The sequence below is a fragment of the Hibiscus syriacus genome, unplaced genomic scaffold (assembly GCF_006381635.1).
Source record: "Hibiscus syriacus cultivar Baekdansim isolate YM2019G1 unplaced genomic scaffold, ASM638163v2 tig00112131_pilon, whole genome shotgun sequence".
Taxonomy (NCBI): domain Eukaryota; kingdom Viridiplantae; phylum Streptophyta; class Magnoliopsida; order Malvales; family Malvaceae; genus Hibiscus; species Hibiscus syriacus.
This window is the reverse complement of record NW_024063261.1, coordinates 1,148-121,117: the sequence shown is the minus strand read 5'-3', so window position 1 is coordinate 121,117 and position 119,970 is coordinate 1,148. Positions and strand designations below refer to the sequence as shown.

Sequence of the window (119,970 nt, the reverse complement as noted above, 5' to 3'; positions counted from 1 at the left end):
AGCAACCCAAGTGTAACCCTTCCTTTTAGCACTCCAATAGTTTCCGAACTGGCTGTGCAATCTACAAGGGCTAAACCTGTGGCAAAAATTACAAAAACATACAAATTTTGGTGGCGATGGACTAAGATATCCACATCGAAAAAAGCTAATATATGGTCACATTCTGCAGCAAAAATGTCATCTACAAAGGCTAAAACTGTGGGAAAATTACAAAAACACACAAAAAAATTGGCGGCCATGAACAAAGATTTTCACATCAAATTGAGCTAGTAACATGATTACATCGGGGGGGGGGGGGTTGTCAAACAAAAAAGAATACCAACCAAACCTGTTGATTCTCCAAGAATTTATGCAATGTCTAGCAATTTGGCACTTGATTCTGGACTGGAGAATACTTGAAACTCACCTACATGTAATATTCAAGAACGAAGCATAAGTAATATCATTAAAATACAACAAAGAGGCAACATTTGTCTGAAAAACAAAAAAAGGGGGATATAAAAGAATTTACCAAAGCTGGTAAGTGTTGACAAAGAAGAACCACCAGATTTGACCCTACAAACTTCAGTTAAATTGTCATCATCCAACTCTTTTTGTTTGATATCTGATGCAATAACTAATTATTTACTATCAGACACTCCCACAACTCGTAAATGAACTCCCTGCCATTCAACATAAGAGACGACAATCAAATTTATATCCAAATCAATAATTATCACTCATTAGTCATCATCAATAAAATTATTAACAATTCATCCAATGAAAAAAATGACAACTTGATGCTAAGTTTTATGCAAAAATAAGAGACCCAGAAGGAATTTTTTTGTTGTTGTTGAAATGATGAAAAAGGAGAAGGGAAAGAAAGAAGTACGAGGTTGGAGTGAAGGGATCTGCAGGAAATAATGTGTTGGAGGAGTTGGCGTCCCACACCTCCACAACCCATCAGAATTAGAGGGATAATCTTCATTGTTTTGATTGTGGTTGATCTTTTGGGTTTTTTCTTTTGTGAAACAAAAAATGGCTGTCCTTTTTCCCATATATATGGGATAAGGGGAGGTAAGATAGTAGGTTACCCCTAACACCAGGTTAAGAGCAGCTTCCGTAAGAGACCTCCGAATTATGAAATGCCTTCCGTGAGACTCGATCCCACGACCTCAAAATTAAGAACCTTGTGCTCTACCAACTGAGTTGGATGATCATTTCTTCTTTTGTGAAACAAAAAGTACGAAATGTATACTGAATCGGTGAAAACAGACTGGTGGGTGAAAATATAGTATTTTTGCAAGTTACTTTCTTTTTCCTTTGACTGGTTTTTGTTTAATTGGGTTTAATCTCAAATTAGGTCCATAATCGAATATCAAATACCAAGGCATTGAAACATTCGGTAAACTACACGTTTAGCCCCCAATTATTGCAAATTTAGTGCAGTAATGTTGGCCGGCCGTTTAATTATCCAATAGGACAATTTGCTTTTTATTTTGAACACTACAACATTTGTTACATTGGATTTAAAAGTCGTCATGTCGGCATGACGACTTATAGAAGATATTATTTTTTAATAATTTTTAAGATGTAGGTTTCGCGGATTAAATATATTTAATATATTTTTGGGAACTCGTTACCGTGCATGATTAGTCTCGATAAAAAATTATTTTTTGGTAATAAATAAAAAAATATTGTTAAAAAATAATATTTTTAATGGGCAAAGGAAGTTGTCACTCCGGCGTGACGACTTCAAAGGGGGGAATTTTGAAATTTTTTGTCTGTTAGGTGGACCGTTGGCCAACAGTCGAATTTTTAAAAAAAATCTAGGGGAACTCGTAACGAGTTCCAACGACTATTTTTTAATTTGAAAAAACTAGCAGTTTATAACCGTTGGATAGTGTAGTATAAATATAGGTTTGAGTTGGTTTGCTTTTTTACTTGAAAACAAAAATTCTATTGAGATTAAAAACTTTGTTGTTGCTCAATAGAAAAAATGTTACATCTTGATGATTTTCATATTTCCTCGACGGAGTTGACTACGGTAAATTTTATTTATTTTTTTATTTTACTTTTTGAAAAAAATATAATTTTATTAATTAATTTATTTTCAAATTGTAGCAAGAAGAACGAGGCATTCATCATCGAGGAATGACGAATGAAGAGCTACATGAGTGGATTGTGTTTTATCTTCAACAATCTGGATTATATCCAACGATATTTCTTCGTGGTTTAAGGTGATGTTGGCACTAATATCGGCGTTGATTGAGTGTTGGAGGCCCGAAACGTATACGTTTCATTTTCCTTGTGATGAAGTGACTATAACATTGGAAGATGTAGGTTATCAACTTGGTGTTCCGGTTAATGGTATGTCATTGGTTCTTCGCAATAATTATGCTCGAGATGCAATTATTATGATTTATTGGGGAAGGAAGCTCTAACCGATGTCATTGATAGGATGTGGATACAGATAAATTGGTTAGAAAGAGAATTTAGAGTAGATGGATAATCAACGGAGCAATAGGTGAAATATGCAGCCCGAGCATATTTTATGACATTGATTGGAGGGATTTTGGTATCGGATAAATCGGACAATTTGGTGTACACCCAATATCTTTCGATATTGGAGGATTTTCTTGTATGTCACCAATATAGTTGGGGTTTCACGATTTTGGCTTTTTTGTATTGTGAACTTTGCAAGGCAACCATATTAGTTAGAGGACAAAAAGTGAATGTAGTGGGTTGTTTAGTTTTAATCCAATCATGAGCATGGTATCACCTCCCTTTCTTGACATCACATTCGCTCCTATTGAGTTTCCTTTCTAAGCAAGGTAAATTCCTATATCTAAAGTATTGATATTTTATAGTATTTATTAAAATATTTTGAAAATGACAATAAATAATGTAGTTGTTAATTTTTTTTACTTAGATTGCGACACCAAATAACCGATAAAATTGTCGAGTGCAACCAAAGTAGATATCCAGATGAGGATCGATATCGTCGGTAGACATGTGGTAATATTATTAATTTTTTAATTAACATTGAAATTTGTAATATTGATTCTTTAATTACACAAATATAATATTTTTTACAGTTTATTTGGTTGTCGTATTATGAGTCGGAGATATAACGGTGTCTACCACCATTTTTCTGAAGGAGCGGAGACATGGTGTGTCGTAACATCATTGCTTCATTTTGCAATTGTTGAGATTCATGTCACCGATCGAGTTTTATGACAATTTGGGTTTTACCAACCGATGGAAATGTCCATATATAACATGGATGATTTCCATAAAGTAGATTCGTGCATGAAGCATAAGGAAGATTGGCTGAGGAAACATGCTATATACATACAACAATGTCATGAGAGGCATTTATATTTGCCTAATCGTTCCGATATTCAACCCGAAGATTTTGATTTCATAGTTTCTCTCTACCTCAAAAATTACGAAGCAAATGGGAAACCATATTTAACAACGCTAGGGGATCAGGCCGAATGGGAGGAAATGAAGGCAAAATATGCCAAAAAATCATCATCTTCATCTTATGATTCCACTAATTATTATCCATCTCAAGCAAGTTATGGTGGATATGCTCCATATCAAGCATCGATAGAGAGTCCAGCGGAGTGGGTAAGAGGTTCGTGGGATCAAGTGCCATTTCACAACAATTTCCGACACAAGAAACGGGAGCAAGTGGTCCATGGGATCATCTTATATACGATTAATCTTGTGGCGATTTCGGTGTGCAATTTGAGTCGATGACATCAATGATGGCGTCAAATACATTGAATACTCCATCATTTTCACTCGAATGTGGAAATCAAAGTGGTAGAGTAATGTTTAGTACACTTAAGCAAGAAGAACAAAATGTAGAATAAGATGATTATGGTGGATGACCACGACGAAATCGACGAACACTACATCATTATTATTCTACCAGTCCTCGACATCGACAAGAATTACGCAAATATAAGTAATATTTTAAAAAAATCATTAGTAAATGCTTGGTTTAGGTAGATATTTGAAGAATAGTTTGAGACAATTAAATTTTTTGTGTTAAATTTGGTATTTGATGTTAACATTTTAGAAAATATTTGAATATATGATGATGTTTTGTTTATTCAAGTAAAGTTACTTTCGTCATGTCAGTGTGACGAGTTCTGTGATGGGGAAATTCAAAGAAATAGTCGTTAGTTCGTAGCCGTTGAGGTTTGAAATTCAAATCGGACTAACTCGTCACACCGAAGTGACAAGTTAGAATGAGTATTATTTTTAAAAATTAAATGAAAAATTTCAAATTTTAAAAATTAAAAAAAAAATTATTAAAATAAAAAGAAGAAGTTAAGTTAATTAAAATGTACTTGACATTACATTACAATAGAAGCATTAACTTAAAATTACATTAAAATGTACTCGACAATAAAAAGAAAAAGTTCAAGATTTAAGTTCATTAAAATGTAATCGACATTACCTTAAAAACATTACATTAAATGTACTCATATCTGATTTGAATGGAAATTATTTCAATTTCTCTGATTTGATGTGATATGTCAATAAAATGCAAATGATGTGAATAATATAGATTATCTAATTCTCTAAATTATTTCAATTTATCTGAATTGATGTGATATGTCAATGAAAAGCAAATGACATGAATAGTATAGATTCTCCGATTCTCTAAATTATTTCAGTTTATCTAAGTTGATGTGATATGTCAATGAAAAGCAAATGACGTGAATAGTTTAGATTCTATGATTCTCTAAATAATTATTTCAATTTATCTGAGTTGATGTGATATGTCAATGAAAAACAAAGGATGTGTATCCTTTTGATTCTCTACACTGTTTAAATGTTAGGAATGATACTTCTCTATTCCGTTTATTTCCTTGAGTTTAGATCATCTTCAATCTTTTACACTCTTCTCATATAACAAAATACATCACAAATAATGAGCAACAAATTATTCACATTTATCCAATACAATGGAGAAATTCTACACACTGATGTTGGTGTTGTATTTAAGTCACATATGTCCGTCAATATGATGTTCCCTCTAGATGTATATCATCTCTGAATGATGTAAAAAATCGAGAAAAAACTTAGAGCTTCTGTTTCATGTTTAAGTTATCGACACTTGATCTCCTCAAATCTAATCATTTATGGAACAATCTTGCTTGATGTTGATGACGATGTGGCTATTATGGTTGTATTTCATCAATCATCAAATAATAATATGGTTAAGATTTTTGCCGAAACCATAATTGCAGCAGATCTTCCGACCTCATCAGTACTATGTTAAAAATAAATCGGAAGAAACTTGAAATTTCTTTCTCCCCAACTTGTATTCCTATATTGTCACTCAAGATAGGGTTTACATGATCTCAGATTGGTCGCATGGGTTGTTAAAAACAATTTCTAGACAGAAAAGTAGATGGACATCTCCCTATGCATATCTAACATATTGTATAAGTCATATTGTGTCTAATGCTATGAAGAGGTTTAAGCAGAAAAAAATCAAAAAAGAGTTTATCAACATGGGTAACTATTATGTCATTTATCATTAATTATTTTTGCTTTATTTATGTCATTTTTTAATTTTTAATAATATTTTCTTATTATTTTTTAGGGTATGCTTTACTACAACCAAACTTCCGTGCACGGCTAGAAAATTTGAGAAGATATGGAGATGATGTGTATGAATTCACTATTAAAATCCCTAAAGAGAGATGGTCACAAGCGTATGATGTTAAGGATCGACGTTACAACCATATGACTATCAACCTTGTCGAATGTATCAACTCAGTGCTGAAAGGGACTTGACATCTCCCGATAACAAGAATTGTTAGGGATACTTACTTTAGGTTGGGTAAAGTTTGGGCAGATAAAAATGCACAAATATATGCCATGATCAGCGACGGGAGAAATTTAGCTCCAGATTTAGAGAAGGCAATGCAAAAGAATCAAACACACATGACATTAATGTTTGTTCATAATTTTGCCATACTTGATTATGATTTCGTTGTCCAAGCATTTGTTCGACCACATGAGAGGGGTAATTCCACAACATACACTGGTAATCTCAATAGAAGATGGTGTGATTGTGGTCGATTTCAAGCTTTTATATTCACATATGTTTATGATGTTGCTGCATGTATGTACATTAATATTGACCCATACTTATATGTTGATGACTGCTATAGCTTGCACACTATGCGTAACATTTACAGTTGTGACTTCAAGTACCTCCCAAATAAAGAATATTGGTCTACATCAACAATTTATGAAGAATGGTTGTCAAATTCTGAATTGTGTAGGAAGTTAAGGAGTCGACTTGAATCTAGTTGAATTCATATCGATATGGATGATCCTCAAAGAGAGCCAAGCTTTGTGGCCACTGCAATGGTGAACATCGCAACATAAAGCATTGTCCTCATATTCCTAAATAACGGGTTGGACGTTAATATCTTCATAAGTAATATTATGTTATTTTTTTAGTTTTACTCTTTTAACTATGTTTTCTTGTGTTTTTAGTTTGTACTTTTTTCACCGTGTTTTTTTTTACTTGTACTCTTTGCACTATGTTTATGAGTTTTTTTAGTTGAGCTTTATTAACAACGTTTATATGTGTTCACTTGTGTTTTTTAACTAAGTTTATGTATGTCTCTAGTTCTACTTTGTTTTTTGTTTATGTATTTCCAACATCAATACTTTCAACTTTCACTTCAATTCTTATATTATTGCTAATTATTACTAAATAAGTTTACTTAATTAGTAAAGACAATTTCATACATAAATTAAAATTATACAAATCAACATTTTTATATATGTTATTTTCAATTTTTTTAGATTTCTCTACAATTCGTTCACTACGTCGGATTAAAACACCTTTATATTTCTCTTTCGTCGTCTTCTTCTTCTCATTTTCCTTCATTTTCATCTTTTCCTTTTCCTTTATTTTCATCTTATTCTTCTTATGCTCCTCAACTATGTACTTTATTGCCTCATTTTCCCACTCTTCATTTGAAGAAGAGCTTAAATCCGAATTGTCGGTCTCCGAGTTAGTGTTATCAAACCCATAAACATTGTTCACCAAATCATACCCAAAATTTTCCCACAACCACATGTTTTGATAATCTCAGTTTTTTTCTTACTTCTCATACATCAAAACATTCACCCTAAACTCTCTATTTATACTAAAATCATCTCAAATGTAGCCATTGAAACTAGTCACACTGACATGACGAGTTTCCCTAGTTTCTTTAAAAAAAATTCGACCGTTGGCTAACGGTCCACCCAACGGGGCAAAAATTTTCAAAATTCCCCATTAGAAGTCGTCACGCCTTTGCCCATTAAAAATATTATTTTATAACAATCTGTTTTCTTTATTACCATAAAAATATAATTTTTTATTGGGACTCGTCATGCCTGCGTGACGAGTTCCAAAGATATATTAAATATATTTGGCCCGCGAGACCCACGGCCCAATTACCATTAAAAAATAATATTCCCTGTAACTCGTCATGTCGGCGTGACGACTTCTAGGTCCACTGTAGAAAATGACGTAGTTTCCAAAATAAAAAGCAAGTTGTTGTATCACATTTTGTTCAATTTTAATCATCCAACTATTTTTTAAAATTATATCTAACATTAGGTCTCGCCTTGACTAATCCAAACCGATCCGCGTCATACAGATGGCTTTGGTGAGTGAGTCTCCCAATTTTTTGCAACACAAAGACTCGAACTTAAGACATTGCTTAAACAATATCAAGTTGTTTACCATTTGAACCAACTCCTATTGGTGTCAAATAACTTTTTTGATTTATACAAAATATAAGAATTAATTTCAAATATCAAATTAAAATGATATAATTATTATTTGAGTTAAAATTAAAGTTTCAAAATTTAAAATTATAAAAATTTCAAATATCAAATTAAAATGCTAAAATTAAATCGATCTCATCTATTATATACAAATTAATAGAAGAATTTGACTAAAATAATAAATATATAAATATGATAAAAGAATTATTACTATTCCTTAAGACGTAGAGTTCGATCACCATAAAAATTAGAAGTATGAGTGTTCAATTTCAAATAATTAAGAATTATTTTTAAACAAATATAATTTATATTTACCCTAAATTAATAAAAAAATTACAAAAAAAAAACAGTATTTAGCCGAAGAAGAAAGAAATTATTGTCGATATTTTTGAAATGAAAATATTAAAAAATTTAAAATATAATTTAAGGACTAATTGCTGAATTAAGCCTTCTGTAATCCATTTGATGGTCAGGATGTTTAGCAGTATGTTTATTGCCTAACAAGACAATTTAGGGGGCGTCTTTGCAAATTTGTTAACAAAAAATACTAGAGTTTAGGGTTTCTCAGTTTCTCATGAAAATTTAAAAAAAATGATAGTAAAGATTGTCACTCCCAATCAAATGATCAATCTCTCATAATACTTCTAGGTCTGAAGATTCCTTTTCCCCACCTTAATTCTTCATCTTTATTTTCTTTGTCAACTTCCTTTTCCGGGAGAGACACATTTCCAGGTACTGCCTAACTCTATTCACTTCCTTTCATGAAATTTGCATGAATTTGATCAAAAGCTAGTATCTTTCTTCTCTTTTTTCCATCTGGGTTTCTGTTTTTAGATTATTCTGAGTAATGGGTTTTCTTTCGTGTTGGTTATCATGTTCAATCCATGGAGTTTTATTGAGCACTTTGATGGCTTCTTTGCTGTTATGGATATGAGGAAAAGAAGATTATTATTATTTTGCTCAACTTCTTATTTTCTTACATTTTATGTGAGCACGGATGTTCATTTGTATGCACAATTACGTACAGAACAAATTTTGAGAGATATTTTAGGGCCTTTAGTCAATTCGAAAGCTGAGTTTATACCATTCATTTTGAGTTTACGTTTATTGTTTTGCATCATTGTTCCATGTAATTGGCTAGAATACGCGGTGATTGCATAACTTGATTAACAGTAATTTCTGTAAAAAGTTTGATAATTGTGTGTTTGTTTGTCAGAGTGCTCATTCGTTGATTATGCTTACTGAGTTGCTTCATATTGGCTGACTGAAAATTAGTTCATGTTGCTTGAAAACAAATAGGATATGCTGCATTACCTGCTCATAAAGTAATGCACTGTATGAAATATTACTGAGGTGTAGCATGGATGTCCACGTGATTGATTCGGAAGAGGGTATGAGCCATCCTGGAATGTCAGATAATGGGGATGCTGAACCTAGTGAAGGTGAATTAAATCATGTAAATAATTCTCTAGCTCATGACGAGAATGAGATTTCTGAGCCATATATCGGTATGGAATTCGATTCTGAAGGAGCTGCTAAAACTTACTATGATGAGTATTGTAGACATATGGGATTTAGCGCCAAAGTTGGCCAGCTTAGTCGTTCCAATACTGATGGGACAATAGTTGCTAGGGAGTTTGTCTGTGCTAGAGACAGCGTGAAAAGAAGGTCTGCTGACAGTTGTGACGCAATGCTTAGAATAGAGTTAAAGGGAGATGAGTGGGTTGTTACAAAATTTGTCAAGGAGCATAGACATTCCACAATGAGTCCAAACAAAGTGCATTACCTTTATCCCCGTAGGTACTTTGCTGGTGCTGCAAAGACCATGGTCGATGGTTACCAAGGGGTGGGAATCGTACCAAGTGGTGTGATGTATGTTTCTATTGATGGAAATCATGTCTCCGCAGACACAAATAATCGTGGTGTCAGGAGCACTCCTACAGCCGAAGCAAATCGCTCAGTTAAGAATATTGGGACACTGAATTATGCTGTTAGGCCTGTTACGAGAAAGAGAACCATGGGGAGGGATGCTCAAAATCTACTTGATTATTTCAAGAAGATGCAGGCTGAGAACCCTGGTTTCTTTTATGCAGTCCAGCTGGATGATGATAATCAAATGGGTAATATATTTTGGGCCGATGCAAGGTCAAGGACAGCCTACATGCATTTTGGTGATGCTGTGAAACTGGACATGAGTTACAGAGTAAATCAGTATAGGGTGCCATTTGCTCCATTTTCAGGGATCAACCATCACGGTCAGACAATTTTGTTTGGTTGTGCACTACTACTAGATGATTCTGAGGCTTCTTTTGTTTGGCTTTTTAAAACATTTCTTACAGCAATGAATGATCGTCAACCTGTTTCTTTAATCACTGATCAAGACGGAGCTGTGCAGACAGCAGTGTCACAGGTGTTTCCAGGTGTTCGACATTGTATTAATAAGTGGCATGTTTTAAGAGAAGGTCCGGAGAAGCTAGCTCATGTTTGTCATGTGCATCCAAATTTTCAGGTAGAACTGTATAATTGCATAAATTTGACTGAAACTATTGAGGAGTTTGAATTATCTTGGAGTTCCCTTCTTGAGAAGTATAATCTTAGTGCACATGATTGGCTTCAGTCAGTATATAGTGCTCGAGCTCAATGGGTCCCTGTCTATTTTCGAGATTCCTTTTTTGCTGCAATATCCCCTAGCCAAGGACTTGATGGCTCCTTTTTTGATGGTTATGTGAATCAACAGACCACAATACCTATGTTCTTTAGACAGTATGAACGAGCAATGGAGAATTGGTTTGAAAGGGAGATTGAGGCTGATTTTGACACGATTTGCACCACTCCTGTGTTGCGGACACCATCACCTATGGAGCAACAGGCAGCAGATCTATATACACGGAAAATATTCAAAAAATTTCAGGAAGAACTAGTTGAAACTTTTGTTTACACTGCTAATAGAATTGAAGGGAATGACATAATCAGCACATTTAGAGTTGCTAAGTTTGAGGACGTTAACAAAGCATTCATAGTTACATTAAACTACCCGGAAATGAGAGCTAATTGTAGTTGTCAAATGTTTGAGTATTCAGGCATCCTTTGTAGACATGTTTTGACAGTCTTCACTGTGACAAATGTACTTACATTACCGTCTCATTACATCTTGAAACGATGGACACGAAATGCTAAGTCTGGGGTTGGGATAGACGAACATGGTGGAGAATTGCACGGCCAAGTGTCCCTGACAGCACGGTATAATAGTTTGTGCAGGGAAGCAGTCAAATATGCTGAAGATGGGGCAATCGCTACTGAAACTTATAATGTTGCAATGGGTGCTCTTAAGGAAGGTGGGAAGAAGGTTTCTGTCGTAAAGAAAAGCGTTGCAAAAGTTGCACCTCCAGGTTCACATGCTATTGGTGCTGCTTATGGTGACAATAGGAGCTCAACTTCAGCTGCAGATACAGCCCCTTTGCTATGGCCACAGCAAGATGAAAGTACACGGCGATTCAATCTTAATGACACTGGTGCTCCAGCTCAATATGTCTCAGATTTGAATCTGCCACATATGGCTCCTGTTTCCCTCCATCGGGATGATAATCATTCTGATAACATGGTATGATAAGTAATTCTTTGTTTTGTCTTTGTTTCTTTTTATTGTCATTTCATTTATTCATTGGTCTTGTATTGAAGAAAATGATATTTACTTGATAAATTTATGGGTTGCTTTGATGTAGCCGGCTCTTCCTTGTTTGAAATCAATGACTTGGGTGATGGAGAATAAGAATTCAACACCTGGAAATAGAGTGGCAGTCATTATTTTAAAGGTATGTATGGTAAAATTCTAGTAGCCAGTGTAACAAATTAGTTGCATTAACCTATAAAAATTATAACCTTTAAATTAGTTGTTCAAGTACAGTAACCCTTTAAAACTGTTTCACTTACGTCTGCAATTGTGGAGTTGATAGATATTTTTAGTCATTACACTTTGTGTCGCATATTTTTAACTTATTCTAAACCCTTTTCTTATGCATATCTGATGTATAATCGATACAGTTGCAAGATTATGGCAAGAATCCATCTGCTGAAATGGAGGTCAAGTTTCAGCTCTCAAGGGTTACTTTAGAACCTATGATGAGGTCTATGGCTTATATTAGTGAACAGCTCTCCACCCCAGCGAACAGGGTTGCCGTCATCAATTTGAAGGTATGTTAAGCCATAATCAAGCCACACTCTTCCTAATGGTTACGATACTCGAGAAAATAAACCTATGCTACGATATTTTATATGGGGCTGACCTTTTGTTATCATATAATAAATTTTGATATGTTGTTTTATTGTGGAGTAATATGTTTGTAAGGAATTTCGATATTTTATATGGAATCGTGTTGAATCTAAATTTGCGATGCAGAAATGAATATATGATTCGAGTCATTTGACTCTTGCTTTAACACCATATCCCGTTCAGGGTTTCAAATAGCGGTAGCGCTGCCTTCCGATATACCCGCTACACCCGCAATAGTGCCCAATAGCGCCCGCTATGGCCACAATCGCGGTAAACACGAAATGAATGAAAACACGACCGCGACTTGGAACCCTGATCCTGTTAGACTTGAGCAAGGGTTTTTCTTTTAACCTCTAAGCACTTCGCTTCGCTTCCATCTTTTGCTTATTTTTCTTCTCTTTGATAATCTCTGTTCCAGCTTCAAGACTCTGAGACCTCTACCGGAGAGTCGGAGGTTAAATTCCAGGTGTCCAGGGATACATTAGGTGCAATGTTGAGATCAATGGCCTACATTCAAGAGCAGCTTTCAAATGCTGTAAGCACCATCTTCCATTGCTAATTGCAGTTTTCTGTAATTTAATATGCATACAAAAATGTTCATCATTATGGTACGAATAAATATAATTTTCTCGTAAGATCTCACCTTTGAAATTCACATACGCCTCTTGACGCATCATTTTACTGTTTTGTAGACCAAACCACAAGCAGAGCCATTATCGAAGAAGCAGAGGAGATAAAGGCGTCGACGTAGGGATAAAGTAGCATATCTCTGTGGATGGCATGCCAGCTATGGTATGGGATTGCTGTGGCCTGTATATTAATGGATCTCCCCCCCCCTCAACTGTGTAATTTTCCTCTCCTCTGTCCAAGTGCGTTGTGTAACATATATTTATATATTTATGTACATGTAAAAAGAATGTGAATTCAAACATAATGTTTAGTGTGGCTTACACATTTTGCTTAGTGAATTTAGCCATACCTGTAATGTTTAGGATCTCTTTTCTTTTTTCAAATAAAAAAACCCTATTTTTATGGTTTTGATCAATTTCGATGAAATCTCAATCATGAATTTGCCTTGGAAAGGACCACCCTGCTCTCTGCATTGCAAGCTATTTAACACCCATACAGTTTTTCTTTCAAAGTGATTGTCGAGAGGGATAGCTTAAACGCTATTTGCGTAATTCGTGATCATCAACCGAGAAGTAGGTCGTTAACTATCGTGGACCATATTTATGGTTTAATTAGTCGTCTTTGGGAGGTCCAATTCCAGCATGTTTTGCGACAAGGGAATAGTGTTGCTGACAGGTTAGCGAGAAGTGCAGGTCCTGATATCGTTGAAACTCAAATGCTTTGTTCTCCCCCTGCTGATATCATTAACGTGTTGCATGAGGATGTTGGTTGAAGCTTGGTGTTGAAATTGGTTTATTAGTGGGAAGCTGAATGTGCTTGGCTTTGTTTATTTGTTTTGTTTTGAATAGTTCTTGTTGAATTTGTGTTATTATCATGTGTACTATTTTCCTCCGACTATGCTTAGAAAGATTTTTAACGATGCATATGATAATAATCCCACTTTTCATTAGAAAATAAATAAAAAATCTTCGAATCGATTTTATATCGTTGTATTTCAAATGAGAATATTAATATATGTATTTCACGGCTGAAAGTACGTCATTTCAAATAAATTATCAAATATTTTTAACTTATTCATAATTTGATACGTATGATCTACTTAAATACAACATGAAATATACTAGTTGAAGGGTTGAGATATTAACTATTCAGATAATTACGAAAATGTGTAAAATTACTCTAGTTTTATATTTTGTATATGTGAATATTCCTATTATATATGAGTTAGTAAATATTATTTTCCATAATTTATCTATTTTATTAAGTGATTTTAATGGTTAAAAGAAGGATTGTTATCTTTAGAGGTTTTGAGTGTTCGAGCACGACATTTGTAAGGGTATTTGAGCGTTTATTTTCAAATAAGTGAGAATTTTTTAAACACATGTTACTTTGTAATAACTACAAACTAATAAAAAATTAAACTCAAAACATGTATATCAAATAGTTTCCCCTTTTATATGTACATAGAGAGAAATGGTCCACGTATACTGATATAAAATTAAGTGGATTTTACACACTTTCATAATTTTTTTCACAATTAATATTATAATAATCCAACTATTAGATTTATACATATAATTGTAGTTGCTATACATGTAAACTTTTAAATTAATCAATCCTCAAGTGGATCTTCAATCTTCATTTTTCTTTTCAAGTATAAAAATATTAATTTTAAAAATATAAATAAAGTAATAAAACCACTCTAAAAATTTTCATAAAATATAAAAAACCAATTAAAATTTCAAGAATTTAATATATTGTGTTTATATAATTTATACATTGTTCATCTTAAATTGGTCCAATGAAGTATTCTTCATGCGTCGGCCTGATCTACTCTTAATAACGGGCCTTAAAACTCAACCCAATAAGGAAGCTACTAAGAGCCCTAAACTCAGAATCAATGTACTCGTTAGTTTTAGGGTTTCATTGTTTTTGATGAACCATTTGTAGCTGCTTTTATATCTCCGCCGATTCCGACGACAATGGTTGCCGCCAAGAAGACCGTAAATCTCCATCTCCCATTTTTAATTTTGTTTAGTGTTCACACTTATTCTTAATTTTATGCAAAATGAGTTAATTAATGGGAATATTTTTGGTTTGGTATTTCACGAAATGCAGAAGAAGACCCATGAGAGCATTAACAACAGATTGGCTCTCGTTATGAAGAGTGGGAAATACACTTTAGGTTACAAAACTGTTCTTAAATCTCTCAGAAATTCCAAAGGTATTAATTATTATTTTTAAGTCTGCGTATTTGCCTTAGCATTGTTCAAGTTTTTTACAACTTTATAACATTGCTGAACTACCTGGTCGTTATTTGAGTATTCCTGGCACTTTTAGTACTTTGTTCTAATTGGGATTTTTATTTTATTGATTTTTTATTGCTTTGGATGGTGGATTGATGTTGGATGAACTTCCTTCTGGTTAAAATAGTGTTTAACTTGAACAAGGACATTACGGTTTTTTTTTTTTTGGTTTATTCGTGTGATATTGGATTTTACAATTAATGATATTTTTTTGTAGGTAAGTTGATTATCATTGCCAACAACTGCCCTCCTCTTAGGAAGTCAGAGATTGAATATTATGCCATGTTGTGCAAGGTTGGAGTTCACCACTACAATGGAAGTATGTACCTTGACCTGTATCATTGTTTTGCATATTGGATTTTTTTTTGCGTCACATCGAATTGAATCCATATCATGTTCAGTACACCGATTATCGATAAAATTAAATCATGCCTTTCCCTACCCCCTGTGTTTCTTTAGTTCAGCAGTAGGTCTTGCAGCAGAAGATATTGTGAAAAGCCCTATGTATTCGCATTTTCTTTTGTGGAACTAATATGTTAGTCAAAGTCCTTTAATGAATCGATAGTTATGGTCACGTCATTCTAGTTATGTGTAATTTGTGATATATTGGTTCATTTGAGTAATGGATTGCTTTAAGGATCACTCTCTTAAAAATGTGGTGGTTCTGTTTTTACAGACAATGTAGACTTGGGCACTGCCTGTGGCAAATATTTCAGAGTGTGCTGCCTCAGCATCATCGACCCCGGTATGTATAAAGGAGTCGATAACATATTGAATTTCCATACACTCTAGATATGTACTTCTGATTGTGGTAATATTTTGTGTTTCTTTTCACCTTTTCAGGTGATTCTGATATTATTAAGAGCATGCCCGGAGATCATTAAGCTACTGAGGATGATTGTCCTGATTTAGTTTATATCTTTCTGAACCTTTTTTTTATGGTCTATTCGGATCTTTGATGTGGAATGGTGTGATGGTATCGACTAGTGTTTTGTGAGTGAGTTTTTTATGTTAAGATCATCGTGGAATTTCGTTTCGATTTTGTCGGATCTATCTGGACATAAATCTGATGAGTTCTTATGTTGGTGAAGGCAATTTATTTCTTAGAACAGTACCATTAACCTCCATTTACAAGTTGTCGACAGCCATTTTCGTCCCATCCTTTTTATATTATTATTTATATTATTATTAATTAATAAATAATAAATTTTATTATAATAACTAATTACAAACAGAACTCGGAGGCCCAGATCAAAAGCCCAACACAGTCTAGACCCGACCCAGATGATCCAGTAGGATCCAAACTCGATTAGGGTTTTTAACATCTTCTCCAGTCGTCAACGCTATCAACCGTTGAATTTGGAGAGATCAAACGATCCAGATCTCTTCCAGCAGAAACTCTAGGATTCACCAACCCTAGGGAGCGTCGCCTCTAACTGCTCCGTCGCCATGTTCCCCAATCAGTCGTTTCCACGATGCCACTGCCCCACCAAAGCCTCCAAAAGACTCAAAGACGGCCGCACACCTCATCGAAGCTAAAGTGAGTCACCATCATAGATCTGGTGACTCACTAAAAATCCACCGAATAAACAGTATTTTGAAGCTTATAAAAGGCCTTTGAATCTGCAAAGGACAGAGAGCAAGCAGGAAGCAACCAAAAGAAAGCTACGAACAACTAGTAGTAGCTATTTAAAAGCAAGGAAACAAAAGGGAGAAGAAACATACTTTTGTTGAAGCTCAAAAGTCGTCGGAAATCATTTTACCGAAGGTAAAATCTTAGATCTAGGCTGATTGAAAGACTTTTAGGAAAAAAATGAGGGTAGTTTCGGGTTTAGGGTGTTTCGATCTATGATTTGGTGTATTTTTATTTTTTCCGATTGTGAATAGTGATCAGAATAGTGACCGGTCAGTGGTCGGAGCTCCCTCCAATGAGGGAATTTAGAGAGAAGAGAGAGATTCTCTCTCTTTAGAGAGAGAAGTAAAATAGAAAAAATGAAGCAAAATAACTTGAAATGACCATTTAAAGTCTATTTATACCCAAATCAAAATTACGTCGTTTTGGGGAGGGAGTGTTTTTGTAATTTCATTATGAGAAAACCCTTTATGTGGTCCCTTAAATTTGTAATAGTTTCAAATTGGTCACTAAAATCATGTTTTTGTGCCTTTTAATTTGGACTTCGCATTTTGTTTTATTTATATTTTAGTCTCTACTAGTATTTATATATATTTAGGGTAAATATTAGATTTAATCTCTTAGATTTTAATAATTTATAATTTAATTTGAATATTATTTAGGCATAAATTACACTGTTAATACCTATATTTTATTATATTTCGAATTAGGGCTATTAATTTATATATTTTTATAAATTAATATTATTTTTTAATTTATTTTATTTTGGTCATTGTTTAATTATAATTTTATTTTATTTTTATAATTGTATTTTTTTAAATACTTTTAATTTAGTACTTTAATTATTTTTCTTTATTTTATCTTTATTTAATTAATCTTAGACACGTTAAGATATATATATATATATATATGAAAAATTAGTAAGTATTATTTGATTAATTTTATAAATTAATTAAATAATAATATTTTTTTAAATATTAAGAAAGTATTGTCTTAAAATAACTAGATGTCTTATTCTAGTATTTTAAAAATAAATAAATATCTTGCTTATATAAAATATATATTTTCTTCATTTTTATTTAAATTATTTTTTAAGAAAAAATATCATATTCTCATTAATATTTATTTATTTATTTTTAAATATTAAAAAAGTGTTGTCTTAAAGTAACTTGATGTCCTATTTTGATATTTTAAAATAAATAAATATCATGTTTATAAAAACCTAAATTTATTTTAGTTTTAGTTATATGAAATATTGAATTATTATAATTTTCTATTAAATAAAATTATGCGGTTGAATATGGAATAATAGGATCATAAATTAAATTTATATTTGAATTCTTAGATTTTCACTACTAGAGACAATTATATAATCAATGGGTACCAATTTTGGGCGTTGTGGGGTGCTAATCCTTTCCCGAACGTAAACGACCACAAATCCCTTTTTATTACTAAAAAGAATGAATTTTTGGTTATACACAGACTGATTTATCTTTTAACAGATGTTTTCTTAAAAACTCTCTTAAAATGTGATTTTGAGGTATTCGACCTACCTAACTCAAAAAGGTCAATGCCGACTCTAAAACATTTTCTTAAAAAACCATTTATTTCATTCACATATTTTTCTGTCAAGGAAATTCGTGTACGGGCGAAAACTGGTTACGACACAAGGGTTTCCGAATATTCAAATAGGTTCTTAAATAATGTAGCTTTAGAGATATGAAGAAGCTGACGAGTAATTAGAGAACCTTGTTGGGGTGAACAATTTACTTGGTAAAATAGGATATTGTTTTAATTATTGACATTAAATTTTGTATAGATGAATCGTTGCAAACCATTAATAAACGCAAGTTGGAATAAAAATGTGACTAAAAAAATAGTTGAATCATGCAAATACTCTTATATATATATATTTATGATATTTTACATAATTATTGTTGAGTAATAGATTGAAAGATAGAGTAGAAATTGTTCGTAACCAAATCTGAGATTTAATGTTAAATCAAAATTAAGATGAAGATTTTTACATATATATCATAGACGTAAGCTATACTATATTTTTAGGTCACTTTTAAGTATATTTAGATATATTACTGAGGTTATAGTAAGAGCTTAATAAGTATTTTTTTTTCTTTTAAAGATGGATCAAATGTGTAATGTTATATGTAACTTTATTGTTATAAATTTTTGTTCAGAAAATTTGGTCATATTTAATTTTATAAATTACTAATGTTATTTTATCATAACATTATTTTACGTTTATGTATTCTATGCATAAATAGCTATATTAATTAATATGAAAAAATTAATGTATTTGTTTTTAAAAATACGTATATCGAATGAAAATTAAAATTTTATGTATATAATTGATTTATGTTTTTAATAGTTAAGGTGATTATAAGATAATATGTTTGAACTTGGATCCTTTAAAATAAATACTATTATTTTTACAATGAGGTCATTCAATACATTTATAAATTATTTTTTATGAAAGTTTATATACAAGTTTAATAAATAAATATTTTATGGAGGCAAGTATTGCAATTTAATAATAAAATTTGCCACTTTATCACTTAAGACCACATGAAATCATTAGTGTGGAGAGGTCCAATCGAGACAAATATAAATACAACAAATTGAAAACCTTCCCGCCATTTAAACCCTAACTCCCGTGGTTTTCCCGGTAAATCTCTGTATTTCCCATTTCATTCCTCCGGAACACCAATCTGATCATGGCGTTGCTAAGCTGGAAGCACCACACACTCATTCAATCGCTGCTAGAACGCGGCCCTCTTACGGAGGAGGAGTTCCACTCAATTTTCACTGCCATCACCGACCAAAACCCAGGTTCTCTTCTTCTTCCTTTTTTTTTCAAAAGGAAAAACTAAAATCTTCCCGATACTTATCTCGAAGGAAAAAAAATTGTGTCCTCTTTTAGGTACCATCCAAGAAAATTCAATGATTATCTTCTCAAGATAAACAGGGAACTTTCGTGTGTTCAATTGGATTTAAGGGCGTGTAGAGATCCATATGATGGTCGAGTTTATTATGGAGTTGTTAATAATGTTTCCGACGATCAATCGAAGTTTGGAACCAAATATTCTGTCCCACAAATTGCTTTCTTTAAGGCTATTGTAAATCAAGTTTCCCCTTTTTTTTTTCAATTGATATTGAACACGGGAAATTTCTTTATGCTTTGAAAAATATTAATTCTTTTATTCAGATTCACGAGTTTGATTAATATTATTATACATTGTCTTGAAAATCTTCCTTTTTGGTTGTCAATCTAGGTTGAAGCCATAGCACAGGATGTTACAGCCGAGGGCTGCATCTGCAACATGGATGTTCTCAATATTAAATTGGAGAGCCAGGTTTTACCATTTTCTATCTAACTTATATGTGTACCGTTTTTTATGGATTTACATTTTTTTCTTAACGCAGATTCATTTAAGCTTGAATATATATCTCAAAAGTACATATACTGCGGATTGAATTCATAACTATTGATGATCGATCAGAGCTTGTTTACTGTTTGATTTTATTCTGTATCTATAGATGTTGGATCAGAGTTTTACTATTTGAATATATTTAGATGGAAAGCCAGGAATATATGTTGGGTCTGCTGGAATAAAAGAGGGCAAATTATAAATTTTCCTGCCTGGCCAAAATAGTTTTGTACCTTTTTCTCGAGTATGAGTACACTAAAACCCCAGTGTGTTTGGATCCTTTGGCTTCTCCCCTGTCTATGTTGGTTGTTAAGATTTTGACATTTCCCAGAGTGTGTATGTTGAATGTTTAACTGATTATTGAGTCAAACAAGTATGATATCTCTCAGTTTGCTACTCTTTTGTTGATTGAAAGTATGCTTGGCCTGTGAACTGTTTGCTAAGATAGAATGATGGTTTATGTTAATAAGTTTCCATATCGAAACATGAAAAACCTTCTTGCTTTTTTTCTAGGTTCTAAACATTTCTGGGTTGCAATCACAGGATAGTTCACTTGGCATCCCTGCTGCGTTCAGGAACTTCACAATGTCCCAGAAGGAAAAAACTCTTGATCAACTTGTGAAAGACAAGTGGCTTTGTTACACTGAAGATGATAATATTGGAATCGGTATTAGGTCCATTCTCGATCTGCGTGGTTGGTTCAATAATGCCGGTGTTCCTTCATGTGAAGTTTGCAATGAAGCTGGATTGAAGGTTCTTTTCAGTGTTCTGGATGCTGTCTTTACTCTTTTTGGCCTGATTAATATCAGTTATTTATCAGTTTCCCAGTTTGGTTACTTCTACAATTGCATTTTTTTTCTTCTAATGTCCTGACAAACATAACTTGTAGAGTGTTGATATATTGATGGTTTGATGGTATAGTGATTGCTTTTATATACATATTAATACTCCATTTATCTTTGGCAGGCCAAGTTGTGCCCAAACGAAGGTTGTACAGTTCGAATCCATGAGTACTGCCTAAAAATATATTTTCTCAGAAAGTACGGTTTTTTTTCCGCATTTTCTTCCTCATCTCCTATCATCAATACTTTTTATGTTAGTTCACAGGTTTAGCTTGATAAATTGCAGGGTGTCGTAGTTTGCCCGAGTTGTGGTACTCAGTGGCAGTACAAGCCACCCAAGGCAGAACCCATAGAACACAAGGAAGAAGAAACTGAGCCCATGCCAAGCCAGCCATCTTCCAGGCCCTCCCAGAGTCAATCATCTCTAAGATCCAAGAGAAAGAGGCAAAGGCTAAGCCAAAAGGATGATGAAAATACTGTGGGATGTAGTTCTCAGGCTGATACGAAAAGGGTAACTAGGAGCTCTGCACATCCAAGGTGAAATGATTTATGTAGATGAGGGGACTTAATTGTGATTACTTTATATTTTTGTAGAAAATGAACTAGTGTTCATAATTAAAAGGCAATGTCCACCAAATATGGTACCTTATCTCATCACCAAGCTCAGTTTCTCAGTAGTGAGTGATGTCTCGACTTGAATGATCAAGTTCTTAGTAGTTTTTACCTTACTAGCGAATGAGGGTCTTACACCCTGTAATTAGATTTCGACCAGTAGCTGTTTTGTTTTTTGTAATTTCAACCGAATCTATTGTCAAGCAAGTTTGGAACTTGATAGCAGGTACTCACGATCCTCATGCTTCTTCTAAGACGTAATATTGTGATATCATAAAGAGAAACAAAATGTCAAATATTGAACCAAACCAATTTGTGAGAATTATCAAGCTTCCATGGATGTTTATAATATGTAATGTACATGTTCATGCATAAGCCTTTCGGTTTTCACTTGCACCTTTACTATTTGCTCACCTCTGTTCCTATTCTGGTTTTCACTTGTATTCATCAACTTTTCTTGGCATATAAAACTGGTCCCTTTTCTCTCTGCATGTTTCCTGTTTTACCAACCACCATAGTTATAGTGTATATTCATAGTTATAAGTTTAAAATTACAATTTAAATGTGAATATATAAATCGTACGTTGAATTTCAATTCATTTACCGCCCTAAATTCATTCAATAAAGTAAGTTATAGAAAATTAACAATTAAATTAAGTGTCAATTTGTAGAATATCCATCATGTATACCATAACTATGATATATATAGATAAAAGAATTCTAAAAAAAAATTCCCTGCAACCAAACACCCCAACTGGACTCCAAACACTACCAAAGATCTACTCCATAATCACAATCATTCGATACAATCTTCGACGCCGCCGTTAACTTGTCGATCGTTAACTTACAAGTCACTTTAACGGTAATTTTCCATGTCCTAACGGATCCAACTTTAATCTTAACCGGCGCCCTCAGCTTCAAAGTAAATGGCACCGTTCCTTTCTTCTGATCATTGGAAAGGGACCTAAGCGTGGCGGGGTAAGTTCGATACGGGAGCCTTTTAATGCAGTTTTGAACAATGTTACGTTATTGGTGGGCTGGTAAAAAGCCATCAAGGCCCCGTTACAGAGGTTAACGTCTTCGTAGTAGATTTTAACGGAGCTGCCTTTCTCGTAGTAAATGCCGATTTTGTCGTTGGGATTGTGTGCTCGGACGGTGACGTCGAATTCAGGCGAGAGAGGAGATGAAGATGTCAGGTTGAATCCCTTGATGGCCACGTTATCCACGGAGTAGTTCGGAGCTTCGGGCTTGAAAACAAAGTAGATCACGGCGGCAGCAATGGCTGCAGCGAGGAGGAGAGAGAGGATCGTGGTCAAGAAGCAGCAACAGCAGCGGCAACAGGTGCTGCGGCTGGACTTACGTTTGGAGAGATGAGCGTCACGACGGGCGTTCTCTGGCTGAGGGACGCGATAGACTTGGTCCTTGGGGATTTGGATAACGTAAGTTCCAGGTTGTGGAATAGGCTTCTCGTCCAAAGTGGGTGCAGGTTTCGGAGTCGGACGTTCACCGGAGGAGGGTGGTGTCGCGCGGGTGGACTCGTTCGGCCATGGTGCTGACGAGTTTTGTTGAAGAATCAAAGACTATACTGTTTGGGTAGAGCGGTGTTGGGTATTTATCGAGGTGAGAGTGCGTGGTGTGTGTTGTTGTTGGCAGCTTGCTTTTATCTGGTTTCCGCGTGGGATTGGTATGTAACTATGTAAGACAGTTGGCACTGATCCCTTGTCCTTTTGTCTTCACTCTTTATAATGTTTTATTATGTAATGTTGGTTTTATTAGGTTTATTTACTTGCTATTTTACTTGCTGTCTAAGAAGCGCGTTGGCAGTCAACTGCTTTGTTTATTGTTTTCTTACGCAAATGTAGAAAAATATCACAATCGAGATTCCATAATTAAATGCGAAACTAATGACGGGATTTTACATTTGGACCTTTTTTAGTTCGGCAGGCTACCCATTTTTGTCAAGAAATTTTCAAAGCCAAGGCCACCACCTTCCCCAAAAGCCAGCTAGCCCCCCGGCCCCAATCGTTACCCGAGACCTGAAACAGCCTGAGGCGGTGTTCTTCCTCATCCGCCACGCTTATCCGCCTTCCCTTGTGGCCTACTTCTAGGATAGGGATGAACATTTGGTCGAGAGTGGAGTTGAGACGAGAAAATTTTGATTTGACTGAGTTGATGATTCATATTTTATTACTCAATTTTTATTCGAATTTTTTAAATCAAATTTATAAAACTTAAGTTGAGTTATTCGAGTTTTTATTTAAATTTTATTATAAATATTTATAATGTTATAATATTAATTAATTTTAATTTAAATGATTTTTTATAACCATATATGATATACATATATATATATATATTTATTTATATATGTGATATACATATATCGTACAGATTTGATAAATTCATCTCGAACTTAAAAATGAATCCACTAATTTATAATAAATTCGAGAAATTTGAGTGATTTGAATATTATTATATAACATAAACTTTATTTAAAAAAAATTCGAGTTGAGCCAAATTTATGAAATTATTATTCAAGTAAAATTGAGTCAATTTTTTTAATATTGAATCAAGTTGAATTTTGTCAACTCTTATTATATGATGACGACTTTTAATTTAAGGTATAAATAAAGTAATATATAATATATTTTAAATGTATAATTGTTATAATATTTCTAAAGTATTATATATATATAAATGCATAAAACAGTTATATTGAGTACAACTTTATCAACGATCTTTTGTTAAATTTAAATTGTGACATTTCAACAATCAAATGTTTAATTTAAAAATTAAAATCATCAATAAATATTAACAATTATGTTCTTTTTTTAGTTTCCATTTTCATTTTTTAAAAATTTATCTCTTTTTTTATGTATTTAATTTTTTATGTTATATTGTTTAATAGATCTTCTTATTTTCCTAATGAAAATGGTGGATCCTTTTTATTTGATGTTGTAACATGTTTTTTCTATCTTATAATCCGTTTTTATTTTTTTCTTTAGGTTTAAATTTGAGCTGTCTCTCCAATTGATGTTTGTTTAGTTATCTTATTGATCTATCCTTCTTTTGGACTATGAGTTGTTGGTTAAGTTTTTTTCAACCCCTTTTATGAATGATCTTATTTTCATTATTAAAAGGTTAACTTATACCCTATTATTGTTTTAGAGAAAACGACTAATTAATATGATTAGTTTAACGATCATTGTTAATTAAAAATTATTTATTAACATTTGACCAAAACTTTGTCACTACGTCATGCATGGTTCTAATTAGTGAAAGCCACTTAATTTATTCTTTATTCTCTATATCACAATCCACTCATAATTAACTTTCAAATAATCGTTTACTTTCGTACTCATATGAAAAAAACGAAGATTTATTTTTGAAAAATGATATAAAAAGAAAGATAAGATAAATAATTTTTACGGATTGAGATCATAAGGAAGAATAATGTTTTGGAGTTGGTGTTTCAATGTCACTATACAAACCACAACACTACTAAATTCCAAATTCTCACCATTCACCACTGTTTTATAGTTTGATAGGTTTAGAAGAGTTTTGATGTCGACTCATCAAATGTGAGGTTCTGATGATTTATCCCATTAAGTTTAGATAGAGTTTTGTTATAAGGATTATGTGTCCCCAGTGAGATAGAGGGATGGGTATTATATATGTACCATATTATACTTGTTGAGGAAGTGAGATCTAAATATACGTAAAATACTAAAAGATTATTGGACTGAATATCAATGTAATATACTAAAATGCTTTGAAAATGTTATGAATCTTACCTATCAGCATTGCCATGAATTTCCTTGTGGAGATAACATGGCAAATGTTTTGCTTTGCTTAAGCTTGTTATATATATATATATAGCCGATAGTTTTCAGCAATTGTTGGAGTGTTTGACAAGTTGATGTTAACAATTCTTCTAATAGAGATCTTTTGGAAGATGTGTACATGATACAACTATATAATTTTCAGCAATATAATGAGCATGGTAATAATATGTTAGTTTGCAAATTTCACAAAGGAATTTATGATCTTAGACAATCATTGAGAAACTGACTCTCCGAATTAAAAATAAATAAAAATTAGTCACTTGAGTTTCAATTTGCAGAGGTGGATTCACTTTTATTCTATTACAAACAAGATAAAGTGGTTATATATCTCATAGTGCATGTTCCAAATTGCTAGAACCTTAGAGTAAGGGTTGCAAATATCATACAAAAACTTGATGCTCAGTGTTTTTCTCAAAGATGTTGAAGAATTGCCGTATTTCTTAGACAACCAATCCAATTCTGCATGTCAAAACCAAATATATATGCACTTTGTTAACAAAAATCTTGACAAACAATTGTAAGTTAATTAGATGCCAACTTAACTATAATTTGTGGACGCATTAACTAACGCTTTATTAGTCAACATCTTCACTGCATTTCACCAAAAGCTAGGGGTCTATTCAAGCTAAGCGTTAACTAGATATAAATAATATCTACAACTATCTATATATTACTGTTTTGGTATCTTGTATAAATAACGATACTTGTAATATGGAAAGATAGGAAAGATGAAATGAAGCTTCTTTATTCTCTCTAAGCTCTGTTGTATCCATTGTTTTCTGCAGTAAAGTTTCTGCATTTATTCACTTTCTGGTAAGAAAGAAAAGAGCTATGAGGAGAAGTTGATAGAAAATGAGGCTTTGGTTGAACAACCTATCGTTGATTTAGAACCAATGAGAATGGCTGAATCTTATGCACACAATTTCATAGGAATGGAAAAAATAGAGATGACGAGTTAGAAATGAAACGGAAAGATCCAGTTAGAAAGTATAAAACCATGTTTGATGATGCAAAAAAAAACGAGATTGATCGTCTTAAAAATAACGTTGAATGCTCATCTGAAGAAGAAAGTTCTTTGTTTGGAAAAGGAAATTAACAGGCTGGTAAATTTGCTCCAAGGAAGAAGCTCCTGCATCTAAGGAGGAAGAAGCTCAAGTCTACAGGAAGTTGAATCTGAGATGATTTATTTGCAAGAAGTAGGTCAACATCAATTGCATATGATGTATTTTTTATTAACTAAAAAAGGAGCTGAAAAAAGTCGAATGTAGCTCACGGAGGTCTTGTAACACACATGATTCTCTAAACAAAAGTCTAACCTAATAAGTAATAATTTATTATTATCTTGTCTGTTAGATCCATTTCGAATTTAGATAATTTTCATTCCCTTTATGAAACTGAATTCATTCATAACAGCTAAAGCAGATTATGTAATAAAAAATAAATTTATGATTTGTACGGAATTTTGCACATAAAACATCATCTGCAAGACAGATAAAAGAAATGAAAGCAATATCACACCATAAGAGAAGATGCAGGTTCCATTTTCCAGCAAAGTGAGAGGTGATGGTCAACTAAGGCATCATCATCATCTTCCAATTAACTACTGTGGGTCTAAAGTTCACAAGGGGGATGATCAACAAGATGTCATTCCATATCCATCATGTACCCAACAAAACACTCATAATCAGATTCCTACCCAACATGATAATGGTAGAAACTGGTTTGAGGATGAAGACAAAAGGTGAAAATCAAGGTAAAACACACATACAAAGACAATAAACCTAACTTATTTATAAGACAGTGATATCCAATGTTTCAGCTACTATACTTGCTAAACTTCTACAGCTACACACAAGGCTGAAAAATACAATACCCAAGTAAGAAGAAAAAAGTTTCAGCTAGTGCATATTTTCGGTAGGCCTTCGGCGTTATCATTTTCGCTTTGGCCGCCTTACTGGAACCATATTGAAGCATCCTGCCTTGGCATGGTGGTGCTCATCCCGATTGCTTGGAGATCTTCCTTGTAATTGAAACAAGAGAGATCAAATGGAGACCCAAAGATTGACAGGAAGTTGTCGTTATTATGGTTGGTTACAAACGGGGAATTCAAGCCCTTGAACTGGTCGAATTGACCTGCCACTGTTGGAGCCATCTGATGATTGCTGTGATGCCGGATTCGTCAAAGATTCCTTCCATCATGACTCCTTGACTGTGAAAGTATTCACCTTGTTGCTGTTGGATTTTCGGCTGAAGAATATTTGACCTTCTGAAACTTGATTGTTACTCGGATTCATGTTCTTGCTGCCTTGAATGTTGTTATCGTATACCGACATGAGTTCATGGATCGTTTTCTGCCCATCTTCTGGAACTAGTCCTGAAAGATCAAATGTCGGAACGGAAGTGACCACAGGTGCGGTTGGGTTGGATTGCGCAAATGCTCGAGGTAAAATCACTGGTTTCACTTCGTTACCATTAAAATTTGAACCACCAAACAGTGCAGAGGAGTTCCGATACGGACAAGTTAATTGATGATTGTCCCTGGCAGTCCTGTCATGAAAAGCCAATCGAATTTCACTGTAGGGACATTGGAGGAACTCGCAAGTGTAGATCTTGTGTTCCATTACCATGTTTAAATCATTGCACGGTTTCCTCTTTCGCATAAAATCCGAATTATTGACTTCTCCCTTGATAGGATAAGGTGGTTGTTGGACAGCCCTCATTCGATCCACCCCAATGTCAGATGAATTAAGATTCCCAGGTGTGGGCTCTTGCACATCGAAGTTTGGCTCGTCTTCATCCTCTCCAACATCGTATTCACTGCAGTCGTTTATAACCAAAGAACCACTTCCTCCACTCGAGGATAAAGGTGGAAAGGACTCGGGGTAAAGCTCTCGAGCCAAGGCCTCCTCCTGGTTAATGATAGCAAGCCAAGTTGCACTTTCCTTTGCAGTCATCTTGTCCTGCAAACACTTTGACTGCCTCACAAGCTTGCGAATCTTGGCTATATCCGGAGACATATGCATGATTACTGCAGTGAGAACTCCGACTTTCCAAGCCTTCTTCAAGTCATGAGGTTTCTTATAAGGAGGAGGACCTTGATCTTTGGGCAATCCGAGATGCGGCCACCATTCCTCGTTTCCAGTAGGCCACCACGGTGGGTGAATACCTTTCTCTAAAGGAAATCGCCTCTGAGGAGGATCGCAATGCTGCATCAGCGCAGACAGAAGAGAACCGAGTGTTGTATCTTGAAGCTCTTGCAAGGTGTGCGGTGTCGGACCAATCGAGTTACACCCATCATTGTTTCCGGGAATCGAATTATCAGCCTGGTACTTGGCAATAGCAGCAGGACCATTACGATCAAACCTGACTTTATCCTTCCACCATTCCCGAAGATTATCAGATGCCCCGGTAACCGGCTTTCCTTTCTCCGGAATTATCCCATAAACGAAACCTTGAGCCTTGCACACTTCCATCATCTTCAACATGTACTTCAGTATACCATCTTGCGCCCTAGACATCTTCTTTTTCCTCGCCTGTTCTTGAGACTGTTGCTGTTTCGTAACATCGACCACCTCCTCCTTGCTCTTGTTCTCTTCTTTAAGCCGTCTGAGACGCATCTTGTCCCTCCACATCCTCCTCTCCAGTTCATCCACATCAATCTCCTCATCACTATAATCATCTTCCACCGTGGCATCCAGTTCAGTATGTGAAGCCGCCATGGCCGCCGCAGCCGCTGCCACGTCTTTTTCCCCAAAGGGAGCACTGAAGAAATCCATATCCCCACAAATTCCCATATCATCAAACATCATCATTATTCCAGGATACTTCTAGTACCGCTTATTACAGATATATCTTCAAAGAAGCCTTTGTTAACCTGTATTAATAATAAATTGGTTAACAAAAACACAGCCGATACATGTCAGATCTCCGCCCAATTATTATTATTTTCTGATTTTTTTAAACATCAGATATAATCAAGATCTCAATTTCATCAATGAATAATCAAAATAAAAATATATGAAAATTGAAATCAAACACTATTAAAGCAATTAAAAACTCAATGTATCAACCAGAAAAAGCAAGCAAACGAAATATCATCTTTATCAACCATAAACAAAACCCAATACGGAAAATTATCAGAAGAACCAGAACTCGAAAGTCTAAGGATCAATGATCAAAACCCATATCAGAACAAAGCAGTAGAAAAAAAGGCAGAGAAAGTACTGAAACAAACTCGGATACATATAGATCCCCTCAACAATATCTAGAAGCAAAACTTACCTGGAAAAACCCAGATTTTGGCTTATTCCACAAAGCTGAAAGAAGTGAACTCTGAAACAACAGAAGATTTTAAGAGGAGAAAAATGAAAAAAAGGGAGGAATATGATCCCTTTAGTTATACATATTGGAACTCTTTTCTACTGTTATTGAATAGAGAGGGTGGTGGCTACTTGTCTTTTCTGTTGGTGATTGTGAAAGGATACATAGGTTAGAAAGAAAAAGAAAGAAAGTGGGAGAAAATATGGAGGATATGTTATATAAAAATCAAAACATCATGAAGTTGAGAGCACAGAGACTTTAGATTAAATAGCAAAGAGGAAGAAAAAGAAATTAAAGTATTGATTTTTATTAGTTTTTTTTTTTTTTTTGTAAAGGAAAGAGGAGTGAAAGTATAGGAAAGTAAACAGACGTCGGGTTTATCCAGTCTGAATGCTTCTTCAGACAAAAAAGTGTACGTTTTTCTATTGAGATTAAATTAATATATATAAAGGTCAAATTTCATTTTTAATCCCTCTACTTCTAAAATGACATAAGTTTATCTAAGTTAGGCGCATGGAGAAGAGGCCACCCAAAGCAAGCCACTGGCCCCTCTCTTTGTATTTTCTTTGATAATTTTTTAGATTTTTAATGCTTAAAATACTAAAAAAATATTTTAACTTTAAAATTCATAATTCAATCTTTTTTATATCAAATTTTCCGATTTAAAATTCTTAATTTTTTAAATGATTAAAACTGAATTATTTCGATTACGATACTGGCATATTTTTCTTTAAAAAAATCATCCAACTAGTCATCGCAACATAAGTTTTTTTTATTATTATTAGGAGAATTTTAAAAAATCACATTAATACTTTTAATTTTTAGCATATTAAATATATTTTTTACTAATGCATATTAAATTTAAAACGTACAAGAATTGAATATATCAAGCGACCTCACTAGTAAAATAAGGTGTAATCCTCTCTAAGAGTATAATATTTGAACAATTATGTCTATATCAAGAGTAAATTATAAAATTATACTAAGTTAAATTATAATGGTAAAATTTTAAGTTTGAGTATGAAATATGGATCTAAATCGAATTTGGCCAAGGTGTATTTTACAGGGCAGCAGCCCCCAATTATTTTAGGCCTTGATAGCATTGGTTTCACTTTATCCCATGTTATATCACCTCATTATTCAAGCAATCTATTCTTCTCTTTTTAAAGGTCGTCTTATTTATGATTTAATTAAATATAAGTTAATAAATTATACTTTCCACTTGATTTAAATATTAAAAAATTAGTTAAAGTAGACATAAATCACCTTCAATTAAAATTTAATGATCACTAAAGAAAATTTGTTATCTAATTGATACGTAATATATTTTTTTAAAATTTCTTTTCATTTTATTTAAAGAAACTAAAATCATTAATTTTCTGAAATCTCCCTTAAAATATCTAAATTACTCAAAATATCTAAATCTTTTAAATTCCTAAACCTCAAAATTTTAAATCAGACGTACCACCGTCGCCTGAAAAACTAACCGGAAAAATCAACTCGAGCCGTCTAATTAGTTAAAAACGATGAGAGGTGCATGCTAGAGAAATTCTGAACTGACATGAAAAGATATGGATTTTAAGGATGCACAGCAGGAGTAAACTTGTCGCTACTATTACATCAAATACTAGTTTGTCTTACAACACCTTAGGAAGAGAGCATCATAGTTCAGTTACAAATGCTAATAAATTCTGATTTACACATACTTATATCAAGGATTGCATTTCACAAACCACAACATTATAGTGTGATAATACACTCAAAATCTTGTGAGTAGACAACTAATTCCAGGCATCAATTTTTTCTTCACGAGCAGTTCGTGTCGTAACTAGCAAGCCCCAACAACTCTGGACCTTCCAGTCGAGGGTTTTTCTCAAAACTATACAATTTGGAACAACATTAAGATCGGCGGCTTTGCATACGAGAAAACAAAAGAAATGAAACTTAAATGGGGAACAAAATTAAGTAGAAGCAAAAAAAAAACCCAAGAATACAACTTTGAGTGGGGGATGACATGAGGAATAGGTGCACAAGTGAGAAGAAATGTCAATAACAAGGTAAAGTTCACCCAAAGGAAATGGAATGGAATCTATTGAGACTCGAAGAAAGCAGAGGTTCCGTAAAGGTATATAATTGCATCAAAACATGCAGTCTTGCAGATACTTCTAAATTCCATGTGAACAATCATGATCTGCAACTTGATCAAAAATTTAAAGCAAATAAAAGAAAAAGACGGGTGAACTCACTTGTTCAGAGGAATGTGCTCAAATGGTCCACTGGTAGGAATTGTTCCACACAAATCATTGTTTGAGACATCACTGGAAGAAAAGAGGTAAATGTTTTGAGAACCGTAAGTTCAATGCTTTGCAAAACAGTACCACAGAATTGCTTTCTATAAAATAAACTATCCAAAAAATTGCAAGACTTACACAACTTTGAGGCTTGAAACCCCAACAAGTTCCCTAGGGATAGGTCCATTTAGTCTGTTGTCATTAAGTCGCCTGTAAAATGAAACAACAATGAGAGAGAGTCAACGATGGGAGTTTTTTTGGTACAAAGGAGGCCAAGGCGTAGGGGAAATTGGGGTAGCAGAATTTAGAAGTGTTAAGGATCAAAATCTAGCCTTGCAGGAATCCAACTCCTAAGGGAGGATGGTGAACCATTTGGGCTGAACCCCAGGTTCAAAGTTCAGTGATTAGATGTTACAATGATACATGAACCAATATGCAGAGAATAAGAAATGAAAAATGACTAGTATTCCAATTTGTGGCACGAGATAACTAGGAATGGAATAATCATGGTGGCACAAAAGAAACCAGGAACACGAATAGATCAAAACATTATCAGATGATCATGGATTAGTTAAGTCCCAAATAATCTATTATATAATCCATGTCGATTTTTCAAGTCAAGCTCACAAGGGAAGGCAGCAGCTAGAAATAAAAAGATTCACAATAGTCTAATCCTGCATGATGAGACAAACAATGGACTTGAACACTCACAAGAATACTAGAGACTTCAGTTTCCCAAGTGAATGAGGAATGGTGCCGGAGATGTTGTTGTTGTATAGGTCCAAACTGATAAGGCTCTTCAAGTTTCCAAGTTCAGTAGGGATGGTTCCTTGGATGTTATTTTTGTAAAGCTCCCTGCATTAAAGAAATGAGTCCGAAATTTAAAAAAACGGTTGAATATCAACAGCAGTATCCAACAAGTTAAACATCTGTACACATGTAGAGATTAAGGGCGAGTTAAAAAAAAGTTCAAGAGAAAAGTAGAACATACAGATATTGCAAGTGCCGTAGCCTCCCAAGCTCTGGTACCAAACGTCCGGAAAGGTTTGAATTACCTAAATCTCTGTAAAAAGGGAACGGAAATAAGCCAAAAGAGAGTAGCATCGAAAAATCATTCATAATACCATTTAACAATTTGGAAACTACAACCAAAATTGTATACTCAAAGCCATCAAGCACACTAGTGTACCATTTTTATGTCAAATTTTAAACATGTTCTTCCAAAAGGAAGATGCAGACCATAAGCACATCTAGAGAAACCTGGAACTTCAACAAAGTAACAGACTCAGATATGATCCAATGCTCCAAATGGAGATAATACATAAATATTTCTTATTCATGGAGTCAATTCTGCAACTTTTTTTGTTTAATTCAAGCACGCTGATAACAGCCTATGCATTATAATTCTTGTATTCCCGAACCTTACAAAGATATAAGCATTAAAACACTACATAAACCCTAAAACATTAAGAAAAACATGATAATCCAGGTTTTTACCGCCATATTTACCCTCCTTCGATAACTGTTTATAAGCAAAACACACGCTTATATATTATCCAACAGTTTTTACAGTGAATTCATCCACTTTTTGTTTCCCACCAAAACATTTACATAAAAGCCCATAACTACGCAAAATAAACCACTAAAAGAAAAGCAATTCAATGAACCCAAACCAGTTATCAAACCAAGCAAGTATCACCCCAAAAAAAGAAGAATTATAATCTCAGGTAATTAAACAGTTTCGCAGTAAAATTGTAACCACCATTTCTTCCCTCCAAAAAAAAGAAAGCAAAAAACCCAAACAATGAAACTAAGCTCTCTCAAAAATAAAAAAAAAAATCTTTATAGAACCCGTATAAATAAATGAACCCAAAATAAAAAAAAAAGACCAGATCTTCCAAAAAACAAAAGATAGAAAGAGAAAAATGGCATACACTCTGGTGACTCGATTATCTTGATTGCAAGTGATGTGGAACCAAGTACAAGGGTTAACAAGGGTGGGATCCCAACTCTGGAGCACGTTATCGGGGTCCGTTAGGCTTCTTCTCATGGTATAAAGAGCATCGCCTTCAGAGTTTCCGAAAACAGAAGGAATCGAAGTGATGGCTAAACAAAAAGCCCATGCCCAGATCGGTGCCGCCATGGATGACTTTTGGGATTAGGTTTTTGTGATATGGAAAAGGAGAAGAAGAAGAAGAAAAGTTAGCTTTTATTTGTTTCTTAAAGAATGAATCTATTACTACTTTTTAGTGTGATCAAATTTGTAAAGTAGAATCGGCTTTGGAAACGGCGGCGAGAAACATGCACCTCTTATCCTTTTGCTGGTTTTTATGAAAAATGAATTTCATGTGAATTTATGCAGTTTGCCCTTTGAGTTGACTGCTTTACTTTTTTTTTTTTTTGATAAATAGACTGCATTACTTTTATTATAAGCTTAAGCACTAGTTTTTATTTTAATAATAATTTCAATTTCTTAAAACAAATAAATTATTTTATATGTTTTATAAATTCAAATATTCAAAATCTGATTTAATTTTCTAATCAAGGGTGACTCGGAAAAAAAATAAAAATTTCCAACTCAATTCGGCATTAAAAACTCGACGAGTAATTTTATAAATTCGAATCGATTCAGAAAAATTTAAATTTTGAGTTATAAAATATATCTAAAATAAGTTGATTAACTCAACCATTTTAGTAATTAGTGAATTAATTTTTAAATTCGAGTCAAAATTCTCATCTATGCATGATATACACGCATAAAAAAATATGATGAAATATAATGTATATCGTACATAATTATAAAAACCATTCAAATTATAACCAATTGACATCATGATATTATAATATTTATAATTAAATTTAAATAAAAATTTAATTTAGTTCGTAATTTTATGAAATCAATTTGATTAAAAAAAATAAAATTTATAAACTTGACTCAATAGAATGTTTAATCTTACTCGCGTACAAAGTTAAGTCGTATGGACAAGACAAGGCATAAAACAGTGGGTCCATTTGCATTTTATTCTTAAGTAGTAGAAATAAATTAATTAGTTCATCCCTTCAGTTTTAAGAAGAGGAGGTAAAAATAATGGTGAAATCATTAACCTACTACCTCACAGAAAACACGTTGACAAAACTCAGGGATTAAAAATGAAATCTCTTATTGTTCAACTTTCTACAGTTTTTTCTTCTTTTGGCTTAAAACTTGAAAGTTGTCCGGTTTCCCTTATGTACAACAGTGTCAAGGGAGAAGTTGATGATCTAAGAAAAACACAGGCATGCCATGGCATCTCTGCAAGCTTGCAGATCACTCGAGAGAAAAAAAAAATGATATACCATCCAAGCCACAAAGCCTACACGAATATCACAAAGAAAACAAAAATCGATAGCCTTGGGAATCGCCTGCCGCGAACGGCAACGCGTGTACAACCCCCTCCAATGTACAATAGACAAAATCCATCTTTCCACGGCATTCAAAAACCAAATGATATTTTATAGAACATGAATGCTTCCTACACTCTTGATCCGGTCGTCGGGGTCGATCGTCAAAATTGGGGTTCGATGACACTAGGGAGCAAGGGCATCACTCATAATTAATGGGGATCCTCTCTCGTGCTGGTATGCTTCTCTTTGGCACGGAAATCCTCCAGCCGTCGGTATTCTTCCCTCAGCAACCTATCCAGTTCAGGATGTTTCTTTATAGGTTCTTTCTGGTCTCTGAAGTGATGGAATGCCCTGCCATATATGGATAGTTCAACAAGCAGCCTTAGATTTGTAAGCAAGAATTCTAGTATTCTTCCATCAAAAGATCTTATCTCCACATAACTAAGTTAATTCTACAAAGAACATAATTACAAAGGGTAACAAAGCGTTCAGGTAAAAAAGAAATTACCAATATTTTTCGAGGCCATACAGATTGTCCTTACGATAGAAATCAAGGGTAAGTTGCTCAAAATCCTTATAAAGATCGTCTCGATATTGCTTCTCCAAACCATAACTGAAAAAAGGAAGAACCTAATCAGCATTTGCGTAGAAAAGAAAGAAGCAAAGTAAAGAAAACAGCAAAAAAATTAATCAAAACTTCAGAAATGCTGGCTTCAAACACCCAAAAAAGTGGGCATAGTTTGCTTCCTTTATTCTAATAGCCTATCAACATTACCTATAAAATCTGAAAAGACACTCTATCCCGTAATTGTAATTAGCAGCCGCATCTTCGAGAGCGAGTTTCCGGAACTCGTAATACATAGAAGGGACAAACATGTCCCTAAGGAAATATGACCAAAACCTGTATAGTGAATTCATTTCCTGCATGCAAAACCATTGGAAAAGTTATATTTCTAATCTGAAGAAATCCATGCAAATGATCTGTTAGCTGGAGTTATAATGGTAAGCATTAGAAAAATTAGAAAGAAACATGTGCAAACAGATGTGAAGCATTACAAATACCAATCAGTTTATTAGACTATACATAGATGTATCGAAGAGGAAAAAATCAACATTAACAGTAACAAGTTCAGGGCTTCAGTCCCCGTCCAGGCACAGTGATTCAATTTTCTTCTATTACAAATAGTCATAATGAGGGAAAAAGTGGAAAGAACCAAACAACCCGGCTCTTTGTAACTGAGATTTCAACAAGATGATATTTCCAAAAAAAAAAAAGAAAAGAGAGAGATTTCAACAAGAGGAATGCAAGACATTTTAATCAATTATTCGATAGAAGACGGAAACAGTTTTTCATTTAAGGTAAAACAGCTATTTAATAGCTAAGAAAGTTCAGATATGAAGTTGACCTCACTGCAGCCAATTCCTAACTTCTTCCTGTCACTCAGGCAGCGCTTGTGAAACTTTAGGTACCTGAAAGTAAAAACAACTGAATTAGCCAACTTCTTCACAAGTGATATTTCTCTCCATCCCACCGTCACCCTATGAGGAAGCACAAGTGCACGCAGAGAAGCTCAAGCACAAACCACAGTATTTTTTTCTAGCAACAAAACTCTCAAAGTATGATAATTTATGTGGAACTGTGCCAAACAGCAAAAGTATAAGCAAAAACATACATATACATATATACGACAGGAAAAAATCCACCAATTCCTTACTTCTGTTGTTTAAAACCATTTTCTTCCAATAGCTGATGACTTGGATGCTGAAAAGGTGGGAATGACTTAGGCAAGGAACCAACTGGTGGACTGCCTGAAAGAGTCCCATGTGGTGAACAGCTCAACTTCGAAGGCTGTCTAGGGCTGTAAAAATTGAAACTTAAAGACATCCATTAGCTCAGAATAACTGTAGAAACTAGCATGTATTCTAGAACTCAAAAGCAATAAAAGTTGCAATGAAACCACGGAAAAGAACATAAGGCAGTTGCGAATTGTGAAATTTAAAATGATGAAATGGTCATTTAGAACTAACCCATTCGTATCTGGAGTAGAACCAAAGAAATATCCAACTGAATTACTTGGTGGACTTTCTGATATTATTGCGATAGAACTACGGCTAGTTCCATGATTCTTTATATTGCTGGAGAAAAATCTCTGCTTATGGAATGATTGTTGCTTGGAGAAGCCTTTATTTTGCTTCCTTTGTGAACTTGATCCTCCAGATGCTTCAAAAGTACTGCTCCCAGCAGCATTTTCACCCTTCTTCAGATTTGATACTCCCAACGCACCCCTTGGAGACTTTGGATCATAAGTAGAATTATTCCTTCTACGACTAGATCGTTTAGTTTTCAGCTCCTGCTTGCAATGAAACACCAAAGAAGTTTATTAATATGTACCATAACAAAATTTGACAAAAAATAGAAATGCCTTAACCTGTTCATAGAAGTAAAGACCATCATTTATCACATCAGCCAGCTCACTGGATATGGAGTTTGAATCCTTTGCACCAGCTTTTGATCCTTCAGCTGCCCCAGTATTCTGCACATCAGAAGAAAGGATAAGTTCCATCAAGATGGAAACAGAACCATTCTACCATTTCATACGAGTAAAATATTACCAAAGAAAATGCATACTTACAGGCATAATCTCAATCAGAGAGGGCATACCAATCCCAATTAAGGATTAAAATACGAGGCAGAAACTGGGAGGAAAGAGATGCAAGAGGAGAAAAGTCAAGTGGAGTGGAGTCGAATCCACTCTAATAGTCTCTAAATTTCTAAATCGTTGCTATGTGAAAAATAGGTTATTCATAAATTTCACCTGAGAAAGAACAATATCCCTCTTGAATCAAGTTTAAAATGCTTCAACTTCACAAAATGGAAGCATTACATTATTCATGTGTATGCTTCAAAAATTCAATGCATGTGAAAAAACTGATTTAGACGGGTTAACTTTCTTATATATATATATATATATATTCTTTTTTTATTTGGATTTCTATTGATAGCAAAGTTAAGTCGGACGACAGATACTCTTATCTTCTCTCATGACATAAACAATCAATATGATACTATTGAGAGGTCATGAAAGTTGGACAAAGTATTAAAAATTTCTACAAGTAAAAACATAAAGTCAGCTGAGCCAATGAACCTATCTTTAAACATTTAATATAACGATAAGGTTGAATAAGAATTCATACGAAGCTGTACCACAATACCTGGGTAACAATCACTAGTCTCTGAACATCCTGATCGTTGACCATCTCATCCTCTTCATCATCCATTCTAAACAAAAATGTCATTGAGATATTCTAGGGATCATTATTAGCTCTAGAAGCATTGAAATATGCCTTCATACAGAAATGAAAATTTCCCTAGCTCGACAATAAGGGAGATGTGCCAATTAAATACAAAAACAATACCTGTTAAATGCTGAAAGAGTCTTTGTTGCTTTTTGCTCAAGCTCTAGTTCTTCATCCAGCATAAATGTATGCGCAAAATCATTTGACAGGACAGAAACATTCTGTGTTGTTACATCTGATGATAATTCCACACTCTCACTTTTGTGGTCATTGAACCTTGTGGAATAAATTCCTTGTGACTGATCATTATCTGAGAATTTAATGTGGGAATCAACGGTTAATTTCCTGTTCAAGTTACCATTTCCACCAGAAAATGCTCATTTCTCACCGTCTAATTGCACTTGCACAGCTGCATGTTTTCTGTTACTTTTATACATTACTGCCGTAGGATTTCTCTCAAGTGGTGCATGATCGAAACTCTCACAATCCAAAGGATATTTATCGTTTTCTTTGCAGGTGTCCATTGAATTATCTTCATTCACATTTCCACAGGAATCGGTATTCTCTTTTGGTTGGTACCGAGTGAACTGAGCTTCTGATGACACTGTTGTTGCTGAACTAGCCCCGATCCACTTGGACCACTCATCGCGTCTTCGTATCTTGTTGCCCTATAATATCAATCACCAAGTAGAGACAAGGCCATTGAGGCAAAGAATAGCATCAAAAAGCAGTACCACTTGCCAATGTACCCACACAACAATAAAAAATTGTCAACACAAGTCTGCCCCCTCAAATTCACTTGAAACACAAGAGATAACACACACTTTAAACCTTAAGGTATAAATACCAGCACTAACAACACCATCAGTTCATAATCATATCCCGCCAATTTAAACCTTAAGGTAAATCAAGGCTAACCATGTGGAGAAGATAAAAGTACATAAATTCAGAGCTCAAAATTAAACATGTTGCCTGATCACAACTAGCATGCATTAGTAAAAATTCAAGATTTCAAAACAGTGAACCCAAAGAGAGAATCAAAGACTAACCTGCACTTCTATGGCACTAGAACTCTGAAGCGCATCAATGATAAATTGTATGTCGGTACTCATTCTCTTAACCTGTGACTCAGAAAGTGAAAACCACACAAAAGCATTAAACTAACAGCTCTTAGGCTAGGAAGAAAAGAAAAACTATTAGAAAATCTAATCTTAACCGGTGACTCAGAAAGTGAAAACCACACAAAAGCATTAAACAAACGGCTCTTAGGCTAGAAAGAAAAGAAAAGAAAAAAAAACTATTAGAAAACCTAATTCAATCAGTTAATAAAGCGACAGCCATGAATAAGACAGAAAACTCCAACCCAAAAACAGCAGTAGCATATAATCTGTAATAAAAGCCAAGTAGTAGAGAGTTAACATACCCTTTTGAAGTTTGCAATAGTGGAGATTGGAACCCAACCTTCATCATCCATCAAGGAAATTAGGTAATGGTCATGTTGTAGATTTTCATCACTGCAAAAAAAGAAGCAAATAATAAAATAAAATAAAGGAGTAAAAAAGTAATACGGACAAATGCAAATTATATATCACTGAAAAAACACTTAAATTTATGGCAGTCATTAATGAAAACGATCAAAGTTCATATTTTTGGCCTCTCTATTTGGGCCAATTACACCAGTGCACGAGACTTGCAGCAAATGTCTAAGAATATGATTGCTATGCCAAAAAATCTAATGACATTTAAAAGATAATTGATATGAAGTCATAGGCTGAAAATTTTCTGAAGTGGATACCACACCATCAGTTTTTTACAAAAACTTTAGTTCTTCAATGGCCTCATAAATAGCATGAGTACACAATCAGACTTAAAAGGTGAAAATACCAACATTGATAATGGCAATGATAGACGCAAAAGTGGACAAATTTAGAAACAAACCTAGAGTATGGAGTACAAAGAAAACAAAACCATGTAGACAAAAAGGTATATCAAATTAGTAAATAAGAGGCAAAGAGGCCTTCCTAACCTGAAATAATACTCAATTTGTTTCACTATATTAGCTCTCAAAGTTACCATCTCTGGAGGGAGCACATTAGTCTCTGGATTTATAGGGTATGGAACAAAGCGTGGAGGATGGGGTCCCATTATAGAGCCTGGAGGAGCAATAGGCACATAGCATACAGCTCCTGGAAGTTGTAATGAAAAAGGCTTTACTCTATTAAAGGCACAATATAAAGCAAAAGCTCAAACAAGAACAAAAGGCAGCAGCACCTGAGGCTGAAATGCAGGCCTTACCTTGCTGGCAGATATAAGTTGTAATGAAACTTAACAAATAAGAAGTAATAAATTATATTGTAGTGTTTTAAATGAAGGCACGGGGATTAAGTTGTTACCTGGGTAACTTGGACCAATCATGAACCCTGGAGCTGGACCGAAGAATGGAGGTCTAGCAAAAGATCTTGGTCCAACACCCGGCTGCATAGGAAAGGGTTCTCTAGGATTAAACGCTCGCTGATGATTCCAGCCAGGATTAAAATGGCCACCAGGTTCTTGCATGTTGGGTCTTCTATTAGAGATGTTGGCAGGATGAGCATTGGGATCACCTCGGGGAGGAAGCTGCATGTTTCTGCTGGGATCAAGACCTTGAACCGGGGGACCAAAGGCTTGCATTGTTGTCTCAGATCCGGATTTTACCAACTGAGGCTCAATACCAGGGAAAGGACCAGGGACAGGGTGGTAAGCATACCCAGGTCCAGGAACTGCAATGTGTGGTGTAGGTACCATAGGATGGAAAACAGCTGGCACCGGTTGTTGATAATAGGGTAAAGGTACGGGAAAACGAGGTCCAGCATTAGGGTTGCGTTTAGAGTCTGACTTCTGATGATGTGCTGATGAATGTTTATACGAAGAATTGGTGTGTCCAGATCCATTTGATTTCGGCTGCCCAGCTTCTTTCTAAAGACCCAAAAAAAAATACTAAAATTAAGATACGCTGAGACAATAATACAATTTTTCTTCTTAATACTAAAAAAGAGTATATTGGCAACAACATAATAAACCATGTCCCACTTAAAACGATAACCTGCAAAAGAATCATACATAATGGTAACAGCAAATGCAAAGAAGAGCACAAGGAGACAACCAGATTGATTGAGGGTCGGAGATGGCTGAATGATGTGCGGATTTCTTCACAGTGAAGTTATATTCCATAAAGGTTCATTAAAAACACCCATCTGAAATTATATTTCAAATTTTCCTAATACGAGAAAACTCCACCATCATCCTTTTAGCGTGTCAAAGAAGATGAGGGTCATGAAAGGGGTGTCAATATAGCTTAGTAAACATTTAATTGGCATAAAATTGTCAAAGAAACTTAAGAAACTGATGTTCAAGCAAACTTACAAGTTAAAGAAGACTAAAAACGTGGTCTTTCAAGTTTCCCATTTGAAATGTTTTTATTGAAACCACATTACAAACTAATAATTCCACATGTCGCATTAGTTTATGCAAACAAACTCAAATTACACCTCAAGATATTCAAATTTACTCAAATTTATACTAAAAAAAGTGATTTATCGCCGGTTAAGGATAAACCCATTCAAAAAAATGCAATGACTGACCTGCCCTACTGATGGATTTGGAGATAAATTGATATTCAAATAAAATTAACTAGTAAAAGAGGCTGAAACCTGGTCTCTCAAATTGTCCATTTGAAATGGTTTTTTTAGCTGAAACATATTTAAAACTAATAATTCCACATGACACACTAAGTTTACCAAAACAAACACAAAGTACACCTAAAGATTATCAAAAGAATCCAAATAAAAAGAGATCAATCATGAATCACCAATTGAAGAAAACCCCATAACCAAAAGAGCAATGACAAACCTGCTCTACTGATGGGTGTGGAGCTGCTGGAGCACACTCATCAGCAGCAGCCTGAGGATTTTCAGGTGTTTGGTGTGTCCCACTAAGGTCAGGCCAAGATTGGGTACCCATAACAGGAGCATCAGCCACTTTCTCCCATCAGTTACGGGAGTCTTCCACGGTGACTTGACCTCGTTATGATCATCCCCTGCCTCATTATCAGCCATTACCATAATAATCTCTATCAGCAACCAGACACCAAAACCTCCAACAAATCAAAACAACCACAAGAAGAAGAAAAAACCCAGTCAGTATAATCAATCCAATTCGTAATAACAAAAAGAGTAATCTTTTAGTCACTAAAGGGAAGTGTTTTATTTAAGATCAAGGCTTTGGGTGGGCTTTCAACAGTGAAGGTTTTTTTGGGAAGATTGAGAAAGATTGACAGTTGCAGATAGAGACCAAGGAAGTTTGCAAAAGTGAGCAGTAAGGGTTAAAAACTTTTGTGAAAAAGCCAAGAAAAGGCATGTATGTCTGCTTTGATTTTGCTTGCTTTATAGTATCAAGAGAGAAATAACTATTATCAGGGTAGGATTTTACTATTCACACACCTGAGCTAGTGAAGTAAGAATTTTGGAAGCGAAATAGAATTGGAGTGGAAGTAGGGAAAAATATGGTTTGTATATGTGCATTCTGTGGGGTGGGTCACGCCGAAACCCTAGAATAAAAAGCTTTTAAAGTCGGGCCAGTTTGTTGTAATAAGGCCTTTTAATTTAGAAATGGCCCATATTTTATTAAATAAAAACATATTTATTTAAAAAAATATTTATTTGAATAATATATATAATACCGTATCTCTTTTTACTCACAGATTGAAGTTTTGATTTTACGTCATCTTATATATTAAATCAATAAAAATGTTTGTCAAATTAAAGTTAATTAATATTTTTTAAAAATATATTACAAAAATATTTTTTTATTTTTTATTTAAAAAAATAAAATTTTATTAACTTCTAAAATCATATCAGACTTTTTTCTTAAAAATAAATCATTGAAATATATTTTCCTTTTTTACATTGATCTTGTTTATTATCTTAATAGAATGTGCATGATCCTATTAAATGGAAATTTAGATTTAACTAATAATATATTAAATAAATTTCAATATTAAGAAAACTACCAATTACAGTATATTGTCATGACACTAAAAATTACAACATATGAACTGCTTTGTTTCTGCACGTCGAAAGTGAATTTTAATATTTTTTAACCATTCTTAATGTGCATCATCGGGACTTGACTGCTCGTTTGTCTTATTTGGTCCATCCTTCTTTTAGCTCTGTTGCGAGTATTTGGAAAGCTGTGAGGAAAGAGGGGTCAAAGGTGCCTTGGGATAGGATTGTTTGCCCCCCAGGGCATGTCCGTAGGAACTCTATGGTTGCTTGGATGGCTACTCTTGACAGGCTGCCAACTAGGTGTCGATTGATATCTTTTGGCTTGAGCGTGGAGGATATGTGCTTGCTATGCAAAGGAGAGGGGGTAATCGAGGGATCATCCCTTCTTCCAGTGTGAGTTCTCAAACCGATTGGGGGCTGCTTCTTTGAGTGCTTGTGGGGTTCGCAAATCTATTTTGAGTTGGGTTAGGAGTTGGACTAGGTTTGTAGCGCTTGGAAGGGTCGTTCTCTTCCGGCATTGATTTTGAAACTTGCCTGGAACAGTTGCATTTACATGCTTTGGAAGGAAAGAAATAGCAGGTTATTTGGTCAAACTGAGTCCTCTGTGGAGGTGATCTTCAAGAGGGTTTGGGAGGTGGTAAGCTGAAACTGAAAGGTAAGGGTGAAGCAACGACAGTTGCTTAAGCATAGTTCTGTTTGTGCAGGTTAGGATTTAATTGTATAGTGGTTTGTGAGTGTTTTGCTCTTTGTGTACAGGCTTCTTTATTTTGAGTTTGGAATACATAGATGCAATTCAACTAAAAATATTTGTTTGAATCAAATTTATCTAAAAATAATTACATTTTTTTATCATTAACACCAATTGTAAATATTCTAAGTTTGTATAGGGGTGTTCACTTTTTTTATTTTAATCAAGTTAACCGTTGAAAACGAACTAGTTCAGTTAAACGGTTGGCAATCAAAATTAGTTTAGTAAAAAAAACGATTAAATTTGTGACTATTCAATTAACAATTAATTTGATTCGGAATCAATCAGCTAATCAAAATAACTGAAAATATATCAACACCTAGTTTGTTTAATAGGATGAGACACTAGATCACTTTAGCAAGATCATAAATTTGAATCGTAACATTTGTGAATGGAGTAAATTAAGTTGAGAGGGTCGCTTTTACCCATATAGTACATATCTAAAATAGTTGATCAATAAAAATCAGATATCGGTTGTTGTAAAAAAAAATCTACGAGGAGATCCTTTTAACTTAAAATAAAACATTGGAGATTAAAATATTTTTTTAAAAAGAGAATAGAAGTTAAAATGATAATTTATGTAAACATTAGAGATTTTTTTTTGGGTATTATGCCATTGCAAAAAGAAAAGAAAAATGAAGTTTTATTTTGCATTTAATAACATGTTTATTTGAATAAACAAGATGGAGCAACTTGCTTGAGTTGATAGTGTTTAGATTGATGGGGTAAAGAATTTGTTGTTAGGTGAGTTGCTGGGACCGAACAGCCAAAAGTCATCTCCTCGTCCAAGGAATGCAGCTGGGGCAAGAGAAGACAAATTTTTGGGGCAAAATTTGATAGGGCAAAGAAAATAAATTATCTCAGGTTGAGGTTTGCAAGAGTACATCCTGATAGAAATGAAGACAAACTGAATCAATGATAGAGTGAAGATTGCTCTCACAACCATTCTCCGTACACATTGAGATCAACATATACATACATCAACACATACATGCATGTTACATGAGTTTGCATCTTTGCATCAAACATTTATCATCATGTGCATTAAAGACAGTTTCCTCCTCACTTGAGGACAAATTCAATAAAAATCGAATAAACTTCATCATGACATCATAACATCAAAGATTAGGCATTCATAAATACATCATTTTGATCTCTCAGGAAATCAACGCTCGGAAATGACTAGATGTCTCTAACTTGAAGAAGCAATGATTTTCCTCAACATGCAGGAACAAGCAGACTATCTATCACCTTTGAGGGTGTTTTATTGAAACAAAATTTGTCTCGCTTGATACATTTTTCCACAAATTTTGAGAATTTTAAAACAAATTTTTGTCTTGCTTGAGACAATTCCTCTCAAAATAAATTTCGTCTCGCTTGAGACATTTTTTCTCTGAGATACAAATTTAAATTTGTTGTACTTGAAACAAAAGTTAATCTCACTTGAGACAGTTTCTTTTGAGAAAAATCTTTGAGTCTGTTTATTTGGAAACAAAATTTATCATCTTTGAGTCTGTTTCCCTTGAAACAAAATAAACATCTTTGAAATCGTTTCTCTTGAAACGAATTTTCTCTCATTTGAGATAGTTTCCCATGAAACACCGATCTTTGAGAATGTTTCCCTTAAAAATAAATTTTGTCTCGTTTGAGACAGTTTTCTTTAAACGTCATCTTTGAGTCGTTTCCCTTGAAACGAGTTTTATCTCTTTTGAGACAGTTGCTTTTGAAAGAAATCTTTGAGTCTGTTTCTTTTGAAACAAATCTTTGGGTCGGTTTCTCTTGAAACCATAATCCCTAAATATGGTTAGCCGTCCTCATCACGTAGGAACAGTTTCGTCTCTTGACCAGACCTCCTCATCACGTAGGAGCCGTGTCAACCTTAGATAACCAACCGTCCTTATCACGTAGGAACCGTGTTATCATTCCTAAAGATGGCCAGAACTCTTCATCATGTATGAGTCGTGTCATCCACCGACCAGACCTCCTTATCACATAGGAGTCGTGTCACCCCTAGATAACCAGCCATCCTCATCGCGTAGGAACCATATTATCACCCTTCCTAAAGATAGCCAAGAACTCTTCATCACATATGAGTCGTGTCATCCCCCGACCAGATCTCCTCATCATGTAAGAGTCGTGTCACCCCTAAATAACCAGTCATCCTCATCGCATAGGAACTGTGTTATCGTTCCTAAAGATGGCCAAGAACTCTTCATCAAGTATGAGCAGTGTCATCCCCCGGCCAGATCTCCTCATCACATAGGAGCCGTGTCACCCTTAGACGAAGACCTCTTCATCGCGTATGAGTAGTGTCATCTCCAACAACCAACATTGTCCAATTTCTAAGCATAAAAGTGAGAGAACCAGACAAAAACGTGTTGTCTTGTCATCTTTGCCCTATTCTTGTTAACACAAGAATGTGTAAATAGGAGCAACTGTAGACACCCGTTTTTGTTCGGGTCTTTCTTTTTTATTTAATTTTTTTAATTATTATATATCATTATTTATTATTATTATTATTATTATTTATTGTTACATATTTTGTGCAGGCCTTGAAGCCCAATCAAATTACAACAATTACCCCAATAACAAGGCCACTAAAAAATCCCAACAATCATTCAGCATCCCATCACCTTGTTCCAGCCCAGGCCCAAGGCCTAGTAAGCAACCCAGATTACAACACCAAGACCCGGATCCAACAAGTTGAAACCCGACCTGAAGGGGACCCGAATCGGCATGGGATTCAATCATAATCCAGCCATCACTGTTAGCTCAAGCGTCCATCAACGAAGCGTGTGTCTTTCCACCAGCACGTATGCCTCACCAAGAGCCTCTTCAGTCGCATGTGCTATCGCTGGTGAGTCCTCGAGCCACCTTCGTCATCAACAGTGGTCGAATAGTGCAAAGCAGAAACCAAAGCAGTCAAAAATCAATCCATATCTCATTAAATCTAAACCCTAAATTAAAATACCCTAAATCCTAATTTTTACGGGATTCAGTCTACCCCAAGAATCAAAAATCAATTTCCCTATTCCTTAGATATCATCATTATCTACCCGAACCCATTACCAGATATAACAGGCAACCAGAATTCGGTGAGGAACCCATTCGGGAAAACGAAAAAACAGAGGAAAAAAATTATATTCGAGACAAGAATAAATAGAAAAAGGGGAGGGGAAGATCTTACCTTTCTAGTGTCTTTATCGGAGTCACGGTTGAGGAGATGTTTTGTAGCCCAGGGAGGTGTCTGTAGTGTTTTTCGAGCCTTATGAGGCTCGGTTGAACCATGGGTAACAGAGGGTAAGAAGAACTGAGGTCTTTGGGGGTTTGTCTGCTCCCTGTGGCCACCGATCTACGGTAGCCAGGGAGCCCTTGGTGCTCTGTTCTTCTTGGTGGTGAGGAGGCAAGAGGGAAAAGGGAGAGTATAGAGAGAGAGAGGAGAGTGGCTGAGAGAGGTAAATAAAATGAAAAAATAGGGTTTTAAAACCCTTATTGGGTCTTATAGCCCATGAGCGAAATGATGTGGTTTGACCAAGGGAGTCTGCACGTCCGAAAAAGGGTATAATTATAGCTTTGATCCCTGTTATTGTGTAATCTCACCTCGCGTGTTCTGGGCGTTTGGTTTTAATACCATATTTGGTCCCTGTATTTTATAAGATTTATGTTTTCACCAGTTAATTAAATTTTTATTTCCTTTTATTTCGAGTTCCTATTCTATTTATGTTTCAATTTAGCCCCTTTTCACCTGTAAATGTGTTTGTGTATATATTTAATCCCGTGCCATTGTATTTTATTTTATTTATACTCAAGCAATATCTGTTTATGCTAGTTCATTTTAGTCCCTTATTTTTCTGTTATTTTATCTTTGGTTAAGTTTCTGTGAGTATCATGGTATTTTATTTTCTTATATTTCAGTCCTTAATTGAAATGTTGGTTATTTTACTTTGAACTTTAAATTTCATCATTCTTATATGTTAGTCATTTTTACACTGTTAATTTTTTGGTTAAATGGCTGATTTCACTTATTAATTTATGATGTGTTTATTTTATTCCTTGCATTTAGTTTTAATTTTTCATACTTTGATCTGCCATGTTTGATGTTTGTTCATTTAGGCCATAATATTAAATTATAATGTGTATGCTTGTTTGGTGTAAATATAGTTATATTAGTGCATGGATCATGTTTGTGTCTATTAAACTTCCTTTTTGTTTATTTATGTTTTCCATATATATATATGTGCAGTGTGATTTATTTACTTTATTTTTTCTATTAAATTCCTAATTTACAAATTATATATGATATATTCGGGATTTATTTTTTTATGTATATAAGTATCATGTTAAGTGTATTTATGTGTATTTCGTGTGGAGCCCACTTTTTCGCAGTATATATACATATATTTGCTTTTCCTCCATGATTTATATTCATATTAATTTATTTTGTGTCCTTTATGTAATTATTGTATTCAGTTAAATATTTTATAACTAATTCGAACATTTTCAAGAACAACAATTTGTAGAATGGGCGTGAAAAATATCGCTTGATCAAAGTGGTGTAATCCGATATGACATTCGAATAATTGTGAACTTGAAATAAAAATTGATTTTATTTCTACTAATTAATTCTTTTATTTTAATGTTGAACAATGTGATGCATATTATTAAATAACAATTTATTTTATGCAAACGTTGATTTTTATTTTATATTTAATTAGTATCTTTTACAATCAATTAAGAGAGAATATTCTTTTACTTACAAGGAATAATCGAGTTAGATTTCCCGATAAAGGATTGTTAATTTCGAGATTTATTTTCGAGTTAAAGAATTTTCTCTATTTATTTAATTATAAGCAAATTAATCATTGTTCGATAAATGGATCATACTTTACGTTCGATTCATGATTTCCACCATGTACGATAACGTGTAAGTGACACAGTACCAATTTTGGGCGTTTTGAGGGTTTTAATCATTCCCCACGTGTAACCGACTCCCGAACCCGTTTAAATCGAATATTTGGTAAACGCATACCATTTTTTTCTTAAAAAAAGATTTTTTCTTAAAATTATTTTTAAAAGACATTTTTAGACATTCGACCTACCTAACCTAAAGTCGATGGCGACTCCATCTAATTTCATCCAAATTAATTTAAAATCACCTAATTTTTTTCAAATTAAAGTCATAATATTTTTAAAATAATATAAAATTGTTTTTTTAATAAAAAATGGTTATCACAGGTGACGTGACAATCATCGTATGTACCAAATAGGTAATGACACTATAAAAGTATTTTTGGAACTAAAAGCACTTTTAAGACAAAAGCATCATATCGAAAACTGATTTTAGATGAAACTATAAGTTTCTGACACTTGTTAAAGAAAACGTTTTTGTGGAATTTATTTATTTGTTTTATTTATATCATCAATTATTTTACATTTTAAAAATAATGTCTAAAATAAATATTTTATCTAAAAATATTTTTACAATAATACTGAACATTTTAAGATTTTAAAATTATTAAATTAAAAGTTAAAAAAATTATTAAATTAAAATTATGTAATTAGCTAATCATTAAAATTTAAGATATTAATATAGTAAAAATTTTAATTATATAATAAGTAAAAATAATTAGTTAAATAAATCATTAAATTATATCATTACTTTTACTTATTATATAATTTAAATTTGTTATTATATTAATATATTAAAAATACATACTAAGATTAAAAAAATATATTACTTAATTAATTTAATGAAATAGCAATTCCGACATACGTAGTATATCATAATATATATGTGTGTATATATATATATATATATATATATATATATATAACATCAAGTAGAAATTTGATTTTTTTCTAAAAGTATTTCTAAAAAATAATATAAAATAATTAAAATTTTAAAACAAAACTATTAAAATAAGTTTTCACAATAAATTTTAAAATCACTAATTAATTATTAAGTTACTAAGCTATACATACATTTAGAGGGCGTTTGGTTCACAAATTTAATATTACCTTTGAGAATAAGATTATTAGAATGTAACATTATTATAAGAATGTTGTATTACATTGTTTGGTTTGTTTAGCAGGAATATAAAATTACATTGTTTGGTTGTGTATGGTTAGAGGAATATAAGATTATTTGGATGCATATACCAAATTATCTTTGTGATATATGTTCTTTTTAATAAGTTAAACTTTAATATTAAATTATAAATATTTGAATGAAAATTTATAAAAATATTTTAATCGTTACACTATCTAATTTTAAAGAAAAATACATTTAACATACAATTAATGTAATTAGTATATGAAACTTATATATTTTTTTAATATTTTTATATAATATAATAGAATATAAAAATAATATTGTGATCTTGAGTGGACAAATATATTATTTTTCAATGTATAAGATCTATTTTTTAATAACTCAAAATTAGATATTATTTTAAATAATTACATTTTTTACAATAATAATATTTTCACCATATATGATTATAAAATAATTAATATACTAAATAGTAAAAATATAAATTAATTTTAACTACTCAAATTTATTAATATTTTACTAAATTAAACTCTTTGTATATTATTATTAAGTTTATAAATTCGAGTAAAGCACAAAGAATAAAAATTGAGAATGATCCAGATGAAAAGAATTAATTATTTCATTGGTATATGTGTTCAAAGTGGTGGAGATTGTTTATTACCTAAGAATTTGGAGGTAATAATATTTCAATATTTTTTAATCAAAAAGTGCTACTATTGGTAATAAGTTATTATATAGTAATGATTTTTTTCGTAAACTAAATGTTACAATACAATTATGGAAAAGATCATTCCCCTATTAATATTATTTTTTGCAAACCAAACGCCCCCTAACCTTTTTACTCAAATATACCTTATTAAAAATTATTTCTCATCATGACACTCAAAACCAATTAATTCTTGAATGGGTATTCTTTTCTAGGGGTGCACAAAAATTTGAATATCCGATTTTGCGCAAAAAATATCCGAAAATGGATTTGGAAAAAACCAGTTTTTTTAAACCGGATCGGATATTTAAAAACCAGATAGTATAATCGGTTTGGGAAAAAAATTAGACGATCGGTTTTTTTACAGGATTAAAAACCGTTTTGAAAAAAACCGGATAAAAAAACGATTTTATCCGAAAAAATCTGGTTTGAGGTTTTAAAAACTAGCCGTTGGGGGGGTTTTGTGACCCTTTTTTGACCATTTTTTTATAAAAAAATCACCATTTTAACACCCTAAACATGTATGAATAAGTTGTGATATATTTGGTTGATTACAACTTTCTCAAATCTTATTACACAACACCTAACCTCCTTTCTGCCGTGCACGTCAAGTCAACACTTAAAAAATCCAGTAACACTTGTAGTTTGAATGTAACAGCCACCTAGCAAACAAAATAAACAAGATTCCCCCCCTTCTATTCTACTCTCTTGATCCAAGGTCGGTGTCGGAGGTAGTACATAAAATTCCATTAATTTTTTTAATTATTAATTACATTGGTGAGTTTTTTAAATTAGCTGTTGATTTGGCTGTTCAAATATTAATTTCGATTAACTTCTTCCTTTTTTCTGTTTTTTTCGTAATTACGTTGGTGAGTCTTTGTGAACAGTGAAGAGGAGAAATTGATTTGGTTATAGTTGCTTGTTTCGATATTATTTTTCCTTTTATGTTGGAATTATTCTATTTCTTAGGGATTTTGATTGTAGAATAGTTTTGGTTAGTATTCAATTTTGCTTCTGAAATTGGAAGGGGGGGGGGGAACTCACTTTTGTTAGTGGAATGTGAAGTACTGTTTAATAGTAAGTTTTGTGGGTGATTGTGTGTTTGGCAGTTTGTAATTGTATTGATAGGGTTTAAGGGTGAGAGTTGCTGTTACTGGGGATTCAAATGATGGGATCCCAAATCAATGGCCAAGACTCTCCGGTGGGGCAGAATTCATGGTCATCTGTCCAACATCGGGCTAGCCTAACCTTGGTTAAAGCTCTTAGTGGGAAGACGGTCGATCAAGTGTGGAAGGAGGTACAAGGGAAGAGGAGAGTTATAGCAATGAGATGGATCATCAAGAAGGAGAAGCAACACTCGGTGAAACGACATTGGAGGACTTTTCGGTGCAAGCGGGACATTTTGTTGCCGAAACAGCTTTAGCGCCGACTATGGAATTGGATAGCACAACGGAAAGTTTTTCGCATCAGATCGGATCCTCACTTGCCCCGTCAATTGGCATGTTATCGGAGCCACAAGATGCACTTGAGAAGAAGGTAAAGAGAAAGGTCAAGAACAGGGAATCAGCTGTGGAATCGGATAGAACCCCGCATCAGATCGGATTGTCACCTACCTCGTCAATTGGCACGTTATTGGATCCACCTTTGACGGGGCGGAAAAGGGATACACAAGATGAACTTGAGAAGAGGTTAAGGAGAAAGATGAAGAACAGGGAATCCGCTGCACGTTCACGAGCCAGACAGCAGGCAAGCCTTTCAACATCCTTTTGGCTAATTTGTACAAGTAAACTATTGTTCCTTTAATTGTATGCACCCCCTGCCTTTTGGTTTCGAACAGGCTTACCGTGATGAGCGGGCGAGCAAGGTTTCACGACTGGAGGAGGATAACCTGAAGCTGAAGAAGGACAAGGTAGAATCTTTATCCGAGATTCTATCTAGCTCCACATCCACACTTAAAACATGTTTTCCCAATACTTCTTGCATTTGCATGTTGTTTACTGGTTTCGTGTTTTATATGTTTGCTTGCAACCTAATGGAAGGGCCATGACCGAAGCAATACATTGAATGCTTTTACTTATATCTGACTGTATTTTCCCCCAACATCCTTACAGGAATTTGAGATTAAGTTTCAATATGAACCGTCAGAACCTAAATATCAACTTAGAAGAACAAGCTCGGCCTCTTTCTGACATATATCCTCCGATTACTGGAATTGTGCATGGCCATCCTTTAATTTGTTGATGGGCTTCCTAGGGTTCGGTTGGTGTACATTTATGATTAGATATGTCGTCGGGAAACTGTCTATTTTGGCTGAAAGATAAGTGGTGCTAGTATTTGATATATGAAATATTGTTCATGGTAGAATTTGATGGTTTTAGGGAGAGTAGTGAGTCGAGGACGATGGTGAGAGAGAAAATTCAACCCCTCAATCTTGTATAAAGGTTTTATAGTGAACCCTAATATTGATATTAGATTTAGAGTTATGAAGATAGTGACTCGTAAGTTGATAATACGCCTTATAGTAGATGTAGTTGTTAGATCATGTAAATATGTCAGAGGTCATGTCAAAAATCTGTGATTGCTCTCTGATAATATGGATATATAGAGGATTTGATTAGCATAAAAGTTCTTCTAGAAACTTTCGATAGGCGAAGAAATTACAGTGGAGATGTGACTTGCATATAAGATCTATATAATAGAAGGAATGTCATAAAATGATTTGATCATAGACTTGCATGTAAAATAGTTTATTGTATTTAATGAGCTACTCTTTGATTATAATGATTTTCAAGATTATATCTTAATTCAAATCTGATTCAATATTTAATAATCCTCTTTTCAATCGAGCCTAACCTGAGTTTTGAGGTTAAAATTTGCTTCGATTTGCTCTAATAGGAAATAAATAAAAAATATATATCCATTTTGTTTTAAAGATAAAGGATAATAAGAAAAGAAATATAAGTAAGGATGTAATTAAGAAAAAATATAAATGATGAGTATTATAATAATTATATCTATATATAAAGAGAAAAATTATATTACTATATTAGATCAAATAAAATATTTTTCATTATAAATCTAAATCCGTTTGATATAATGTTTGTCCATCCGGACTCGAACTCAGTTTTTTTATAGAGAAATTCGATCCACGTGACGCACAATTCCGTTTAAATTCAACCTGTCTCATTTAATTATCCACGTCAGATCATCATCCTAGTCATCTCACACCTTTGAGAGAGAAAAAGGTCTCAGGAAATTAAAATAGGAACGGCTTCACATTCAACACTTCCCCTTTAATTTTATCCCAGAAGGAAGAGCAAAATGAAAGAAGAAGCTCTGAGCAGAAACAACCGTTTGCTAGCACTTGCAGTTGATTTCGTTTTCAGTGTCAGTCTTGGTAAATACATCCAAAATCACTGTCCTTTCAATCACACTGCTTTATTCATTTCAATTACCAAAACGGTTTCTTTTTCAGCTGTTTTTGGCTTTCCTCTGTGGATCCATCAGCACTGAAGATATGGGAAATGCAAACGGAAGAGAACATGAAGCCAACGGGGATCTCTCTGGAAGCTTCAACGGCGACGAGCCGATCATTCTTCGAGCCGCCTCTGCAGCAGCCGCAGTTCGCGTGCCGTCATCTGATTCAATGGCGAATACTCCGCCGCAGAGCCCGCGCCGGTCCCGATCCCCTCTTTTGTTCGCTCCTCAGGTGAGCATTTCAATTATCTTCTCACGGTCCTTGAATTTGTTGTGTTTTTAGTATTCCAAGTTACTCAAACAATGGAAACTTAGATTTTGCCTCATAATGCATAAGATCAGGGAAAAAATCTGAGCTTTCATTGCAAATTTGATAGAAGAAATGTGACTAGTAAGTGAAAAAGAATCGATTAAAAAATCAATGCTTCTGTTGGATCCTTAAATACAATGGTATAACATACTTTGATTGGTTCAGTTCATTGTTTTTAAAATTGTTCGAGAAAGTTACTGTATTTCCACATGTTAAAAGGGGATGCTTTGATCTTTGCTATCATTTTGTGCTGATGATTGATGAGAACTAAACTCTGAAAACATGGTGGTGGGGCGGGGGCGGGGGCTGGGGGAACAGTGTTTGATAAGACTAACAAGGGACAATACCCCAAATTGTTCAAATCTTGAAAAAACATGGATCGGTATCTTCTTTACGTTTTAACTTGGTTTTGGATATCAACAAATCAACAATTTTGCTCAGGTAGTAATTTATCTTTGTTTTAAAAGAAAATTTGTTTCAGCGCCATAGTGATATTGTTTCGACACATATTTGGTTTATTGTCTATTACTGGAATTGCCAAGAAATGAGGAGAGACTGGAGGACCGTGTTTATATGATTTACCTATGAAGTGAATAGTTTGTATATTGGAAGTGGCATTTCAACAGTCAGTCTGGTTGCTTTTGGAGTATTTTCAGGTTCCTATAGCTCCCTTACCAAGGATTGATGGCCATTCCTTTTTCAGCCAAATTTGGCTGCATGATTCTACTGGTGTTGCTGATAGTCCATCTGAGAAAGGAATCCCCGTAATCATTGCATGGAATTATGGTGGTAATAATGTGGCCGTCGAAGGTTCTTGGGATAATTGGAAATCAAGGTAGGTCTTCAGTTCCTTAATATTGCAGGCACACATTTTCATGCATACAAAATCCTGCTGTTCCTCTTTCTGTCTGAAATCCAAGCATGGATGGGCATATAACAGAGTCTATTATTGTCCTCTTCTAGGAAGACACTGCGGAAATCTGGTAAAGGCCACTCAATTCTTTTGGTTCTTCCATCTGGCATATACCATTACAAATTTATTGTTCATGGTGAATGGAGATATGCACCTGATCTGCCCTTTTCAGGTGATGAAATGGGCCACATTTGTAATCTTCTTGATGTTCATGTATGTATCTTCTTAAATGTCCTCCTGCTCCACTTTTGAATCTTTCAACTTTTAATTTTTCTACCTCATGTAATGATGATTTCGTGGGCTGTAGTTACTGTAGTATGAGTGATTGGCATGCAAAACTTTGAATTTACAAATTTAACATATGCTGTTGTGTATTTTTTTAAAAAAAAGAGGGTTTCGGGAATATTATATCAAGCACACAATGATGAACGAGAAAGAAATGTTTCACATTGGTCCTTTCACATTTAAAGCTTCTCACTAATTGGTTTTATGAATTTACCCTTTTTCTCTTTGGCTATAATTAATATCTCAATGATGCTTGTTGTGACTATTTTTACCGTCTTCGTTTGCATAGTTACTTCTCAGTATTTCTTGCAGGACTATGTGCCCGAAAATCTAGATAGCGTAACTGAGTTTGAGGCTCCAGGATCTCCAAATTCCAGTTATGGTCAGGCATTTCCAATGGAGGAAGAATTTGCAAAGGAGCCTGCTGTAGTTCCATCCCAACTACATCTAACAGACCTCTGTCCCGATAACCAAGACATAGCATCATCCTCGAAGCCTCAACATGTTGTACTTAACCACCATTTCATCGAGAAAGGATGGGCATAGCAATCTGTTGTTGCCCTGGGTTTGACCCATAGGTTCAAGTCCAAATACGTAACTGTTGTACTCTATAAGCCACTCAAAAGGTAACGGGTACTTTTCCCAAGCTTCAATCTGTAAAGAAACCAAAGTAACTTTCACGTTTGCTTGTGAAAAAAGGTGCCTCTGTTCTATTGACCTGCTTTGACACTTCAACACGCCCTTTGTTTTGTTGTACTCTTTTGGTGCAAAGTAAGTCTCAACCCGAAAAATAAAAGATTGGGTTACAGACGTTAAGATTCGAATTTCAGTATATAATATTTTAAAATCGGCTGCATGAATTGTCTGGGTTAAGCTTCGGTTTTGGTGGTTGTACTTTCAACATTTTGTTACCATAAAATGTTTCATAGGACTAGCAGCTTGAAAGTTAATCAACTGTTATGCTGCTTATTGTGTATCTTTAACGCATTCAGTTGATATGTAAAACCAATTAAGTGGAGTTTTATTACCTCTCACCTAATATGTAGCACTCTAAACCAGACTCGATCAAGTCTAAAGGAATCCTATGTCACACAAAATCACTTAAATGACTAATTCATTTTTTGGGGTAAAAACTCATTACTTAAAATCTTTTAAAACATAATATTCTTATCATAAATAATAAAATAAAGGTTCTATGAACACATACCCCAAATAAGAACTAAGGTATTGTACTTTAAACACGGCTAGGTGTTAGAATCCCTCTCTCATAAAGCTCCTTGAAAACTATCTAATCTAGTCCCTTACAAACTTAAAGATCATAACGTTGAGCTTGACAAGTTGAATGACACACGACTTTACTACGATAATCCATATAATTTATAACATAAACATGCAGTACAAATATAAGTGTGGATGTAAAGGAAACAACAGACATGAATCATCTAAGTATACATCACATAATAACAACATATCATGCATTGCTATTACTATCAATATCACACAACACATCATAGAAGTAAAGGATCATAGTGTCCGGATCACATAACATTAGATAAACAATTCATACAACGCCTAATCGACATAGCATCACGCATTAGAACGAAATGATATCCGATCCACACAACATCAGACACTAGAACAATATAGTTTCCAGTCCAGATAAACCCAAACAACCCTTATAGAACTCTCCACAAAATGCTAATTCAGTCCACGTAACATCAAGTAGCACAAATCAAGAATATACGATCACTTATCCTATACCACGCATGGTTGGGTATCAAACAACTCCAATGCGGTCATATCAACAATCATCGAGCAATACGTGTTGCGGAAGACGGCTATCGGATAGAGCAAAATCGCAACTGATAATTTGAGAAAATAAAAATGAAAATAAAGAAGACACAAAATTTACGTGGAAAATCCCTAAATAAAATAGGGTAAAAACCACGGGCAACTGTAGTATTGGAAGAAAGCTATAATGCTTTGGGATGGTTTTGAAGCTAAATAAGCTAGGGTATTTATAGTTGAAACCTAAGGACTAATCTTGTAAATACCCTAAAATTAAAGTGACTAAATTGGGTATTTTACCCTTGCTAATTTTCAACAATTTGCAGCCATTTTAGACTAATATTAGCCGCCCATATGCTAAATTCATTTTTGACTTTCAACAATCTCCCACTTGAAGATTTGATTGAAACAATCATATTTTGACACCATTCTTTCTACCTTATACCATCATGTTGCTTACGTTTCTGACAGACCACAAGAGGATCGACACCAATTAAATTTATCATCATTGATTGCATTCGTCATGAAATCTTCTATGTTGTCTTTGGTATGGATCTTCTGCATATCTACCGTTCCTTCTTCCACCTTTTCACGAATGAAATGGTACTGAACTCGTATGTGCTTTGTCCTTGAATGAAATGTTGGATTCCTTGCTAGATGCAAGGCGCTTTGACTGTCACAAAACAAAGAGACATACTCTTGATTGTGCCCAAGCTCCTCCAATAACATCTTCAACCAAATTACTTCTTTACTGGCTTGTATAGCTGCTACATATTCTGCCTCTGTTGTGGATGTAGCCACAATTGACTGCAATTTTGAAACCCAGCTTACAGCTCCACCAGCAACTTTGAACACATATCCTGTAGTAGATTTGCTTTTATCCAAATCCTCTGCATAGTCAGAATCTACATAACCATTTATTAGTAAGTTTGATCCTCCATAACATAATGCAATATTTGAGGTTCCTTTGATGTATCTCAGGATCCTCTTCACTGTATTCCAATGCTCTTTTCCTGGATTCGCCATGTACCGACTAACCACTCCCACTGCTTGTGCAATGTCTGGTCTTGTGCATATCATAGCGAACATTAAACTTCTCACTGTTGATGCATACGGTACTCGAAACATCTCCATCATCTCTTCTTCACTACTAGGACTCATACTGGAGGATAATTTGAAGTTAATAGGAAGAGGGGTAAAAATTGGCTTACAATATTGCATGTTAAATCGTGACAAGATTTTCTTCAAGTAATTCTTTTGTGAAAGCCAAATCTTCCTATTACTTCTGTCTCGGTGAATTTGCATCCCTAGAATCTTGTTTGCTGATCCCAAGTCCTTCATTTCAAATTCCCTAGCCAGTTGTGCCTTCAATTCTTCAATATGATCTTTGTTGGGTCCTGCAACCAACATGTCATCCACATACAACAGCAATATAACAAAATCGTTATCACCAGACCTCTTGAAATAAGCACAAGGGTTTGCATTAAGTCTGTTGTATCCAAGGCACATAATGAAGGAATCAAATCTCTTATACCAACACCTCGGCGCCTGCTTTAGTACAGAGATTTGTTCAACCTGCAAACCAAGTTCTTCTTTTCGTCTTCTTCAAAACCTTCAGGCTGGAGCATATAAATCTCTTCTTCAAGATTTCCATGAAGAAAAGTTGTTTTAACATCTAGCTATTCCAGATGTAAATTCAATGTAGCACACATTGCCAAGACTACTCGAACTGTTGTTAGTCGAACCACAGGAGAAAAAATTTCATTGAAATCAATACCTTCTTTCTGAGCATATCCTTTGACCACCAGTCTTGCACGATACCTCTCCACTTGATCGTCACCATTTCGCTTGATTTTGAAAACCCATTTGTTACCAATTGGCTTCCTTCCTTGTGGTAGTGGCACAATGTCCCATGTATTATTTTTATGAAGGGCTTCGATTTCTTCTTGCATCGCCATCATCCACAGTGAAGCATCTAAGCTGTTTATTGCCTCATGATATGTTGATGGCTCACCGTCCTCTGTTAAAAGACAGTATGCAACATTTCCTTCTATAACATAATCTGAGTGCCAATTGGGACGTCTTCTTACACGATCTGATTGACGAGTTGTTGGTGCTTCAGAACTCTCTGGTTCTTGTTCATCATGTGCTGGTTCTTCTTCAAAAGAATCTCCTTGTTCAAACTCCTTTTCCACATGTATCTGTGTAGTCTTTGACTTTTCAGCGCTGCCATCGTCTTCTTTTCTTTGCAGCTTATCTTCTACAAAGATAACATATCTACTGATGATCACGTTGCGGGCAGTGGGATCCCACAAGCGATACCCCTTTACTCCATCAGCATACCCCAAGAATTTGCATTTCCTGGATTTTGGATCCAACTTTGAAATTTCTTGGGAGTTGTACATCACGTACACTATACTTCCAAATACATGGAGGTTTGAATAATCAGCTGGTTTTCCAGTCCACATCTCCATTGGTGTCTTCAGCTCTATTGCAGTTGATGGAGCTCGATTCACCAAATAACAGGCGGTATTGACTGCTTCTGCCCAAAATGATTTTTCTAGGCATGCATCTCTCAACATTGCTCTTGTTCTTTCTAACAAGGTTCTGTTCATCCGCTCTGCCACTCCATTTTGTTGAGGAGTGTTCGCCACTGTGAACTGTCTTTTGATGCCTTCTTTCCTGCAAAAGTCATCAAATTCTTTGCTTGTGTATTCTCCTCCATTATCTGTTCTAAAACACTTGATCTTATTTCCAGAATCAAGTTTCACCCGTGCCTTGAAGTTTTTGAAAGTTGAAAACACGTCTGACTTCTTCTTAATAGGATACACCCAACATCTCCTGGAGTAGTCATCAATAAATGAGACAAAGTATTTTACTCCACCTAGGGATGTAACTGGTGCTTTCCATACGTCAAAGTGAACCAATTCTAGAACACTTTTGCCTCTAGAATTTGATTTGTTGAATTTCAATCGGTGATGCTTACTTGTTATGCAATGCTCACACAAATGAAGTATTACATTTGTTAAGCTTGGAAGTAGCTTTTGCTCCACAAAGACTTTCATTCCTTGTTCTGACATGTGTCCAAGTTTCTGATGCCATAGCATTGCAGAATTTGGACTACATGAGGCAACAAAGGCTTCTGCTTCTAGCAAAGTCTCTCCCTTCAGCATGTACAAGTTTGCAGCTATCTTTTTGCCTTTCAACACCACAATCGCTCCACGGAACACCTTCATGATTCCTTTCTGTGTTTCAATCTTGCTTGCATTATTATCCAACAATCCGTAGGATAATAAATTTTTCTTCAAGCCCTTCACGTGCCGCACATCTCGAACAACTTTGATTGTTCCATCATACATCTTCAATTTGATGGTTCCCACACCAACGACCTCTAAGGCGTGATCATTGCAACTATACAAAGATCCTCTTGAGACAAGTTCATACTGATGGAACCATTCTCTTCTTGAGGTCATGTGATATGTTGCTCCCGAATCAATGAGCCATATATCTGCAAATCGTTTTCTACCTTCCACGGTGGTTGACGCTTCACAGCATAGAGCATCTCCATTATCTGAAGTGTTTGCGGTATTGCCTTGTGGATTGGAGTTTTTATTTAGACTCCAACAATCCTTCTTCAAGTGACCCTTCTTTCCACAGTGGTAGCACTTTAAATTCTTTTTGCTTCTTGACTTCGATCTACCATGTTTGTGACTGCTGCTTTGGCCACGTTCTGTTGATCTCTCTCTCATCGTTGTCAACGCTTCTGCTTGTTGCAAATTTACTTGTCTGTCTTCCTTGTTTTTGCACCGATTTTCTTCTTGTAGAACAGCAGCTGCAACGTCATCGAAGACTAGACTGGTGACATTACTGTTTGTCAAGTTGATGATGAGTTGATCGTACGAATCCGGTAAACTTTGAAGTAGAAGTTCAACACGTTCTTGTTCTCTTATTTTACAGTTTAAGGATGTAAGCTGAGAAAATAAGGTGTTCAGTGTATTTAAGTGCTCCGTCACTGAAGTAGATTCTGGCATACGGAGAGTGTACAATTTCCTCTTAAGGAAAATTTTATTGTGCAGCGATGTGGCCTAGTACAATTTGGTGAGATGATCTCATATCTCCTTAGCTGTCTTCTTCTCCTCGATGCTTGACAATACTTCATCTACTAATGCTAGATGAAAGCTTGCCATAGCATTCCCATCCATCTCGTTCCATTTGATGTCATCTGCGAAATCCACCGACCTTTCATTGATAGCCGCTAGACACCCGTCTTTCCTTAGGATGGCCTTCATCTTGAATTTCCACAATGAGAAATTTCATCTTGAATCTCCCATTGAATTTTTCAATATCAAATTTCGTTGCCATAACTTCTTTTACGGATAGCTCCCACTATTTCACTATAGTGAATAGTTTGGTGAGATGATCTCATATCTCCTTAGCTGTCTTCTTCTCCTCGATGCTTGACAATACTTCATCTGCTAATGCTAGATGAAAGTTTGCCATAGCATTCCCATCCATCTCGTTCCATTTGATGTCATCTGCGAAATCCACCGACCTTTCATTGATAGCCGCTAGACACCCGTCTTTCCTTAGGATGGCCTTCATCTTCAATTTCCACAATGAGAAATTTCTCCCATTGAATTTTTCAATATCAAATTTCGTTGCCATAACTTCTTTTACGGATAGCTCCCACTATTTCACTATAGTGAATAGTTCTCTGGAACCTTCAAAGAATGGGTAATAACTTCTTATTTTCTTATGTTGGAGGATCCACCTTTTGGTGGCAACCACAAAGACAATAAGCAGATATTACACACTCTAATCTAGCTCGGATACCAATTGTTGCGGAAGACGGCTATCGGATAGAGCAAAATCGCAACTGATAATTTGAGAAAATAAAAATGAAGATAAAGAAGACACAAAATTTACGTGAAAAACCCCTAAATAAAATAGGGTAAAAACCACGGGCAACGGTAGAAGAATTTCACTTTGAGAAAATAGGAATTACAACTTCTCTCGATCTACCAAGGAGAAAACAATGATAATTCTCTCTTGATAAAAAGGAGAAAACAACTCTCAAGAAACTTTCTAAATGCTCTCTAGTATTGGAAGAAAGCTAGAATGCTTTAAGATGGTTTTGAAGCTAAATGAGCTAGGGTATTTATAGTTGAAACCTAAGGACTAATCTTATAAATACCCTAAAATTAAAGTGACTAAATTGAATATTTTACCCTTGTTAATTTTCAACAATTTGTAGCCATTTTAGACCTAATATTAGTCGCCCCATATTAACAGCCCATATGCTAAATTCATTTTTGACTTTCAACAATACGCCTAACTCTCTATCATGTTACTCTACATGAAATCCTCCAACAGTGCCCTTCTTTAATATCATCTGATAATACTCGTTAACGTCCTCCGTCAGGCAGTCTTCTATCCATGTTCTCCATTAAATAGTCTTTTGTCAGGCAATCTTTTATTAGGTAGGTCCTCCGTCAGGCAGTCCAATGACTATTTTTAAGTTTTTATGAATATAAAGTAAGATTTGTTTTGGTGGATTTTATCGCAAAAGGTACGATTCATTAAAGCATGTTTGCACAACACCCAACATGAACAATACTTAACACACGTAGCATTGTACCATGGAAATTATGAAGTATGAAAGGGTAATGTACTACATTGCACAAACTATCTAAAGGCAGCTCATTTATTCATCTGGGAGATTTTTTCCCCTTTCCTTTTGTTTAGGAGGGCCCCTCAACCTCTCTCAATTAAACAAAAAATAAGTTAAAATGGCGAATAAACTCAGAAAAAAGTGAAAGAAAATTGATGCAGAAATAGGACTCAAAATCGCTTAGTCAACCCTCTATCAAAATCCAACAAAAACTTCTTACCTAGCCAACAATGCAAAAGGAAAACTTACCTTCTACGAAATCCGAACATACTAATTAAAGTGAAATGTTCAATGGCTGCACCTCTGAGCTCCCAAAGGACTATTGAAGATGCATCGGTTAAGGTGAATGCAAGTGTTTCTATCGGTTCAAATGACGTTGAAGGTGGTGTGCCAAATGATGATGGTTCTGCACTTGATGATTCAACCTCAAAGGTGAAAATCGCACGCCCTGCAGTCACTCCACTTGCTCATATGCCTTACAGTGATCAGTTGGAGCACAAGAAGAATTCTTTCATGCAAATGCTCAAAAAACTTGTTAGAGACACTTTCTCATATGTTCTGTTTTTCTGTTTTTTTTACAGACTAGAAATGCACGTAAAGCTTGTCCTAATGGTGTTTCACTTCCTGAACGGGTTCTTAAATCTAGGGAAAGAGGTTTGTTTTCACCTTTAACACATTCAAAACTGATCCTCTGGTAAGTGTTTCTCTCTTATAAAAGGGTGATTGGATCCATCTTGTTTGTGCACAAATGGTGTTAAGTGGACCTCAAGAGGAACTTGTGGGAGACGTGAGTGGTACAGCTGCCTTTGTTTTATTTGCTGATACTTTGCTCTGCCCTTTATTTTTTCCCATTTCTTTCCTTCCAAGTTCCAAGGCAAGTCCCTTGCCACCTTCTCATATATCTGTATGCAGTAGTCGTGTCTGTCTATATATACTTTTGTTGCATAATTTTACCCTAAACATCGGGGATGGTCTCCGTGAATAGGTTTTTGTAATACTTAAATTTAAATCAATCAATAAATCGGATTCGGATATCGATTGTTATATATAAAAATACTTTATGATAACATTAGAGTTTTCTAACCTAATCCATCTTGCATCTTCATGGTTCATGTTCTTCTTTTCAACCTTTTAAGTGGATAGTGGATAGTGGGGCTGTTCCCTTTAACTTGGATCTTTTTATTTATTTATTTTATACAACAATTATAGCACTTAGCAGCCATTAAAACACCAAGTCTTGTTGGGGGTCCCTCTCCATTCTCCATTTCTTCCACTGGGTTTTGATAGTATCTTAGTTGCATACGTTACTTATTGTATACAAATTATTTATTCTCCCATCATTTTTGGAGGGGATAAACTAATATTTAGCCATTAAATTTGTTTTTTCAATTTAGTCGGTCAACTTTTTTATCCACATTAGTCTTAAAATCTGATAACTTATTTCTTTCAGAATTGTTTTATATAGTACTAGTATTTAATTCATTTATAGGTTAATTTGAATTGAATATTATTTAATATTGAATGAATTTATTATGATACAGTCCTTTCAATTTATTTTTCTGGCCTATATATGACATTAGAATTTAAACTTTCAATATTATTTAAGAGATGATCAATAATTACTTTTTGGGTAAATTATGTAACTAGTCATCTAATTATTTTCGTGGTTCCGTTTGTTTAAGTTTTTTTTTCCGACGTTAGTGTTCCACTAATAGTAAGTTACAAATTCCAGTAACATTTAATTTAGGGTAAACTATGTATTTAATCAGCCAATGATCACTTTGGTTCTAATTTAGTTATTCAAGTATTTTTTTTAAATCATCATTAATGTTAAATTTTAGTTTCTTTTAGTCATCCGTCGTTAAAAAATTAACAAATTGCTGACATAAAATTTTTATTTTTTCAATGAGGATGTGACATTATCTTATAGTGACATGTCAATATCACCGTTAATATTTAAATAGTGAGTGACCCAAATGAAACCAAAGCTTACCTTTAGGTATAATTTTGAAAAAAAATAATTGGATAACCAAAACAAAATTAAAGTGATAGCTGGGTGACTAAATACATAGTTTACGCTTTCATTTTATTTAATTGCTTCCTGAGAATGCAGAGTGACTGAAATTGGGCAAATTAAGGATCACAATCACAAAAACAAGAAAAGAAAGAAAGTGAGACGCCCAACTTGACTCTATGGACCCTCCTACTTTGAAAAACAAGTCTAAAATCAGATGCTGAGCTTTCTCCCTCAAAACCTACTTTTCTTCTTTCTTTTTCTACAATGGTTTGATGAGGAATCAATGGGAAGTTATACAGAACGGTACCTTTAATATATGATTAAAAAATGATATCAGTTTTATTATTATTTAAATAATAAAATCGGTAAAAAATTATATAAAATATTATTATTTTTACCAGTTTTGTTATTATTGACGTTTTACTGAGTTTGATAATATATTTGGTAAAGCGCTACCTAAAATATTATTTTTTTACCGGATATATTACCAAACTAGGTAAATAGCTCAATAATAACAAAACCGATAGAAATAATAATATTTCTGGTAATTTTTTACCGGTTTTATTATTTAAATAATAACAAAACTGATAACGTCTTTTTTAACCGTATATTAAAACTACCACACGTATTCATTTCTCGGAATCAATGGCTATTTAGGATTAACACTGAAATCCAATTTTTTTTACGTTGATTATTTATTTTATTAATGATATCTACTTTAAAATTTTATTTAAACGTATTTCATTCAAAAATATTTTATTATTAATATATATGTACTCATCTTTAAAAACTATTTTTAAAGAAGAATCAATACACCTTCAAATTTACCTATAATTTAACGAAAGGACTAAGTTTTCAATACCTGGTGTCTAAGTTTAATGACAAAGTTGAACTTTTGACATCATTTTTAGGTTTAATTTTAGTTTAGAATATATTTTAATAGTAAATTTTAATTATCTGACTTGTAATTATTGTAATTATATTTATAAATATTGATTTTGTGTTACTCATTCCTCAGTAGTAAAAGTAACCATGACTACTATTCCATTCAAAAGTTTGCTAGTTTGTCACCCTTATACAATTGTTGGACACACTTCCATGGATAAACATATGCAATTATGAGTAATGATTTCTTGGGTAAACTATATCTAAGGTCACTTAATTATGAGTTTGTTAATAAATATGTAACTTTTCTTCTAAAATTTGTAAGTAGATTACTTATTTAAGAAAATTAAATCTTAGATGAGTATAGTGATGCGATCTGATATAATAATAGTTTTAGTTCTTAAATTTTGTACAATTTATTAGTTGGATGTTGATTTAAAATAATTCAATAAATTTAACCCTTTATATTTTTTTGAAAAGGGTTTCTACGAATTATAATGAGACGTTCATACAAAAACGACATCGGAAGAGCCTTGTTAAAAAACTTCCCTAAGCCTAGGATGGAGAAAAAAGAGTGTGTATTCCAAGTCGAAGCTTACAATCTTTTGAGTAACTTGACCACCATCATACAACACACAAAAGAAACCCCACAAACAAAGCACACACAACACAAACACGAACATAACCCAACCGTCTAAACATGATAGAAATCCGAACACCATAACTAACACTAGCATACCCTCAAAAAGCCTTTGCACCAAATGCACTCAGAGGAGAAATGCACCAGCCCGATCAAAACCAGATGGAAAACGTGGCACACTGCAGTAGAAGGACAAACCAAAGATGGAAACCACTCGAATTAATACAACCGAATGGAATCTTAAAAATAAAGAAAACGACATAACAATCCTTCAGCCAACTGAAACAACCGATCACTAGCCGAAACACACGTAAAAAATATCAGTCAGTAAAATCAGTGTGTTCAGGCCTCTGTGGGTAAATCTCGCAACCTACAGCAAAAATAAGCCACGATTGCAGCAATATTATCCCAAAAATAACCACGCAAAGAAAGCAAAAACAAATCCACAAATGAGCACAGAAACGCTTGTGGCAGCAGCCGAAACAACACACATAAGAAGGCCTCACCCAAATATCTGCACCACTTCAGCATATTGTTACGCTTGGGTCTGACGGGTCGTACGACCTTAGACGCTTCTTGACACTTCTAGGTCTTTTATGCGACTAAGTAAGCCTTACCCAAGCCTAGTAAGCATGAAAACTCACCAAGGTTAGAACCAAGCCCTCAAGGATTCTAGGATGCAGAAGCTTTTACACGAACGTGGCTACTCCAATCCACCAAGGTTGAACTATGGTGTGGAAGTGCAAACACAAGTGTGACTACTCTTGGACACCAAGAGAGGTAATAAGAACCAAAAGAATAAAGAATAAAGAACATAGGAACTAGAGTAAATGCCTCAGAGTTTTTTTACTCTATCCCAAGAGAATGGAGGAATGAATGAATGGATAGATAAATACAAATGAATAGGAGAGACTCTCTATTTATAGTTGACATCTCTCTCAATCAACGACCTAGATCGATTTACATCAACGGCTAAGATATGCTCAATTAATACAAAATCCTATAAATCAAGGAAACTCAACCCAATCCTATCTAATTACATTCATTAGTAGGATTCTTTCCTTGTATAGGTGTTCACACTGGATATAGTAAGATTCCCTCACAATATCTTCCTGATTTGTTGTTTCTTGCCATATTTACAAAGCTCTTGTGATCAACTTCGGATTTGATGCCATTTTCCTTTTTTACACGGCCAATGTGAATGGGCTCCATAACATTTTCCAAGTGATGGGCCATATCTGGTGGCCTTGGCAAGCCCATACTCCGCATATAACCTCTTTAGTAAACACTTGCACCAATATCTCAGACCCAAAGATCATAACCCGTGACATTCTACCCTACCGAACCTAACGACACCCTTGTCGCTCTACTCGACGACCCTGGGCAACATCACATTGGATAACTTCTCAACAACTTGGCTTTTTATAGTTCTCCCATACGAACTGTTTGCCTTGACTTCTATTGCATGCAACTTCACGATCTCTCGCGTCATACTTCACATCAACTTGGTTGCCTTTCGACGTCTCCACTTGCTCATGTCCTCCCTCATAAGAACTCAACCTCCCCATAAAGGTTGTGCTTGCTTCGGCTCTTTTCTCCAAGTGATAAAAATGAGCTAACACGCCCACAAATACATATCTACTGTAGGAAACCTTTCCTATAAGTTTTGATTTATCTCATCTTGGATCATCCATGCCTTGTAGCAAAATCTTGGATCCCCTCCAAACTTTGTTTCCTCCGCTCTAAAAGTTAGGTCTTAATTGACCTACACTCACTAAAGACAGCAAATCAAACTCAAAAGAACACTAAAATCGTGTTGATATATACATTCTCATATGGTTTTATGGCATTTACTCAAAAATATACCAACTCTTCTTACTCTATGAAGTCTGACACTCCTCATAACGAACCATCGTCATTGGATTTATTTGCATTACCATGCATCGGTACTTTCTCATGGTAATGTCTGATGTCCCTTCTCGCCTCTTCCCTCTAACAAAAAAGTTGGAGCTCACTTCCCACCTTGCAAATAGGTAGCTTCTCCATGGTTGCCTTGTCCCTCAACGTCTTGACCCCCTTCGACTTTTGTCTAAAAGTCTCTGAAGGGCTGTTCTTTACTTGAATATCCTCGGTAATCACTTCCTTTGACCCTTCTCTTATGATGGTCTCTAAAGCCATGTTCTCTACACGAACATGCTTGGTAAACTCTTCAGACACGAAAAACTCTTACTGTACTTGGCTTCCACTCGCCTTGGCAGAAACAAACCTTATTGAGCCAAGTCTTAACGCCTCATCGATCTTGGGTTTATCATCTTCTCTGGATAACTCGATCCTGGGCTCATCCATCACTTTGGATGACTCGGCTCCCTTCGGGTAATCTTGTAACACATTTGGCATTTTAATTCGACCATTTGTTTGCTCAACTCTTACTCTCGACTTAGCATATTTGACACTTGTACTTGTGCCAAGTATATATATATCTTCCCCAGACTTACCATCTGGTTCATCATTGAGTGGACTTTCTCTTCCACTCGAGGAATAACATACCTCATCTTTTGACTTGCCTTTATCACGGATTCCCTTGCCACTACCTCGACTTTAAGATTTGCCTTGGAAGTCTTGCTCTTCTTGACTTAAACTCTTTAATGGACTCGGCTGTTTTCAAGGCTTTAGACAACTCATTGATTTTCTTTCGCTCCAACACTTTTTTGCTCGTGGCTTCAATCCGAACAAGAAAGCGAAGAACCCATCTTCTTCAGTCAAACTCGGGACTTTGAGCATGAGCTTTCTAAATCGACTCACATACTTCTTAAGTGTTCCTTTATGCCTGAGACGTCTCAACTTGGACTACACCTCCATGTTAGCATATTGTGAGCAAACTTGCTCACTCTCCACCATCGACTTGACGACTTTATCTTTCATTATCGCGTTGGGTCTCTTCCCGTGCTTGACTACTTTGACACCTGTAGTCTCGTCACATCTCGATCCTGGATTGACTACTTTGGAACTTACAGTCGCACTACTTTTTGGCTTGGCAGTATTGACATCTGCAATCACGTCGGATCTCTTTTCGGGTTTGGTTCCCTTAACATCCACAGTCATACCTCGTCTTTATCTTGGCCTGGTCGTATTGACACTCACAATCGATCCAAGTCCTTTTCTTGGCTTAGTTGCTTTCTTACTTGTAGTTGTATTATTTCCTTTCTTGATGGCGATAACACTCGTAATCGCGCCAAAACTTGCTACTCCTCATTCTGACTCGTTTATTCGCCTGACGATAGCAGTAAGACGACTCTTATTGGGATATCCTCTAATCAAATTAGGGTCATCACAGAAGTAACACTTTAACTTTTCCTTGCTTGCCTTCTTCTTCACACAAGACTTAGCCTTGCCATTTTTTCCTAATGGCTTTTATTGGCTACAAACAGTCGATGGCTCACCTTGGCTATTCGAAGATATTCATCTACCATATCACAGCTGCACTTCTTTTTGATCTCCCCCACTTTTGCCACTATCCTTAGGCATGGGCTTGGACAACACAATGCTAGTTGGCTTATCTCCCGCAAGCTCGGTCAGCTTTCCAGCTACATCTATTGCCTCTGAAAGTCTCTAGGCATCTCCTTGCTCTCCCCCAAGTCTAAGTCCATCCAAGAAGGTCTTGAGCACACCCCATTCACTCACTGTTCCCTTGCATATGAGCAGATCCTTCTTGAGCTCATCCACCTCATTTCTCAAAGTCATCACCTCGGTTTCATGGGCATTACTCCCTCGAACCATTTCTAACTCGTTGAGAACTCAGTGTGTCTTGTCCTTGAACATGTCATCAATGGACTCCAATTTATCATTGTGAAATTCCACAATACATTGTGTCTCATTGGCCTCTTCCTCTTATTTTTCAAGTCTCATGACCTTTTTTCCCCCACAAAGTTGAGATCTCCTCCAACTTAATTAGTCTCTCCGCATGGAAAGTAAAACATTCCATCTAATAAGCCCATCTCTCATCTATTGCCAGTCCCTATTCTTGTTCCCATCAAGACTTTCCTCGTCTTCATGAGAACGTACTATCTCACTCGTACATACTTTAAGCTTCACCTTTGAGTCTGTCTACCTCGAGATCCAACTCCTATTGGTGTACTTTTGTCGCCTCAAAGATTTCTTGTGAACTCATCATTTTATCCCCATACTTGGATACTGACGATACTCTCGAGCCCATATGACTCTCTTATTGTTTCCCCCATGGCTCTCATTGCCTTTGTGTTTGGAAACTCTTTTTTCCTTGTGTCTCATCTCTCACTCTTTGTCACGAACTAGTTCAATCACTCTTGATTAGCTCGAGCACAAATCATTGCCAACTTAATTACCAAAGTAAATTGACAATACGTTAGGTAAATCAAACTTACATGATTTACCACCTTTTATCAAACACGTATGACATGATCATTGTCTCCCCACAATGACTTGCTCTGATACCACATGTGATACCCTCAAAACCTTGAAGCATAAACTTTCGCAATATCAGAGTTAAGGTTTGACGAGTCATACAACATTAAACGCTTCTTGACACTTTTGGGTATTCTCTATGACTAAATAAGTCTTACCCAAGCCTAGTGAGCATGTAAACTCATCAAGATTGAAACCAATCCCTCAAGGCTTCTAGGATGCGGAAGCTTTTACACCAACATGACTTCTCCAAGCCACCAGGGTTGGACTATGGTGTGGAAGTGCAAACACAAATGTGGCTACTCCTGGCCACTAGATAGACAATAAGCACCAAGAGAATAAATAATAAAGAACACATGAACTAGAGTAAATGCCTCAGAGTTTTTTACTCTCTCCCAAGAGAATTGATGAATGAATGAATGAATGAATGAATGAATACAAATGAGGATGAGAGACTCTCTATTTATAGTTGAGTCACCTATCAATCAATGACCTAGATCAATTTACATCAACAACTAAGATCTGTCCAATTAATACAAAATCCTCTAAATCAAGGAAACCCAACCTATTACTGTCTAATTATATCCATTAGTAGGATTCTTTCCTTGGATAGATGTTCACATTAGATATGGTAAGATGCCCCCATAATATATTCATGATTTGTTGTTTTTTGCCATATTTATCAAGCTCATGTGATCATCTTCGGATTTGATGCCACTTTTTTTCTATACGGTCAATGTGAACGGGATCCACAACATTCTTCAAGTGATGGGCTAAGTCTAGTGGCCTTGGCAAGCCCATACTCTAAATAAAATCTTTTTAGCAGACACTTTCACCAATATCTAGACACAAAGATCAGGCTCGTGAAAATATTAACAACCTGCTTACAATCCAGAGAAAACACACCATGCAGTTACAAAACAGAACAGTCGAAGCAAGGAAGAAACTAACAATGAAAACCAAACCGTTGAGCATCAATATATTAAAATGAATATGCGAACCCACAGACACCAAACAATCATAACACCCCACCCCCAAAACAAGGCAGCAAGAAACCCACCAACTAGAATAAAACCAAGAAAACCCTCCTAAAACAGCCAAACCAATAAAATAAAACTCCCAACAACGGCTACCTAAAACCACCAGCATATACCAAACACACACAGATCGCAACAGAGCTCAGTTCATATCTAAGAAACCGACAATATTGCTTAGAGAATTTTAAAGTCTAGGATCGAATGACTTTTTAACGGATATTTACATTTTCACCATAAAGTTGTCCTAAGAACCGAAGAGTCAAAAATTTTCTCCCCACTCCAACTTTTTTTGTTAAACAAAACATCGTTTCGGCACATCCATATGTACCAAAAGGTTTCAAAGAATATCATCATCCATACTGGTTTATGGGCATGGCCAGTGCATTAAGTGTCCCAAGATAAGATGAGCGACCTGACATTTACAAGGCAAACTAGGTTGAGATTCCATAGAGCCCACCACCTAGCCCAAATCCTCCAAACTACACTGCAATGGAAAAACAAGTGGTCAGTCAACTCTAGTTCTTTTTGGCACAACACACAAAGACCTGACTCAATGTCACAAACTCCCCGCCTAGCTAGTTCAACACGAGTAAGAATCCGCTTTCGGGTTTCCCTCCAAACAAACGCATACACCTTTAGGGGGATAAATTCACCCACATAATTTTTTAGAACTTATCTTCTTCAAAACCAACACTTCCTGCAATTTTACGAAAATGGCTAAGAGCATAAGCACTACTAGAGGAGCCCTCCAACTCACATGATCACTCACACCCACACCAATAATAGCCTATTAATCGTAGACAATAACTCCTCCCAAATGGTAAATTCCCACTCAAAGAGAGATATTGTGACTTCAATAGACCACTCCCACATCCCATTAATTTTTACCCCGAACTCTAAGACTTTATTGGATTTCTTTATAGTGATACTGTAAATCCTTAGAAAAGATTGCTTTAATAATCTAACTTTTGTCCAGTGGTCTTCCCAGAAATCTTTCATTTTTTCATACTCAACAACACATTTATGGTTTTTAGAGAAAAAATCATCATCATCAAAAACTGGTCCTGTAATATAATGCCAAACTCATGAGCATTTACTTGGAATAACCACTTTAGGGAGGAAATAATTGTTATTCATCCCATACTTAGCAACGACGACTCTTCTCCACAGACTAGATGTTTTGTTTCCAAACTGCCTATCCACTTATTTAGCAGTGATCTATTCCAAACCCGTAGGTCAAAAAACCCCAGCCTACTAAACTCTTTTGGTCTGCATATTGATTCTTAATTTACCCAATAAATAGCTCTCTCAAAAAAACCACCCCAAATAAAACGTGCAATTGTTTTGTTTAAAACACTAACAACATCATCATGCATTTGAAAAATATACAGATAGTACACCAGGTGATTTGCAAGAACATACCTCTCTAACGTCAGATGACCACCGAAAAACATGAGTTTTCCCTTCCACCCATCGAGTCTAGCATTAAATTTCTCCACAATGGGATTCTACACAGTGATCGAGTTTCTAGATTGCCCAAGCGGAAGGCCAAGATATGTCGATGAGACATTACCCTAACCAGACTTCAAGCAATCATCCCACTCAAAGATTCTACAATCATCAATGTTAATGCCATAAAGAGTCGATTTATTAAAATTTAGTTTTAAGCCAGAAACCAATTCAAACACCCTTAGTATCCTCTTTATATTCTTTATCGAATCTAAATTGGCTTTCCCAAACAGGATTATGCCGTCAACATATTGGATATGAGCTAGGCTTAAGTCGCTTGACCCCACATTTACTTCATCTATCAATCCTAAAACACAAGCTCTCTTAATCAGACTACTCAGAGCCTCCCAACTAGATTAAACAGTAAATGCGATAGGGGACAACCTTGGCGAATACCTTTCTTGATGTTAAACTTGTTCGATGAACAGTCATTCACCAACACAAAGATAGAGACAATCGAGACACACAAAGACATCAATTTCTTCCATTTAGAGCTGAAACCCATTTTTATCATACTAAATATAGAAAACCCCAGTCAACTGAATCGTATGCTTTTCTAAAATCTGCTTTGAAAATGACAACACTCTTCTTTCTTCTGCTTAGGTCCTTAATGACTTTATTAGCGATAAATGAACAATCCGCTATTTGTTTCTCAGGAATGGACGTAAACTAATTTTCACCAACTACTTCATTTAGACATCCAACTGGTCCCCCTAGCTAGGAATCGAGCAAGTATCTTGTATAAGCTTCTTACTAAAGAAATTGGTCTGAAATCGTCCACACTTTGGGGGGTGTTTCTTAGGAATGAGAGTAACGAACGAGTGATTTATGGATTTATGAATAAGTTTCCCATCATAGAAATCAGCAAAAAAATCATTACCTCATTTTTATAGAGCTCCGAAACCCTCTTGTATAAATCCAAATTGAACCCGTCAGGCCCGGGGTGCTAGATCCTTCAGCAGAAGAAATTGCTGACCATACCTCCTCTTCCGAGAACGGAAATTTAATAGCTCTAACAGAGGAAGGATGCAATTTTGACAGTTGGACCTCAAACTTCTTAACTAGAATGGTACATAAGTCATTGTAATGCTTCTTGAAATGCTTTTCTATTTCGCTTCTAACTTTCCCCTAATTAAAAATCATCACATTCCCTGAACGAATTTGCGAAATAGAGTTAAGACTTTCCTCTCATAGCTGCAGACAAATGAAAGAACTTTGTGTTCTTATCCCCTCTTGGAACCACTTCAATCGAGATTTCTGTCGCCATTCTCTTTCCTCTCTACAGTATTTCAGCCATAGTTTCCCCCTTGAGTGAAGAGATCTCTGCATTCAGCCCGCTGTCATATCCGGAAGCCCACATTGCTCTTTCAAGCTCTTCTATCTTGCTTTCAAGATCTGTGATTGACCAAGCATCCTTAGATCTGACCTCGATCACCCAATCTTTCACTGCCTTTTTTACCTCAATAAAGCGCCCATTCCGCTAGATTCACACTCCCTGCATACATAAAATACCACATTCACAAAATCTTTGTCCTCATCCCAATGAGAAAATCATTTTAAGTTTATTATTCATATTTAAAACTTTTATTATTTTATACTTTATTTTTCTTCTAAATTGTTTGTTCTTCTCTAAAAGATTATTATGTTATCTCTTAGTTTTAATACTAATTTAACAATACAATATTGTTGTTTTATGATAGAATTCAATTATCCAACTAATTAATATTTTGATTGATGAGTTTGTTTGAATTGATAGTATCAAAAAAAAAACTTAATTGATAGAAGTTTTAGATACAAAGAGTTAAATTTATTAAATTATTTCGAATTATGATAAATTGATAGAATTTATAAGTTTTACATAATTAAATTGTTATTATATCATGTCTAATTAGACATTTGTTTCAATTTTAATGACAAAATAAAATATTTATAATAATATTTTAATTAAATTATATATTTTTATTTAAATGAGTCGTTTATTACTAAATCCATAACTATTTTTTTTCTGGAAGGACATAAAAATGAAGCAACATGATTAAAATACCATCATCGTTGTCATCAAGTTTCACCCTCGGCTACGTTTGTTTCCTTCTACCTATTACCATTGATGGGCGTATAGTAACTTTGCCATAGAATATTATGAATAATAAACTTAAAGAATAAAAAACTCAAATAAAAGGAAGTGTTAATTTATGAAATCAGTTAATGGTGTGGACTGTAGTTTGTGGAGGAGAAAGTAAGTAGGCCATATCCATATTCCCCCACCAGCTTTTGCCTTGACTGAGAACATTCTCCTTCATTACTTGAAACTTGTTCACCTTCCACACTTTAACAAAAAACAAAAAAAAAAACCCTACAACTATACTCCTTTTATCTTCATCTATTTACTCTTCTTTAGTGCCTGTGGGTTTTCTGTGATTTTGTTGATTAAAAAAAATGGGGTCTCAAGAGACAGCTATGGAGGGGGAACATAATGTTCAGCAGGTATTCTTCTTTTTTGGTTGAGCAGTACTGTGTCTGAATTTAGTGCTTGGAGAGTATTTTCATGGCCACCTTTAGCTATGATTTGATTGCTTCTCATGTTTGAATTCATTTTCTTGTTGCAAAAAACAATGGGTTGGTCTAGTTTCCTGCATCCCTTCAGACAACCTTTGAATTTTGATTTTGGATGTTCTCTGCTTCATCTTTGGTCTTATATAAATATCTTTTGGAACATATGTGCCAATTGCAAAGTAGTTTTCAGTTCCCCATGCATTAAAATCTGCAGTTCTTCTGCAGACATGTATATATATACATATATGGTTAGCTACCGATGATATAGTTCCTAAAAGTATCTGTCAAGTGTTGTCTTCTTTGTATATTTTCTTGCATAATGATTAATAATGTCATTGCTGTCTGTTTTTCAGGTTGAAGATTCATCAGTAATAACCGAGGAAACGAGTCGTGCTCATAGTCGAAAGCGAAGCGATCTCGTTCTAGAGATACCCTTGAGAACTTTGGAAGACCCCTTGCAAGAATCTGTCATCATGAAGATGCCCCCTACACCTTGTTTGACTCCCAGGAAAGTGAATTTTCTCTTGACACCTAGTCCGTCCGATTCGAGAATTACCAGATCCTCTGGTCCTTCGACATCGAGAGGCAAATCGTCCTTGAAGAGTCTCTTACCGAAACTAAGCTTCAAGAGTAGAAATCCTGATTTGGATGTTGAAAAGGCTGCAATCTTTGCTTCGGATTCTTCTCCCACTTCACGAAGGGAGAAACCCTCCATTGCAAGGACATTGTCACTTTCGAAGATGTTTAGAAGTCCGAAGATGAAACGGACATCGTCGTTTCCGGTAACTTGTATTACAAATTTGAACTCGGAGTCGAGAAGCATTGGAAGCCTAAGTGGCTCTGTAAATTCTAGTGTAAGTTTTCGTGATGTTTCTGTCATGATTCCGGCTAAGTTTATTTTGTTGGATCTTAATTCTTTATGTTAAATGCAGAGCATATGAAACTATATATATTAATGTGAAGTAGAACTTACTTGTTCATAAAATATATCCCGGATTTTGAATGTTTGTTTCTTGACGTTGTTAGTTCCTTTGCAGAGAAAAGGCGGTATACGATGGATTTCTCGCTCACTTTCAGTTCCTGGCAACCGCAAAGAAGGAAATTTAAGGAGAATGGATTCGTTTTTTCGAGTAGTTCCCTCGACTCCACGAGTAAAGGAAGGAGAAATAAGTTCGAATTCTTCTGTTGGACCTGATGCTGGTACTTCCTCGCCTGTGTCTATGCATTTATGTTTGTGTATGCATAAGTCTGACGTCTTAACAATATTTATACAGAAGACAGTGATGGTGAGGACATACCCGAAGAAGAGGCTGTTTGTCGAATTTGTATGGTCGAACTATGTGAAGGAGGCGAAACGCTTAAGATGGAGTGCAGCTGCAAAGGCGAACTCGCTTTAGCCCACAAAGACTGTGCCGTGAAATGGTTTACCATCAAAGGGAACAAGACCTGTGATGTGTGTAAGCAAGATGTCCAAAACCTACCTGTCACTCTTTTACGAATCCAAAGCACTCTGTCTCGAAATGCTGCAGCTATCAGAGGTCTTCAGCCTGATGTTCCCAGATACAGGTAAATAATCAATTCGTTACCGACTCACTGGATTTACTCCTCATCGATGGCCTTATGTACATATGACTTCTAGGATACTTGTCTTTCTATCGAATTCATTTCAACTCTCACCCGTTCCATCGTCGCAATGTATTTTGATGTTTTCGTAACCGTGTCTACCTTGTCGTCTCCATAAATAATGGGGAAGTAACAATTTCAGTTAGATGTTTGCAGGGTTTGGCACGAGGTCCCTATTCTTCTTTTCATCAGCATGCTGTCGTTTTTGTTTTCTCGAGCAGTTTCTGGTAGGATAAGCAGTTCCTCATTCATACATTCCCCTGTTTTACTACTTTATATCCTTTGATATATTGTTCGTTTGCCTGCAGATGAGAAAAATGGGCATCAGTGCAATTGCTGTAGCTCTTCCATGCTCTTGTGTGCTAGGCCTTCTTTCATCCATGGTTTCGTCGACAATGGGTAGGCTCGCACACTTCAGCTTTATAGTCACCGTTGTCGATGTCCGATTAACACGCTTTTCGTATTCAGTGTCGCGGAGATTTGTGTGGCTTTACGCATTGATTCAGTTTGTTTTGGTGGTTGCCTTTGCCCATATATTTTATTCGACGGTAAATGTCTATCTTTGCTCATGTTTCAGACATTAGGACTCAAACCGCGGATGCTCGCATTTTTAGCTCTAACAAAATGGAACATTTCAATGTTTTGTGCGTGCAGGTGAAAATACAAGCAATCCTATCGATTCTCCTTGCGATGTTTTCCGGATTTGGTGTCACGATGAGCGGGAGCTCCTTTGTTTCCGAGATCATACGATGCAGAAGAAGACGGCAGCGGGCGCAGCAACAGCATAGTTCAGCTCGGATGGATCCTAATAACGTAAACCAGCAAAGTGCAGACTCTGTTGGTGGTGGGAGCTGAATCGATTTCGTTACGTTGGGATCGGAACATGCAGGTTCTCACACTAGTATGTAATTTATCCGAAACCGAAGCCTTGATGCTTGGGTAATGTAAATCCGGTGGGCTCTCGAACGGTGTAGGCCGAATGAAAAAGGATTGGTTAAAAAACCAGAGATGATGTTGATCTCTAAAGGCAAGAGACTACAATGAATTAGGTTGTAATGTGCTAATAAAATATATACATGCAATTTTGCATTCTTGTTTCCCAAGGCTGTGAAATGTAGTTTTATTTGGTAACTTTAAATTTTATTCTCATTTTCAAACATTTACTTTTATATTTTGGATTTAAAAATTTTATTTTAACTCTAAATTAAACTAAATTCAAATTAGGGCATGAAAAGCTTGTTGAAACCAAGTCACGGTTTGATGTGAAGATCAGTGGATACTTGTATTTCCGGAAGTATAATATACACAAATAGATACGGATCAGATACGACAATCTTTTATCTCATGCAAAAATAGTTGAAAACTCCTTATAAAGAATATAAAACAAATGATAATCAAATGCAAGTAATCAATTTGAATATAAACCTCTTTGTTAAATCATCTTTTTCTTTACAGAATTTCCCTTCTGAGAGCGTATCCATACTGAGCTCTCCTGATATTCTCTTGTCTCTTCTTGTAAACCAATCCGCCCAAGCCAACCAAACACGCTGCAGCCACCACAGCAATCACGGCTCCCGCCTTTTTGCCGCCGCTAATTCCTCCGTCACCACCGGCCTCCTCTTCGCTTCCTTCTGCATTGATGTTTCCGTGCACGATGTCGCTTGCATCATACGGCGGCGGAGCAGGAGAACTCGCGGGTGAGTTTCCTAGCTCAAGATCTGATGGAGATGGCGCCGGTGGCGAAGCAGCCGTCACCAGTGAGATTGATGGTGCGGAGTCGGGTGATCCAGTCATAGGAGTAGGAGCGAGTTGCGGGGATGAGTCTGCACCGAGAGACGGCGCAGGCGCCGGCGAATAGGCAGCGAAGGTGAGTTCAACAACAAAGAACAAAACAGCGGTAAGAAAAAATCCGACTTTCGCCATTTCACCAATCAGAAAATTGAAAGAAGAAAAAAAATAAAGATTGCAGTTGAAAATATAGGGGAAGTCTGAAAAACGAAGTAGACTTTGGGAATGAATTTAAGGGGTAGATAGAGTGGAAGGGGAATTTAGGAGTGAAAATGAAATAATGTAAAACTTTGAGTAGAGAGGCAAACAATGAATTAAAGAGATGGATTTAAATGATGAAGTAAAGGGTTCGTATGGGAATTTAATGAAGACGACGGTGACTGATCATGCTATAAGCCATGATTTAAAATAGCAGGTCAAGGCAACATCTATCCTTTTCTTATTAAATTCAAGTTTTCTACATTTTTTATTAAAAAATCACGTAATTTTTAAGAAGTATGTATACTTTTGAGATGTTGATTTATTCATTTGTTTTATGTTTTTACTTGGTTTACAGGTATAAAAATTGGAGAAAATAACTTCAGTGACCGAAAATAATTTATAATATACGATTTTAATCAATTTTTTTTTGGATTTGCGAAAATAACCAATAAATTCGTAACGCGATCTCAAATTCACAACACGAACTCCAATTTCGCAATATAATTTCCAAATTCACAACGTGAATTTCCAAAATTCATAACTCAGTTTTGAAATTCGCAACTCAAATTTCCTTTTCGCAACGCGAACTCCAATTTCGCAACGCAATTTCCAAATTCGCAAGGCGAATTTCTTTTTAGCAACGTGGTTTTTAAATTCGCAACACAAGTTTCCTTTACGAAACAATATTTTCTAATTCGTAACACGATTTTTTTTTCACAACTCGATTTCTGAATTCGCAACACGAATTTTAATTTCGCAACAGCTTTTATTTTCGCAACACAAATATTTTGGGTATATAAACTACGCAGCAGCATCAACTCATAACATAAATCCCTAAATCACAACTCATTCCATCTTCATCTCTCACTTTCTCCGACGACATCCGTTCCTATATCCAACGACATCCTTCCCCATCTCTAATTTTTTTTACATAATTTTATTTCTATATAATTTTTCAATGATTTCTCTTCCAAATTATCAACTATCAACTTAATAAAGGTGTGTTTTTTCTCTAAGTTAGTGATGATATCTAGTTTATAGCTCGTTTGTTTAGTAAATTAATTTACAATTTGTAGAATGAAATCATCTAATGTTGATCATATTTGGATAGATTTATGTTATGGAGGGTCATGGGAGAATGTTAATGTTGTTTTACAATATATGTCTTTACCCATGAATCTTCAACTAAAACTGTCATTAAAAAAGTTAACTTATGAAACTCTAATGTTACGTGTTTCAAAGAAATTAAATTTAGAGCCTCTAAGTGGATTTAAGCTTTCTTATCAGAGAAAAGGTAAAGTTTATTTGTTAACCGACAATGAAGATGTTAAACGATTCATTACTTTCATTAGTGTTTCGCAAGATGATGTTACATTATATGTTGTTGAACCTAGAAGTAGTGAAGTTGGTTCAGTAACGGGTAGTAATCAACTAAGTTCTTCAGCCCTAGTTTATGGTGCTCACAATGTACAACATTTTTATCAACCTTAAAATTTCATGGTTCCACCACAATTTCATCATCAAGAAAATTTTGTTTCACCACATTTCCAATACCAAACACAATATCAAACATGATCTCAAAAGCCACAATTTTTCCCTAATTCAAATCCCAATCAACTTTCAGCACCAAATTTCGGTTTTCATATTGACCAGCTAGACGATGATGAGCCAACAGAAAAAAATGTGAGTACTAGTCAGTATTCGAAATTTGATCTTGGTCAATACTCGGATTTTGAAGATGTTTCAGAAGAAGAAACAGACACTGCGTGTAATGATTTTGATATTGGTCAATACTCGAATTTTGATGATGAAACAGCCGCTGCCGATGAAGATGTTGTTGATGATAATGAGGAGGAAATTACGGTTGTGAATGAACATGTTGAACATCCATTTTGTAATTCATATAACCCTGAAAAAGAAGAAGAAAAAGTCCCCGAAGAAAAGAAAAAGAAGAAAATGTCACAGGAGTATAACTGGAATATGCCAGAATTACTTCAGATACCGGAAGAAGAGTTGGTAAATATAGCAGTTGATTGTTACACAAAAGTTATTCGTATCAAGAAAGATGATTGTTTTGATACAAATGAATACTTGAAGATAGCTTTGAATACGAATAGTGTGGAAGATGACTATCAACTAAAAGTTAACAAATCAAGCAAAGATCGTTTCGAAACAAAGTGTAGGATTGACAAAAACTCTACGTGGCGTATGATTGCAAAGAGGATAAAAGATTGTGAAATGTTTCAAGTTAGGACTTTTATTGATAAACATACATATTCAAGAACCCAAGTTTTTCCTCACCATAGACATACAAACAAAAAGGTGTTCGGTGGTTTTCTGGCTGAGTTAATGTTTTTGAATGGCAGGGTATATCAGGGACATGAAATTATGACTGACATGAATGCTCGGTTCAAGATTAGTATCTCATATTCTCAAGCTTGAAGAGCCAAATGTTATGCCTTGGAATTATTGAGGGGGTTATGCCTTGGAATTATTGAGGGGGTCGCCAGAAGCATCGTTTGCCCAACTGTCGGCTTATTGTCACAATTTAAAGCTGAAAAATCCTGGGTCGGTAACTCATATCAAAACAGATAGGGATGGACATTTTGAGTTGATGTTTATCGCCATTGGTGTTGCGGTTAGTAAATCAATATAATTTTGTTGACTCATTTTTGTTATTTACATGTATTTCACATTTAAATGATTATATTTCTTGTGTATATTATTTTATAGATTCGTTCGTTTATTACTTGCATGCGGCCAATTATTATAGTTGACGGAGCACATTTGAAATGTCGATACCTTGGAGTAAACTTATTATCAGTAGCCATGGATGCTAACAATGGGATATTGCCAATAGCTTACGGGGTTGATAAATCTGAAACCTCTGATTCATAGACATGATTTATGGGACATCTTAGGGATTGCATAGGCCCTATTAGCAATCTAACAATCATATCCGATAGGGAAAACTCAATTGACAATGCTATTAGAAGGTGTTTTCCAGATGCTTTTCATGGACTTTGTGGTGTTCATTTGTACAGAAATCTAAAATCAATGTCTGCTGGTATAAAAAATCACAAATGGATATACTGGAAGGCTATAAAAGCTTATCGGGAAGTGGATTTTAATAAGCATATAAATTGTTTAAGACGTGTTTTGCCTCAATGTGCTCAAACACTAGAAGATGTCGGGTTTGAAAGATGGGCAAGAGTACATCAACTTGGAGCAAGATATGTTTTCATGACATCAAATAGTGCAAAATCAATCAACGCTCTATGTCGCCATTCCCGAAAATTACCCATTACTATGTTAATGGAGTTTTTTCGAGCCTCTATTCAACAGTGGTACTACAAGAAAAGAAACCATGCATGTATTATTTCTTTAAATTCGTAACTTATCATATTTAATAGATTTTACTAAGTATTATTTATTTAAATTTACAAGAACATTGGAACGTCGTGTTACACAATGGACTGAAAAAGATAATGAAACGTGTTGTGAAGTCAACGTCATGGAGAGTTGAACCATGTTCAAACACTTTGTTTGAAGTCTTGGATAATAACTTAAATGGGATTGTCGATCTAAATGCAAAGACGTGTAGTTGTATGTAATGAAAAAACATCTGATTATCTGTGTGGCCATGTTATAAAAGTTTCTCTTCATCTAAACCAAGATTATTCAAGCTCATACGCTATGGATTGCTACACTACAGAAGTATATCGACAGACTTATGCCGAGATTGTCTACCCTATTCCACATCCTTCTGAGTAGGACATACCAGATGGCTTACAAATAGTTTTTCCACCAGTCATGGACAAAAGGCTACCTGGCCGACCAAAAAATCACGATCGTATACCGTCTAAGGGTGAAGAGAAGAAGATATCGACATATAGTCGGTGCAAGGAAAATGGTCATACAAGGTTGACATGTGGGTCACCAGTGCCATCACAATCATCTTTTCCTCTACCAAAATATGGATCCTCATCAAAATCCAAAGCTCATATAGTGTCAAGCAAAAGGAAATCAAAATCGAAATCAAAATCAAAATCAAAATCCCAATCACAACCGCCTTCACCTTTTGGGGCTATTAACTTAGGTAATTTTTAAATGCAAACGTTGTATTATGTGTATTTTATGTGTGAATGCATACATTTTCAGTTAGGATTAGTAACTTGAGTTTGAATATTGCTATGATATGTTCAGTTGTTATCACTTATCAGATTATTGTATGTTATCTTTTTTAATGTGTTTACCTTGAATTGAAACTAGACAAAAACATGGTTATTGTGAACTTCTCCGATTCGTAACTCAAATTCGCAACGCAAAAATCAAATTCGCAATGCGAAAATCGTATTCGCAACGTGAAAATAAAATTTTCAACACAAAAATCGCAACGCGAATTTTATTTTCGCGTTGCGAATTTTATTTTCTTAAAGGTAGTGTGCCTTCAACAAGTCTTTTTTGCCTTCAATATAGCAGATTGAAATTAAACAACAAATCAATTAAACAAAAAAAATATTTTTTATTTACACTCAATTTACCCCAGACAGTACATCCAAATGCTCCTAAAAATAGGGAGCTTACAGACAACCCTTGCTCAAACTTACCAATAACAAATGGTGGTTGTTTATGCACACTTTCAGCACCCGGATGCAGGTAGGCAACGTCTCTCATATATCTCTCTAGCCATATAATGTCGAAACCACAACCCTACTGCACCTCTATCTCTATCTGTCGTAGGTAGAAACTATTTATCTCATCTCGTCATACGTTCCAAGCACATGCATACAAGAGGACCACAATCCCCTCTGGCTCCCAACTTTTGTTGTGGCGATGTCTCGTCTCTCATCATTGTAACTTTTAACTTATTTGGCTTTTTGTTTCCTGAATTAATCTAATAAGCAATCACATCCAAGTATTTAGCCAAATGATCGCTCCATCCCCTACAAATAGTGTCTTTCAACTCAGACAATGGTATATAATTCAGCATGCTGTCATATACTATCGTCCTCAGGGATGGGAGCTGAAGCTGGACGAGAATCCAATGACGACGTTCCATAACAGGGATAAACACATCCAATATAATATAATAATACTTCAACGTTGCGCACATCAAATAAATTATATGAACATCTTTAATATGCAAAAATAAATACTAACCTTATCGACCTCCCACCACGCAGGATAAAGGATAGCTTTGCCATTACCCAACGCATATGAAGCATCTCTCTGATCCTGCAAGTGAGCTGCGTGGAAAGACGAAGGCAAAATAGTACATCGCGTCTTTTTGATTTTCTTCAATTTCGTTAGAACCAGAATACATGACACTCATGCATCAATATATTGTTTTATAAAAAAATACATATATCGGTGAATTTAATAAATTTAAAAAAAAGAATCAAAATCAATATAGAAAGAATATAATACTTACCCCCCATTCGAAATAGCCATTCTTTTCAACCCCTAATAAAACACCCCACCAAGACCGCTCAATAAACAAATGTGTATCGTCGATTTTGCATATGTCAGTGTAGCACCCCTAGCTCCGCTCATGTAGATAAAAATCAACTGCGGTCTTAGCACAAACGGTATTATCCATAATTGTGTCTGGTAGTGTGCATATCTTGTACTGAGGAATAGTACTGGCTGGTAACTGATAAGAAAGTCAACTCTGATCCATCATACCGGGCACAAGAGGGGGTTTACCAATATGTCGACATAGTATGCCATGTGGATCCTGAACGGTGGGAGGTGGATCCTTAACGATAGAAGGGGCCTCTTGAATGATGGAAGGGGCTTCTTGAACGATGACAAGTGAATCCTGAATAATAGGAGGTGGATCCTGAACAATGGTAGGTGAATCGGGCTTATTCTTATGTAGTCTTGGAACTATTGGGGTGAAAGGAGATGTAATGGCACGTCCACGATGTCTGATACGTGAACCCTATCATGCAAGAAAAACCCAACATAAAACATCTACCTTATCGGGCCGCTAAAAATAAATTAATACATAAAACATCTACCTCATCACGCCATGCACCGTTGTCATCACGTAAAGCACCGACCTCATTACGTAAAGCACCGACCTCATCACGTAACTCCCCTAACTCATCCCGTGGAGGTGGAGAACGGGGAGATAAATATCGTGGCATTTTTGCCGGTCACCTATCATAAGGTGATGGTGGAGAAGAGGTGATCGTGGCATTTTTGCTCGATGATGTGATGAAATAGGTGATGGCTCTCGGTGTCGAGGTGTAGAATCGGCTCTATCAGGTGATAGCTCTCGGTGTCGAAGTAGAGAAGAGGCTCGATGAGGTGATGGCTCTCGGTGTCGGAGTGGAGAAGAGGCTCGATGAGGTGATGGCTCTCTGTGTCGGAGTGGGGGTGCTCATCATCTATCCCATAAAAAAACGCCTACTAGCTTGCCACCAATCAGTGGCAAGCTCACCATCTGTGGGTGTCAGCGTCTGTAATTGATAGTTTGCCTCCTAACAACATAAAAGCCTAAACAAAGTCAAACGTCTACTAGTAATAACTTGTTTATATATGGTAGTATTTGTGTTAACTTACATCATTCATCGTCGTATATGGTAGTAAATCTTCCCAATCCAATAGTCGGATCCTCCTCCAAGTAATAACTCTATGAATATCATTTGAATTCTTGATGGCATAAATGCACATACTGGGAAATGCCTCAAATATCCAAATCTACAAACAATATAATACACAAACATTAATTTTTGTAATTGTTAAATAATAAATTTTGGAAACATTATATAGAAATTCTTACCTTAAAAGCCCAAATAAAGCATGACAAAGTGTATTTGGAACCATGCCCACGCAAACTACGACGGTCCTCAAAGGCATACGACAATTTTTTCCAGGTAGTTTTCCATAGATATGAACCCCACGGAAACACGTTCCATGCATCTAAGTCCTCTACCACTAATATTAAACCCTGAGAAATAGGTTGTCTGCCCTCTTTGGCTAAAAAGTCGGCCTACAAAAGTGACAAAAGGCATACTCGGACAACATCAAGGTCATCCATTCGAGTAAAACCATATTTAAGAAGTAATCTTCTCAAATCGTCGACGTATAAAGTGGCCTTCACCTTTGTCAGCTCAGGTAAAACCCGAAATAACCATGATGGGCAGGGGATATGACTAGTGTATGGACCTAATTCATCGTGTCGTCCGAAACGTAGATCAATGACTAAGCAAAACTCCTCCCGCCCAAAACATGTATACGCCGGTGGAAAATGAAACCATATCTCATCATCACCACGTTGTATCCCCTTGGGTAGATCGTTAGTCATGGTCTGAAGAAACAAATGAGTCAACATAGCATCTCCACCTGGATGTTGTACTTTCAACCATGGCCTGAAACAAGTATTCTCAAACAAATTTCTTTGGACAGGTGTAAGTGTCGACGCAATTGTAGTGACTAGGCTTAATTTATTCCTTAAAGTCAATGCAGCCAAAAAAATTCCTAACAAAAACAATAAACGTACCAAGTTAGATATAATATACCAAAAACTACAAATTATACACAATAAACAGACATGATATTAAACAGGAAAAATATAGCCAAATATGTTTCAAACTAGTCCGATATTCACCCAAGTCGTTATTCTATCATAAGTCATTATTCTATTATAGTTCCCAAAATGCATCAGATAACATTCTAGAAGTAAGTATAAACATTTAAAAGGACAACATATAGGTTTAGTGCAGGTTCAAGGACAACATTCTAGAAGAGTAGTAGTTTATTCTTGAAACTTAAATTCGCAACACTGTGAAGTTAGTATTTGTCTTTGTTTTTTTTTTGAAGTAATGCAATTCATTTAAGTTTCAATTTGCAAAAGAAGAGTAGTTTATTCTTCAAACTTAAATTCGCAACATGAAAATTGCAACTCGAAAATGAAATTCAAAACACGAAATTCGCAACGCGAAAACTAAAATCGCGTTGCGAATTTCATTTTCGCATTGCGATTTTCATGTTGCGAATTTCATTTTCGAGTTGCGAATTTAAGATTCAAGAATAAACTACTCTTTTTCTGCAAATTGAAACTTGAATAAATTGCATTACTTCAACCAAAAGACAAATACTAACTTCACAGGGTTAAAGACTAAACAGTTTATCAGTATTGATAGTAACTGAATGAATTTACTAATCAATCTAAGTGAAATGGTTAATCTATATATTGAAATTACGAGTAAATTTATCATCAATTTAAATATGAAAAATCTAATAATAATACAAAAATTTCAAAAAAAAATACTTAAAAAAACTAACCATCGGTGATTGATTTTCCATTTGTGGTCGTGAATGGTTGTGAGAGGGTGGCTCTGAGAGATGAAGATGGAGGGGGGTCGCCGGATATGGGGACGGATGTCGCCGGAGAAGGGGACGGATGTCGTCGTAGAGAGTGAGAGATGAAGATGAGATTGAGTTGCGATTTAGGATTTTAGGTTATGAGTTGCGATTTACGGGATATGTTGTTTACATTTGTGTTGCGAAATTAATATTCGTGTTTCGAATTCGAAAATAAGCGCGCTTTGCGAATTTGACTTATGTGTTACGAATTCCAAATTCGCAACTGTGTTGCGAAATTGGAGTTTGTGTTGCGAATTTGAGATCGCGTTGCGAATTTGTTGGTTATTTTCGCAAATCCAAAAAAAATTAGTTAAAATCGTATATGATAAGTTATTTTCGGTCACTGAAGTTATTTTCTCTAAAAATTGAGAGGCATAAATAAAATGTTTATGAAAAGTATGTGTTATAGATTTTTTTGAATACAAAGGAAGTTAAAAACAGAGTTAAGAAACAGCAGCAGTAGTAAGGTCCCCCCGCGGCAATGCAGGGACAACACTAGGCAACTGAGCAAAACTAGAAAAACCAAAAGGTAGACACCAAGCTAGTTTGGCCATCGCATCTCCGATTAATTTCCTTCACGTGGTACATGAGCAGGATGGAGCCGCCAATCACGGGTTAACTGCAATCACATGAGGTACCAGGTGGGAAGAACTATCCATCGCTGTACCCTGTCGAAGAAAGTCGTAGACCTCTTTACAATCCGTTTCAACTACGATCTGACATAGTTCTAAATCCCAAGCCATATTTAAGCCTTCTTACACACCCCACAGCTCCGCATCCAAGACCGAACATCCCCCTAACGCTTTTGCAAAACTCGATAGTCATCTCCCTTCCAAGTCTCCCAAGACACCACCGCAAGTTGCAAGCCCCGTCGTAGGATTTTGAGCTCCATCCACATTCAGTTTCTACCAACCACTCGGAGGAGAACACCAAGCAACGATATTATGACTCGGCTGCAAGGAACCCATCCTACTCATGCTATATACTATATAGTGCAGTTACCGCCTCAGAGCACAATCTCCGACTACGTTGCAGCATGCTCTCGACATCCACATAGTCTGATTCGAAAATAAATTTGTTCCTCCTAGTCCAAAGACACTAAGAATCGAGCCAAAGAGCATTTCCCAGCCTTCAGCATTAACTGGAACTTATCCCGAACTTTGTATATTAGTTTCTATCCATTCATGTAAACCCATAGTGAGGAAGTCATTTAGCAACTCAGGCTTAATGATTTCTGTCCAAACGGAGTAGGCGACAATACACCCCCTGAAGATATCCGAAATGGAATCCACCGTGGCACCACAATATTGACAGCAAGAATTATCCGTAAGGTGACGACGGGCTCGTTTCTCGTTTGTCATGAGTCGATTATTGCAAAGTAACCAAAGGAGCATTTTTACTAGCCGCGAACCTTTGTAACGGGAAATGCTTTCCACAAACTCGTGTCACCCGATCCTGATCCACCCAACCGTCGGTCGTTCGCGCTCGTGGTAGAAACGGCGGCGCTTGTCCCACTTCCACCCCGGACGGTCAGGTCCCCCGATATCCAAAGGAGGCTTTACCGCGACAAGGGTGAGCAAGGTAGTGACCGATAAGGTCATGCGAAGCCCATCCCATCTCTGATCCCCATTCTCACCATGGAACGAACCGATATTGGCTCTGGCAAGACGTGATTATGAACCAGACGGTGATCCTTGAGGGGGCCAATATCATCAAGCCACTCGTCGTGCCAGAAATCAACATCACCACTTCCGGAAGTCCAAACAAGGCTCTTCTTAACTTCGGACCAAACAACACTTATTCCCCTCCAAGTGCGAAAGCATCCGTTCCTAGATATGGAGTCCGGGATATCATCGCCAAGCTTATACGTGGAGCGCTGCAATCGTGTCCACAACTGGGTTTTACAGGATAGAAGGCAAAAAGCTAATTTCATGAGAAAAGCCTCATTCTGGGTTACCATTCGCCTCAAACCAAGGCCACCTCTATCAGTCAGTTGACAGACTCTTTCCCAACCCACAAGGTGTACACCCTTTTGCTCATCAGAGTGCCCCCAAATAAAATTTCGAGTCAAACACTCAAACTCCATATACACGCTTTTCGGGAGGTAGCAGCTACATAGCATAGGAAGGCAAAGTATTCAGGACCGTCTTTGCTAGAGTAACTAGACCAGCAAATGATAGGGATTTAGCTTTCCATCTAACAAGTCTGTCACGAACCTTCTGAATCAAGTAATTATAGGTGGCACCCGTAACCTGTTTATGGAGCAAAGGAACACCCAGATACTTGCCTAAATCATCAACTTGCAAGAATTGGAAGCCTCCACTAATTTCACTCTGGAGGTGCTCATCCACATTTGTGGAAAAATAAATATTCATCTTGGCATGATTGACTCTATGCCCCGAGCTATCATAGAAGTCCTGCAAAACACGTTGAATGATATCCAACTAAGTTAGAGAGGCCTTAGCAAAAAGGACTAGGTTATCCGTAAAAAATAAGTGTGATAGAGCAAGACCACCACGAGAGAGAGTGATCGGTTTTCAATTTCTGTTTGCCACCTCCCTTTGAATAGTCTGAGCCAATCTTTTCATGCAAACAACAAATAAATATGGTGAAAGAGGGTCCCATGACGAATCCCTCGTGAAGGTTTAAATATCTCAGATTTTGCACCATTCCACAATACTCTAGTAGAGGCCGATGACACGCAATTCATAATAAGTTGGCGCAGTTGTTCCGAACAGCCCGTGTCACCCAAGGTATCACCTATAAAGGACCATTCTAATCAATCATAGGCGTTTTTTTAAGTCAATCTTAATTGTCATCCATCCTATATGTCCTTTCTTTCGACGCATTGAGTGAACAACCTCCTAGACAATAACAATATTATCAGATATGCTTCTACCCGGAACAAAATTTGTTTGGCCTTAATAGATCAACCCTGATAAAAAAAAATGTTTGAGGCAATTGACCACAACTTTCGTGACAGTCTTGTAAAACACCGCGCATAAACTAATAGGTCAGAATTGAGATATATTTTTCGACGTTGCAGTCTTGTAAAGCAAAGTTTTGTTGATATCCGCAGGCACTAACTTATTCACGAAGCACTCCTCGATTAGCAGGCAAACTCCTGGACCTACAAGATATGAAGTTTAAGTAAAAGAGCTTTTGAAGAATTTTGAATGATGAAGGATCTTTGTATAAAGGAATAAATTATTGGTGAAATGAAAACTAAATAATGGCAAATTAGGGAACGGTTGGTTTTGGACCCATTGACCATTGACCATTTACATTAAAAAAAAAAAATCACCCCCGTCTCAGACTTAATGTATGACATTAAATTTACAGTGGCGAGAGATGGGATCCTTGGCAGACTCCGAATCTCCTGGACCATGGCATATGATTTCACATGTTCAGCAATCAGCTTCAGCCTCCCTAAATTCCCACCGATCCAATTCTGAATGCTTGTAAAATAATAATAATAATAAAAAATTGGACGGGACGAATTAGTTTTTGATTTAAGAATTTGAAAAACGCCATTTTCGTTTAAATTATTTTAGATTTAGATGAGATCTGCTTGAATTTAACAACTTTTTACAAATTAATTATTTAATTCATTTCGAATCTGGAGGGTTCAAATTGTTATAAATTTGAATCGTTTTAAATTAAAATTATCCTCTGTTAAAATTCTAGTTCAAATTGTTTCCACGTGCACGAGTTCAGGTTATTAACTTTAAATCCAAATTTACAGATCTAAAACAATAGAGGGAAAAATAGGTGTTTAGATGAATGGCATTTAGTAAAAGAGTGAAACAGAAATGGGGGAACAAAGGGCCATTTATTCTTCAACATCTTATCCTGGAAAAAAAGACGTCCATAACAACATTCGGATCCCGCTTTTCCAGTCCCTATTCCTTAATCTTTCTACTCATATATAAAGGACAATAACTTAGGATGTCATTAAAAACTAAATTCCTCATTGTGGTCATCATGTTACAAAGTTACAACTCATCCTTCACATCATGGCTGCTCGTAACGCTCTCCTCCTCCGATTCATCACTAGAAGTTTCTGTAGTTGATTGTGCTTCCATTTTGGATGCCGAAACTGGTTTTTGGAGCTTGAAAGGGATTGAAGCATGTTTCTTCAGGAACTTGTAAAACGCCACTACAGTTCTATCAGTGTCCACGGTAATCTGCCAATGTCCAGTATCACAGACATTTTCATTCAATTTCACTTAAGATGAGGGGAAAAAATATGAAGAACATGATATATACTACTTACAGGATCAAAACTCTTGTTTCCTGCTGGAAAGAACAGAATCGTCGGGAACCCATCGGACTGCCAAAATAATTGAAGTTTCACTCGAGCTCAAGTGCAAAATACAAATTGAGATGGATGATTTTACAAGCTTAACAAAAAAGTGCAAGTGCGGATTTATCTTGATTTTACCTTTGCCCTAGGATGTTCGTTTGTTGTCCCGTCCATTTTAGCAATAACCAAAGAGTCAATACCATGAAGATGTTTGGCGAGCTTGTTGTATGTGGGCTCGAGAGATTGGCAGTGGCCACACCAAGGTGCATAGATCTGGTATTCAGAGCATTCGACAAAATAAGCATGATGAGAAAAAGATATAAGCTTTTTCTTTTTCCATATTGGGTTCCAGCAATACCTCAAGAAGTACATCCTTTGATTCATCTAAAACAATATCGTCAAAGTTATTGCTGACAACAATTTTCACATCCCCGTCATTCTGCATCAAATAGATGTTCCAGTTAAAAGAAATTAAAAAATAACACTAAATATACAAATGTAACTAAGATAACAATCAACAATGACAAAGTTGATAATGGGAAAATGATACTTACAGTTTCAGGAATGGGGTCGGATTTATAGAAAGGTTTAAGCTTCTCTTCTAAAAAATCTTCCCCAAAAGCCTAGAGAAAGGTAGAACACTAAAATTAGTTGATAGGAAGAGTAGACATTGTCTACCATTCACGTTAAGGAGAGTACAATAAAGCTAAATATGGTGAGACATAGAGTGAGAACCTTAATTTTGTCCAATGTCACATCTCCATCAAAGAAAAACTTCCTACTATCTTCGTTTCCAGTGTATGCAAGGATCTGCATGATGATCAAATAACACCATAGTGAACATCAAATTCATTGCAAATAGAGAAAAAAATACAATCGTTGTCCCTGCCACACATCTTCCATCGGGAAAAAAAAAGTTAGGGAGGGGGGTTTAAAAGAATGTGACGTACTTTGGGACCATCTCCACTGACACCAAAATATTCTGCAACAGGTCTTCCAAAATCTTCATTATCCACTTGCACATAAACAAAGATAAGCTGAAAATAGGCATAATGGACAAGAATAAGTAAGATGTTACCAAAGTTATCATATACAGGCCTAGAGCGAAATGAAGTTTTCAGAATACACACTTCTTTATTTTACTAAATCACCATATACGATAATAAAGAGTACTTCAATTTATGCCAGATGATTTACTGTTACCTTTCCCTTGAAAATTTTGGCTGCTTCTTGGAATGATGGGATATACTTCTCAGAAATGTTTGACGCGGCAAACAGCAACACCTTCAAGAAAAATGATTTTTAGGTGCCAATAAGGTGATAATAGATATGCTACAGAAAACCTATATGCATGGTACAAATAGTCCAAAAGTTCAGAAATAGGAGGAAATGCTATTAGCACGAATACCTGTTTCTTAATATCGCTTTCAAAAATTGAAGGAGCACTTTCCCTAGTAAATATTGTAATCAAAGGAAGCTTGTTGGAGAATACAAACTCGGATATTGCAGTCTTGACAAACTGACCATCTGCTAGATGAAACAATTGGATGTAAAACTTCACCTAAAAAGTCAGATCAAGATTCCAACCAACATTGCATCTGTTTAGAAACTAACCAAAATAGCTTATTTTTTCAGCCTCCTTTTTAATTAAGACCAAAGCCGGGCATTTAACTTGAGGGTCTAAATGGAAAAGCTTTGCAACATCAGGATTCACAGTTTGATAGAAGCTGACATCATCTTGGAGACGTGAAGCTGCAGCAAGCTCCTCACTCTCATGACCCTGTTGTCATTATAATATGGAGATGGATCAAGTCTATAATAATAGAAAGACTCAACAACCTTATTTGACACGAAACCTTGAATTACAATTCAGAAGATGTTGATTGATCATCGAGTCACTCAAATCTTATAAAACAATAATTGTCTACATAAATATAACAAGAGATAAGTATATCATACCACCAAAGAATTCAAGTATCCCAATGCAACTTTAGATTCAGAAGTCAAGATGCGTTCAGCTTCCTCGATAGTGGAAACGTTGTATATACCAGGTCCTATCTTCTTTTTAATCCAGGTCACTATGGCATCCCTGAATTATCAATGATTAAATAATTTATCACCATCATTTAAAAGAAAGAAAGAAATGTTTGATTAAACGAAGTCAAAACACATTCTAATTTGTACATTTTTACCATGGTTTAACCAAAGTCAAGTTGCAAATACAGTAGATAACTGAAAACTCAGTATCCTATATATTTTATTTTTGTATTCAAACTTACTTGCTTCTAGCACCAGGGTAAGGCTTATGTTCTCCATCAACAAAGAAATAAACAGTGGGGAAACCCTGCACATCATACTCTTGAGCCAGCTCATTCTCCTCAGTGGCATCCACCTTGGCCAACACCACTTCCTCCCCTTTCAATTCTGTCGCCGCTGCAGCGTACTCCGGAGCCAACGCCTGGCAATGGCCACACCAAGGCGCGTAGAACTCAACCATCACGAACTTGATCTTCTCGATGAAATCGCTGAAGTTCCCATGCTTTAAAACGACTACGTCCTTATCGTCGACTTCTGGTTCCTTGTACTGATCCGAATCAGAGTCGTCGAAATCATGGAAGTTTCCGAAGTCATCGTCGTCTAAGTCGCCGTATTGGTCATCCTCGTCTTCCTCGTTGAAGTGAGAGTGATGAGAACCGGCGTCGCTTTTTCCTTCCGTTTCTTCGAGGAAACGGAGATCCTCGTCGTCCTCGACGTCGTCGTTTTTGGTTGTCTTGGAGATCGAGGGAGTGAGAGTTACAAAGAGGAGGAGAGAAACGAGGGAGATTGCTAGAAAGATCCGAAACGACGCCATTTTTTTATGGCGGAATTGGGAGCTTTTGAGAAGAAATGGGATATTTTCGAAAAACGGAGAACGAGAAGAGATCTGAATCTGAGTAGGGTTTATAGTGTGGAAGGAAATGGAGTTGAAAGTCAAATAACGCAAAAAGAGTCAACAACTCGACGAACGACGTCGTTTTATCTTGCAGGTTGGCCTTAATTGCGGACTGGATTATGCCCCTTACCCGCGCGTCTTAATTCCATTTACGTAGATTGCGCTGCATCCTGACTGATTTCTTAACTAAATCAGAGACTCGCCTTCAAATATCTTACAACTTTATGAGTTGGATAAACTACATAAATGGTCATTAAAGAATAAATAAGTAAGATTTCGTTTTAAATATTGAAATTTTAAAAATAATAAAATAATTATTATTATTTTGTAACAAATTGAACACTTAATTGTTAACAGTCGTGACTGTAATCACTCCTATAATATATTTGAACGGCACTATTTAATCATATTATCATCCTTTGATCGGTCACTTTAACTCTCACTCAGAGTCAACTCTACTATATTTGGATCTTCCATTGAGTATTTTTAATAGGCGAAGCTGCCCAAGCCTTCGACTGATGCTGCTAAATAGTATCTTGTTTCCCGTTACATGGACATGACCAAGTAAGCTCCTTTTCTTCATGCTTCGTGTTTTCTTGCATGAGTTGGTAGTTTATTATAGCTTTACATGTAAGACAAAAACCTTAAGGCGTTAAATAAGATTTTAACAGTATTCTTTTTTGAGCTATTCTGATCTTATATCTTGAAAATGGTAAAAAAAGTTTAATGGCAACATAACAGTCTGAGCAGTGAATTTTACTTCTCTCTTTATATATGTTGTCAAAGTGACAATTTTGCATACTTAGAGGGTTTCTATATGATTTTGTCACATTTTTACCAGGTTCCAAGAAGAGATAATGGCTTTATTCGCTTCCCTTATATGACTTGCAGGAAGCTTAAGAAGGTATTAGCATGTAATGATTTTGATAAAGAGCTTTCATCAAAGCTTGTGCTTGAGGCTCTCTTTCTCAAGGCTGAAGCCCCACATAGACGACGAAGCTTGGGTCTTGAGTCTGTCACCCAAAATCGTCGCTTTATCGAGCGAGCTAACAAATATCGATCTAGTAAAGTGGTGGAGTTCGAACTTCCCTGCCAGTGCCAACAGTGTGTTGTGTACCTGGACTTGAAGAGGGACGAATGTGCACATTTGTTCCCATCTAGACGAGTCTATTCTCAGGCATTCCACCAGGGTGGACATAGTTTCTTCCTGTCAGCTCATTGCAACATGGATCAACACACCTCAATCCACTACTTCGGGTTGTTTTTAGGGAAGCAAGATATTGTTTTGCAGCATCAGTCAGAGACTGGATAGCTTCGCCCACTAAAACACTTGATGGAAGGTAATTCAGGAACTGCCTCTGTTTTCTCATGTTCTTTATTTGCAATTGATGATCTCTAAGAAGATTGTAGCTGAGACTCGTGTTCCTTTAAAGTGAGAGTTAAAATAACTAGTCAAGGGGTGCCGTGACCAAACAGTGTCAATTCAACCACACAAACGTACCACGTCAGGCTTATGTGACTGTAGTAACGATCGTTAATGGCCGAGCGATCGATTTGCTACAAAACAATAATATTAGTGATCATTTCATTGCTTTTAAAACTTAAATATTAAAAATAAAAACTGACTTATACTTCAATGACCATTTATATAATTTACCCTTAAAATTTTTCTAGTTGAGGAATTTATACGTCGGGTTTGTTTTCACAGTAAAATAAGTTATTTAATTTTTGAGTAAAGTACACCGACTATAAGATATTATTTTATTGAGTTCATCGACTATTAAAAGTTACAAAATGATCATCCACCTATTCATTATGTTTCAAAATAGTCTCTTTTTGTTTACAAATCGGTAGCTTGAGCGGGATGTTAATCTGCTGACTGAGATATGATGGTCATTTGAGATTATTAGATTAGATTTTATCATATCTCAATCAGTAGATTAACGTCCAACTTAGACTACCGTTAATTTGTTAACTGAGAGGAACTAGTTTGAAATATAATGAATGGTCGAGTGATCATTTTGTAACTTTTAATAGTCGATGGTCTCAACAAAATAGTATCCTATAGTCGGGGACCATTTGTGTACTTTAGCCTTAATTTTTAAAAAACAATTATTTTTAGATTAAAATATACTTTAAACCTCTATACCAATTACATATTCCAATTGGATTCATCTACTTTTAATTTTAAATCTAATAATTCCTTTATTATTTTAAATTATAAAATCAAATCCAAGGATAACACCATCAAATATTGCCGTCAATTCCCCCCAAAAAAAAATCCTTTTTGGACCCAAATCCTTACTCACATAATTACCCCTAAGGTGTGTTTGATTTTTAACTACAATTATATTAAAAAGATTAGATGGATTTTCATGTAAAATGTGGCAATTATTAGCCTAACTATTGTACAATTATATCCACATCTAATTGGATCTTAAGAAAGGACGATCTTTTATCATCTTATTTCTTCTTTCATTTCCTCTTGACCCTATAACTAAAGTTGTTCTCCAAGCTATCCCTTCATACACACTATACGTTGTTTTCTTTTGTCACACATTATTTCTTAGTCTATTGACAATATACACATTCTATAAATACGGTCCTTCGAATTTGAATTCTTAAGAGAGAGCAACATTCTTTTTTTATCACGGAGATCATTTAACAAATTATAAATATTTTATAAACGTGGCGAAGTATCTAACAGCTATAAATGCTTTTGTTCAAGGCGTGCACTTAGAATTTAGATCAAGTTCAATTTTTATTTGAGATCACCACAGTTAATCAAGATTGCACTTATTTGTTATTATGTTGATTTTCTCTACTTTTAACTCTCTGATTGAATTTTGATATATAATTTACATTCGTTGATAGTTTTCTCACGTCACTTGACTCTGATTTGTAGGTTGTCTGTGGTCTTTCAATTGCTTGATCCTTGTTTGTGGTTTGTTTGTCGATGTGATCAGATTTATTCTTATTTATCTTTTATTCAAACTTTTTTTTTAACATTTTCTTTGTAAGGTACTTGTGTGATCTTAAATATACCTAGAAAACTTAACCTGATTACCCAAACCGATTTACCATATTCGAAACATGATATAGACTGGAATATAATGACCTAAAATTGTTCTGAAACCCAAATCGAAGCAATCTGAACCGAAATCGATCTGAATTTTAGTTGGACCGAAAATAATTTGTACGGAGAGTAACCCGAACCAAAACTAACCCAAACTGAAAGTAAACTTAACCAAAAGAAACACCCAAACCAAAAGCAACTCAAAATTAATTTACCTAAATCGAATTTAAACTAAATATCGGCATGAGTTTAACCCTATAATTGAGTCAAAGTGATCAAATATTTTATTCTTATTTATAATTTAAAATTAAAATATTATTGATAGTATAATATTATTTATAAAACTGTTTAAACCAATATTCATTCAAATATAATTAATTTATTATTTATATTTAATAAAAAATATTATATTTTTAATTAAATAATAAAAATCTAGTTGAAATTTTTAATTAATAAATTTTATATTTTTTTTTTCACCAATAAATCATATCGTAAATTTTCGGATCGGATCAATACGAAGAAGCTCAAAAACTCTAACTATCTTATAAATCGGATTTCAAGTTAAGTTATATCGCTAAATGATTATTAAACTAGAATGAAATTAAACCTAAATGATAAGATTTCCAAACATAAATATATGTTTTTTTACAATAATATATAAACAAATATATACACACTTGATTGGACTCATATGCAACTCAACTCGAATTGACCCGAAAATTTAAGGTTTACTCGACTAAAAAATCAATTGATTTGATATTTATCTGGCCCCAAAATGAACCGATTCGATATTGACTCGACCCAAAATTAACCCAATATGATATTATGTCGACTCGATATCAAATCTGACTTGAGTTACTATAGACCCAAACTAAATCCAAACCATACTTTATCTAACCCGAATCAACCTAAACCGAATATATCTGACCTAAAAATGACCTGACCCGAATGATTTGTTTGTCACTCTAATCTTAAATGGCCAATTTTTTTATGTCAATCTGATATGAAAATATCTTAATTCAGTGATAAGTTTATAGTTATGATTATAAACATTCATTGCAATTATGGATATTTTCTTGTCTTAATAAAACTAGGGGATTTTATAAAAATAAAAAATAAATTTGACCCGTTGGAATGATACATAAGTTTAAAAGTTTAGGATTAGTTTAAATTTGTCCCATAGTTTTGAGATGTTTAACGCAATTAACCGACTTCTATTATGATTATTTATATTTTGACCCACCCTATTTGTTTTATTTCTCACTAAACCCCAACAAAGTTTCGTAACTCATAATTTCCGCTCTGTTATTCCAAAGGTGGTTATAATAAAAACCCCATTCTCTCACTTCTTTTCTCAATTAGTTTATTTCCCAACTGGTTTAATTTGCATTTTCTCGCGCTTCACTTCGGGTAAATTTTCCGGAAAGTTCTAAGTACGACATTTTAATATAAGGTTAAAATAAAACATTATCGGTTTTGTTATTATTTAAATAAAAAAATCGGTAAAAATTTATCTAAAATATTATTATTTTTACTTAAAATATCAATTTTTTAATATTTTCGAAAAAAATATCAAATAATAACAAAATCGATAGAAAAAATAATAAAACCAGTAGCATTTTACCAAATCCGATAAAGATTCCAATAATAATAAAACCAGTAAAAAGAATAATATTTTTGATAACATTTTACCGATTTTATTATTTAAATAATAACAAAACTAATAACGTCTTTTTTTTACCTTGTATTAAACAGGTCGTTTACATTTCTAAAATTTTCCGTACATCCTTAATCCTCTTATTTGATTCAATCCCAGTTCAGATTTGTACTCCCGTGCTCCTTTTTCTTTAATTTTCATTGCAAAACATCTTTTAATTTTCAGTTTTTTATGTCCTGAATATAATTATGTATCGTTCTTCGTGATCTCATTTTTGCTATTTTTTTTCTGGATTTTATTCTTTTAGTTCCTTTTCGGTTTATTTATTGGCTTTTTTTGTCGATCTTGACCTTCGGCGACTTTGCTCTCAATTCGTTTTCTCTGAATCAATTCACAAAATGAAACCTTAGTCAATTTGATCTTAACGTCGGTTTCCCCTTTTGCGTCCCCTTAAAAATGTAGGTTTATAGAGGATTAATTTGAAATCTTGCAATAAAGTCTTTGGGGATTGTTTAGTAATATTGGACAAAATTTTGCTGGACTGAACTTGAACTTGAATCTGAGGAGCAGTGGGATTAAAACAGAGTAACGTAAGAGGAAAGGATGCATTCTTTTGGGTACAGATTAAATGGCCTGCTAACATTTTCCGTGACAATTCTGGCACTAATGTGCGCCATCACGTCTCTCTCGGACAACTTCAACACTCTCTCTCCCTCTGCAGAAATCCAGGTCCACCTTTGCTCATATAGAAGTACCTGGGATAATTAGTGTGTTTTTAATCGCCTTTTGGATTGTTTCGTGTTTTGATCTCTTATATTTTTTTTGGGTGTGATTGTAGATTATGAACATTAATTGGTTCCAATAGCAGCCACAAGGGCATGAAGAGGTAATGTTGTTTGCAGTCATGGGTTTAATTGTGTTTGATAGAGGAACTACTTGGTTGTGTATTTCACTGATATGCTCGTTTAGTTATTGTTCTCTTATTTTCAGCCATACGCTGGACTTTATCCCACACCTCTGATTACTTAATTAGTGATTGTTGTTCAATTCTAAGTAAATGCTTTGGACTCATGTAGGTCAGCCTAACGATGAATGTATCAGCTGATTTGCAGTCGTTGTTTACTTGGAACACAAAACAGGTTTGCTGTTCCTAGATCTTTATGGTTTCTTCTGTTAGAACTTTATGATATTTCCTTCAATTATAGTAAATGCATGGGACAGTTTTTTTTTTCTACAATGGATTTCAATATGTTTTTTTTTTCATTGAGTCATGCCTTTCTTATCCCTAAAACTCATATTCTTAATCCAACAATGCTATTGTAGATGGAGTGATTATTTGATTAGGGTTTGCTTTTGTAGTCAGTTGCTCTTTGTTGTAAACATTTGAAGCTGATTTAAAATATTGTATCACAGGTTTTCATTTTTTTAGCAGCTGAGTATGAAACCCCAAAGAATTCCTTGAATCAGGTAGGGTTAAATTCCAATCATTGTTACCTGTTTGTGTTTCCGGTAACCCAGATCACATTTTTTGAGGCCAAGTCTATTTATGTTTTCATAAGTGATGATACTTGTCAATCCTCTGCTCTGCTTGTGATATTTAAAAGTACCGCAATTAGCATATAAAATTTATCGGTATTTGGATTAACAGAAAATATATTCACTACTAATTGATTCTTTTGACATGGTGTTTTGCATGTCTCTCTTTGGGATGCTATAATACCTGCCAAAGAGCATGCTAAATTTTGGATCCACACCTCAAACAAGTATAGGTTTGTTGATCAGGTATGCTCCTTAAAATGAAGTAGCTTCTTCTTGTTCATCAAATTTAGACAAACTAATTGTGGCTTTCTTGCAATGAGGAATAATTGTCTTATTTCCTCGATCTTTCATTATCTAGGGAAACAATCTCTGTGGAAAAAAATTCAACTTAACATTGCACTGGCATGTTATGCCGAAGACTGGAAAGATGTTTGCCGATATTATAGCCTGGTAGAATCAGAGAACTTGAGATCGAGCCTTCTCTTAGTGGGCATTAATGCTAGGTTGAATTAGAAGGCTTGAAACGTTGACACTTATGTTTGAGAAAGTGAGGAAATGAATTAACTTTTAGATTGAAATAAGAAGGAAGTTTTCAAAGTGTTGAAAAAGCTATACACGTCGCTTTGTACTTAAAATTTCTTTGATGAATACAACCTTAATGACTTAGATTTCGGACATAAGTATGGTATTTTTTGCCCTATTTGTTCAAGGTAAGCAATAGGTAGGGGTTGATTTGCGTACCCTGGGCCAAAAACTAGAATGTCTGAATTCCGACGTTCCATAATCCGAAACCTTGGCTGTAAAAAATTCATTTAGAAGAACACTGTTAGTTTTGAAATGCGTGTGCAGGAGAGGAGGGACCAAATTGTGAAGGTATTGCGAGTCCTGTTCCAAATAAACAGAACAGGGGGAGAAAACCAATGTCTAATGTTTGTAACAGGGAAAAGGTAATGGGGTTGGGACATTGATCACTTCAAGTAAAACTGTTCTTCATGTGCTTCACTTTCCCCTCCATAAACTTTGTAACACTTGAAATGATCAGCAGAATAGGTACTTTAGAGTTCTGACCAAAGAGTATGTTTGTGTGGTGAGCTTTCCATCTGTTTCAACTACGCAAAGCATTATGAAATTACCAAAATTATTACAATTTTTGGATAAAATTGTTTCAATTTCGATAATCGAAGTTAAAATCCGAGCAGTTTTAATGATAGATGTAAACCTGATAAGCAATTTTTGGATTCTTTTTCAAATGAATGAAGAAGTAGTTGGCTACAAGTACTACGGGGCATAGGCTTTAACTGTGATTTATGTAGTTGTCTCACTTCTAGACCTTATCTTATACTTTTAACATGACAATGATGTATAATTAAATCGTCTCTGAATTAAGGTAGTAACTATGAATTACATAAGCTTTATGTTTCATTTACCTTAAGGCGTCCTATGATTATGGGCATAATCTCAAGCAGTTATGTGAAGCACTATCATGCAACTATGTAATTCAATCGTAAAACATACCATAAAGCAGAACTGATTGGAGAAACCCCCCCCCCCCAAAGATTAGAGACAAAAAGGTAAAAGATAAGCTTAATTCCAACTGCTACACCATCATTAGCAAGGCTTGGCCTATATTGTACATTGAGAATTCGATATGTTTGAAGAGAAAAAGATTCAGGCAATGGGTTGAGCAATGTTGGCTCGATTAGCATTAGATCGACGGGTATTCAGCACATAATAAACACACATTGCCAAAAGCACTGCAAATGTCAAACCGAAAACAATGCCAGCAACTCCACCAGCTCCCATTTCATGGTCTGATTTATCCGGTGTCGATGACACCTTGCCTGCAAGTGCTTTAGACCCGTCAACTTGAGCGGCAACGGGCAACGTTGTGCAGTTGGAATCCGAGCAAGGGTTTTCAGTGTTGGGATGGAGACAATGATATGTAGAGGGCGAGAAGGCCATGGGGAGCTCTTTCTTGAGCCCAATGGAAAATGATGATAAGATAAGCAAGAAGCAAATGAGAAGAAATCCACTCTTTGCTTGAGTTAAAAAACTTTGGGCACCTTTACAATGGCTTTTATAAGGCCTTTTAAAAGTGGTGGTTGCTTGCCATAAATTTCTCCTTTGTTTTTTTCTTTATTATTATTACGCAGAGACGTTATATTTTGAAGACAAATACCAAGATTCGAACCCACAAAATAGAACAACATAACATCATTGACTACTCAACCAATTAATGAATGACTCCTTTGAGTTTCTTTTAATTTCCATTTACTTATCATTGTGCTCTTTTTTCTCCATTTACTTGCCATTCAAATGAGAAGAAAACCATACCCTAATCTCATCATTTACATGAAATTATGTCTTATATAGGAAATAATGTTGTGAATGATTTTCTCTTCATATATTTATTATATACGAAGAAGGTATGATAGAGGGTTTTGCTTAGGTTGAAGGATTAGCAAAAGATATATATGATGAAGTAATAATAATTCCTTTGGCAAAATCACAAAGTTTTTATGGAGGAAAAGGGGAAGATTTAGAGGTTCAATGGGCTAATTCGTGTGGATGAGCAATTGGGAGACCTCAAAATCTAAGGTAATTGGGTTGGTTTAGTTGAAGAGGCAAATTCAAAACCACATTGTATCTGTTTTAGAACATGTTAACCCACCCATATTGGGAGATCATATTAGCATGTTGAAATTTCAACTTCCATTTAATGGTTCTCCATAAATTGCAAAAATACGTAGATTCTTTGTTGAAAACCGGATCAATGACTTGAAAATCAATTTAAATCAAAATTGAATTAAATTAAACAAATAACTACCACAAATTTTGATTTATTTATTTTACTTTTATTTAATAATTTATTGTAATTAAATTTCACTTGTTTATTATTTTTTACTGAATTGATATCATAAAATTTATTTCACGTTAAATTCAATTAAAGATTGTAGAATTAATATAAAAATAAGTATCTAAAATATACTTAAAGTTAACTTTAGGTGTCTAAATAATTTTTCGTTAAAAATATGTGCATAACGTTTTTCTGTTACACTTTTAGGTACCTAACGTTTCCGATGTTTATTTTTAGATGTCTAGGCTATAACAATCGTTAAAAAACACCGTTATCTGACACGTGTCAGACATATAAACTTTTTTTTTTAAAAAAGCCCAATATTTTCTAAATTTATAAGGAAAAAAAAAACTCTAATTTCAATTCCTTACCACCATCAGTCACCAAAACACCGCCAATCGATCGAAACCCCGACGATATGCAACTGCCTAAACCCCCATCGATTCGAACCCCCATGCTTCATGCGGTGATTGCAGTCGAAAATCTACAATCGCAGGTGGAGAATCCCTTTCAATCGATCATGAAAATCTTGTGTTTACACAACCGTTGGGTGTTTGGTCGATCGAAAAATAAGGGGTTTTGGTCGTTGGATTGTTGTACGGTCGAACAACGTTGGATGTTCGACCAATTGACAATGTTGGTGGCAGCTGGAGGTGTTAAGGGATTAAAATTTGAGTTTTAAGATTTTTTGGGTTTTCTTGGTAATTTTATAAATTTTTGGGTGTTTTTTAAAATAATTTTTAATTTAATTTTTTAATTTAAATAAAAATAAAAAATTTATATACATGACATGTTTCACTTAACGATTAAATTTAACAACGTTACAATCCATACACCTAAAAGTATAACGTATGCACTTATTTTTAATAAAAAATACTTTATGTATTAAAAGTTAATTTGAGAATACTTTAGACAATTATTTTTACATTAAACCAAAACTTTAATCCAGACATTTCGAGCACCGACAGGTAATTGACAATACATTCTTGATGGGATTTTGATTAACTATGCTATGACAAAAGAAATTGGAGTAGTTGGCAATGCGACAACATAATATAAGACTAAAGAAATATATTATTGAAAATGTTAATATTTTTAATATTTTTTGTAGAGCGTTACTTAAAATGTTATTTTTTTCTACCATAAATGTTAATTTTGCTACCTAAAATGAATATTTTCGATATTAATATTTTCGATAGAAAACATAATATTTTAGGTATTAATCTATCAAAAATATTAAAAAATATTAATATTTCTGATAACACATTTTCTTACCCTTATACTATACTGCTGTAGATGCTCGATTTGTCCGGGGCGTTATTTAATTTTAATTGGGTTTTACTATTATCGTTATTAGGGTTATTAGCATAAGTTTGGTATTTGTTAGTTATTAACATGAAAATATATGGCATAAAATTGCAATAAAAAAAATAATAATTTATAACATGGATTAAGTATATTTATTTTTACTATTACAGGGCCTACACCAGAGTTACAACTAAAACGGGCCAGACCAAACAGGCCAAGTATAAGAGAACCCTAAAACCCGTTAGGGTTTCCAGCTTCTGGTTCCAGCCGCCGCTCACCCTGGACTGTTGGATCTGCTCCTAATCCAACGGTCCAGATTAAAGGACCATTAGGGTTTTTGCCCTATGCCCAGCGCCGCCTTCCACGTCCAGAATGAGCCTCTGTCGACCGTTCGTCTCCACCAGTCAGCTTCCACCGACTGCGCAGACTCACAGAGTCCTCCCTGAAGCCCGTGACCAGCTCGCACTCGTGACCAGCTCGCACCCGTGACCTGCAAGCACACCAAACAAGAGACAGAGCACAAAGACAAAAACAAAACAAAAACGCAAGAAAAGAGGGCTTTTTAGGAACGGTGATCATAAAAAGGAGGGGGGAACAGTCTCTCTCGGTCATCGGCAACAGGAGAGAACAGAGAAAAAGAAGAGAACGGGAATCAACAACAACAAAAACACACAGAGAGAACCCCAAAAGCAGTAACCATAATCATCTTTGAGATCCATCAGCAACCCAAAAAAATCCATAGACCCAAAAACGAAACAACCAAAGAGAGAAGTGAAAACTTTTACCTTCCTGGAGCCATCACTGTCGCTTGAAAGACCTAACCCGTTGAGTAACCAGGGTAAGCCGTCATTTCCTCTTCTGTTCTGTTCTTTGGTTTCACCCGGGTTTGGGCGAGGAAGGAGGGATTTGATTTAGAGAAAGCTAGGTCTAAGGTCTGTAGGAAGAGAGGTTGGTTTTGTAAGTATTAGAGGGTAAAGCCGGCTGAGAGGTTCTGTTAGGGGGTTTTCGGGAAGTCTAGTGTTAGTCTCGTGATGGGGTTGAAGTTTTCTGGTAGGGGTTTGTCTCGGTCTTAGACGGCGGCCGTGGAGATCTTTGAGTTTTCTGGCGATGGAGGCTTTGGTTTTCGGGGTTGCAGAGGGAGTTTGAGAAGAGTGGTGAGGGGTTGTCTAGTTTAGGCTTGTTTTGGGTTGACCAGTTGGTCTAGGTGGTCTCGGGTAGTGGTGGCCACCGAGGACTGGTGGCCAGCCGGTGGCGTTGAGTGGTGAGGGCGAGGTCTCGGTTGAACCAGATGAAGAATCGAGAGAGAGAGAGGATGAGAGTGAAACGGCAGGTTTGGTGAGGCTGAAGAAGAAATGAGATTAGGGTTAAAAATCTACCATTTGGTTTGTTATAACGCCAAAACGGCGTCGTTTAGGTGGCCGTGAAACGGCGTAGTTTTGTGCAGATCCAAAAACGCCCGCGTTTTGTTGGGGAGGGGTTAATTGTGAGCGTGGCCATCCCAGTTTTGTTTCATTTCGTTTTGATCCTTAAGCCGAGCTTTATTGATATTTTGATTTCGCCTCGTAATTTCCAGCGTTTTACATTTCAGTCCAGAATCATGCAAGGGTTGTTTTCGTGATTGTTATACATTGGATATGTAATTTGAGAAGCTTTCAATTTGATCCTATGCAATATTTTGGTTATATTATGTTTGCAGTACCCAGAAATGAAAATGTTATGAAAAAGGTTGTTGTTATTTATTTTTTATGTTTTAGTCCTTTTAATATTTTATGCATGATTGTTAGGATAATTTAGATTTATTTTAAAATATATGCATGGATATATTATTTCAAGCATGTTGTTCATACGCACGTAGGTGTAATTTATTTTTATGAGCATGTCTGAATTCGTTCACTTTAATCGCATATTTAATTATTTTTTGCATTAACATCACTTTGTATAATTTTTGCATGATATCCTCATATGCATAACTTGACATTATTGCATAATCGGAATTAAGGGTAATGCCCTTTTAATCTAAAATTATCAGAATGGCTTTCCTTAACTTACAGGAAAGTTGTTTTGACGATTTTAAATTAAAATGGTGTCCCGTCAGTAACGCCTAATTAAATTTGGATATGTCATTGTAAAATTTGGGAGCGAAAGAAAAGGAAATATTCGACTATTTAAACTTTTCGAGAAAGGTCGTTAGAACTGAACTAAAGATCTGGTCTCGATATTTTAAATAATCGAATATTCTTTATCTTTCTAATGACTTGGTAATTTTTAAATTAAATCTATTTTGTTGCTTTGAATGTTGCAAATTTGCATGTTTGTCGTTTAAAGGGATCAAAAATTAAATCAAATTTGAACTTGTGAAATTCGTTGCAAAGAAATTAATTAATCGACTAGGTACCGATTTAGGGCGTTGTGGGGGTGCTAATCCTTCCCACACGTAATCGACTCCCGAACTCAGATTTTGATAACGCAGACCCTACTTGTCGTTTTAATTAAAATTAATTTAAAATGACAGAATGTTTTTGGGTGCCCAATCACACCCTAATCAAAGATTGGTGGCGACTCCTCGAACCTTATTTTTTCATCGTAAAGGAATTTCCAATTTTTCGAAACGAGAGGTTTTCTAAAATCGTATTATTTTTAATTAAAATCAATCGTAAAGAAAATAATTAAAAATAACGCGCTTTCCACGCCGTTTAAAATCGTTTCGACAGCTTGGCGACTCCGCTGGGGACCTTTAGAGAGTCAGGCCTATAGTCGATTAATTAATTGTCTTTGCAAACGAAAGTTGTAAGTTCACTTTAATTTGATTTTTGATCCCTGATTTGTTTTAAATTGTTGTTTGCATTTTAATTTGCGTTTTAATTAACAAATAAATAGTTGTACTAACGTGTGATTTACATGTTTCAGTTTTTTTGACCTTCACTTTAGTTTGTGTGTTTCTTGGATCGAGGGAAAGGATTATGGGTTTCTCCTTTACAGTCGCAACAACCATTTTGATATTTAGAGCCTTCTAATTGTGCTCTGTCCCGTTAAGTAGGGGTGAAAGCTACGCTTACGTGAGAAAAATTATTGTTCTCCGCACGGGCTTTAGCTAGTAACCTCTGGGGTACATGCCTTATTTACGAGTGAAACATTGAGTTTCCTCGCATGGACATAGGGAAATGTATCCTCTCGAAATTGAACTTGATCCGTTTTAAGCCTATAATGGGCGAGGATCGAGGGTCTGGCAAGCCCAAGGGGGCACCAGCAAAGGACAATTCGAGGACCCTTTTAGAAATACTGAAACTCTGCCCATCTTATGTTTAATCTCTGTCCGCAGACACAAAGGGGAAACTCGTTCTAACTTTCCCTCGAATTCATTTTTTTTGGCAAAAAGTATGCGAACTAGAGATCATGTGGTTAGGTTTATTTTTCAAATATGCATGTGAATTAGATACCATGCGGTTAGGATTTTTTATGAGTAACAAAACATGTGGGTAAATATCATGTCGGGTAGGATCTACCAAAGCATGATTCGGTAGACGCCATGTTGGTAGATACCATGTGAATTAGGTTTAGGATGTATATATTTCTATCTTCATGTTGTTTGTTTATTCTTTGACTATTCATTGTATACTAACACAGTTTTATTTTTGTTTGTGTTTTATTTATTACCGCTGCATTGCATCATCATTCATGAAGAAAGGTGTTGATTCACAAGGTGGTCATAAAAGTAGAAGGCGGTCATAAAATGGACAAGAGCTTTCATAACAAGGAAGTGGATAACGCAGAAGTGAGGTCGTGGTCCGAGGAAACTCAGAGGAAGAAAGGCGACAGTTTGACTGAAGATTACATATCAGTACTACCAGAGGTTGCTCCGGTCAGTCTAAAGCAAAACGATTTGCAAGAGTTACGCGAAATTGGGAAAGTTGGAATTCTGAGGTGAAATACTCTTTCTGGCAAAAGTATGGTGACATCGCCCTTCTGTTGTACGTGAAAGTAAACGAACCCCTAATCAAAGCTCTCGTCCAGTTTTGGAATCCCGCATATAGCTGCTTCACTTTCAACAAGGAAGACATGACTCCCACGTTAGAAGAATACACCTCCTTGTTTCATTTCGAGACGATACACTTGGACCGTATCTACTCAAAAGCCTCACGGACCCAATCCTTTAAGAGCAAGCTCGCAAGGATCACTGGGATGGGAGAGAAGTGGGTTGCTGATCGAATCCAAAAGAAGGGAGAGTCCGATTGCTTCCCTTGGTCATGCCTCAAGGAGCTTATCGTCAAGCATAGCGATATCGAGAAGCATGGAGATGTTCGCCTTGGGAATTTATGGTTTGATGATTTTCCCGAAAGTTCTTTATCACGTGGAAGCCGCAGTGGTCGATTTATTCGAGCGTTTGGAAAGGAAGGTAAACCCTGTTCCTGCGGTTTTGGCTGAAACATTCAGCACTTAGCAGTTGCAGAAGAGCTGAGTATCCGCTTCACCGGGTGTGTCCAGCTGCTTACTGTTTGGATACGCAGTCACTTCTGGAAAATTGACCGAGAGTATAGTCGACGGTTTTCTACGGCCTATTCACCCTTAAAAGATTTCCTCACTAAAGAGTGGCCAGAGCATCTCACCAGGAATGATTGGGTTTCACTCTTCAGAAATTTACAGGAACATGATATAGTGTGGCGCGTCCCCTGGTTAGCTTTTGTGGATGTGCTGTACAAATGCGGGGATTCCGATTGGGTAACTCTATTAGGTTATGGGGTGGAGTAGGTTATGTGCCACTGATGGTACTAAGGCAATTTGGGGCACGCCAATTCGTCCCAGCTACATCCGGTCTGAAGGCATCTGGATTTGTGTACTGTGGAGATCATTACAAGAAGACTGCTCGTGCAATGTCAGAGGCGTGAAGTCAACCTTTAGAACTGATTTCATAGCGGCTGAGATCATGCTGACACCAGATTACGTGGCATGGAGGGCGGTGCGAAAGAATGATATCCTTCCGTTGGCGGATCGCGACCAAACAATTCCTTTGGAAGTACAGTTTAAATACGTACCGTCTAAGTTGGAGATACTGAAGAGTGAATTCGAAGCGGAAATCGCCAGGAAGGAAGCGGAGTGTGAGGCCCTTAGACAAAAGAATTTCATGTTGGACATCGATAGGGGATTCTATAATACACAGTTTGAGCTTATGCGCAAGAGAAAGGATGAAGTGGAGGCCAATCTCACTAGTTTACAGAGTGATTACCAAAAGATGAGTCGAGCACGGGCAATTGCTGGCCTCGGGAGAACTTCAGAGCAGTGGCGGTTAGAGCTCCGGGCTGAGAGGGATCGTCGAGTTAGAGACGTCAAAGCGAGAGAGAGCACCGAGTCAGAGAATTAGAGACAGAGAAGAAGAAAAGAAATCAAGAACTGAGTCCGAGAGAAGGTCCTGGGTTAGGGCACTGAAGAGCGAAAGGACAGAGGCTAAAGAGTTAAGACAAAGGTACACCTTGAGCAAGAAGCGAGAAGAAGAATTGCATGCTAATATTGAAGAACTCAGAATGAAGGCAAATAACATGCAACTTGAACTTGAGGTTCGAAAGCAAAGAATCGACGAGCTCGAAACTGAGAAGAGGCAAAGCAAAGAAGAGTTAAAATTAGAAAGGCAACATCGGGAGAATGTGCTCCAAGGCAAACAGGATGAAGTATTCCTCTGGATACAGAGGTGCGGAGCAAAGAACGAACGGATAGAGGTACTCAATCAAGAGATGCACGAAATGGAATCAAGGCATGAGGAAGAGTTAGCTCGAGCCAAGGCAAAGAATGAAGAGTACAGTGCCTACGTATGCAGCTTGAAAGTTCCTTATCTGCAGAAAACAGTCAGCGTTGCCAAGTGGATCAAAGGGTTAGCCTCGAGGAGAACGCTGCTTTGCAAAAGAAGATTCATGATTTAGAGGCTGCCTTACGAAGCTGCCAGACACAAATCGCTGGTCTCGAGCGCACCGTCCAAGGCACCAGACTGCAATGGCAAAACTCAAACGATCACTTTAGAGACTGGAAGACAAACGTGAATCACGTGATCCGAGAGACCATGAATCAGTTAAGCGGCGTTGCGAGGCAGTTGGGAGAGATGGACCTCCAAGCAAAAGTCATCCAGAGCTATGCCAATCCAGCATCAGGCGTAGGAAAGAGGGTCGATTGGCTTGTCAGTCAGATAGTAGAGCTGAACATGAGAGCTAGGCCATTTCTGTAGTGGACTTTTCTTGTAAAGATGATGCTTTTGTCCTAAATGAAAGTTGTTCTAAGACTGATCGCGTCTTATGAATCAATGTCTTTCTGCATGCATTTGCATTTTATTTGCAATTTAAGTTTTGTATTGCATTTTTATCGCACTTCACATAATTTGCATTCATCCTCAAAGCATTAAAATTAACAATAAGGGATACATTACAGAATACTGGGAAATTTCAAGCATCACTATAACACAAGGAAGGCCATGGATGATAAGATTGCTCAAATAGAAAGAACTCAATTGCAGTTGCAAGATGATCTGAGAAAAATGCAAGAAGATATGCTTAAGGCTCAAGAGGATATGTTGTCTAAGTTGGCAAATATGCTGGGAGGGAGAAATCCAGAGCACGGAAAGGCCCATGAGCAAACAAGTGAAGAACCACTTTACCCCCCAGGGTTTACCCCGGTACAGTCTCCGATATCCAAGGAACATCTGTCCATACCAAGTACACATAAATCCTGACGGCATGGCAGTGAATCCGCAACCTGGATCTTGTTCGCATCCCGAAGAAAGCCCATATCACCAGGTCCCGGACCTTGATGAAGAAGCAAAGAAGAGCGAAAACAAGTTGTTGCAGGAGCAATATAAGCAGCTAGCAAATGAAGTACAAGCTATGAAGAAGATACCAGCTTGTATGGTCTCGACGCTAAGGAACTAAGTTTAGTTCCTGATCTGGTCCTACCTCCCAAGTTCAAAACTCCTGATTTCGAGAAATACGACGGTACCCCAATGCCCTTCTGCCCATATCACAATGTTCTGCAGGAAAAATGACTGGTTACGTAGGGGACGACCAGCTGTTGATCCACTGTTTCCAGGAAAGCTTAGTAGGCTCAGCATTGCGATGGTATAATCAACTAAGGAGAGTTGATGTCAGGACATGGAAAGACCTGGCCAAATCTTTTCTCGACCAGTATAACATGTGAAGGACGTCAGGCCTAACAGAATGGTGCTGCAAGCAATGGAGAAGAAGCATAGTGAAAGTTTCAGACAATATGCTCAGAGGTGGAGAGAGATAGCAGTACAAGTCCACCCACCGTTGGTAGAGGAAGAAACGAACCTACTTTTTGTTAATACCTTGAAGGCTCCATTTTTCTCACATTTTGTTGGTAATCCTTCTCGAAGTTTTGCTGATATAGTTACGGCGGGAGAAATGATTGAAATGGCGATCAAAAGCGGGAAGCTTGAGGGAGGAGATTCCAGCAAGAAACAACCGATGAGGAAGAAGGAAAACGAAGTCAACAAATAAGGCAGTATGATTCCCATAATATCACAGTATCCCGACCACAGGGAACGGTAGCATCACCCCAAATTGACAATAGGCAGGGGGCAAGAGATCCGAGGAGAGAGGCCTCAATTTGATCCGATTCCCAGACTTATAAGGAGTTATTCCACGAATTATATGATCGACATGTAGTCTCACCTTATCATGTGGACCCTATACAACCCCCGTATCCCAAGTGGTATGATGCTAGTGCTAAGTGCGAATACCATGCAGGGGTTTCCGGACATTCTATTGAAAATTGTCCCGCTTTCAAAAAGGTCGTCCAAGCTCTGAGAAGAAGAACGTCATCAACTTGGTGACAGTGAACAGCCAAACATAGCCCAGAATCCATTGCCAAACCATGCAGGAGCCGAGATTAATGCAGTCGCTGAAGAGAAAGGAAAACGACTGTAAAAATGTTAGGGAGGTGATGTCACCCATGTCTTGGGTGGCGCCAAATGGTCAAGGTAGGACTATTAAAGACTAATCTGCCACGTGAACATTTCAATAACGAAGAGATGTGCCACTACCATACTGCACAAAACACAGTATACAACAGTGTTCTGATTTCTAGGGCTGGTACAAGAGATGATGGATAGTAAGGAAATCGAGTTCTTCAAAGAAGGGGCTGAGAAAGAAGAAGCGGAAGTTTACGCCTCTGAGGGATCATCCAAAGAGGTCTATAGTGCTAGTTGTCCCCTCGTCATTACTCCCAAGAACCGAGTGGCTGTGAAGGTAGCTCCAAAGGTGATTATTACACCTCCCTCTCCGTTCCTGTACAAAGACAATAAACAGGTACCCTGGAGATATACTTGTCAAATAGGAGAGGTGACAAAGCAACAGGAAGAGGTAGATGAAGTGGACACATGACCAGGAGTGGTAGATGTTATCACAAAGAACCTGAGAAAAAGATGCTGTCGAGAAAGGAAAAGTATCGATGTGCAGATAAGAGAAGATGAACCCATCGTCAATGAGCCAGTAACGGAGAATGAAGCGATGGAATTTTAAAATTTCTGAAACATAGTGAATACAGTATTGTTGAGCAATTGCACAAGCTGCCTGCCCGTATTTCTGTCCTATCACTTCTTCTGAGTTCAGAGGCTCATCGCAACGCCCTGTTAAAAGTTTTAAACCAAACATTTGTCCCGAAGGAGATACCCACAGAAAAGCTGGACCGACTAGTTGCCAACATCCAGGCTGATAATTTTTTATCTTTTTCTGAGACGAGATCCCCTCTGGGATGATTGGCAATCATAAGGCCCTACACATCACAGTTAGGTGCAAAGGGCATGTTCTATCCAGAGTACTGATAGATAACGGTTCGGCGTTAAATGTGATGCCCTTGGTGACCCTGAAAAAATTGCCAGTGGACAGCACCTGATGAGAAGCTGTCAAAGTGTGGTTCGAGCTTTTGATGGAACGAAGAGAGAAGTTCTAGGCAAGATTGATATCCCTTTGACTATTGGCCCGGCGATATACGAAGTGGAGTTTCTTGTGATGGACATCATGCCTACATACAACTGTTTATTGGGAAGGCCCTGGATTCATCAGGCCGGTGCGGTTCCGTCAACGTTGCACCAAAGGATAAAATTTGCAATGGTGGGAGGCTTATATGCATTCATGCTGAGGAAGACATTATTGCTTCGGTTTCTACTACTGCTCCATACGTTGAAGTGGAAGAGCAAGCTGTTGAATGTTCTTTCAGATCGTTGGAATACGTCAATGCCATGTTTGCGGCAGAAGGAAAGAAGATCCCGAAGCCTAGATTGTCAAACTGCACCAAAATGGGGCTTAAGCTGACTCTCGGAAGAGGAGCAAAACTGGCAAAGGGTTTGGACGTCGGTTGCAAGGACTGGTGGGCCCAATCTACCCTGTAACTAAAAGAGACAGGTTCGGTTTAGGGTATCAGCCAACTTTAAAGAAAAATGAGAAGCATCAAGAAGATTCAGGAATTGAGAAAGGCAAGATTGACTGGTGAGGACCCAAGCTGGGAGCCCATGACATTCCCGCCATTGAGCAGCATTTCATATCAGGAGGATATATGTTTCAAGGGACTTTGGAAAGCAGTAAAGGGATAGTTGAGAATGCCTTGGAGGACTTGGGCATTAATGTCATAACCGATGAGGAGTTCAAAGAAATGAGAGCTATGGGCATCTACCCTGCGCCACTGGGCTTTGTGTTGAACAACTGGACTGCGGAGGAATTGCCCGTAGTTTACAAATCTTTGCAGAGTAATACACTGGAACTCTTCCCTATTGTTCATACCCTGGGACAGTAGGTGATTTGATGTAAAGGGTTAAGTTGTGTGTTTTTACTTGCTTTCAATAAAAGATGTGTTTTGTTAATTCCCGAATGGCAAACACTTCCTCATGCATTTTTGTTTGAATATACACTATATTATTTCTTTCTATTTGTTTATATGGAAAAGATTCTCCCATATGTATATATGTATATATGTATATCTTCTTTTTCGTTATCCTTTCAGGAACTCAGATATCAATAATACGAATGCTAATGACTCTGACCCGGAGATTGATTTCGAGATGCCCATATGTCAAGGGGAATCGAAGGTTGTGATGAGGATGAGGGATGTGAACCACCCTCAGAATTACTAAAGATGGTGGAACAGGAAGATGAGCAGATCCTGCCTCACGAAGAGCTTACAGAGATCTTGAACCTGGGTACAGATGAGGATAGAAAGGAAATAAAGATTGGTACCACCCTGTCTACTGAAGGGAGGCAAAGCTTGATAGAATTACTTCAAGAGTTCAAGGATGTATTTGCTTGGTCATACGAGGACATGCCAGGGCTGGATACAGAATTGGTTGTCCATAAATTACCAATAAAGCCTGATTGCAAGCCCGTACAACAGAAACTGAGAAGAATGAGACCCGAGATGCTGCTCAAGATTAAAAAGAAGTGAAGAAACAATTTGACGCTGGGTTTCTCACAGTGGCCAAATATCCTGAGTGGTAGCAAATATTGCCCAGTACCAAGAAGGATGGGAAAGTACGAATGTGTCGACTATAGAGATCTGAATAGAGCTAGTCCAAAGGATAATTTTCCTTTGCCACATATAGATACGTTAGTGGACAATACTGCTGGAAATTCCTTATTCTCATTTATGGATGGTTTCTCCGGATAATCAAATTAAAATGTACCCTGAAGATATGGAGAAAACAACGTTTATCACTATGTGGGGGACGTTTTGCTATAAAGTCATGCCATTTGGATTAAAGAATGCAGGGGCGACCTATCAGAGGGCCATGGTGACGTTGTTTCATGACATGATGCATAAAGAAATGAAGTCTATGTCGATGATATGATTGTCAAAGCCAAGACGGAGGAGGAACATGTCGAGAATTTGAGGAAGCTCTTTCAAAGATTAAAGAAGTGCCAACTAAAACTTAACCCAAATAATGTACTTTTGGGGTGACATCGGGAAAACTGTTAGGATTCGTAGTGAGCCGAAAGGGAATCGAAATAGATCCCGATAAAGTAAAAGCCATTCAAGATTTGCCAGCCCCAAGAACACAGAAAGAGGTTCGAGGATTTTTGGGGAGATTAAATTACATCGCGCGGTTTATCTCGCAGCTGACCGAAAGATGTGATCCCATATTCCGCCTTCTTCGTAAGAATGATTCAGGAGAATGGAGTGAAGATTGCCGAGAGGCTTTGAGGCAGTAAAGAGATATCTTTCGAATACTCCGATCCTAGCGCCACCTATCCAGGAAAGCCTTTAATTCTTTACTTGTCCGTTTATGACAATCAATGGGATGCGTGTTGGGGCAACATGATCAAACTGAGAAGAGGGAGAGGGCTATCTACTATCTCAGTAAGAAGTTCACTGAGTGTGAGGCCAGATACTCACCAATTGAAAAATTGTGTTGCGCTTTAGTGTGGGCTACCAAAGACTTAGACAGTATATGTTGTATCATACACCTGGCTCATATCTAAGCTGGACCCTTTAAAGTATCTGATGGGGTACCTGCATTGTCTGGAAGGTTAGCCCGTGGCAAATCCTGTTGTCCGAATTTGATATCCAGTATGTAAGCAGAAAGCAGTTAAAGGGAGCGCCATAGCAGAATTCATTGCGAGTAGGGCTTCAGAAGAATATGAACAGTTGAATTTCGATTTCCCGGATGAGGATTTAATGGCTATCTCGGAGGAAAAACAATTGCTCTGTCGGTAAATACTGGAAGATGAACTTTGATGGTGCTTCAAACGCCTTGGGGCATGGGATTGGGGCAATCTTGGTCTCACCAAGTGAAGAACATTATCCTTTTACCAGTCGGCTCAATTTGATTGTACAAACAATATGGCTGAATATGAGGCTTGTGTGTATGGGTCTTAGAGCAGCTATTGAACTCAAAGCAAAAATGTTGAAGGTATATGGGGATTCAGCGTTGGTAATTACCAACTCAGAGGTGAATGGGAACCAAAGATCCCAAACTTGTGGAATATCGTAAATTAGTTCTGGGACTTATTGAAGAATTGAAGAAGTGACTTTCAATTACCTCCCCAGAGAAGAAAATCAAATGGCGGATGCCTTGGCTACTTTGGCAGCGGCCTTTAAGATGAACGAGCATTCAAATATGATGCCTATTGAGATGAAGGCTTATGAATATCCAGCCCACTGCTTTGACATTGAAGAAGAAGATGATGAAGGGCCTTGGTACTATGATATCCTCCAGTATATAAGATATCAAAGTTACCCCGAACAGGCAACTAGAATGACAAAAGGACCATTAGAAGAATGGCAGCAGGGTATGTGCTTAATGGTGAGATCTTATATAAGAAAAGCATGGATCAGGTCTGTTAAGGTGTGTGGACAATAAAGAAGCGAAAATGATTCTTGAAGAAGTACATGAAGGAATATGTGGCACCCATGCTAATGGGCATGTAATGGCCAGACAAATATGAGATTGGGTATTATTGGTCAACTATGGAAACTGATTGCATCAATTATGCCGAAAGTGTCACAAGTGTCAGATTTATGGAGATAGAATGCACACCCCTCCTCATCCGTTGCATGTGATGACAGCTCCGTGGCGTTTTCTATGTGGGGCATGGATGTATTGGGCAAATTTTTCCAAAAGCGTCAAATGGTCATCGCTTCATTCTGGTAGCAATAGATTACTTCACCAAGTGGGTAGAAGCAGCTTCCTATGCAAGTGTTACCCAGTCAACGATATGTAGGTTCTTGAAGAAGGAATCATCTGCCGATATGGCTTACCAGAGAGAATTATCTCTGACAATGCGTTGAACTTAACAACAAATGATGAAATCTGTATGTGAGCAATTCAAAAATAAAGCATCATAATTCCACGGTTTATCGCCCAAAGATGAATGGGGCAGTGGAGGCGGCTAATAAGAATATTAAGAGGCTTATAGAGAAGATGACTGAAACTTATAAAGATTGGCATGAGAAGTTGCCATTTGCTCTGTTTTGCCTATCGAACTTCTGTACGGACGTCTAATGGGGCAACTCCGTTTTCTCTAGTTATGGGAGGAAGCTGTCCCCTATTGAAGTGGAAATTCCTCGCTCCGGGTTTTATCAGAGGTGAAGCTAAATGAGGCAGAATGGGTACAGGCCAGATATGACCAATTGAATCTGATTGAAGAAAAGAGATTGAAGGCTATTTGTCACGGTCAGATATACCAGAAGCGGATGATACGAGCACATGATAAGAAAGTTCGCCCCTCGAGAAATCCACGAAGGAGATTTGGTGCTCAGGATATTGCATTCAAAAAGATTTCCGAGGGAAATGGATGCCAAGTGGGAAGGACCCTATGTTGTCAAGAAAGCTTTCTCCGGGGGAGCTCTGTCTTAACTGAGATGGATGGGTCTGAAGTACCTCATCCAGTGAATTCTGACGCAGTTAAGAAGTATTTGCTTGAAGAAAAAAAAAAAAGAAGAAAAAATGAGTGAAATGAAAAAATGAAAAAATAAAAAAAATAAAAAAGGAATGAAAAAATGAAAAATGACGGTTCAAGATGAAAACTCGAAAAAGGGCGTCTTGAAACCAAAGTGATCGAGT

General features: G+C 35.9%; 8 protein-coding genes, 2 long non-coding RNA genes and 4 pseudogenes across 11 annotated transcripts; 7 read left to right on the top strand and 7 right to left on the bottom strand.

Moving 5' to 3' along the window:
* The first annotated feature begins 8,387 nt into the window (after positions 1–8,387).
* LOC120174923 (protein FAR1-RELATED SEQUENCE 3-like) lies at positions 8,388–12,830 on the top strand. 2 transcript variants are annotated; one of them, XM_039181650.1, is made up of 6 exons: positions 8,388–8,538; positions 9,106–11,407; positions 11,529–11,618; positions 11,848–11,997; positions 12,495–12,611; positions 12,769–12,830. In XM_039181650.1, exons 2-6 carry the CDS (start codon positions 9,167–9,169, stop codon positions 12,811–12,813), a joined length of 2,643 nt encoding a protein of 880 aa, XP_039037581.1. In that variant the 5' UTR covers positions 8,388–8,538; positions 9,106–9,166; the 3' UTR covers positions 12,814–12,830. The 2 variants fall into 2 exon arrangements, with proteins under 2 accessions (XP_039037581.1, XP_039037580.1); XM_039181649.1 differs by having other exon boundaries at positions 9,023–11,407.
* Positions 12,831–14,618: 1,788 nt separating this feature from the next.
* LOC120174936 (60S ribosomal protein L30-like) lies at positions 14,619–16,040 on the top strand. The gene is made up of 5 exons (XM_039181660.1): positions 14,619–14,709; positions 14,825–14,930; positions 15,230–15,331; positions 15,689–15,757; positions 15,856–16,040. Exons 1-5 carry the CDS (start codon positions 14,689–14,691, stop codon positions 15,894–15,896), a joined length of 339 nt encoding a protein of 112 aa, XP_039037591.1. The 5' UTR covers positions 14,619–14,688; the 3' UTR covers positions 15,897–16,040.
* A 3,337-nt stretch (positions 16,041–19,377) lies between these two features.
* LOC120174960 (non-structural maintenance of chromosomes element 1 homolog) lies at positions 19,378–21,490 on the top strand. The gene is made up of 6 exons (XM_039181684.1): positions 19,378–19,496; positions 19,587–19,779; positions 19,936–20,016; positions 20,605–20,844; positions 21,058–21,130; positions 21,218–21,490. Exons 1-6 carry the CDS (start codon positions 19,378–19,380, stop codon positions 21,472–21,474), a joined length of 963 nt encoding a protein of 320 aa, XP_039037615.1. The 3' UTR covers positions 21,475–21,490.
* A 739-nt stretch (positions 21,491–22,229) lies between these two features.
* Positions 22,230–23,093, bottom strand: LOC120174978 (annotated as a pseudogene).
* Positions 23,094–27,098: 4,005 nt separating this feature from the next.
* LOC120174977 lies at positions 27,099–29,973 on the bottom strand (annotated as a pseudogene).
* A 1,313-nt stretch (positions 29,974–31,286) lies between these two features.
* Positions 31,287–34,202, bottom strand: LOC120174979 (leucine-rich repeat protein 1-like). Its single transcript, XM_039181698.1, has 6 exons — positions 33,936–34,202; positions 32,993–33,064; positions 32,713–32,856; positions 32,140–32,211; positions 31,957–32,028; positions 31,287–31,589 (listed from the first exon to the last, which is right to left on the bottom strand). The coding sequence occupies exons 1-6, from the start codon at positions 34,142–34,144 to the stop codon at positions 31,517–31,519; spliced, it is 642 nt and encodes a 213-aa protein (XP_039037629.1). The 5' UTR covers positions 34,145–34,202; the 3' UTR covers positions 31,287–31,516.
* Positions 34,203–35,197: 995 nt separating this feature from the next.
* LOC120174964 (la-related protein 1A-like) lies at positions 35,198–43,023 on the bottom strand. The gene is made up of 15 exons (XM_039181686.1): positions 42,571–43,023; positions 41,076–41,637; positions 40,709–40,868; positions 40,106–40,196; positions 39,732–39,803; positions 39,071–39,350; positions 38,803–38,992; positions 38,599–38,665; positions 37,815–37,919; positions 37,414–37,736; positions 37,101–37,244; positions 36,792–36,855; positions 36,161–36,306; positions 35,894–35,998; positions 35,198–35,736 (listed from the first exon to the last, which is right to left on the bottom strand). The coding sequence occupies exons 1-15, from the start codon at positions 42,679–42,681 to the stop codon at positions 35,595–35,597; spliced, it is 2,562 nt and encodes an 853-aa protein (XP_039037617.1). The 5' UTR covers positions 42,682–43,023; the 3' UTR covers positions 35,198–35,594.
* Positions 43,024–52,243: 9,220 nt separating this feature from the next.
* LOC120174971 lies at positions 52,244–53,613 on the top strand (annotated as a pseudogene).
* Positions 53,614–54,528: 915 nt separating this feature from the next.
* Positions 54,529–65,941, bottom strand: LOC120174986. The gene is made up of 3 exons (XR_005521215.1): positions 65,930–65,941; positions 59,042–59,043; positions 54,529–54,646 (listed from the first exon to the last, which is right to left on the bottom strand). It is a non-coding gene; the product is annotated as an uncharacterized LOC120174986 (long non-coding RNA).
* Positions 54,733–56,929, top strand: LOC120174985 (SNF1-related protein kinase regulatory subunit beta-1-like). The gene is made up of 4 exons (XM_039181701.1): positions 54,733–54,939; positions 55,674–55,852; positions 55,981–56,143; positions 56,528–56,929. Exons 1-4 carry the CDS (start codon positions 54,748–54,750, stop codon positions 56,759–56,761), a joined length of 768 nt encoding a protein of 255 aa, XP_039037632.1. The 5' UTR covers positions 54,733–54,747; the 3' UTR covers positions 56,762–56,929.
* Positions 65,942–76,445: 10,504 nt separating the features above from the next.
* LOC120174984 lies at positions 76,446–79,467 on the top strand (annotated as a pseudogene).
* A 360-nt stretch (positions 79,468–79,827) lies between these two features.
* Positions 79,828–80,301, bottom strand: LOC120174946 (classical arabinogalactan protein 1-like). Its single transcript, XM_039181674.1, has one exon. The coding sequence runs from the start codon at positions 80,299–80,301 to the stop codon at positions 79,828–79,830; it is 474 nt and encodes a 157-aa protein (XP_039037605.1).
* Positions 80,302–92,559: 12,258 nt separating this feature from the next.
* Positions 92,560–95,983, bottom strand: LOC120174987 (protein disulfide isomerase-like 1-4). Its single transcript, XM_039181702.1, has 12 exons — positions 95,332–95,983; positions 95,012–95,141; positions 94,667–94,832; positions 94,461–94,579; positions 94,256–94,336; positions 94,003–94,089; positions 93,788–93,862; positions 93,607–93,675; positions 93,411–93,491; positions 93,191–93,325; positions 93,023–93,079; positions 92,560–92,933 (listed from the first exon to the last, which is right to left on the bottom strand). The coding sequence occupies exons 1-12, from the start codon at positions 95,901–95,903 to the stop codon at positions 92,742–92,744; spliced, it is 1,764 nt and encodes a 587-aa protein (XP_039037633.1). The 5' UTR covers positions 95,904–95,983; the 3' UTR covers positions 92,560–92,741.
* Positions 95,984–101,067: 5,084 nt separating this feature from the next.
* LOC120174963 lies at positions 101,068–101,857 on the top strand. The gene is made up of 3 exons (XR_005521212.1): positions 101,068–101,446; positions 101,556–101,603; positions 101,794–101,857. It is a non-coding gene; the product is annotated as an uncharacterized LOC120174963 (long non-coding RNA).
* Positions 101,858–119,970: the final 18,113 nt, after the last annotated feature.

What these genes read in the sequence shown, in the direction of transcription:
- LOC120174923 (XM_039181650.1), top strand. Translation starts at nt 9,167, where the DNA reads ATGGATGTCCACGTGATTGATTCGGAAGAGGGTATGAGCCATCCTGGA. An exon ending in TGGCAGTCATTATTTTAAAG is followed by an intron (nt 11,619 to 11,847) that starts GTATGTATGGTA and finishes TAATCGATACAG; the next exon opens with TTGCAAGATTATGGCAAGAA. An exon ending in AAGAGCAGCTTTCAAATGCT is followed by an intron (nt 12,612 to 12,768) that starts GTAAGCACCATC and finishes ACTGTTTTGTAG; the next exon opens with ACCAAACCACAAGCAGAGCC.
- LOC120174936 (XM_039181660.1), top strand. Translation starts at nt 14,689, where the DNA reads ATGGTTGCCGCCAAGAAGACC. An exon ending in AGTTCACCACTACAATGGAA is followed by an intron (nt 15,332 to 15,688) that starts GTATGTACCTTG and finishes CTGTTTTTACAG; the next exon opens with ACAATGTAGACTTGGGCACT. An exon ending in CCTCAGCATCATCGACCCCG is followed by an intron (nt 15,758 to 15,855) that starts GTATGTATAAAG and finishes TCACCTTTTCAG; the next exon opens with GTGATTCTGATATTATTAAG.
- LOC120174960 (XM_039181684.1), top strand. Translation starts at nt 19,378, where the DNA reads ATGGCGTTGCTAAGCTGGAAGCACCACACACTCATTCAATCGCTGCTA. An exon ending in ATATTAAATTGGAGAGCCAG is followed by an intron (nt 20,017 to 20,604) that starts GTTTTACCATTT and finishes CTTTTTTTCTAG; the next exon opens with GTTCTAAACATTTCTGGGTT. An exon ending in GCAATGAAGCTGGATTGAAG is followed by an intron (nt 20,845 to 21,057) that starts GTTCTTTTCAGT and finishes TATCTTTGGCAG; the next exon opens with GCCAAGTTGTGCCCAAACGA.
- LOC120174979 (XM_039181698.1), bottom strand. Translation starts at nt 34,144, where the DNA reads ATGGCGGCACCGATCTGGGCATGGGCTTTTTGTTTAGCCATCACTTCG. An exon ending in GATAATCGAGTCACCAGAGT is followed by an intron (nt 33,065 to 33,935) that starts GTATGCCATTTT and finishes CCCTTTTTACAG; the next exon opens with AGATTTAGGTAATTCAAACC. An exon ending in GTTTCAAGCCTCAAAGTTGT is followed by an intron (nt 32,029 to 32,139) that starts GTAAGTCTTGCA and finishes CTTTTCTTCCAG; the next exon opens with TGATGTCTCAAACAATGATT.
- LOC120174964 (XM_039181686.1), bottom strand. Translation starts at nt 42,681, where the DNA reads ATGGGTACCCAATCTTGGCCTGACCTTAGTGGGACACACCAAACACCT. An exon ending in CTATTGCAAACTTCAAAAGG is followed by an intron (nt 39,804 to 40,105) that starts GTATGTTAACTC and finishes TCTGAGTCACAG; the next exon opens with GTTAAGAGAATGAGTACCGA. An exon ending in CTAGTGCCATAGAAGTGCAG is followed by an intron (nt 39,351 to 39,731) that starts GTTAGTCTTTGA and finishes TTGATATTATAG; the next exon opens with GGCAACAAGATACGAAGACG.
- LOC120174985 (XM_039181701.1), top strand. Translation starts at nt 54,748, where the DNA reads ATGGGAAATGCAAACGGAAGAGAACATGAAGCCAACGGGGATCTCTCT. An exon ending in TGGGATAATTGGAAATCAAG is followed by an intron (nt 55,853 to 55,980) that starts GTAGGTCTTCAG and finishes GTCCTCTTCTAG; the next exon opens with GAAGACACTGCGGAAATCTG. An exon ending in GTAATCTTCTTGATGTTCAT is followed by an intron (nt 56,144 to 56,527) that starts GTATGTATCTTC and finishes TATTTCTTGCAG; the next exon opens with GACTATGTGCCCGAAAATCT.
- LOC120174946 (XM_039181674.1), bottom strand. Translation starts at nt 80,301, where the DNA reads ATGGCGAAAGTCGGATTTTTTCTTACCGCTGTTTTGTTCTTTGTTGTT.
- LOC120174987 (XM_039181702.1), bottom strand. Translation starts at nt 95,903, where the DNA reads ATGGCGTCGTTTCGGATCTTTCTAGCAATCTCCCTCGTTTCTCTCCTC. An exon ending in GATACTTGAATTCTTTGGTG is followed by an intron (nt 94,833 to 95,011) that starts GTATGATATACT and finishes TAATGACAACAG; the next exon opens with GGTCATGAGAGTGAGGAGCT. An exon ending in AAAGCGATATTAAGAAACAG is followed by an intron (nt 94,337 to 94,460) that starts GTATTCGTGCTA and finishes TTTTTCTTGAAG; the next exon opens with GTGTTGCTGTTTGCCGCGTC.